The sequence below is a fragment of the Hemitrygon akajei genome, chromosome 15, assembly GCF_048418815.1.
Source record: "Hemitrygon akajei chromosome 15, sHemAka1.3, whole genome shotgun sequence".
Lineage (NCBI taxonomy): Eukaryota > Metazoa > Chordata > Chondrichthyes > Myliobatiformes > Dasyatidae > Hemitrygon > Hemitrygon akajei.
In genome coordinates this window covers 41,334,014-41,478,192 of record NC_133138.1, presented here as the reverse complement: position 1 = coordinate 41,478,192, position 144,179 = coordinate 41,334,014, and the positions used below count along the sequence as shown (strand labels likewise).

General features: G+C 41.7%; 1 protein-coding gene across 1 annotated transcript; it reads left to right on the top strand.

The window, feature by feature from the left end:
• The first annotated feature begins 30,669 nt into the window (after positions 1-30,669).
• Positions 30,670-101,323, top strand: LOC140739585 (RYamide receptor-like). The gene is made up of 7 exons (XM_073067983.1): positions 30,670-30,721; positions 70,382-70,768; positions 76,084-76,257; positions 86,852-87,085; positions 87,911-88,120; positions 89,073-89,280; positions 101,248-101,323. Exons 2-7 carry the CDS (start codon positions 70,460-70,462, stop codon positions 101,262-101,264), a joined length of 1,152 nt encoding a protein of 383 aa, XP_072924084.1. The 5' UTR covers positions 30,670-30,721; positions 70,382-70,459; the 3' UTR covers positions 101,265-101,323.
• The last annotated feature ends 42,856 nt before the right edge of the window (positions 101,324-144,179 follow it).

Sequence of the window (144,179 nt, the reverse complement as noted above, 5' to 3'; positions counted from 1 at the left end):
TGCTAGGCTTCTGTACCTCCTTCCTGACTGTAACAGTGAGAAAAGGGCATGTCCTGGGTGATGGGAATCCTTAATAATGGATACTGCCTTTCTGAGACACCGCTCCTTGAAGATGTCTTGGATACTACAGAAGCTAGTACCCAAGATGGAGCTGACTAATTTTACAACTCTCTGTAGCTACTTTCGGTCCTGTGCAGTAGCTTCCCCAACCCCCCCCCCCCCCCCAATACCAGACAGTGATGGAGCCCATCAGAATGCTTTCCACAGTACATCTGTAGAAGTTTTTGAGTGTTTTAAGTGACAAACCAAATCTCCTCACGTACTAATGAAATATAGCTGCTGTCTTGCCTTCTTTATATCTGCATTGATATGTTGAGACCAGGTTAGATCTTCAAAGAGCCTAACACCCAGGAACATGAAACTGCTCACTCTCTCTGCTTATGATTGCTCTATGAGGATTGATTTGCATTCCTTTGTCTTATCCTTCCTGAAGTCCACAGTCAGCTCTTTCACCTTACTGACGTTGAGTGCAAGGTTGGTGCTGCAACGCCACTCAACTAGCTGGTATATCTCATTCCTGTACACCCTCTCATCTCCATCTGAGATTCCACCATTAATAGATGTATCATCAGCAAATTTATCAATGGCATTTGAGATATACCTAGCTGCATAATCATGGGTATAGAGAGAGTAGAGCAGTGTGCTAAGCACATACCTCTGAGGTGCGCCAGTGTTGATCATCAGCGAGGAGGAGATATTATCACCAATCCAGATAGGAAGTCGAGGATCCAATTGCAGAGGGAGATACACTGGCCCAGGCTCTTCAGCTTAATGATCTGGGCTGTGGAAATGATGAGCTATGGTCAATGAACAGCATCCTCATATATGTGTTTCAATTGTCCAGGTGATATAACCCTGTGTGAAGATCCATTGAGATTGCATCTGCCGTTGACCAATTGTGGTAATAGGCAAATTTCAGTGGGTCCAGGTCCTTGCTGAGGCAGGAAGTGATTCTAGCCGAACAACGACTCAAAGCATTTCATCACTGTAAATGTGAGTGCTACTGGACGATGGTCGTTAAGGCAGCTCACACTACTCTTCTTGGGCACTGGTACCCTATCTACCCATGTTGCCATTTTCAGTGAATTATGTACCTGTATTACTAGATCCCTTTGTTCTATGCAGTTCTCAGTGCCCTACTGTTCACTGTGTAAGTCCTACCCTGGTTGGTCCTACTGAAGTGCAAAACCTCATACTTGTCTGAATTCAATGCCATCTGCCATTTTTCCAGCTGATCCAGATCCTGCTGCAAGCCATGATAGCTTTCCCCATTGTCTACTACACTCCCAATCTTGATGCGATCCACAAATTTGCTGATCCACTTAACCACATTATCATCCAAATAATTGATATACAGTAGATGACAAACAACAAAGGACCCAGCACAAGTCCCTGCGGCACTCCATACTCACAGGCCTCCAGTCAGAGAGGCAACCATATACTACCACTCTCTGGCTTCTGCCACAAGCCAATGTCAAATCCAATTTATTACCTCATCTTGAATGCTGAGTGATTGAACCTTCTTGACCATCGTTCCATGCGGTACCTTGTCAAATGCCTTGCTGAAGTCCATGTAGACAACGTCCACTGCCTTGCCTTCATCATCTTTCTTGGTAACTTCCTCAAAAACCTCTATAAGATTGCTTAGATATGGCCTACCATGCACAAAGCTTTGTTGACTAACATTAATCAGTTCCTGTCTATCCAAATACTTATATATCTGGTCCCTTAGAATACCTTCCAATAACTTTCCCACAACTGATGTCAGGCTCACTGGCCTGTAATATCCTGTGTTTTAGAGCCTTTCTTAAACAGTGGAACAATATTGGCTGTCCTCCAATCCACTGGTACCTCACTTGTAGGTAAGGATGATTTAAATATCTCCGCTAAGGCCTTGGCAATTTCTGCACTTGCGTCCCACAGGGTCCGAGGGAAGACCGTGTCAGGCCTTGGGGATTTATCCACCCTGATTTGCCTCAGGACAGTAAACACCTTCTCCTTGGTAACCTGTACTGATGCCACTTTGCCTCACTTCCATAGACTCTGTTTCTGTTTCCTGAGTAAATACAGATGCAAAAAAATGATCTCTTTTAGCTCCATACGTGGATTACTATTCTGATCTTCCAGTGGACCAATTCTGTCCCTTGTAATCATTTTGCTCTTAACATATTTGTAGAATCCCTTGGAATTCTCCTCCCCTTGTCTGCTAGGGCAACGTCATGCCTTCTTTTAGCCCTCCTGATTTCTTTAAGTGTTCTCATGCATTTCTTATACCCCATAAGCACCCCATTTGTTGCTTTATTTTCTTAAACAGGGCCTCAATATCTCTTGAAGACCAAGGTTCCCTACGCCTGTTACTTTTACGCTTTATTCTGACAAGCACATACAGCTTTGTTCTCTCAAAACTTCAGTTTTAAAGGCCTCCCACTTACCAAGTACAACTTTGCCGGAAAACAGCCTATCCCAAACTACACTTGCCAGATTCTTTCTGAAATCATCATAATTGGTCTTTCCCCAATTTAGAATCTCAACCCACAGACAAGATCTATCTTTTTGTATACTTACTTTGAAACTAATGACATTATGATCACTAGATGCAAAGTGTTCCCCTACACAAACTTCTGTCACCTGCCCTGTCTCATTCCCTAACAGCAGATCAAGCATTGCACACTCTCCCATTGGGACATCTACATACTGATTAAGGTAACTTTCCTGAACACATTTGACAAATTCTATCTCATCTAGTCCTTTTATAGGTTGGGAGTCCAAATCGTTATGTGGGCAATTAAATCACTGACTATAACAATCTTGTGTTTCTTGCAACAGTCTGAAATCTCTCTGCAATTTTGTTCCTCTAAATCCTGCAGACCACTGCATGGTCTATAATACAGCCCTATTAATGTTTGTCCTACCTTTCCTTTTCCTAGTTCCACCATAATGCCTCAGTAGACAAGTTCTCCTGTCTAAGCACTGCAGCGATGTTTTCCCTGCCTAGTAATGCCATCCCTCCTCCTTTAGTCCCTCCTGCTTTGGTGAGTGAGTTGAAAACAATAGCACCCTGGAATATAGAGTTGCCAGTCCTGCCCCTCCTGCAACCAAGTCTCACTAATGGCTACAATATCATAATTCCAGGTGTTGATCCATGCCCAGAGCTCATTCGCCTTTCCTACCATACTTCTTGCATTTAAGTATAGGCAGCTCAGAACACTAGACACACCATGCTCAACCTTTTGATTCCTGACTTCTTCTCAGGTCTTAACAACATTTGTCTCCACAGCCTCTCCACTAACTAGTCAGGCACTCTGGTTCCCATCCTTCTGCAACTCCAGTTTAAACCCCACCGTGCAGCTCTAGCAAATCTTCACACTAGGATATTAGTCCCCTTCCTGTTCAAATGCAACCCATCTCGTTTGTACAGGTCTTACCTTTCCTGGAAGAGAGCCCAATGACCCAAAATTCTGAAGCCCTCCCTCCTACACCAACTCTTTAGCCACGTATTAAACTGTGTAGTATTCCTATTTCTAGCCTCACTAGCACATGGCACAAGTGGCAACCCTGAGATCACAACCTTGTGGAGGTCCTGCCCTTTAACTTGGCATCTAACTCCCTGAACTCACTTTGCAGAACTTGTCACTGGTCCCTACATGGACTGGCTGTTCAACCTCCCACTTAAGAATGCTAAGGAATTGATCCAAGATGTCCTGCACCCTGGCCTCCAGGAGGCAACATACCATCCAGGAATCTTGTTCTCATTCACAGAACCTCTTTTCCGTTCCCCTGACTAATGAGTCCCCTATCACCAGAGCTCACCCCTTCTCTCCCCCTTCCCTTCTGAGTCATAGAGCTAGACTCAGTGCCAATGTATGAACTTAACAGGAAAGGGCACACCTAAGGGAAATATACAGAAAATAACCAGTTAGTCCACCAAACCAGTCCCATGGCACATTGGTCGAACTGTCACTTGGCCTGAAATTTATGGAAATCTTGTAATACTGTACATATTGCTAAATTAATATTCTGGTGGATGTGAAGCAAACAAGAGTGTGGGAGGCAAGATAACAGATGAATTTGGCACGGTTCTGCTACAGGCAAGTCTGATTCTCCAGGAGTGCTTACAATATTTTTTCTTTTATACTTCCATCTTCTTCAATGTGGCACAAACAGCTTTACAAGTATCAAATTGAGCTGCAACGCTGTTAGCAACATGAAATAATTCTTCCTTATCCAGCCATAGCACTCAATGCTCGAGATTAAAATGTTTTGACAATTTTGGGATGCAGCAGGATTTATCACAATTTGTTCATACACTGCAGCCTGCAGAGGAGAGGTTGACACCCTGATACAGTGGTGCCAAGAGAACAAACTCTCCCTCAATGTCCAAAAAACAAAAGAGCTGATCGTGGATTACAGGAGGAACAGAGACGGGATTGGCCCAATCAACATCAATGGGTCTGCAGTTGAGAGGGTGAGTAGTTTCAAGTTCCTCAGTATACACATCACCAATGATCTCACCTGATTGTACACACCAGCTTTGTGGCAAAATAAAAGCACAACAACGTCTCTTCCACCTCAGGTGACTGAAGAAGTTCAGCATGGGCTCCCAAATCCTCAAGGCCTTCTACAGGGCACGATTGAGAGCATCCTGACTGGCTGGATCACCACCTGGCACAGGAACTGCATGAACCTTGATCGCTGGGCACTGCCAAAAGTGGTACAGACAGCCCAGCACATCTGTGGATGCGAACCTCCCTCCACTGAGGAGATTTACAGCAGTAGGTGCATAAAGAAGGCCTGGAAGATCATTGGGGTTACGAGTCACTCCAACCATAAACCGTTTCAGCTGCTTCTGTCTGGCAAACAGTACTGCAGCATTAAAGCCAGGAACAACAGGCTATGGGGCAGCATCTTTCTACAAGCCATTAGACTTATAAATTCATATTGTGATGGAGTCATACGCAAAGACTTTTACTCCCTCATGTTGTGGGATGGATGTAAGATTTAAATAAGTTCAGATTAACATACAAATTTCTTGTAGGAATAGGGAGGCAAGAGAGAGTCACGGTGAGCTACTACATGGGAATGGGCTCTTTGGCCAACCAAATCAACACTGATATCAGAAACACCTTTGCACGAATCCTACATGTGGAGTTCATGGCCAGACACTAGGGCGACCACAGTCAAAGGTCACAATCTCATAGTAAGGGGTTGGCTCTTCAAGGTGGAGATGAAAAGAACTTCCCTCACTCAGGAAGATGTGAATCTTTGGATTTCGCTGCCCAAGAAGGCTGTGGAGACTCAGTTGCTTAATACAGGTAGATCAAAACTCAATCAGCTTTTAGGCAGCAAGGCAATCTGGAGTTAGTACAGGACAGTGGTGTTGGAGTAAAAGATTCGCTCTGATCTTACTGAATTGCAGCACAGGCAGGAGCAGCTGACTGGCCTTCAGCCTCTACTCTTTATGTCTTTTAGTTTGTATAACAGTTCACACAGAAATGAGGTCAAACTATCGATGAATGGAATTCATCAGATGAAAGTTATCATGTAAGTGATCAGCAAATGGAGGAAGCATTCACAAATGTGCATGTTTTAAATTGGGGTAACAAATGGCCTATGCCTCTTTGATAATATGGACCGTAACTGGACTAATTAAAACAATGGCTTCTAAATGTTCTGCTGTTAAAGTTATTGATTTATATAATATTTGAGGTAAATTCCTGATCTTTTTATGTCTACTGCTTGCTTCAAAGCTGTGAATTCAGTTACAAGATTATTACAAGATAGAGGAATTCAGTAGGTCAGGCTGAATGCATCTGTAGAGAGGAGAAAAGAGCCCATGTTTCGGGCCGAGACCCTTCATCATTTTTAATACGGGTTCTGTGCTTTCTTCTGTTTAAAGTCAGTCTCTGATCACTGCCAGATTATTGTCTTCCTGATCCGACAAAATCCAGAGAATTTGGAGAGTCAGGAACTAGAGCCAGAACTGGTGTAAGGGAGGGAAGTTCAGTGGGGCACATCATTCGGTGAAGCAAAGAGGCAAGAGGCCTTTGCTTATAGTATAATGCGTGTATTTTGGAAAGAGGGGGATGTAGGAATGAGGAAAGCTAACTGTTCAGATTGCTGTCAGTGGAGTCTTTTACACATCATTAAACATAACTTACAAAATAACCAATAAGCATCATAACATTTAGTAAAAGATGCCATTTTTGTGATGTTTGGAACGATTGCCTCAAAACTGTTCTGGTAGCATGTGTTAGTTAAAAAGAATTACTGTTATTATTTTGGTATACATATCCTTATCAGCATGTACAACACAGATCAGCATAGTCTGTAAACAGAAAGAGTAATGCTATTTGCTCACACATTTACTGGAAAATAAATGGCAATATAACTGGTGGCAATTTCTCCACAATAGAACCTGACGATTGCCTGAAGAAAATGCTTTCTGAAACGTAATATTGCAGCATCAAGGATTTCATGCGATAATTACACTTCCTTGCCAAACACAATGAGAACTGGTGAAGAGGCCATCAGTCATGCAGTTTTCCAATTTAAATGGTAATTGTACTATATTTAGGGATCCAGACTAGGATAGTATGACTGAAAAAAAGTAGAGTACAGGGAATTCATATTCTCAGGAAATATAATTTTGTATTTAGTAGTCCGGACCATGAAATGGTGCAAAAGTAGTATTTACGAATTTCATAATTTTGATTTAATACTTCATCAAATAAAATTGCTGACATACACTCAGCAGCCACTTTATGATGTACCTCCTGCACCTAATAAAGTGGCCACTTAGTGTATGTTCATGGTCTTCCGCTGCTGTAGCCCATCCACTTCAAGGTCTGACCTGTTATGCATTCAGAGATACTCTTCTGCACAACACTGTTGTAATTTGTGTTTATTTGAGTTATTGTTCACCTTGAACCAGTCCACTCATTTTCCTCTGCCCTCTCTGATTAGCAAGGTGGTTCTCGCCCACTCACTGGAACCGCCTCTCACTGGATGTTTTGTTTTGTTTTTGGCACCATTCTCTGTAAACGCTTGAGACTGGCATGCATGAAAATACCAGAGGGTTGTCAGTGTGGAGATACTCTAAACCGTCTGGCACCAGCAATCAGTCCATGGTCAAAATCACTTGGGCCGCATTTCCTGTCCATTCTGGTTTTTGGTCTAAAACCAGATTTAGATGAGAACAAACAAGATCTGTCAAAGAGTTGCGAGTTTTTAGAAATTCTAGAAAGCTTTCGAGGCTAAATCCTTGAATACAGATTTTTAGTCAGTTAGCAAATTCAGGGTTTTGAAACCAAACTTGAGGAATGTTGTATCAGCTAAGATCTTATTAAATGGAGGAGAAGGCTTGAAAGCCAAAATAGCTTACTCAATTTCTGTTTCTTTTGACATTAATGTCTGTAATTCCTTGCTTCAGAGATCCCAAAGAAATTTAACAGTTCTTTTCAAGAAAGGAGTGTGTCAGAAAGCAGGAATCTAGAGCCTACTTGGCTTCATATGTCATTGTGGAAATGCTGGACTCCATTATTAAGAATGTAGTAGCGTGGTCTCATAAAATTATAAGACAGACAGAGTCATTGTGATTTTATGAAAGGTAAAGCATGTTTGAGAAATTCATTACAGTTCCCTGAGGTAGTGTGGATAGAATGGAACCAGATGTAGAGTATTTGGATTTCTAGAAAGGATTTAATAAGGTGCTGCATAAGAAGTTACTTTATAAGTGAGAAGCACACAGATTTGAAGAGAATATTTAGCATGAATAGGGGAGTGATTATCTAATAGAAAGCAGGATGTCAAGATAAATAGGCCATTTTTGGATCCGCAGTCTTTAAGTAATGGCAGAATAAGAGCCTCAGGGTTGTATGTGGTGACATGTACTCTGAAAACAAGTTTTACTTTGAACTTTACCACAAGGATCAATGCCGGGGTCCTAAACAATGGTGAGTGAATGCACTGTGGCCTGATTTGCTAATGATACGAAGATTGGAAAGTTGTGAGGATTACACCCACTGTTCCCTCTTTCCTATTATTAATTCCTGAGCTTTATCTCCCTCCCCCCACCCGCCCCGTGAACAATGCTTACTTTTGGTGTCCTCTTTCTTTTTATAGTCCTGTGAGAGCTCTTACTATCTGTATATAATTTGCTGGTTTACTGGTGCTATATCTTCTCCTCTCTGTATTTTATGATTACCCACTGCTGTAAAGGAGTGCAGGTAGGTAAGTAACTGACAGATAGTGTATAATGTGGAAATGTGAGGATATCCACTTTAGAATGTTACGCCTGTGCCCAACTCTGAGGGGTCGAAGGGTCCCAAAGCAGCCCCCTCCTTTTTGAGAATCGCAAGATCGCTATTAATTCAGGTCAGGAGACCCAGGAAATGAGAGAGAAATGTTTGGAATGTCTTGGCCCCTCGGCGATACAAAGCTACGGGAAACGGCCATTGTCTCTTGGAGACGGAATTGTGTATTGAGTACTGTGCTTCGTGGAAGCCTTCAGGCAACGTGGGCTGGTTGGGGGATGGCATCATTCCACCCTGATTGACATCTGAGACCCCATGAGTGGTGATAAAAGAGGGTCTGTGGGAACAGTCCCTCAGACGCACCAGAAGAAACGCTAGAAATCCTGTAACAGCGTAATAGCGAAAGCCGGTGGAAAGCCACGTGAGCTAGTCTCTGGACCAGTTGAAATGGGGGTGCGATCAGAATTCCTGAGAACTGACGCGGACGTCCTTCTGGGTAATGATTTAGCCGGTGGTAAGGTTTGGGCAGCAATGACGCTGACAAAACAGCCTGTGAGTGTTGAGGCTCCGCCCCTAGATTCAAAGATCTATCCCGCATGCGCAGTCACTCGCAGCATGTCGAGAAAGGCAGCTGAGAACGAGAGTAGTTTAAATCCAGCCGGTATCGAGTTGGCCGAGATGTTTTTACCGACCCTGTACCACGAGGGTTTAGAGGGTGGTGAAACTAAGAGTAATAAAGTGAAAGAGAGTAAGGGAGAGGAGGTAGACCTGCGCTTAGCGAGGAGAAAAGTTCTAGAGGCACGAAATAAAGATGAGAAACAGATAAAGCTGTTAAAAGGTCCAGGGTTGGACATGGATGATCTGTCTGGTTTGGCAGAACTGTTTGAAGAAGTGAAAAATTCTAAAGGTGTCCCCGATAATGAAATGAGGGCAGTCCTGGATGAAAAGGGTGCCCTTACCTTGAAGAAGTCTGCTGGGTTGGCAGATGAGGTTGTTTCAGCCCGCGGGGGTGAGTTTACTCCGGAAGGGAGTTGCCCAGAGAGTAGTGGGGAGAATCAGGGAAATTTAGAATTTGGACCGGGTACGGGTATTGAAAGCACGGAAGAGGCAAATGTCCCGTTTGAGTGTGTCCAAGATGTGGATGCACGTGGTACTGAACCTAGTAATGGAGCTCAGAAAAAGTCTGAGGTATTTGATTCAGTTGAAAAGGAATGCAGTCCCTGTGGGTCAGATGGGCTTCGTTCAGTGAAGAAAGGGTTAACCTTGGTACTAGTGGGAAGTGAGAGCTCCCAGGTGTGTTAAAAGTTAGTGAGGAGATCAAAGGTGGTGGGGTGAATATTATTATTGAGGGAAAAGGGAACTGTGTAGTTCCCAAATTGAATGAAGAAAATTTAAAGGCTGGACTGATATCAGAAGCAGCAACCAGGCTACAGAGACAATAGCTCGGTACCACCAAGCCTGTGACTCAATTACAGGTTGAGTTGGAAGGTAAAGGGACCCCACACGCTATTGTTATTCCAGAGTGTGGTGTAAAAAGGCAGAATTTGAAATGCTGTTGGAGAAAAGAGTTTAAACTAAAAACTAATAGCCTGAAGGGTCCTGAAGAGAAAACTAGCAACTTGCGTAAAATTACAGAATTGGGTGGAAATTCGGGAAATGGTCTAAGTCTGGAACACATTGTTGATAAAATAACTCCTATGAAAGGAGCGGACGAAAGCCTATTTCGCCAGGGTGCACACGTGGGAATTAACCGGAAAAGAGGCGAGGGTTAATGGGGTCGCCATTTTTAAAATAGCAGAAGCCGGTTTTAAGGGATTTCGACAAAGCATGTGAATAATAAAGACAACCTCCATGGAAGCTTGCCTGTTAAGTTTGAAAGTAACATAAAGATTAGTATTTTGCATGAACTTTTGTAGTATACCCATAAGCTAAGATCACAACTCTTTAGTTTTTGCTTGCTAAAGAAAAATAAGAACTAAAAATAAGTGGTTATTAAATTGAAGTCTGATGCTACAAGACTTTAGCAAGGTACAAGATGTTAAGATATTAAAGGAAGTGACAATGAAATCGTTAACTGTTTAGATGCTGAATTGAATGTATAACTGTATTACTCTGTAGTGAAAGAAAAAAACCTTTTGTATTGTGTTAGATTCTAAAATCCTGTAAGACTCTGTATTACTTCGTTTTTACCGATGGTAAAAACACGTTGAAGAAAGGGGGTGTTACGCCTGTGCCCAACTCTGAGGGGTCGAAGAGTCCCAAAGCAGCCCCCTCCTTTTTGAGAATCGCAAGATCGCTATTAATTCAGGTCAGGAGACCCAGGAAATGAGAGAGAGAGACGTTTGGAATGTCTTGGCCCCTCGGCGATACAAAGCTACGGGAAACGGCCATTGTCTCTTGGAGACGGAATTGTGTATTGAGTACTGTGCTTCGTGGAAGCCCTCAGGCAACGTGGGCTGGTTGGGGGATGGCATCATTCCACCCTGATTGACATCTGAGACCCCGTGAGTGGTGATAAAAGAGGGCCTGTGGGAACAGCCCCTCAGACGCACCAGAAGAAACGCTAGAAATCCTGTAACAGCGTAATAGCGAAAGCCGGTGGAAAGCCACGTGCGTCCTTTTCCATTTGCCTCGGAATTGGTGGGCCTTGCCACAGAAGAACGGTTTTAGCTAACAACAAAGGAGAAATCAGCTCCAACGACTCTCGAAGGATTGACATCATAAAAGGAATGGGCAAGTTTTAATCCGTTTCTCTCTCCAACCAAAAGCTGCAGCTTGAATGAACTTGAGTGACTTTTATATTTCCATCGGACAATACATTATCCCTTAGACAACGATAGAGCTATGTCTTATTGATTATGATTATACCCGCGCTTTTAGATTTAGTATTGATGACGTATATTATCTGTATGTTTGCATCGATGTTATTTTTGTGTATTTTTATCAATAAATACTGTTAAAAATAGTACCATCAGACTTCAACAGACCTCTCTATCTTTGCTGGTAAGTGACCCAGTTACGGGGTACGTAACAAGAAGGACGAATGAACAAGCAAATTATTATTTAAATAGAATAACAATACAAAATATTGGAGCAAAGGTATCTGGAGGGTCCTAGCAGATGAAACACACGAAGTTGCAAGAGGTATGAAGTAAAAGCTAGGGAGGTTTTGATGCAGGGGAGACATTGCTACACAGGGCAGCAGAATTCCATGCAGTTCTGGCCTCCCTATTGAAGCAATGCAGAAAAAATCCAGCAAGTTGATTCCCAGATTGAAGGGGTTGATACGTAAAGAAGAGTTGAGTTTATTCATTGACCTTCTAAGAGTGAGAAGTGACATGAGTGAATCATATAGGGTTTGGAGGCAGACTGACAGGGTGGATGCTGTGAGAATGCTTCCCCTGCTAACAGTGTTTTGAACCAGGGTCAGAGCATTGTCCACTAACACAGAGAGGAGAAGCAATATCTTCGTTCAGAGGGTTGCAATTTGTTTAGGAATATCTCGCCGCGAGCTGTGTTAAGTACATTCAAGGTGGAGACTGACAGATATTGGAAGCACAAGCATGGCTCAGGTATGGAGTAAGAACTGAAAAGTGCTGAGGCCATGTCTGGATCAGCCACGATCTTTTCTGAATGGCTTCAGAGCACAATTGGCTCACTCCGGCTTGCATTTCTTATGTTCTTACATCCAAATTCAGTGACGCATGTCAGGTAGCAATCCAGAAGTTATTACCTGATTGTGATTAAACACTAATATAAAACCACATATCATTGTGCTTCCTGCATGATTTTATACAAATAGACTTCTTCAAAAATTAATGTAAAATAAGGAAACATACCAGACCGTTCTGTCTATTACCTTGTTAAATTATTTACAGTGGCCTGCTTTAGGAGCTTAAGTTTTCTGAGGCAATCATTCAGTAACATAATAACTTTGAAGAAGTTAATAGCTCCATGAGATAGCTTTCCAACTGCAAAATTACTTGCCGCATCATCAATCTTACAGTGTGGATGCAAATTCTAGCCGAAAGACAAATCGGCACAGCTACCCGAACTGAGCTGGATGGAATGATGCAGGACAGGGAAAGGTCAGATGCCTTTTTTCTGAAAGGACTATCCAATCCATTCCATTGCCCTGTTTCTTCCCTCAGCATCCTCTGCCAACACATTTCAGATTATAAAACCTCATTATCTACTCTCCGAGGCCACTTCAGAGGCATAGTCATAGCGAAGTACAGCACAGAAACAGCCCCGTCAGCCCATCTAGTCTGTGCCAAACCATTTAAACTGCCTACTCCCATCAGCCTGCATCAGAACCATAGCCCTCCATACCTGTACCTATCCAAACTTCTCTTAAACCTTGAAATCGAGCTGGCATGCACTACTTGCTCTGGCAACTCGTTCCACACTCTCACAACAGTCTGAGTGAAATTTCCCTTCAGGTTCCCCTTGAACTTTTCACCTTTCACCCTTGACCTTTATAGTCCCACCCAAACTCAGTGGAAAAAGCTTGTTCCATTTACACTATCCATATTCCTCATAATTTAGTTTACCTCTTATTAATAGAAACACAGAAAATCTACAGCACAATACAGGCCTTTCAGCCCACAAAGCTGTGCCAATATGTCCCTACCTTTGAACTACCTAGGCTTTACCCATAGCTCTGTATTCTTCTAAGCTCTATGAGCCATCCAGGAGTCTCTTAGAAAGCCCTATCGTTTCCGCCTCCACCACCACCGCCGGCAGCCCATTCCACGCACTCACCACTCTCTGCGTAAAAAACTTAACCCCGACATCTCCTCTGTATCTACTTCCAAGCACCTTAAAACTATGCCCTCTTATGCTAGCCATTTCAGCCCTGGGGAAAAGCTTCTGACTATCCACATGATCAATGCCACTTATTATCTTGTACACCTCTATCAGGTCACCTCTCATCCTCCGTTGCTCCAAGGAGAAAAGGCCAAGTTCACTCAATCTATTCTCATAAGGCAAGCTCCCCAATCCAGGCAACATCCTTGTAAATCTCCTCTGCACCCTTTCTATAGATTCCAAATCCTTCCTGTAGTGAGGCGACCAGAATTGAGCACAGTACTCCAAGTAGGATTTGACCAGGGTCCTATATAGCTACAACATTACCTCTTGGCTCTTAAACTCAATTCCATGATTGATGAAGGCCAATACAACATACGCCTTCTTAACCACAGAGTCAACCTGCGCAGCTGCTTTGAATGTCCTATGGACTCGGACCCCAAGATCCCTCTGATCCTCCACACTGCCAAGACTCTTACCATTAATGTTATGTTCTACCATCATATTTGACCTACCAAATTGAACCACCTCACACTTATCTGGGTTGAACTCCAACTGCCACTTCTCAGCCCAGTTTTGCATCCTATTCATGTCCCGTTGTAACCTCTGACAGCCCTCCACACTATCCACAACACCTTCAACCTTTGTGTCATCAGCAAATATACTAACCCATCCCTCCACTTCCTCATCCAGGTCATTAATTCATTTCTGCCTTCAATCTTCTATATTCCAAGGAATAAAGTCCTAACCCATTCAGTCTTTCCTATAACTCAGGTTCTCCAGTAAACAACATCATTTAAGGTCTCTCCAATCTCTTTTGGCTCCACACATGGCATTCTGATCTCTCAGAGGACCAATTCTGTCTTTTGCAATCCTTTTCGCTCTTAACATATTTTTAGAACCTTTTAGGATTCTCCTTCACCTTGTCTGATGGGACAACCTCCTGCCTTCTTTTAGCCCTCCTGATTTCTTTCTTAGGAGTTCTCTTGTATTTCTTATACACCATAAGCTAAGAGTTAGGTATTAGGAAAAGTTGTTAGTTAATCCAAATATTAAATCAGCCAATCACGTGCCTTCTCTCCGTAACTTTTGATGCCCTTACTAATCAAGACCAATCAATCTCTGATTGAAATATACTAATCTGAACCATTGAATCAGAATTAATATCATTGGCATCTGCCATGAAATGTTTTGTTTTGTGGCAGCAGTACATTGAAATACATAATAATGACAACTAGAAATTGCAATAAGAAAAATATATTAAAAAATAAATTAAATAAGTAGTGCAAAAAGAGAAAACGTGTTTATGGGTTCAGTGCCCATTCAGAAATTTGATGGCAGAGGGGAAAAAGCTGTTCCTGAAACACTGAGTGTGTGTAGAGCATAACTTGCAATGAATTCCACAGATTCACCACCCTCTGGCTAAAGCAGTTCCTCCTCACCTCTGTTATAAAGGGACATCCTTGTAGTCTGAGGCTGTCCCCTCTGGTCCTCAACTCTCCAACTGTAGGAAACTTCCCCTCTACGGCCTTTCAATAATCAATAGGTTTCAATGAGATACCCCCTAGTTCTTCTAAACTCCAGAGAGTACAGGCTCATAATCATCAAAAATTAACACTTTGATTCCCAGGATCATGCTTGTCACCCTCTTCAATACCAGAACATCTTTTCATAGGGGCCCAAAACTGCTAACAATACTACAAATGTGTTCTTATGTCATTATGTGTGTACATAATAAAGAACTTCAGTTCCCAGTGTGCAATGCTGATGGTTGACCCAGAACCAAAGTGGCGTTGGTCACGCACACTCATGTTGAGCTGAAGCCATTCTGTAAGTAAATATGAGTTAGTTTTACCATGCTAAGTTTGTCTTTTATGAAGAAGAAACGTAACATGGTGTCAGAAGTCGGCATAAGGCCTAAACATGGAGCGTAAATGAATACTGTGTGCTACTGAGAAAGAGATGCTGGTTCTGACAGAGAGAAGTTGCCAGCCTGAGAGCACGTTGTGTCCTGAAGCTGCCGGTTCACCAAATCCACCAAGAAGGATTCAGGTTCGAGCCTGAAATGGATAACCTAAGTCCTCGCACACCTATGCTGTTTACCAGCAATCTAACTGATAACTGGAAAAGCTTCCAACAGCGATTCAGCATATATTTAGCTGTGAGTAGAGCCAAAGGGGTGGATGAAAAATTGAAAGTGTCTATCTTTCTACACATAATAGGCAAAAATGCTTTGGACATCTATAACAGCTTTCAAATTGATGAGACAGACTTGACATTGGACACTCTGATGACAAAATTTGACAAGTATTTTGTCCAAAGTAAAAATGTCACGTTTGAAAGATGCAAGTTCTTTTCCTGTGACCAGAAACAGGGTGTCAGTGTTGGACAATACTTAGTTGAGCCTCGCACACTGTGAGTTTGGAGATTCGAAAGACTCTCTAGTTAGAGACAAAATAGTTTGCCCAACTTCAAATAATGGGCTCAGGGAAAGATTGGTTTGCAAAAAATATTTAACGCTGGAAAAGACTGTGGAACTGGGAAGGGCAGTGGAAACTATACGATCACAAGCTAAGCAGCTGCACAGGGCAGAAACAACAGTGCATGCTATGAAAACACAGGTGCAGGGCACAAGGCATCTCCTAAATCAAAGAGCAAATGCAGTGGCAGGCGCACCCCAAAGATGTGTCCTGCTTGTGGGAAGAAGAATCATTTTGCAAAGTGCTGCAAAGCTGGGGCTACCAAGGGAAAGGTGCACACAGTTGCTGAGGAAATGGAGGAAGTCTTTACAGATTCTGTACAGACTGCTGGTGCTGGTAAAACAGAATGGATTGTTCCGGTGACTGTGAATGAGACAGTAATTCCATTCAAGCTTGACACCAGAGCCCAGGTAAATCAGTTGTCTATGGAAGACTCTCAAAGTAAAGAGCTAGATTTATCCAGTGAAGTTAAAAGTAACAGGCTACACTGGAGAGAATGAACCAGCAAAAGGAGACTGTATGATGACATCCAAGCACAAGGGGGCAGCACCTAAAGGCACAGCTACTGATTGTAGTGTACAGCCAATATTAGATCTGAATGGATGTGAAAAGCTCATCCTGGTAAAATGAGTGTTTGTAGTGGTTTCACAGACCAAAGGTGACCTCATTTCACTCATGGAAGAGTATGCAGATGTTTTGAGGGGCTCAAATGGTTACCTGATGTAACTCAAGAAGCTTGTAACAGCATCCATGAGAGCTCCAGAAAGGTTATGTAAGAGAAGCACAAGAATTCTACATTCCGTAGACACCCACGCCAGCTACACTGGCATGATGGGCAGGGTGCCAGTGCTGAACCGAGTGATCGCAATGAAGAAGTCCTAGTCTTGCTTCCACATCATGCAGCTTTGATTCAAAATCTGTCTGTGTTAAAGACTGGAGATCAAACATATCTCCACATTCCTCTCTGAAGTTGAAGGGGGAAAATAAAAAGGATGATGGGGAGACCACACAGATCTAAAGGTCAGAACATCAGCAACTGTTCAACACAAACCAACGAGAGGAGTTGCTATCTACGACACACTCCAACAGAGGAGCTCTGTGAATTGAGACAGAATCAGCTGGAACTTGTGCAAAGACTCACTGATCACATGGGTGTAGTCCAGGGCTCCATTATGAGGCCCGTGGACCAAATTATGGTCACACAGCAAGAACAAGAACAGAGACAAACAGATAGCATCCTGGCAGAAAGACGTAAAAGAAATTAACAGGTTCGTCAGAGACTGAACACAGCAAATAAAAGCAAAACATCTGTGGAAACAAAAAGCTGACCAAAAAGCATCATTAAACCATCACAGAGACGGATTGAAAGTAGATGAGTGAATAAGGGACTGTATTTGCTCATTACAATTGAAGTTAATGCAAGTATCTTTGTTGGAAAATATTATTGTCTCTTGCAAGTTTATGAGGACATAGATTTGTATTTGTTTTCTATAGAGAGGAAAAGATGTGTTATTATGTGTGTACATAATAAAGAACTTCAGTTCCCAGTGTGCAATGCAGGTGGTTGACCCAGAACTGGAAGTGACGTTGGTGAGCTGATTACATGTGTTCATGTCAGGCTGAAGCTAATCTGTAAATAAATATGAGTTAGTTTTACCCACCCTAAGGTTGTCTTTTATCGAAAGCAAACATAACAGATCTGACCAATGCCTTACAAAGCCTCAGCGTTATATTTTTGCTTTTATATTCTGGTCCTCTCAAAATGGATGCTAACATTGCATTTGCCTTCCTTACCACTGATGCAATTTGTAAATTAATCTTTACAGAATCCAGCACGAGAATTCCTATGTGCCTTTTCACTTCCGATTTCTGAATTTGCTGCCGACTTAGAAAATGATCAATGATTTTATTCCTTCTACCAAAATGCATGATCATGCACTTCCTTACATTGTTTCTGTCTGCCACTTTTTAATAATATGTCCTAGTCCTTCCGTAGACTGCCTGCTTCCGCAATGCTACCCACCCCTCCACCTGTCTTCATATCGTAAAAAGATTATGTTCCTGGTCATTGATCTTTTATTGGAACTTATCATTGCTCTCTGTTTTATGTCTTTTTGTCAAATGCATATCCATACAGCTACAGCTGTTTTAATTTTGTGGAAATTACTTTGCAAATAAGTTTCTTAATGTGGTGCTTCATGCTTCTTGATCAGCTTCAGGACCATCATTAATCTTCTCCAAAGCTCTATCAAGTAACACAATAAATTATGTCAATCAGGATCTAGCTTTCACATATCTATACTAGTTTTCATTTTTAGTGCTTATTTCTCCAACTTCCCATGAATTTTGCCCCAGGTTTTAAGCAGTGGAAATTTCTCTGATGCCCATGTTAGGCTGACTGGTTTGTAGTTGCCAAGTTATTTCTCCTTCTGTTTTTTTGAACAAGTATGTAATACAAGGGCAATCACTTGAGTCGAGTATGATAGCCCCCTCAGCAGTTGTCTGTCAGAGAATCTTCAGGTGGCTGTAGAGGCTGAACCCGGATCGACATATTAAGTGGTTCACAATCCTGCCCCCTTCACCACTTGCTTAATTCAGAATGTTAGGGTGGATCCCTTTAACAGAGAATGCCTGTGCATGACTTTGTTCGATGCGGGGAAGCAGATGTCCCTGATAGATCAGGTCAGGGTCCAGTGGCATGGGATGCAAGATGACTGGGGACCCTTCACCGCTGCAGCCTTCCTCCTCCTTCACTGCCATTGTGATGTGTCATCACTTTCCACCAGCTCCACCATTGAGGTGTTGGTTAGATCGCTCTTTGTCTGGGACCTCTCCCTTGGCCTTACCACCACAGATGACTGTACTCGGAGCCAAGCGCCAGACAACTGATCTCCAGACACCATGAACAAGTATGTAACATGTGCACATCCTGTCATCTGATACCAGTCCACTGTTGCAGTGAGTTTCTTAGCCGGAGCGACCTCACTTCCACTTTTACTTCTGTCAGCATCTTTAAAACACGTCAGCAGCAATCAATTACTTTTCTACTTCATTCTTTCTTCCTTATGTGAGAATAAAAAGCAAACAGGTTATTGTAAATTACCACACAGAAATCCTTTTCAACTAATTGAATTAACAAATTCTGTGGCTGACACCATGAAAATATGCCAATAAAATTAGTTATCAGTTATGTTAATTATTTCCTTCTAATCTCCTTCTCCAAAGTAAAAAATTGTTAACATCAGTCTGAAGTACAGGAGATGAAGGCTTGTACCATCTGTCCTCTGATAAATGTTTGGCAGCTGGAACTAGAAATGAGCTTGGAGTTTATCTGCTTATTTCTTCCATGGTTACTCTTGCAAGGAAGGACTATTCGTCCTTCAATGATAATTCTGCATATTTCGTGCACATGAAGTTGTTTCAACAATGTATTTTGGTGGTTAATTACATGGCTAGTGGTATTGTGGCTCTAGCAAAAACTGGTGAAATGAAATAGGACAAATTAACCCTTTTCATTGCGGACTATCTTTGCAAGTCACACTTTTGTCAATTGCAAAAAAAAGATCTGCCTTTCAGTTCTTATGCCCTGCACTAGGAGAAGTTTTATACCCAGCTTGAGCAGAGAATCTCTGTCACCTCCTGAACGCGGCACTGCTCTGCAAGTGGACGTAAAGCTGACAGCTGCAGCCAGCTGTACCAGGCCAAGTACAGAGGAATTTAGAATCATTGTGACCTTTGGTGCCTCTAAGAAAATGGCCCAGGCACTGCTCAAAAACGGTAACAAAGGTTGGGACAGATGATCACCTCCTGAAAAACTCAGATTGGCCATTGGCAATGCCCCCCTCGATTATAAATAAAGGCATTGATCATAAGTACTCAGAATATTCTAGGGGGCAGTGGGGGGTGGGAGTTTAGATTCTTCTGGCTAGAGCTATCCACTTTTTCTTCCTTCTGCTGTCCCTCTCGTCTCCTCACTATTACGCTGAAGGCCTAACAGGTTGCCACCAGATTCAAAATTCTTCCACAGAAAGGAGTCCAATGCACTCAGTATTAGAATATAAGTACTGAAGAAACTGGAGCAGGAGTCGGCCATCTGGCCCGTCGAGCCTGCTCCACCATTCAATAAGATCGTGGCTGATTGTGGACCATAGGTCAAAAGATCAACTTTATTCCTCTTATATATTTACACGTAGTAGGAATTTGCTGTAGTGTGTTGGTCAGGGCATGACATGCAACAAAAAGCAGAATATTCAACAATTATAAAGAATTACATAACAATTAAGTTGGAGGTTAAAGGATAGATATGAAATAAAGTATGCATTAATATCATCATACACTTACAGTGTAAACAGCTTTATAAAAGTAGCTGAAAGTGTCTGCAGTGAGCGATGGGTGAGATAGGTCGAGGGGGTTGGGGTCTAACTAGAACGTTGATCAGAGTAACTGAAAGGAGGAAGAAACTTTTAAGATGGTGTGAAGGTTTTGTTTTAATAGTCCTATGGCGCTTTTCAGAGGAGAGCTTTTCGAAAAGGCACTTTACAGGGTGGGTAGTGTCCACCATGATTCTTCCAACATCTTCTTTGCCCTGAACAAACCTTCAACCTGCAGGATTGGCAATAAGTTCTGGTGTTGCCAGCAACACCCATGTCCTGAAAAATCAAGAACAAGAATTGAGAATCCTTTTGAGCAGAGCAAGTGATAGTGGGGAATGGGGGAAGTGGATTCTTCCTACTGACAGGAGCAGGCTTCTTGTATATGGTTAGCTCAGTTCCTTGTGTGGTCAGATTTGGCAACACTATTATCCTATTCAATTTGAAAAGGTGGACAAGTCATATTAAAAGTGTGTGCTTGTGATTTACAATCGAAATCGAAAGCCAATTTTCACTCAGAAATAAAGGACAACAATCTATGTCACTTGTTTCAAAGTCATTATGTTTGGTATTGCAGGAACAATAGAGAATAAATGGATTTTCTTTGCAGAAAATTCTCTTCAATAATTGTTACTATTTCTTGGGGAAAATAGGCACAATTAATATTTTGTAGTGCTTGAGATACAAGAAGCCATTCTATGTCATAAATGATTTCTAACAAAAAGCTCTCTTGCATTTGCTTTTCACATGACATGTAACCTGCTAGCAGCATGTAAGGTAAATGTAAGTTAAATGGACTTGTGCTAAAGTTTTATTGCAACTGTGATCTGCTACATATAGAGCAGCCCACGCACAGTGACTACTCGGCTGGCACATTAAGACTAATTACTTGGGCAAAGTATAAGAAATGATAAATGTTTCTATTATTAAAATCACTGTTCAAATCAATGCTTTCAGTGGAAGAGTGAAGAGAACAGAAAAGGCTGAAACATGAAAGGTTTACTTACAGTCCGGTGAGAGTTAGAGTCATTAACAAAATCTTTATTTAGAATTGCACAGAAGTCAGGATTAGCATTTTCACATTAGCATTCTGAATAAATGTACCAAAGCTTTGATGGTTAATCTCTGATCGAATATTCAGCAGTGATCTAATTTTTCACTTAGATGGAGCAAGATTGAAGGTCAGATTTAAAAAGAAATCTTAAAGGAAAGATGCATTTTACTGAATGCACCATAACTCTCAACAGAGAGAAATAACTGTTCATTCTTCAGTATTCATTGGCTGTCTTTGCAGGGTACATGAAAATATTAATGTAGTCTGGTGCCTGCCATGAATTTTTAGTATTACACTGACAATCTGGTCTGAATCAATGAACTCTGAGTTATTTACTTATTGCTGAATAAAATGACAGATTTGAAGTCCATTTAAAGAATGGAAATTTAAAACGAATTATATGCAGATTTGCAAGTTAGACTGAGATCCATGAAATTGTTTGGACTGTAGAGATTGTGGAGACAATTAGGCTCATGACGAATAAATGGTATATAATTTGGAATGATGGACTGTGAGGAGGGCAAATGTACAACGTACATACAGCCGTAATGGAAAAGCGTGAAAGAATGTGAAGAGAGGAAGAGAACTGGGTAGTCTAATGATTTGCAAAGAAGGGATGGCTAAAGCAAAGGGTGTCTGGAGAATATAGCCAATTGATTATAAGATGTAGCATAATATTTAGACCTTCCATAAAATCTTGTTCAGAACTAAATAGGCGAGATTCATGGTTGGTAATATTAGACCACCATGGGACCATAGAACATAGGAGCAGAATTAGGCCATTAGGCCCATCAAGTTTGTACTACTATTTCATTATGACTGGTCCATTTTCTCTCTCAGTCCCATTCTCCTGCCTTCTCCCCATAACCGATCACACCAAGACTAATCAAGAATCTATCAACACCCACCATAAATACACCCAATGGCCTGCCGTCCACAGCTGCCTGTAGCAATAAATTACACAGATTCACCACCTTCTAGCTATAGAAATTCCTCCTCATCTCCTTTCTGGATGGTGATCCCTCTGTTCTGAGGCTGTGCCATCTGGACCTAGACTCCCCCACATTAGGAAACATCCTCTCCACATCCACTTTTTCGAGGCCTTTGTTTTCAATAAGATCACCCCTCATTCCTGAAAATACAGGTCTAAAGCCAACAAACGCTCTTCATAATATAACCCTTCATTCCTGGAATTATTCTCATGAATCTCCTCTGAAACCTCTCAAATGTCAACACATCCCTTCTTAGGTAAGGGGCCCAAAACTGCTCACATTACTCCACATAAGGCCTCACCAATGCCTTTTAAAGCTTCTGCATTACATGCTTGCTGTTATAACCTAGCCCTCTCAAAGGGAATGTTAACATTTCATTTGTCTTCCTCATCGCTGACTCTTTATTCCATTTGCCACTTCTTTGCCCATTCTCCTAATCTACCTTAGTCCTTCTGCAGCCCCCTCTGCTTCCTCAACAGTACCTGCCCCTCCACCTGTCTTCATATTGTCCACAAACTTGGCCACAAAGCCACCAATTCCATCATCCAAGTCATTGACAAATTATTAAAAAGAAGTGGTTCCAACACAGACCTCTGCAGAACACCACTATTCACCGGCAGCCAACTAGAACAGGCTCCTTTTATTCCCATTCTTTGCCTCCTACCAACAGCTAATCCTCTCGCCATCTTTCCTGTAGTAGATGGGTTCTTATCTATCCTGTGCTTTCCAAATTGTTCTGAAAAACTCCAGCCATTGCTGTTCTACTGTCATCCCTGCTGGTGTCCCCTTCCAATCAACTTTAGCCTGCTCCTCTTTCATGCCTTTATAATTCCCTTCACTCCACTCTAATACTGATACATCTGGCTTCAGCTTCTCCCTTGCAGATGGAGTACACACCACAATTCTGAAAGAAGTATCTGAATAGTGGAGGCATTAGTAATGATCTTTTGGGAATCACTAGGTTCTGGAATGGTTCCTGAGGACTGGAAAATTGCAAATATCGCTCCACTATATAAGTAGGGAGGGAGGCAGAAGAAAGGAAATTATAGACCAGTTAGCCTGATTTCAGTGGTTGGAAAGATGTTGGAGTTGATTATTAAGGTTAAGAGTTTTGGGTATTTGGAAGCACATAATAACATATGCCAAAGTCAGCGTGGTTTCCTTAAGGGGAAATCTTATCTGACAAATCTGTTAGAATTCTTTGAGGACTTAACAGGTAAGATAGACTTAGGTGAAATAATGGATGTTGTTTATTTGGATTTTCAGAATGTCTTTGACAATGTGCTGCACATGAGCCTGCTTAACAAAACAAGAGCACATGGTATGACAGGAAGGGTTCTAGAGTGGATAGAAGATTGGCTGGCTGGCAGGAGACAAAGGGTTGAAATAAAGGGGACCTTTTCTGGTTGGCTGCTGATGACCATCATGGTGTTTGCAGAAAGACCTAGAAAGACGAGAGGAATGATAAATAAGTGACAAATGAAATATAATGTAGGAAAGAGCAAGTTTATGCACTTTGGCAGAAGGAATAAAGGCATGGACTATTTTGTTAATGGAGAGAAAATTCAAAAATCAGCAGTGCAGAGGGACTTGCAAGTCCTCGTGCAGGAATCCCTAAAGGTTAATTTGCAGGTTGAGTCGGCGGTAAGGAAGGCAAAAACACTGTTAGCAATTCACTTTGAGAGGACTAGAATATAAAAGCACGGATGTAAGGCATCAGTCAGACTGCTCTTGGAGTAGAGTGAGCCCTTATCTAAAAAGGACTTGCTGGCATTGGAGTGAGTCAAGAGGAAGTTCACAAGAATAATCACAGGAATGAAAGGATTGACGCACAAGGAGCATTTGATGTCTCTGTGACAGTACTCGTTAGAGTTTAGAAGAATGAGGGGGAAATCACTGAAAGCTATAAAATATTGAATAGAGTAGATATGGAGAGGATGTTTCCCATAAGACCATAAAATATAGGAGCAGAATTGGGACATTTGGCCCATCAAGTCTGCTCTGCCATTTCACCATGGCTGATCCATTTCCCTCTCATCCCCAGTTTCCTGCCTTCTCCCCATATCCCGTCATGTTCTGACTAGTCAAGAACCTATTACCTCCACCTTGAATGCACCCAATAACCTGGCCGCAACACGCACCTGTGACAATGAATTCCACAAATTCACCACCCACTGGCTGAAGACATTCTCCTCAACTCCGTTCTAAATGGACATCTCTCTGTTCTGAACCTGTGCCTTCTGGTCATAGACTCCCCCATCATCGAAAACATCCTCCCTGAATCCATTCTATCGAGGTCTTTCAATATTTGTTAAGTTTCAAAGAGATCCCCTCCTCAATCTTCTAAATTCCAGTGAGTAAAGGCCCAGAGCCCTGAATCACTCCTCATGTGATAAGCCTTTCATTCCTGGAATCATTCTCATGAACCTCCTCTGAATATGAATACATAGTGGGAGAGTCTAGGACCAGAGGGCACAGCCTCAGAATTGAGGGATGTCCATTTAAAATAGAGATGAGGAAAAATTTCTTTAACTAGAGGGTGGTGAATCTGTGGAATTCATTGCCGCAGATGGCTGTGCAGGACAAGTCATCAAGTATATTTAAAGCAGAGGCTGATAGGTTCTTGATTAATCAGGGCATCAAATGTTATGAGATTAGAGTTGAGAGGGATAATAAACCAGCCGTGATGGAATGGGGGAGCAGACTCGATGGCTAAATGGCCTATTTCTGCTCCTATGTCTTATGGTCATATTGTAGACTGAAGTGTGGTGAGAATGTCCTGTTTGTTCAATTCATGAGAGGAGGGATGAGGATGAAATCAGCATTAAGATCCAAAAGGAAGTTGCAATTTCAGCCAAGGGATTGGATGTACTTTGATCAGGCTCTTAACTTTATGACAGGCTGTGTATGACTGGGTCCTTGTCCTTCATTAAAAAGGCAAACTGACCTAAGCATTGAAAAAGGATCTGGAGCTTTCCCAGCATATGTGGTGAATAAACTCCTCTCAGGCTTCCAGCCGGGTACAGGTATCAATTATAACCAAGGTTTCGATGACAAACTCCACAATCTTCATCAGGGAAACCCAAGAAGAGTTTATTCATTGTCTAAGAATTGTTTATTTTTCTTTATTTCAATTTTGTATATTTCACTGTTTTAAAATAGCACAGTTTTGTTAACTATAAGCTGTTTTACAGTTATTTCCAGTTTTATTCATTTAGGCTGTGTATAAATTGCTGTAAAAGATGTCAGCAGTAGGGAGCTGCTAACAACATTAGAGTGGTGCTTGGGCAGGCAGTCTCTCTCCCTCATGGAAGGGTTACAAGGCAGAGGCCTCCCTCACAGCCCGTTCCGTGTGTTGCAACAGCCAAATATGGCTGTGAAATTATTGCATTCAGCAAGTCAGATCACCCATGATCTGACCCAAGCACATTTCACTGAAAACCTGTACTGGAAAATCTATTTTCACACCACCTTTAAAAGCAGTTTCAAATCATTACAGGCACATAATATATTCGCAAGACACAAAAAAGGAAACTCAAACCTGTCCAACTACACAATAGGATCGTGGATGACCTACACAGGCCTCAACCCCTCTTCCCCGTCATATCCCCATAATCATCAATTCCTAGACCTTCACGAGGTAATCTGCAGATGCCGGAAATTCAAGCAACACACACAAAATGCTGGTGGAACACAGCAGGTCAGGCAACATCGACAGGAAGAACTTGTTGGGCCGTGACCCTTCGTCAGGACTAACTGAAAGGGAAGATAGTAAGAGATTTGAAAGTAGGAGGGGGAGGGGAAAAAGCGAAATAATAGGAGAAGACCGGAGGGGGTGGGGTGAAGCTGAGAGCCGGAAAGGTGATTGGCAAAAGGGATACAGAGCTGGAGAAGGGAAAGGATCATGGGATGGGAGGCCTAGGGAGAAAGAAAGGGGGAGGGGAGCACCAGAGGGAGATGGAGAACAGGCAAAGTGATGGGCAGAAAGAGAGAGAAAAAAAGGAGGGGAGAAAAAAGCTAAATATATCAGGGACAGGGTAAGAAGGGGAGGAGGGGCATTAACGGAAGTTAGAGAAGTCAATGTTCATGCCATCAGGTTGGAGGCTACCCAGCTGGTATATAAGGTGTTGTTCCTCCAACCTGAGTACGGCTTCATCTTGACAGTAGAGGAGGCCATGGATAGACATATCAGAATGGGAATGGGACGTGGAATTAAAATGTGTGGCCACTGGGAAATCCTGCTTTCTCTGGCGGACAGAGCATAGGTGTTCAGCGAAACGGACTCCCAGTCTGCGTCGGGTCTCACCAATATATAAAAGGCCACACTGGGAGCACCGGATGCAGTATACCACACCAGCCGACTCACAGGTGAAGTGTCGCCTCACCTGGAGGGACTGTCTGGGGCCCTGAATGGTGGTGAGGGAGGAAGTGTAAGGGCAGGTGTAGCACTTGTTCCGCTTGCAAGGATAAGTGCCAGGAGGGAGATCGGTGGGAAGGGATGGGGGGGACGAGTGGACAAGGGAGTCGCGTAGGGAGCGATCCCTGCAGAAAGCAGAAAGGGGGGGGGGGGGGGGGAGGGAAAGATGTGCTTAGTAGTGGGATCCCGTTGGAGGTGGAGGAAGTTACGGAGAATTACACGTTGGACCCGGAGGCTGGTGGGGTGGTAGGTGAGGACAAGGGGAACCCTATCCCGAGTGGGGTGGCGGGCGGATGGGGTGAGGGCAGATGTGTGGGAAATGGCAGAGATGCGTTTGAGAGCAGAGTTGATGGTGGAAGAAGGGAAGCCCCTTCGTTTAAAAAAGGAAGACATCTCCTTCCTCCCTCACCACCATTCAGGGCCCCAGACAGTCCCTCCAGGTGAGGTGACACTTCACCTGTGAGTCGGCTAGTGTGGTATACTACGTCCAGTGCTCCCGGTGTGGCCTTTTATATATTGGTGAGACCTGACGCAGACTGGGAGACCATTTCGCTGAACACCTACACTCTGTCCGCCAAAGAAAACAGGATCTCCCAGTGGCCACACATTTTAATTCCACGTCCCATTCCCATTCTGATATGTCTATCCATGGCCTCCTCTACTGTCAAGATGAAGCCACACTCAGGTTGGAGAAACAACAACTTATATATCGGCTGGGTAGCCTCCAACCTGATGGCATGAACATTTACTTCTCTAACTTCTGTTAATGCCCCTCCTCCCCTTCTTACCCTATCCCTGATATATTTAGCTTTTTTCTCCCCTCCTTTTTTTCTCTCTCTTTTTGCCCATCACTCTGCCTGTTCTCCATCTCCCTCTGGTGCTCCCCTCCCCCTTTCTTTCTCCCTAGGCCTCCCGTCCCATGATCCTTTCCCTTCTCCAGCTCTGTATCCCTTTTGCCAATCACCTTTCCGGCTCTCAGCTTCACCCCACCTCCTCTGGTCTTCTCCTGTCATTTCGCATTTTCTCCTCCCCCTCCTACTTTCAAATCTCTTACTATCTTTCCTATCTGTTAGTCCTGACGAAGGGTCTCGGCCCGAAACATCGACAGCGCTTCTCCCTATAGATGCTGCCTGACCTGCTGCTTTCCACCAGCATTTTATGTGAATTCCTAGACCTTTCAAGTATTTATCTACATTACTTGACCTCCACCGCCCACAGAGGCAGAAAATTCCAGAGGTTTACTGTTCTTTGAGAGAAAAAGTTTCTCTGTACCTCCGTTTTAAATGACAACACCTTATTTTGTGATGATTCTCACATTAGTGAAAACATCTCAGCATCTACCCTGTCAGGCCACATATTAGATGATTGAATAAGTTCACACCTCATTCTTCTAATCTTCAGGCAGTATAGACCAAACTGTCTAGCCTCTCTTTATAGGACAACCGTCCTATTGCAGGAGTTTGCCTGACAAACTGCCTCTAGTTATAGTACATTCCTCTATTAGGTATGCACGGTACAGCAGGTATGGGCTCACCTACACACTGAATAACTGTTACAAAGACTCAATATTGTTAAGCTCTTAACTACATTGCAAAACCTCTGTATTTTTAAATTCCAACTGCTTGTTGGACTTGCTAACATTTTGTGATTCATTCACTAGTACAACTAGACCCATCTAAACTTATCCCATTCTTCTATTTAGATAATAAACCGGCTCTTACTGAAATTCCTGAACTTGCAAATCCCGCATGAAACCCCATTACCCCCCAGGGCATCTTCAAGGATAGGTGTCTCAGAAAGGCAGCATCCATCACTAAGGACCTCCAGCACCCAGGGCATGCCCTGTTCTCATTGATACCATCAGGTAGGAGGTACAGAAGCCTGAAGGCACACACTCAGCAATACTTCTTCCCCTCTGCCATCCGATTTCTAAATGGACATTGAAACCTTGGACACTACCTCACTTTTTAATATATATTATTTGTGTTTTTGCACGATTGTTAATCTATACAATATATGTATATTGTAATTGATTGATTTTTTCTTCTATATTAGGTATTGCATTGAGCTGCTGTTGCTAAATTAACAAATTTCACAACACATGCCATATAATAATAAACCTAATTCTGAGTCTGATTTACAGTGTCAGGTTTCACGCAGTTACTGAAATTATCTATATCCCATTGTAGAATTCCCATGCCCTCATTATAATGAACCCTTCCACCTACTTTTGTATCATTGGTGAACTTAGAAAACTTGCATTTTGCTTCCTCCTATAGGCCATTATGTAAAAAGTACACAACTGAGGGCCAAGAATTGATCCCTGGGGTACTGGTTGCATCCATCGAGCCTGTAAAAGAACCATTTATTCCAACTCTATATTTCCAAAATGACAGCTGGTATGCATTTCCTGCTAACTCACTTCCTCCAATATTATTATGTGGCACCTTGTCAAATGCCTTTTCAAAACCTAATTACAGGTCTCCCCTCGATTATGCCTGGGTTCCATTCCTGTGAACTGGTCATAACCCAAATAGCTCAGGTGTTGGAAATGCAACTGCAGACCAAACTTCCACAAGTCAGAAGATGGCTGCAGCCCTGCAGCAGCCAATACATCCATCTGGCTGGTCTCTCAAATCCTCAGTCAACTGTACTGGTTGTACATAAGCTGGGCACTCATTGGCTAGGGAGGACCAGTACAGGATATCCACAGGTTCCCCTCTATTGACACTCCCACTCACAGTCCCAAAGAATCCAAGCAAATTTGTTAAACAGGATTTGACTTTCATAAAACCATATTAAATTCAGCTTTCCTAAATGATTTGTTAGTTCCTTTTTGATTATTGACTTGAGTATTGAAAGAAAATCCAGATTTTGAAAATTTTCAACCAGAGGGTCCATGTGAAAAATATATTTGTAAGTGATATTTCAGAATAATGGACCATTTTCTCGTTAATAAAAGTGAATTTCAACAACGTAATTCAATATATATATATTTATTTATCAATTTGTACATTTAAAGGAGAGGACAAATTTAAATTTCATTTAAGTCATGCAGTCTATTGTTAAGAATTATGAAAGCAGGAAGGTTCAGCTCAATGAAATTTCCACTGAATTTAGTTAAAGTAAGAGCTACAGATCTGGTCAGATCATTAAGCATTCTGATAACTCCTGGTCAATAAACTGCTGTTTCTCTTTTAATCTTTTAAACACATAGCTAAGCTAGAGAAAGCTAAGAAGTAGAAGTAGGCTTCGGTCTACCAAGCTTATGTATGTTTTCTAGTCACCTTATGTACAAATGTTCTCTGATCTCTAATGACTGTAAAATAAAACTTTGAAATAGTTTTGCATTCACCACCCCTCATTATTTATTCTGGCTTGATACACAACTGGAAACTGTCTAATCTATTGAGATGAATTCAGACTAACTAATTGACAGAAACACTTCATTAAAAAGAGGACATAGTGGTAAAAATACTTTCTAGAAGAGCACCAGAAACATTCATAAAAAGAGAAAATTGCAGCATCGAAGTGTACAGATGGTTCAGGATTAAAGGCTGCAGTTTCATTGTGAACATGGTTGAATAACCAAGAATAAAGCCAAAACATTCAAATTTATTATCTAAGGTGTTGCAAAACAATTTAAAACACAGATGGTCTTCAGACAAACAGAAGGAACAATTACATCTGTACACAAGAGTTAGATACACAAAACAGCCATTAGGTGTATTTGCATATCTTTAAACTTATGCTGCTAAATTTACCCTCAGTATTACCCTCTAATTACCCTCAGTATTACCCTCTAATTAGCATGAGTGAATTATTAACAAAGCTTACCACTTAAAATGTGTTGTAATTTAAAAATGGGTTTGTGTAAGTCGTAATGGAAGAAAGTGATTTTTTGAAATTCTTCCCTTCCCACAACTAAATCAAATATCTTGGCACAAGATGATAACAAGTTAATGATTGAAATTTTGATGCCAATTAACGTTCGAGGTAAAATTATATGGAATACTTAAAAATGTGGCAAAATCAAGAACATGAATAAATTACTCAAACAGGTAACAGAAAGGCAAGAGGCTAAACAATGAGAAGAGTGCGAAAAACAATCAATAAACAGCTGCAAATCAGAAAATACAGGATGGTGGTGGAATAGCTGATTGGCTGTGAATGACTTTCTATAGTGTGATGGACAGCACACTCGTCTGTGATTTGTATAAGGGCGTAAGAAATGAAAGCTCAGAACAGAGCCACAGATCAAACCATTCAGCTCGAGCCAGCACCAAGGTAAAGTACATTTGTCCCATCTTCTTTTATGTGAATTCTTTCTCTTGATATATCCATTAGAACAAATGAAGCTGAAGATTTAGGATAAGCAATGATGGTAATGCTGTTAACAGATTATACGTGTTCTGGTGGGTTGTATCTTACTACTGAAACTGAATGGACTGCAATATCGGCAGAATTAAGTGGGTGGCTGTAGTGGTAATAATTGAATGAGATCAATACTTTGTGTGATAAAGACAGATGTGATTTTAATGCACAGGAAACATCTGCTTTTTCAAAATGAAAACAGGATAACTATTCTAGGTGTAAGCAAAACCATTATTTATGGGTTTAATAGGAGAGGGAACAGCATTGTGGATTTCAGTCTGTAGAACATGCATAAAAACTTATAATTCCATTTCAAACAGGATTTAGCTATGAACATGATTATAACCAAGTGAATTATGGACTATTATCTCCAAAAATCTCGAGTAAATTGCAGAACACAATTTACTCAATTACTGGGGTCTTTAGCTTCTGATTTTCAGTTCGAGCTCATTACTGCAGCTGAGTGACCGATTTCATTTTTGCCACCTTTCATCTCTTATCAAAAGATGAAAATGCTGATTGCATTCCATTTGACAAATTATACGGTAATTTTAAGATTTGTCAAAATCACCATCTATGGCCTCAGAAGTAAAAGTAACATTTCTGCGAGGAGGCTGGCACTCAGCTCTTTGGTCTGTGATAGAGTTAAAGTGATGGAGTTGATCTCAGACTGGTGCTTACACAAGCCCTGAAATAAGTAAGGTTTTAAAAAAAACATCGTTGCTGGTTGAAAATTACAGTAGAATTATAGATAAGTACACACAAATTGGGAACAGGAAATGCGGTATCCTCTATAGTTAGTTGCATATTTCAGAAACATTCACAGCAAATAATATACGGAAATTATCACCAGTTCCAAAAGAAATGGATGGAATACACTTTATTCAAACAAACGTAGATGAGAACAATACTCTTGAGTAATGAATGAGTGTTCAATGATTGGTGTCTTGTTTATGCATCTGATCATTATTTTCTTTGTTGTTCATAAAGACAACATGATCATGAAATCTGAACCGCTTGTTTTAAGCACCAAATTAGTGGCCATGGCACGTGAGGTAATTAGCACTTGTGCTAATCTTATGAAGGTGAGGCAATTGCTGCTGTCAGTAAGTGTGCAGTGTCAGTGCCATACTGTGGAGCTCAGCACGCTTTGCTAAAAACTTCTCTCAATTAAATTCACATCCAGCAGGAGGAAGAGCTTCCAACACTTCTTCCTCGCCACTGCCATTCCCGTTTACTAAATCCTTCTCAGACTGGTTATTTTTCTGACAGTTCTTGCTGTTACGGTCCGAATTCTAACTGGACAGGTTCTGCCGGGGGTGTTGAAGGATATATGCTGACTTTGGGCTTCTCCACAAACCACTTGTCCCAAAGATGCAACATTCATCCAAGCAACCATTTGTTCCCAAGATGAGTGCTGACATCAGTAACCACCCCCACCCCACCCACTCCCGTGTAGTTTAACATGGCTGGGAGAATGACAGGGCACATTTAGCAGGATAACATCTGGAAAAATGAGCAAAAGGGCCAGACATTGCTCTCAGCCCATGTTTTTTATGGAAATTCTCTAATCTAAAGCACAATGAACAACTTTGTGTGACAAGTACAGTATTTCCAAATTGAGAACAGCTACTGGCAAAATTGCAACCTTGAAACAAACCAAGAACTGCTTTCAAGGTGACCACTGCAATAAAATTTTATTAACTTGTCTCCCTCTGGACCAGAGATAGAAATATTTTTCAATATCTTGTAGTCGGGGCATCACGATTGTATAAAGTGGGTCACCAAAGCTACCGGTAATCAAAGGGAATCAACTAGTATATTCCTTTTTGCCAAAATCCAAAGGGAAACAGGAGGACCTTGCTGCTCTAGTGTGCAAGGTTCCACATCACAAAGAAGTCATGAAAACTACACACAGAGATCAAGATTCAACCTGGTTTGCTGGAGTTGTGTGATTTCAGATACCTGTCTATGCTCCGGCTAATACGGCTGAATACTATATACTGCCATTAAAACATAGGAGCAGAATTAGACCATTCGATCCATTAACTGTGCTCTGCCATTCGATCGTGCTTTCTCCCTGTAACGTTTGACGCCCTTACAATCAAGAACCTATCAGCCTCCTGCTTTAAATATACCCAATGTCTTTGCCTCCATGGCTGTCTGCAGCAATGAATTCCATTGATTCACCACCCTCAGGCTGAAGAAATTGCTCTTCATCTCTGCTCTAAAGGGATATTCTTGTATTCTGAGGCTGTGCTAGGCTAGACTCCCCCATTATTGGGAACATCTTCTCAAAGTCAGCTGTATCTAGACAACACACACAAAATGCTGGAGGAACTCAGCAGGCCAGGCAGAATCTATGAAAAAGAGTACAGTCGATGATTCGGGCCGAGACCCTACATCAGGAATGGAGAAAAAAAGATGAGGAGTCAAAGTAAGAAGGAATTTAACTCTGACTTTTCATTTTTTTCCACCAGTCCTGATGAAAGGTCTCAGCATGAAACATCAACTATACAGGTGCTGCCTGGCCTGCTGAGTTCCTCCAGCATTTTGTGTATTGTTTAGATTTCCAGCATCTGCAGATTTTCCCTAATTGTGATCGGTTTGCTTTATCTAGTCCTTTCAATATTTAATAATGAGATCCCCCTCATTTTTCTAACCTCCAGCAAGTACAGGCCCAGAGTCATCAAATGCTCCACAAACATTAACCCTTTCATACCTGGGATCATTCTCATAAACCTCCTTTGGACATGCTCCAGTGGCAGCACTTTCTTAGATAAGTCGCCCAAACTATTGCCATGGGACCACCAAGGGCCTGTTGGAAAATGCCAGAAGGATTTCTCAGGATCCTATTGTGGGGTCCAAAACCCAGAGATGCCTTAAGGTACTCTTCAGAGAGGTCCTTCAGCAGGAAGACAATGGATCTAAACATTGTGGAGGAGGCAGAGGAACTGATGTAGTGGGTTGTATTGGAAGGCAGCAATAAGGACAGTTTTCGACAGGGATTCTGTTAGAGTGTATCTTTTGATTGGAGGTTCTCGTAACAAATCCAATTCAAAGGTTGGGTGCCCAGGCAGAGGAGAAATAAGTGGGGAAATTTGGCCTGTCATAACACTGCCTTGATTTGGTATTCAAGTGCCAAGGTCCCATGCTGAGTAAATGACTTCATCAGTCATTGTTTCTGAAAGTCATAACTAAAGTGAACTATGAAAGTAGCAATAAAGTTAGGCAAAGGTGACCACAAGCAACACACACAAAATGCTGGAGGAGCTCAGCAGGTCAGGAAGCATCAACGGAACAGAATAAACAGTCAATGTTTCAGGCCGAGACCCTTCATCAGGACTGGAAAGGAAAGGGGAAGATGCCAGAATAAAAAAAGAGGGAGGAGGGAGAAGGAGGGCAAGCTAGGAAGTGACAGGTGAAGCCAGGTGAGTGGTACAGATACAGGGGAGCAGAAAGGGAAGAAGGAGGGGCAGTGAGGAGAAGAGGCATGAGGTCAGAGTGAGGAATAGAGGAAGAGGGAAGGGGGAATGGAAAAAAAGCAAAAATATATATTACCGGAAGGAAAACTGATGTTCAGGCCATCAGGTTGGAGGCTGCCCAGACGGAATATGAAGTGTTGATCCTCCAGCCGGAGAGTGGCCTGATCGTGCTAGAAGAAGAAGTCAAGGACCAGCATGGCAGAACTGGAACAGGGATACGAGTTAAAATAGATGAACCCAACAGATTCACAGATGAGGTGTTGCCTCACCTGGAAGGACTGTTTAGGGCCCTGAATGCAGTTGAGGGAGGAAGTGAATGGACAGGTGTAACTCTTCTGTCACTTGCAGGAATATATGGCAGGAGGGACAGTAGTGGGGAGGGACAAATTGACAAGGGAATCGTGGAGGGAGGGTCCCCGTGGAAAGTGAGAGTAGGGAGAGGGAAGTTAAGATGTGTTTGGTGGTAGGATCCCATTGAAGATGGCGGAAGTTGAGGAGAATGATGTGCTGGATGTGAAAGCTCATGGGCTGGTAGCTGAGTACAGGAGGAACTCTATCACCGTTAAGGTGGCGGGAAGATAGGGTGAGCACAGATGTCTGGGAAATGGAGGAGATGCAGGTGAGGTGGAATCAATGGTGGAGGAAGGGAAACCATGTTCTTTGAAGAAGGAGGACAACTCTGATGTCCTGGAAATGAAAGCCTCATCCTGGGAACAGATGTGGTGGAGACAAAGGAACTGTGAAAAGGGAATAGTATTTTTACTGGAGACAGGTTGAGAAGAGTTATCATCAAGATTGCCATGGGAATCAATAAAAGATGTTGGTTGACAGTTTGTTGCCAGAGATGTAGACAGAGAGATCGAGAAAGGGGAGGGAGGTGTCAGAAATGGACCAAGTGAACTTAAGGGCAGGGTGGAAGCAAGATTGATGAAATTGGCAAGCTCAGCATGGGCTCATGAAGCAGCACCATTGCTGTCATCAATGTAGTCCACGAGGCACTAAGCACTCCTTGTCTATCAATGAAACACAAACAAAATACAGTGTAGGAATTGATCATTTATCTCGGAGAAGTTTCTACACAATAATTGTTCTGAACTAATCAAAGGCACCAACATCTAACACACACAAAATGCTGGTGGAATGCAGCAGGCCAGGCGGCATCTATAGGGAGAAGCACTGTCGACGTTTCGGCCCGAGACCCTTCATCAGGACACCACACCAACATGTTCACTCACTCTGCTTGTAAGGTTTTCTCAGCCTATCAATCAGTGGAATTATTTAGTCCAATCAATGTTATTTCTATGTTATATTGACTATCCTGTTATACATACTATTTATTATAAATTACTATAAATTGCACATTGCACATTTAGATGGAGAGGTAATGTAAAGATTTTTACTCCTCATGTATATAAAGGATGTAAGTAATAAAGTCAATTCAATTCAATACCTTCATTGGGATTCTTAGAGAAGTGCTCTGATGAAGATTTCTACATCAGATATTTAATTATCATCCAAAAGATTTCCATCACTGTACTGTCAATGGCAGAAGATTTCAATTCTGTAACTTTATATTTTGTGTTAACATTGAGCTGAATGGACCCAACAGACCTACTGGCTTCAGTAACCATTCAGTGAAACGATGATGCTCGTTTGGCATGGCGTATCTTCTCCTCTCTTGTTGTGCTGTTGTGTTATCCTGAGCGGTGGCTCAATCTTGGATTCTAGAAAGATAAAGATAAAAAAGAGAGCATTGAACTGGTGATTGCAGACCCAAACAGGTACAGGACATGGGCCGAATATTTATTATTGTAAGGGATGGATGCATGTTAAAGATCCTACAGGTGCTTTCAAACCTCTTGTATGTGTAACATCCTTAGTGGTCTTAGGGTAACAATGTGAACAATCCAAAGGTGCACAGGCATTCCCTCTCTCAAAGCAGACATACATTGCGAGTCACCTTATCCTGTCTGAGCCCAGCAAGGTTGGGACCAAACTGTACTGTAGAATGGAAGAGCATAATTTAAAGGATGGAACATCTAAGAAAGTTGAAATTGAATTTCAGGAAAAGAATGTTGAATCTTTCATCATTATGATCACACATTAACAATATAAAGGCAATGTTGCCCATCCAAAACTTTCACTGGCATTTGTGAACCAAATTTGTCGACACTGAATCTGATTTATGCTGACATAAGTAAGCATGGATTAACCAGGCAACAACTGTTCACCTCCCGGCTTCTCACTTGATCCCCTCTTGCCCCCTCACCTGGTTTCACCTATCACCTCCCAGCTAGTACTCCTTCTTAGTTCGGCTTCTTTCCAGTCCTGATGAAGGGTCTCAGCCCAAAGCATTGACCATTTATTCACCTCAATAATGCTGCCTGATCTGCTGAGTTCCTCCAGCATTTTGCGTGTTTTGCTGTGAACTTGCAGCATCTGCAGAATTTTTTGTGCTAATGAAGGTTTAGTGTTCTTGCTTAGGAGTGATCCAATTTCATACGACCGACATTTTTATCAAAACTCATAAAATGTTCTCATGAAAAAACTGCAGGTGCTTTGTTTGGTCTACAATGGCACATTAAATCCCATCCACTACAACTTCTACCTCTCTGTCTTGGCCTTCTGCATTGCTTCAACATAGCCCAACATAAACTCAAGAAACAGCACATTAACGTCTGACAGGATGGGGTGCATCTCTCAGGACTCAACTCAATAATTTCATACAACCAGCCTTTTTTGGCCACTTGTAATACAAGGCCATCTACCTGTAACATTAACACGGATTTTTCTATACACAGATGCCACTTAATCTGTTAAGTATTTCCTGCATATATTTTCCATCAACTGCTTCTCTCTGCTCCAATATGTTGGATTGTTTATTTTCACTCAACTAACCTTACCTTTCATTTATACTTCTCTGGAAAAATCAGCGATAACTAACAAAGTGTCTTCTCTTTTCTCATTCACTCTTAAGAAGCACCTAAGTCATTGTGTCACCTAGACAAGTTTGGGTTTTCACCCCATCATAGATATTCCATCTTTCCTCTAGATAGAGGCCATTGTTATTTTTGCATTTCCCTCCACAGAAGCTGCCCAATCTCATGAGAATCTCCAGCATGTTGTCTTTCTATGTCAGATTGACCTTGGTTCTTCTCATTACAAACCGGTGCTCAGATTTAAAGAATTACCACAAGTGAGTTAATGGAGAGGTTCTGGAGTCAGTGTTACCTCTTTTAGTTGAATGAAGAAGGAAACAGAGGAAAACTTAAAACATAGATTATAATTTCACATGTTCAAAAGCTAACCAGATGATAGGAGTATATGAAATTCACTTTATCGATGCTTTTATCAGAAATTCTACAGCAAATATTGATTTCACATTTTCATGACAATGTTGGTAAATGTAGCAAGACAAATTATAACAAATATACTCAAAGATAACAGTTAATTGTAATTATATACCAGAATAATATTGCTGACATCAGAAAGCAATTTTGGTTTATTATTAAAATAACCTTGAATAACAAAACACCAGAGAGTGGAATCAGTAATGACGTCTGTAAGTGTGCAGTCTGCATTCATAACTTTGATTAGAATAGTGCTGCGGCTTTTAACACTGTATTGTGAAAAATATAATGCAAAACTGAAGAGAAGGGCTGTGTAAAATGTAATAGAATTTTTGGTTCTTAAATATGAATTAGTTTGATTTGTGATGGTTCATGCACACCATCCACCTGCAAATAAATTAATTTACTTTAATAAAAAAAAAGCAGTAAGTGTTGTCTGGAACATAATGAGCTAATTATGCAGGCGTTGATTGTCAAGAATACAGGCTGGACTGTTCAAGACCATAAAACCATAAGACGCAGGAGCAGAATTAGCCATTTGGCCCATCGAGTCTGCTTCGGCATTTGATCACGATTTCTTTATCCCCCTCAACCCCATGTCCTGCCTTCTCGCTGTAACCTTTGACTCTCTTACTACTTAAGAAACTATCAACCTCCGCTTTAAATATTCCCAATGAATTGGCCTCCACAGTTGGTTGTGGCAATGATTCACCACCCTCTGTCTAAGGAACTTCCTCCTCATCTCTGTTTTAAAAGATGTCCGTCTATTCTGAGGCTGTGCCCTCTGGTCCTAGACTCTCCCTCTTTTGGTAACATCCTCTCCACATCCACCCTAACTAGGCTTTTAATAGTCAGTAGATTTCAATTAGATCCTCCCTCATTCTTCAAAACTCCCAACAATTACAGGCTCAGAGACATCAAAATAGTCTCATATGTTAACCCTTTCACTACTGGGCTAATCCTCATAAACCTCCTCTGGACACGCTCCAGTGTCAGCACATCCCTTTTTACATATGGAGCCGAAAACTCCAAGCGCGGTCTGACCGTTTCCATATAGATCCTCAGCATTACATCCTCTTGAAATGAATGCTGACATTGTATTTGCCTTTCTAACTACTCAACCTACAAGTTAATCCTCAGGGAGTCCTGCACTAGGACTCCCAAGTCCCTTTGCATGTCTGATTTCTGAATTTGCTTCCATTTAGAAAATAGTCCAAACTTTACTTTTTCTACCAAAATGCACAACCATACTCTTCCCTACCCTGCATTCCATCTTTGCCTGTTCTCCCAGTCTACTGTAAGTCTCTCTGCAGACTCCCTGCTTCCTCAATGTTACCTGCTCTTCCACCCATCTTTGCATAAACTGCAAACCTGGCCAGAAAACTATAAATTCCTCCATCCAGATCACCAACATGAAATGTGAAAAGTAGCAGACCCAGCTTAGATCCCAGTAGAACACTATGTCACCAGCAGCCAACCAGAAAAGGCTTCCTTTATTCCTACCCTTCACCTCCTGCCAGTCAGCCAAATATTTGTCCATGCTAGTATTTTTCCTGTAATACCATAGGCTCTTGATTAGCAGGCTCATGGGTGACATCTTGTCAAAGGCCTTCTGCAAATCCAAGTTAACAACATCCACTGATTCTCCTCTGTCTATCTTGCCTGTTATTTCCTCAAAGAATTCCAACAAATTTGTCAGGCAATATTTCTGCTTACAAACTGATACTGACTTCAGTCTGTTTTATCACGTACCTCAAAGAACTCCAAAATATTATCCTTAATAATGTACTCAAACATCTTGCCAACTACTGAAGTCAGGCTAACAGGCCTATAATTTCCTGTCTTTTGCTTCCCACTCTTCTTAAGGAGAATTAACTCCTGTTTGAACAAGGACCTGGACTCAATGCAATTTGCCTGCCACCAAAACAGATCTACAGCAAAAGCAATCTCACTGACTCACTGCATCTGGACAAGAGGAATACCCACCACAGGCTGCTGTTTGTTGATTACTGCTCAGCCTTCCCTCAGTACCCCTCAATAAGCTTCAAAACCTGGGCCACTGTACCTCCCTCTGAGCCATAGCCCCAGCCAGCCCCATCATAGACAGTCCTCCTCACCTTCAAGGACATCTTCAAGAGGCAGCGCCTCAAGAATATGACGTCCAACATTAAGGACTTTTGCCATCAAGGACATGCCCTCTTCTCATTACTAGCATCAGAATGTGATACAGGAGCCTGAAGACCCACGCTCATTGTTTTAGGAACAACTTCCTCCCCCCACTCCCCATTATCAGCTTTCTGAAAGGTCCATGAACACATAAACACTGCACTGTTGTTTCTCTTTTGACCTCTTTATTTATTTATTCTAACACAGTAATTTTTGTCTTGCACTATACTCATGCCATACAACAACACATTTTGTGACATATGTCAACGATAATAAACCTGATTCCATTTCTAACTAAACAGATTCTACTTCTTAAGTGCATACCCAATACAGGACCATGCTTCACTCTGCAAATAAGAAATTGATTAACCATGAATAAGAATGTATGCAATTGGCAGTAAGAGGCTGTTTCAATGATTCACCTGATAACATAACAAGCAACAATAAAACCCCTATGTAAAAAAATCTGAAAGACATTGTCTGTGTTCTTCCCAATTACACGTCATGCACATTAAAATATTTGTTGAAATGTAAGTTATTCTAGTAAGACTGAATAACAGTAAAAATTAATTGTAGCTCTTAAGAGCTACCTTAACCATCAATACCAATTCCAATCAATAGAGAACATTGCCAGCAATCAAACCAGGATTTTAAGCTTTGCATACCCGGATGGTGTGAGAGTTCCAATGATCCACAGCTTCAACATTTCTCCAAGTGTGTACAACCTGATCAACAAGCGATAATTACCCAATAATCACAATGATCAATTTCTAGCATGAATGATTAAAGACTATTGCATTGAGCATGATGATTTTGACATCTATATGTAATGCAGTTTGATAATTAAAAGATGATCTAAAGCAGATTAAAAAAAAACATCTCCAGCAGAACAAGTGGCAGCTCACGTGGACAAAAATCTTCCCAAGGCCATGGTTTCATCCCAGAGATCACATGACCTTTATAAACCCTTGGTTTTGATATCTGTTAATCCATAATGTTCTGTAAGCTCAAAATTGTAACTTTTACATTAAATGACCACTAAGGACTTTAATTAGATTGCAGCCTCTTAATTCTGCTTGGTTTCTTGTCCTGCACCCTGCCCATATTGGTCACAACCCAGATTGTAACTTTCCTAATGTTCCTATTTTAACTGTGCATCCACTAATCCTGATGGCTGATACATATAAAACTAACTTCTTTTGAAAATGGGCATTTTATTAGCTACTTCCATTCTAATAATATTCAATGACCTGATCCTAATGATGTAAAAGATTCATAAATTCCTTCCCTGGGTTCTTTCAGCACGCCAGTGTAAATTTCAACTTTTTCACTAAGTGTTGCTTTTAAGGCTTATTGTGCTATTTTGCTATTGCATGCAGATTTAGATATTCTGTTTGATGAAGCCATAATACAGAACAATGAACAAGTCACGATTCTCCTAACTGTCTTGCACAATTACTATTCCGCATTCTCTTCCCTTGCTGCATTCTTCTGATCAATCTCCATTTTTATTTATTTCACACATGTACTTTCTCCCGGAAGAACTGAATTGTCACAACATTGGAAGGAGGCCAGTGAGGCCTCTGCATCAGTATTCCACTCAGTCCCACACACCAGCTTCAAATGATACCAAGAACATTTAATTCCACGTCCAATTTCATCTCCCATGTGCCCACCCATTACACCAGTCTGACAATCTTCCTCTTGAAGTCTATCGCTATCTTCCTTACTGCAGAGCAGCCTCCAATCTGAAAAATAACCATTCCCCACAAGTCTCTTTGCATTCCGTCTCAGTCCACATTAATTCCACCACTTATATTACAAAAGCTTCTCTTTTGGTGTGTAGCTCAATGTATGAACAGTCTGGAATTACATTAAGATGGACACCTTTGCTCCTCTGACAGCTCTTGTAACATGACTCGTCATGTTCCGGTATTAGTGTGCGTGAACCACTCCATGAAGATGTTACAGAGATTATCCTTTAGCTGTACTACTCTTCAACAGTCTTCCTTAATTCATCAATTGCCAGAAAAGCTGACTACCGAGTGCAGTCACATTTCTACCTTAAGGAATACTAATCGTCAGGTTTTTGGTAATGTTAAATTAAGAGTTTTATTTTAAGCTGCTTTAATTTAGCAAAAATATAGTAGGAATTTGTTTTAAGAAATCTGAAAGTCACAAACATGTGGCACCTCAGTGGTTCATGATTATAACCTAACTTCTTTTTGTTAACCATGAGAACCAGTATTTTCAGCTTGAAATATTCAGAATACATTCAGCAGCTTTTGATGATATTTAATCTTTAAAGCACATTGAAGCTCAGAACCAGAGGCCAGTGGGGCAGTCCAGCTAGTGGGAATAGGAAGGTTAAAGATGCTGGAAATCCAAAATAACACACAAAAAGTGCTGGAGGAACTTAGCAGGCCAGGCAGCTTCCATGGAAGTGGACAGACAGTTGACGTTTCAGGCCATTCCCTTCAGTTCTGGAAGGGAAGGGGGAAGATGGCAGAATAAAAGGTGGGAGGAGGGGAGGAAGGATGGCTAGGTGATAGGTGAAGCCAGGAGGGTAGGAAAGGTAAAAGACTAGAAACTGATAGGAGAAAGGGAAGGAGGAGGGGCACCAGGGGGAGGCAACAGGCGGGTGAGAAGAGATAAGAGGCCAGAGTGAGGAAATGGAAGAAGAGGGAACAGGGAGGGAATGGAAGGTGTTGCCCCTCCACTGTGAGGGTGAATTCATCGTGGCATGAGGTGGCCCTGGACCGATGTGACAGAGTGGGAATTGGAGTCAGAATTAAAATATTTAGCCACCAGGAAGTTCTGCTTTTGGCGGCTGAGCAGAGATACTCGACAAAGTGGTCCCTCAATTTACAATGGGTCTCACCTGAGGCCGCATCAGAAGCACTGGACCCAATGGACGACCCCAGCAGGTATGCAGGTGAAGTGTTGCCTCACCTGGAAGGACTGTTTGGGGCCCTGAATGGAGGTGATGGGGGGAGCTGAATGGCACTTTGGCCACTTGCAGGGATAAGTACCAGGAGGGAGATACTGGGGAGGGATGAATGGACAAGTTAATCATGGAGGGAGTGATCACTGCAGGAAGCAGGTTGTGGGGAAGGTGAAGATAGGTTTGGTGGTAGGATCCCTTTGGAGATGGCGGAAGTTGTGGAGAATGATGTGTTGGATACAGAGGGTCATGGGGTGGTAGTTAAGGGCAAGAGGAACTGTATCACTGTTAAGGTGGTGGGAAGATGGTGTGAGTACAAATGTGAGTGTTCCATCGGCCAAAAGTGGGATTTCCTGGTAGCCAAACATTTTAATTACAATTCCCATTCCTATTCCAAAATGTTTGTCCATGGCCTCCTCTTGTGCCACGAAGGGCCACCTTAAAGGTCAATGAGCACAATCTTATATTCTGCCTGGTTAGCCTCCAACCTAATGGCATGAATATTAATTTCTCCTCCCCCTCCCCTCTTCTTCTATTCCCCACTCTAGCCTTTTACCTCTTCTCGCTTGCATATCACCTGCCCCTGGTACCCCTCCTCCTTCCCTTTCTCCTATGGTCCACTCTCCTCTCCTATCATATTCCTTCCTCTCCAATCCTTTCCTACTCACCTGGCTTCATATATCACCTTCTAGCTATCCTCCTTCCCTTCCCTTTCCCCCATCTTTTTATTCTGGTGTCTTCCCCCTTCCTTTCCAATCCTGAAGAAGGGTCTCAGCCCGAAACTTTGACTGTTTGGTCATTTCCATGAACGCTGCCTGACCTGCTGAGTTCCTCCAGCACTTTTGGTGTGTTGGATTAGGAAGGTTATAGCTTTTGTTCTCTTGGACGAGTAGATTGGGGACAAGTATGGATTATATTTTTCCATAAGCACTATGAAATCTGTGAATAAACAATCTGTTGTCTGTTGGCTTCCCTTTTATAAGTCACAGGCCCAATAATATGCATACCCAGCTGGGATGCAATTGATTCAAGCTAAGAACCTAACTGGCTGTGCTGCCCTGCTGTTGAGCTCCACCAGGTGCTGACCTGTATCCTTTTTCACAACAGACACTCCTGCATGGATAATTTCCATCTCCATAATGTCAGCTAGAAATCTGATGCCAATAACTCCAAATTGGAGTGCAATACTGCAGCTAACATTAAACAGCTGAAGACATGCTTAGCACTGGAAAGAACATCCAACATTACTATTTAAAAGCAACACACACTAAATGCTGGAGGAGCTCAGCAGGCTAGGCTGCATCTATGGAATAAAGTACAGTTGACGTTTCAGGCCGAGACCCTTCGGCAGGATTGGATGATCCTTTTTTTGCTTTTTTAGAAGGATCATTAGCCAAGTGTAGATCCATTATTGATTGAATTCTGCTGATTGTTGCTTCAATTCAATTGGTGCCTAAAGTCTATGTGGTTCCATTGTTTAAAAAGGGTTCTAAGAGTAAACCTAGCAATTATAGGCCTGTCAGTTTGACGTCAGTGGTGGGTAACTTAATGGAAAGTATACTTAGAGATGGTATATATAATTATCTGGATAGACAGGGTCTGATTAGAAACAGTCAACATGGATTTGTGCATGGAAGGTCATGTTTGACAAATCTTATTGAATTTTTTGAAGAGGTTACGAGGAAAGTTGACAAGGGTAAAGCGGTGGATGTTGTCTATATGGACTTCAGTAAGGTCTTTGACAAGGTTCCGCACGGAAGGTTAGTTAGGAAGGTTTAATCAGACAGACAGACAGACAGACATACTTTATTGATCCTGAGGGAAATTGGGTTTTGTTACAGCTGCACCAACCAAGAATAGTGTAGAAATATAGCAATATAAAACCATAAATAATTAAATAATAATAAGTTAATCATGCCAAGTGGAAATAAGTCCAGGACCAGCCTATTGGCTCAGGGTGTCTGACACTCCGAGGGAGGAGTTGTAAAGTTTGATGGCCACAGGCAGGAATGACTTCCTATGATGCTCAGTGTTACATCTCGGTGGAATGAGTATCTGGCTGAATGTTAGGTATTAATATTGACGTAGTAAAATCATTAGGTATTACTATTGAAGTAGTAAAATGGATTCAACAGTGGCTGGATGGGAGATGTCAGAGAGTAGTGGTGGATAACTGTTTGTCAGGTTGGAGGCCAGTGACCAGTGGTGTGCCTCAGGGATCAGTATTGGGTCTAATGTTGTTTGTCATATACATTAATGATCTGGATGATGGGGTTGTAAATTGGATTAGTAAGTATGCAGATGATACTAAAGTAGGTGGTGTTGTGGATAATGAAGTAGGTTTTCAAAGCTTGCAGAGAGATTTAGGCCAATTAGAAGAGTGGGCTGAACGATGGCAGATGGAGTTTAATGCTGGTAAGTGTGAGGTGCTACATTTTGGTAGGAATAATCCATATAGGACATACATTGTAAATGGTAGGGCATTAAAGAATGCAGTAGAACAGAGTGATCTAGGAATAATGGTGCATAGTTCCCTGAAGGTGGAATCTCATGTGGATAGCGTGGTGAAGAAAGCTTTTGGTATGCTGGCCTTTATAAATCAGAGCATTGAGTATAAATGTTGGGATGTAATGTTAAAATTGTACAAGGCATTGGTAAGGCCGAATTTGGAGTATTGTGTACAGTTCTGGTCACTGAATTATAGGAAAGATATCAACAAAATAGAGAGAGTACAGAGGAGATTTACTAGAATGTTACCTGGGTTTCAGCACCTAAGTTACAGGGAAAGGTTGAACAAGTTAGGTCTTTATTCTCTGGAATGTAGAAGGTTCACGGGGGGACTTGATAGAGGTATTTAAAATAATGAGGGGGATAGATCGAGTTCACATGGATAGGCTTTTTCCATTGAGAGTAGGGGAGATTCAAACAAGAGGACATGATTTGAGAGTTAGGGGGTAAAAGTTTAAGGGTAACATGAGGGGGAATTTCTTTACTCAGAGAGTGGTAGCGGTGTGGAATGAGCTTCCAGTAGAACCAGTAGAGGCAGGTTTGGTATTGTCATTTAAAGTAAAATTGGATAGGTATATGGACAGGAAAGGAATGGAGGGTTATGGGCTGAGTGCGGGCCAGTGGGAGTAGGTGAGTGTAAGCATCAGCATGGACGAGAAGGGCTGAGATGGCCTGTTTCCATGCTGTAATTGTTATATGGTTATATATGGTCTACAGGGGAAGGCTGGGCCATCCAATATTGGCAACATTAGTAGAGTGTTGGGAGTACTTCATTTGTAACGTCTTCAGTTTTGTGTGGATGGGAAATAAATGGCACCAAATCTTGGGTTGTTTAATGTGGATTATGGTCCCGGAGTACCCCTTTCTGTCACTCCTGCATGGTTTTTCCCTTTGCCTGTGGATGATTTAAGCTTTCAAGAAACAATTAGGATGAAAATTGATTCTATATCGATGGCACAGGAGATTCAGCAATAAGTGCGAGGAAGATATTATTGTTTCTTACATATCTATACAGATGCTTTTTAAAAAAGATTCAATGGCACGTCATTCAGGTGTTTTTGTCTATGCTTTAAAGTTTCAGGTGACTATTAAGAAAAGATCATCTGACAAAGTATCTGTTTTCTCAACTGAGATGGTTGCTATCATTTTAGCCTTGGAACTGGCCAAAGAAGTAAGCTCTGATTTTGTGCCACTGACCTCTGATTCGTTCTTGGTTTTGACATCTGTTAAAACAGCTACTTAAAATTATGAACAGGTGAAATTCTGAGCTGCTGGAAATCCAAAGCAACACACACAAAATGCTGGAGAAACTCAGCAGGTCAGGCAGTATCCATGGAAATGAATAAAAAGTCGATGTTTCGGGCCAAGACCCTCGTCCCATCCTATCTTCTGTGTCCTACAATTAAGTTGATTAAACCTCTTCCTACCCTGTCTCCTGTAAAAATGATATTCCTTTGCCTTTGTCTCCAATGCATCTGTTCCTAGGACGTGGCTTCCTTTCCAGGACATCAGAGTTGTCCTCCTTCTTCAAAGAACAAGGTTTCTCTTCCTCCACCATTGATGCTGCCCTCACCTGGATCTCTTCTATTTCCCGTACATCTCTGCTCACCCCATCTTCCTGCCACCTGAACAGTGATAGAGTTCCTCTTGTCCTCACCTATCAACCTATGATCTCCAAAGGGACCCTACTGCCAAGCATACTTGTGTATGTGGCTTTATCTCCCCCCTCTCTGCAGGGATTGCTCCCGTTGTGATTCTCTTATCCATTCATCCCCCCCCCCCCCCCCCCCGCTAATCTCCCTCCCGGTACTTATTCCTGCAAGTGGCCAAAGTGCTACAACTGCCCAGTCACCTCTTCCCTCACCTGCATTCAGGGACCCAGACAGTCCTTCCAGGTGTGGCAACACTTCACCTGTGAATCTGCTGGGGCCGTCCTTGTGTCTGGTGCTCCTGAAGCTGCCTCAGGTGAGACCCGTTATAAATTGGGGGACCTCTTCGTCAGGTACTTCCGCTCCATCCGCCAAAAGCAGAACTTCCCAGTGGCCAAATGTTTTATTTATGATTCCGATTCCCAATCTGACATGTCGGCCCACGGTCTCTTCTTGTGCCATGGTGAGGGTGGAGGAGCAACACCTTATGTTCCATCTGGATAACCTCCAACCTGATGGCAGGAATATCAATTTCTCTTTCCAGAAAAAAAATTCCCTCTCCCTCCCCTCTTCTTCTCTTCCCACTCTGGCCCCTTATCTCCTCTCCCCTGCCTGTCACCTCCCCCTGGTGCCCGTCCTCCTTCCCTTTCTCCAATGGTCCACTCTCCTCTCCTATCAGATTCCTCCCTCTCCAGCCCTCTACCTTTCCTACTCACCTGGATTCACCTATCACCTTCTAGCTGTCCTCCTGTCCCTCCCCCCATCTTTTAATTCTGGTGTCTTCCCCCTTCCTTTCCAATCCTGAAGAAGGGTCTCAGCCTGAAACTTTGACTGTTTGGTCATTTCCATGAATGCTGTCTGACCTGCTGAGTTCCTCCAGTATTTTGTGTGTGTTGGAATAGGAAGGTAACAGCTTTTGTTCTCTCAGTCGAGTAGATTAGGTATAAATATGAATTATACTTTCCATTGGCATCATGAAATCTGCGAATAAGTAAACTGTTTGTTGTCTTCCCTTTTATAAGATACAGGCCTGATAATATGTATATCCAGCTGAGATGCAATTGATTCTCACTGGTACCATCAGGTAGGAGGTACAGAAGCCCGAAGGCACACACTCAGCGATTCAGGAACAGCTTCTTCCCCTCAGCCATCCGATTCCAAAGTGGATATTGAATCTTTGGACACGACCTCACTTTTTTTTAATGTACAGTATTTCCATTCTTGCACTTTTTAAAATCTATTCAATAAACATAATTGATTTACTTATTATTATTATTTTTATTTTATTATTTTTTTCTCTCTCTGCTAGATTATGTATTGTATTGAACTGTTGCTGCTAAGTTAACAAATTTCACATCACATGTCGGTGATAATAAACCTGATTCTGATTCAAGCTAAAAGCCTAATTCAAAGATTCAAAGGTTGAATTTAATGTCAGAGAACTGTATACAATATACATCCTGAAATGCTTTTTCTTCGCAAACATCCGCAAAAACAGAGAAGTGCCCCAAAGAATGAACGGCAGTTAAACGTGAGAACCCCAAAGTCCCCCCAGCTCCCCCCTCCCACACATAAGTGGCAGCAAGCAATGATCCCCTCTCCCCCATCAGCAAAAAAAAGTGCATTGATACCGAGCCCAAGCGTGAGCTAAGCAATAGCAAAGACACAGACCAAAGTTACTCCAAAGGCTTCACATTTCATCCAACATTCAACAAACCACACGTTCTCTCTCTCTTCCTGGCAAGGGAGAAGGAGGTGTCCCCCATTTTCACAGCGAGTGGGAGACATAACAACAACCTGCTGGTTTATGATGTTAAAAGTCCGTTTCGTCGCTTTTTTCGAGCTCTGTGTCCGAAGATCGGAAAGACCTCTGGTCTTCGGGCCCACAGCAAAAGATTTTCTGGCCTCCCCGATGACACAGGAGTCTCCTGCCGTGACACCGACCCTCGATCTGCCCGTCTCCAGAGCCCTGAGATCTTAGGCTTCCAAACATGATCAAGACTCTCAGGCCAAACCCTTGGCATGTCGAATAATGGCCAGTCGTGGAACCCCGAGAATGGGTCCCATTCCCACAAAGAACCGAAGTCGGCGTGTAACTCCAGGTCAGGGTCTTCAAAAGAACCCTGAAAGGGAAAAATAAAGATATTAAAGGTAGAAACAGAGCTGTTTCCAAAGATGCAAGCAAAGGAGTCGCTGTTAGGCGCTATTACTCCTCCTAAGCTCCGCCTTCAAATTGCGTGGCATTTTGTGAAAGGTACATCAAATTGTAGGTCAGACATTCTTCTAGAGAATGGACATCTGCTGAGGTTGCAGGGTCTAGGTTTATTTGTCCATTTCTTCTGATCCCTGTCTATTTTGGGGTTGAAGGAAATGAAGTGGCAGAAAGTAATAACTTAAAATTAAGAGTGTAAATGTAGTGATGTCTTTGAATAAAGAGGAGGTGAAAGCCATAATTGAAACATCTATTTGATCTCTGGGCAACAAGGGAAAGAAAGGACAGCATTGATATAAAGTTCAAAGGAGGGTAGGAACTCACTGGGATATGAGTACAACAGGAGGGAAGAAGATGTACATACAGGTTAATGTATTGGACATACCATGTTAATCCTTGTTCAGAACTAATATGCATGAATTAGGCCTTTGTAGTGACTTGGCAAGCATTAGCGTAGTGTAAACTGTTAGAATGCAGATCCCATGAGGTGCAAAGGAAACATCTAATTGCTAAATTGAGATCTTTGGTACAGACCAGTTTACCACAGACGGTCTGTTAGATATCACCTGCCATCATAATGTAACACTCACCCAACAGGCTGGTATATGTCTAGGGGAAAAGGAGATCCAGCCACACACCACCCCCCACCTCCCGTACATGCAGGTGCTGTGAGAATCAAGTTTATGCCTCGCGCCCGCACACAGTATCAAATTCACACCAGATACCGTTATGAAATACACTTTAAAGAGTTTACTAAAACTAAAAGAGTACTAGGCAATACAATATATATGAAAGGAAAGAAATAAAACAAAAGGCGCCAACTTATCAAAGTTCAGTCAGTTTAGTGCACATCGTTGGAGCTCAACCATCGAACCATTCAACCCCTCATCGCTTGCCTCCGACCTCCATGTCTTCACACCTGGGACCACCCCCGGTGGTCAACCAAGCAGTGCAGCGCACGTCCACCTTCCTCGGCGTCTTCCTCTCGATTCTCCCCAAAAGACCGCGAAACCCCCCCCCCCCCCCCCAAGTTCCCAGTCTCACAAGACAAAATAACATTCCCCATTGGTTAACAAATGAATACAATCCCCATATCAGCAAGTCTAAAGCTAAACAACTGCGAGAGAAACACTTATCAGACAAAGAAGCATTCCTACTCTTAACAAACCAAAGAAGCCATTTTGAGTAACATACACAGGACATTGTACAATAATATATGTAAGTGCATATTTGACTTTCGGAGAAGTATTAGGCTTTTAGATATTAGCTGAGATTTTTGGGGGGAGGGGCGTACTTCCTGACTCTTTGCTCTGCACTCCAGCTCAGTAGGGGGCAGTAATGTACCTTAGGTTGGTCTGCCAACCGCCATTAAACATGGAAGGCTCTTCACCTTGAATTGTCCTAGTAGTCTGAAATGGAAAATCGGAAAAGGTAGTATGTGAAGGCAATCAGGATAACCTGTGTTTAGTAGGAACACAGTTTCCACGATGTTGAAAATATAGTGAAAAGTACAGAGGTAATCTGTGCATCACTATACTAGCCATTGCTTGTTACTATTAGGTAGACTCTGTAATTTTCATGTCTTGAAATTTGACAGAATTCTTTGTGATTTCTTATACATTTGTGACCTAAGACATTTTAACAACTTTGTATGAGCCTGATGCAATGTAATGGTGTCATAAGCTTAATGGAGCCAGCTTTAAGTGTAGTGTCTCTGCTGGTAACCTCAAAGATGGGAAAAATTATCTTGATCTTCAAACCGAAAGAAAGTGATGGCTTCAAGGCAGCTAGGTGGGCAGTATTATTCCATGGCAGTGATTCAGCATCTAAAGGCTTGTTCCTTTGTGTGTGGTACTTTGCCTGGTGTACTCTGTGGATCCAGCTAGAATGATAAAAGGCTAATTAGCTGCTCTCCTCAGTGAGGAGAACAATTTATTTCTTTTCTTCTTTCATGCTATGTGTCCACCATTCTGCAAATTGGGTTTCATTCTTTGAAACGTTGTAACTTAACGTGCAGGCATTGATTACCAATGACATTCAACTAACTTCGTATGTTGTGCAGCAAAATGTGAGTTTCTGGATTTATTTTCACTTTTATAGAAGGCAGCCAAAAAAAACTATGTTGAAGTTGCATTGAAGTATTTTTTTTAACAAGGTGAAGCCTGTTGTGCCTCCACAAACTATTTTATTCCAACTTGAAACCAACTGCTTTTCCACTCCCTCCAGGAACCCCTTGTCCATTCATCCCTCTCCACTAATCTCCCTACCCAGCACTTAACCATGCAACGACAGAAATGTTATGCATTCCTATACACCTCTTCCCTCACCTCCATTCAGGGCCCCAAACGATCCTTCCAAGTGAGGCCACACTTCACCTGCGAATCTTGCTACGGGCCATCTACTGCATCCAGTGCTCCCAATGCAGCCTCCTCGATATTGGTGAGACCCATCACAGATTGGGGGACCGTTTCATCGAGTACCTCCGCTCCATCCGCCAAAAGTGAAACAATTCCCATTCCTGTTCTGCCATGTCGGTCCATGGCCACCTCTTGTGCCATGGTGAGGCCACCCTCTGGGTGAAGGAGCAAAATACCTTATATTCTCTCTGGGTAGCCTCCAGCCTGATGGTATAAATATCAATTTCTCCTTCTGGTAAAAAAAAAAATTCCCTCCCCCTCCCCTCTTCTTCTATTCTCCACTTTGGCCTTTTACATCTTCTCACCTTCAATCAGCTCCCTTCCTCCAGCCCTTCCTCCAATGGTCCACTCTTGCATTGTTCCTTCTCCAGCCCTGTACCTCTCCCACCCACCTGGCATCCTCCATCAGCTTCTAGCTATCCTTCTCCCCTCCCTCCCCCCACCTTTTTATTCTGGTGTCTTCCTCCTTCCTTTCCAGTCCTGATGAAGAGTCTTCACCCAAAACGTTGACTGATTGTTCATTTCCACGGATACCACCTGACCAGCTGAGTTCCTCCAGCATTTCGTGTGTGTTGCTTTGGATTTCCACATCTGCAGAATTTTTTCTGTTTCTGCTTTTCCACTTAACTTTTTCTCCTTTAAGACTGAGCTCAAAGCCCAACTTCATGATCAAGCTTGTGATATAAGCTACATTAACCTATGTTACTAGGCATATAAACTAGTCTGACTCAGGCATCTTTGTTGTTCCAGCACTATAACATTCAAAATTTATTTTACCCAGAGTATGGTGTTGGTAGAGGTAGGTATATTAGGGGCATATGGATGATAAAAAAATAGAGGCCAATGTAAGAGGAAGGGTTAGACTGATCTTAGAGTAGGTAAAAAGGTCAGTACAACATTGTGGGCCGAAGGGCCTGTACTGAGATGGTGTGTCCTATGAGGTGTCAATGATCATTTCTGCATGAAGTCCTGCTAAGTGCAAAGCTGGACTGGCTGCTTCAGGTCTCAATCCCGGTCAGCTCTTCTGACTGGTCACCTGCATTGGATGTGGACCTAGGAACATCCAGCGTACAATGGAATTTTCAGCCCTACGAGATAAATGTGATCTCCAGGCGCCAGAATATGAAAATCATTGAGCAGTTATATGGAACGTAACACAGTTGTCATCAGCTAAGGAGCTGTTCTGCGGACATCAGGACAGTCTCAGAACCGATTGCAGATTGTCGAAACAGCTCCTGGAATCAAGGTTGTGCCTCCACAGTCAGGGAGCACTTCCTACAGCACTGCACTTTGTTCATGAAACACCAACGGCACTGACAGCACTTCATTACCGGAAGCTTGGGGCTGAGTATTACAGGTGATTCGGGGGGAGTGTTAGGCACCACAGGGTCGGGTCAGCACCCAGGTGTGATGACCCGACAAATGAAGGCACCTTAGATTCTTTATTCTGTGTGGGACTGGCTTCAGGTGTCGCATGATGAATTGGGCCAGATTTGCTTTCGTATGATACAAACAGGGCAGGCAGAAAAGACATAGCCAGAGCAAAGGCAGAGCATGACAAAAGCAACACAAAGACTCTGGTCCAGGAATTGCCCCACAATACTTCGTTTTTGCTTTAAAACGGCGCTGCAAGCTGCCCCAAAGCTGTTTTGTGAACATGTTATGAGAACTACAGTAAGTTCCATTTTGTGAAGTTCAATGTCACAGAACAACATTGTCAGATTTCTTTGTGTAACACTGCTTTGAGGCTGTCATTGTATTTTGGGAAATGACTTTTCCTTCTGACGTTTTGTAAACTCTTGCAGTTATCATGTAACCTAGTGGGGGTAAACTTGGCATCCAGTCCTTAAAGGGACGCGCCACAAGAAAGCATGTGGGGAATGCTGCTACTGAATGTACTGACCCTGCGGTGGTGGTAGGGATAAACCCCACAGATGTGTGCTGATGTGATCTGCTCCTTGTTAAACTCATTTTCAACAGGGCTGTCTTTTTCTGGAGTTGCAAGAATGAATTTCTAACCCTATACACACCTGAGCTGAAAGGATAATGACAGAAATGTTGGGGCCAGTTGGAGAAAATTAATGAAACATTATGGTGGCTGAAGATATGGCCCAAGGAATCACCTCACTTTCAGAAAAGAGGAAGATTTAGTGTCAGAACAAGGCAAAGGGAGGAGAGATATTGAAGGATAAAAGTAGATTGAACCAAATAGCGTCATGTGAAATTAACAAGTTATTGATCGACATCAGATAGGATCCTACACTAGGATAGAGTTCGCAGCAGGCCTCACAGTTTTTCAATCTTTTTTGGATAGTGGACTGATGCCAGAGGATTAAGGGATTGCAAATGTTACAACAGTGTTTATTTTTTAAAAAAAGAGGGCAGTAAATGTGATGTTTAGCCCTATTAATGAAACATCAGGGTTGTATAAACTACAAGAGCTCTTTGAGTCGGCATCTCACAGCCAGCACAGCCTGGTTAGAGAACAATTCTGTTTGATGAGCTTGTTTGCATTTGTTCAACGTTCAATGTTCAAAGTAAATTTATTTTCAAAGTACATACAGTATATGTGACCATATGCTACCATGAGATTAATTTTTTTGGGCATTCACAGTAAATACAAAGAAATACAATAGAATCAATGAAAACCACGCACACAACCACGGAAAACAACCAATGTGAAAAAGATAATGGACTCTGCAAACATAAAAAAAAGGAACAAAAATAATGGTAAATAAATAAGCAATTAATATCGAGAATATGAGTTGTAGAGTCCTTGGGGTAAGAGAAGTTGAGTGAAGTTATCTCCACTAGTTCAAGAGCCTGATGGCCAAAGGGTAATAAGTGTCTCTGAACCTGGTAGTGTGAGTCTTGAGGCTCCTGTACTTTCCTGATGGCAGCAGCAAGAGAGGATGGTGGATGGTGAAGATTTTGGTTGATGGATGCTGCTTTCCTGTGATAAGAGGCACTTCCATACAGAGCCCAACAATACCTCAACAATCAGAAACTTGAAGCAATATGTTTTAAAGACATGGTCATGGTTTGGATGCAAAATTAAGCAAGGGATAGCTGGAACAGTATTGTAGATGGCTATTTCACTCCCTAAAATGTTCCACTCTCTAGCATCTTCCTCATAAACCTTCTGCCCTTTAAGTAAGGGTATTAAAGTTCTTTCTGTGAATAATTTTACCAATCAGTTGGGATTTTTACCAAAATCTGGTGGTTTCATAAGAACATAAAAAAACGGCAGCATGAAGAGGCAATTCAGTGCCACAGTGCTGCATATATGGAGTCTCTAAGGAATCTCTCCAATGTCTTGAGGTGTTTGGTGTTGGTAGGTCAAATCTCAGATGAGAACAAACCTCTAAATCCACTGACAGGATAAGTGGACTGACATTAGCAGACTCTTCCAGGTCAACTTTCCAACAGAGGAGAGAATTACACTTGGGTTTCAAAACTCCCTGAGGAAATGGCACCTCCCCACTGGGAATCTCTAGCCACTCAAAATAAAGAAGCAACATTTAGGATGATACTGAGAACCTCAAGGCCATCCAGGAAGAGCACACAGAAGCCCAGTATAAACGGTAGAAGAAGTTCAGCAGCTTCTAAACCACCCACCTGCCCAACAGGCACTCCCTCCCCATTTTATAATAATCATGTTCCACAAGATCACGTCAGTCATCTGCAAAGCGAGAGTGGAAGCAAGTTATCTTCAGTCTCAAGGGATCACCTAAAAAAACAGCCATTCAGCATAGGTCCATGCTGACCAAGATGGCCATCCAAGCAAATCCCATTTGCCCATGTTTGGCTCACATCCTTCTGAGCATTTTTCATCCAAGTCTCATTGATTCTTAAATTTTAATATTGCACTTGCCTTAAATACTTCCTCTGGCAGTCCATTCCATATACATACCGCCCTCTGTTTAAAAAAACTCAAAGTTATCCCTCAAGTTAAATCTCTTCCCTCTCACTTTAAACCTGTGCCCTCTAACTCTTGATTCCCTAACCCTCGGAAAAAGACTGATTGCATTCACCCTATCTATGTAATTCATGATTTTATGCATCTCTATGAAATACCAGAGTTCCAAAGAAAATGTCCAGGCCTGGCCCTCCTGTCTTGATGAATAAGTCCCCTGAGTCCTGGCAACATCCTTGTCAATCTTTACTGCATCCCTTTCAATTTAATAACATTTTTCCTACAGCAGGGTGACAAGAATTGAACAGTTGCAACAACTGCACCATAACCTCCCAACTTCTATACTCACTGCCCTAACAGACGAATACCAGCATGTCAGAAGTTTTCTTCATCACCCTGTCTGAGGCTCCTTTTCAGGGAGCGACACACCTGAACTCCAAGTCACCTCTGTTATACAGCATTTCTCAGGACTCTTCCATTTACTATAAAAGTCCCGATTTTCCAAAATGCAACACTTGACACATCTGAATTAAACTCCATTTGTCATTCCTAAGCCCATTTACCCAACTGTTCAAGGTCCCACTGTAATCTTTATTCACTGTCTACAACATCACTGACACACACTATCTATAATGGGCGGCACTGTAGATAGTGCCATGCTTTACAATGCCAGCTGTAAGATTGGGGTTCAATTCCTGTCGCTGCCTGGAAGGAGTTTGTATGTTCTCCCTGTGACCACATGGGTTTCATCCAGGTGCTCCAGTTTTCTCCCACATTCCAAAGAGACATGTGATCAGGATTGTGAGTTGTGGGCATATTGATGACACTTGCAGGGTTCCCAGCACAAACCTTGCTGATTTGATTTGATACAAACTGCACATTTGACTGTATACTCAAGTAAAGCTAATTTTTCTTTCAAATCTGTCTCTATGTCATCTGCGAACTTACTAATCATGCCTTGAACATTCTTATCCAAATTATTGATATAGATGACAAACAACAATGGGTCCAGCACTAACCCCTGAAGTAAACCACAAGTCACAGGCCTTCAATCCAAGAAACAACCATCTCCCATCACCCTCTGCTTCTTACCATCAAGCCAACTATCCAATTAACCAAATCTACCTGGATTTCACGCAAACTAACCTTCCAAAGCAGCCTACTGTGTGGAACTTTATGTAAGGCCTTACCTAGACCACATGTACTGTCCTGCCCTCATTGACCTTTCACGTCACTTCATCAAAATACTCAATCAAATTCATAAGATGTGATTTTCCATGTTGATTACAATAGACAACAATCTTACTGTACTCAGTCCATATTCTCAATTTCCTTCAGAGCCCAGATCCTAAAATTATGGCAACCATTTGTTTCAGATTTAGTTTTTTTAATTTTAAATTCCCCAGTTCGAAGTTCCATCCTCAGATCAATACGCCTGACCTCTGGGACACGTCCAATAATCTGACACCATGATGCAACATATGATAGAATCATTGTGGCAAATAATCATATCTTTCAAGTCTTCCCTTTTTCCTGGTCTACTTTCTGCTCTGGAAAATTATCATCCTTCTGAAGTGTTAATTATGACAGTAAAGTGACTTTTGAAAGTGCATTAGGAGAGCGATTCTGCAGCACTATCCATCCATTAGTTAAATTGTGCTATTAGAGCATTTAGTGAACATTGCAAAATGGTGGCTTCCATGTGCTTTGCATCAGCTACGGAGAAAAAGCAGGAACAGGAAAAATCAGGCCCAATGCAGGTACCATCCAACTGAAAATATGCCAAGCCACAGAATCTAAAAGCCACTGCAGTCCCATCCTAATGCAGGCCCCGAACAGCAGCCAGGATGTGGGTATAGATCTCAATAGGAAATTGAAAAGGCATGTAAAAAGGGCAATGTTATTATAGTCATGGTGCATTTCAATATGCAGGTAGATTGGGAAAATCAGGTTGGTTCTGGATCCCAAGTGAAGGAAGTTTGGAGAATGCCTAAGATTGGTTTGCAGAGCACCCTAAGGTTCAGCCCACTCGGAGAAAGGCAATTCAAGATCGAGTGTTGTGCAATGAGCCAGATTTCATTAGTGAGCTTAAGGTAAAGGAACCCTAAGGAGGCATTGATCATAATATGATAGAATTGGAGGACTGGAGGAGAGCTAAAGTTGTCCCGCTGCTTTAAAAAAAGGCTCTAAGAATAAACCAGGAACTTATTGGCCAGTGAGCCAGACGAGAGTACATAGAACCATAGAATATTACAGCACAGAAACAGGCCTTTTGGCCCTTCTTGGCTGTGCCAAACCATTTTTCTGCCTAGTCCCACTGACCTGCACCTGGACCATATCCCTCCATACCCCTCTCATCCATGTACCTGTCCAAGTTTTTCTTAAATGTTAAAAGTGAGCCCACATGTACCACGTCATCTGGCAGCTCATTCCACACTCCCACCACTCTGTGTGAAGAAGCCCCCCTAATGCTCCCTTTAAACTTTTCCCCTTTCATCCTTAACCCATGTCCTCTGGTTTTTTTCTCCCCTAGCCTTAGTGGAAAAAGCCTGCTTGCATTCACTCTATCTGTACCTATCATAATTTTATATACCTCTATCAAATCTCCCCTCATTCTTCTACACTCCAGGTAATAAAGTCCTAACCTATTCAACATTTCTCTGTAACTCAGTTTCTCAAGACCCGGCAACATCCTTGTAAACCTTCTCAGCACTCTTTCAACCTTATTAATATCCTTCCTGTAATTTGGTGACAAAAACTGCACACAATACTCCAAATTTGGCCTCACCAATGCCTTATCCAATCTCACCATAACATTCCAACTCTTATACTCAATACTTTGATTTATAAAGGCCAATGTACCAAAAGCTCTCTTTACTACCCTATCTACCCCTGACGCCACTTTTAGGGAATTTTGTATCTGTATTCCCAGATCCCTCTGTTCTACTGCACTCCTCAGTGTCCTACCATTTACCTTGTATGTTCTACTTTGGTTTGTAATGGGAAAGTTATTGAAAGATATTCTAAAAGACCAGATATATGGGTATTTGGATAGACAGGGATTGATTAAGGATAGTCACGATGGCTTTCTGTGTGGTAGGTCATGTCTAACCAATCTTACAGAGTTTTTTTGAGGATGTTACCAGGAAAGTTGATGGTCAAGGCAGTGAATGTTGTCCACATGGACTTCAGCAAGGCAAATTACAAGGTCTTCCATGATAGGTTGGTCAAGAAGGTTCAGTCACTTGGCATTCAAGGTGAGGTCGTAAACTGGATTAGACATTGGCTTTGCAGGAGAAGCCCGAGAGTGGTAGTACGTGGTTGCCTCTCTAGTAGCCTATGACTAGTAGAGTGGCATAGGGATCGGTGCTGGATCCATTGTTGTTTGTCATCTGTATCAATGATCTGGGTGATAATGTGGCTTACTGGATCAGAATATTTGCTGATGACCCTAAGGTAGGGGGTGCAATGGACAGCAAGGAAGACTATCAAAGCTTACTGCGGGATGTGGACCAGCTGGAAAAATGGGCTGAAAGATGGAATTTAATGCAGACAAGGGTGAGGTGTAGCAGTTTGGGAGGACCAATCGGGGTAGGTTTTACATGCTGAGTGGGAGGGCACTGAGGAGTCTGGGAATACAGGTCCCTAATTCATTGAAAGTGGCATCACAGGTAGATAGGGTCACTAACAAACCCTCAGGCACATTGGCCTTCACAGATCAAAAATAGTACAGGAGTTGGGATGTTACATTAAAGTTGCATAAGACATAGGAGCAGAACTAGGCCAATTGACCCATTGAGTCTGCTCTGCCATTCAATCATGATTGATCCTTTTCGTTTCCCTGCTCAGCCTCGTTCCCCAGCCTTCTCCCCGTAACCTTTGATGCCACGTCCAATCAAAAACCTATCAATCTCTGCCTTAAATACACCCAATGACCTGGCCTCTGCAGCTGCTTGTGGTAATAAATTCCCCAAATTCACTTCCCACTGGCTAAAGAAATTTCTCCGCATCTCTGTTTTAAATGGATGGCCTCTACCCTAAGATTGTGCCCCCTTGTCCTAGATTCCTCCACCATGGGAAACATCCTTTCCACATCTACACTGTCTAGACTTTCAAGCATTCAAAAGGTTTCAATGAGATTCCCCCCCATTTCTTCTAAATTCCAGTGAATACAGACGTAGGGCTATCAAACGTTCCTCTTGCGATAACCCTTTCGTTCCTGGAATCATTCTTGTGAACCTCCACTGAACCCTCTCCAATGCCAGCACATCTTTTTTTTAGATGAGGAGCCTAAAACTGTTCACAGTACTCAAGGTGAGGGCTCACCAGTGCCTTATAAAGCCTCAGCATCACACCCCTGCTCTCATATTCAGGACCTCTTGAAATGAATGCTAACATTGCATTTGCCTTCCTCACCGCCAACTCAACCTGCAAGTTAACCTTTGGGGTGTTCTGCACAAGGACTCTCAAGTCCTTGTGTAACTCAAATTTTTGAATGATCCCCTGTTTAGAAAATAGTCTGCACATTTATTTCTACTACCAAAGGGCATGACCATGCACTTCCCAATTTTGTATTTCATTTGTCACTTTCTTGCCCATTCTCCTACTCTGTCTAAGTCCTTCTGCATCCTACCTGTTTCTTCAACACTACCCGCCCCTCCACCAATCTTTGTATCATCTGCAAACTTGATAACAAAGCCATCTATTCCATCATCTAAATCAGTGATATACAGCAGGAAAAGAAGCGGTGCCAACACCGACCCCTGTGAAACATCACCAGTCATTGACAGCCAACCAGAAAAGGATCCTTTTATTCCCTCTCTCTGCCTCCTACCTATTACCCAATACTCTAACCATGCCAATAGCTTTCCTGTAATACCATGGGTCTTAACTTGGTAAGCAGGCTCATGTGTAGCACCTTTTCAAAGGCCTTCTGAAAGTCCAAATATACAACATCCATTGCATCCCTTTATCTATCCTACTTGTAATCTCCTCAAAGAATTCCAACTGGTTCATCAGGCAAGATTTTCCCTAAAAGAAATCAAATTGACTTTGTCCTATCTTCTCCTGTGTCACTAAGTACTCCATAACCTCATCCTTAACAATTGATTTCAACATCTTCCCAACCTCTGAAGTCAGGCTAACTGGCCTATAATTTCCTTTCTGCTGCCTTCTTTGTTTCTTAAAGAGTGGAGTGACATTTGCAATTTTCCAGTCCTCTGACGCTATGCTAGAGTCCAGTAATTTTTGAAAGATAATTACTAATGCCTCCACAAACTCTACTACTATCGCTTTCAGAACACTAGGGTGCAGTTCATCTGGTCCGGGTGACTAATGTACCCTTAGGTCTTTTAGCTTTTTGAACACCTTCTCCTTTATAATAGTAACCGCATCCACTTCTCTTCCCTCACATCCTTCAATATCTGGCACACTGCTAGTGACATCCACAGTGAAGGCAGGAGCTTTTGCAAAGCATCAAGTTGGATAAGTCACTGGGATGAGACAAGATGTACCCCAGGCTACTGTGGGAGGCGAGGGAGGAGATTGCTGAGCCTTTGGCAATTATCTTTGCATCATCAATGAGGAGAGGAGAAGTTCTGGAGGATTGGAGGGTTGTGGATGTTGTTCCCTTATTCAAGAAAGGGAGTAGGGATAGCCCAGGAAATTATAGGCCAGTGAGTCTTACTTTAGTGGTTGGTAAGTTGATGTAGAAGATCCTGAGAGGCAGGATTTATGAACACTTGGAGAGGCATAATACGATTAGGAATAGTCAGCATGACTTTATCAAAGGCAGGTTGTGCCTAACAAGTCTGATTGAATTTTTTGAGGATGTGACTAAACACATTGATGGTAGAGCAGTAGATGTAGTGTATATGGATTTCAGCAAGTCATTTGATAAGGTACCCCAAGCAAGGCTAATTGAGAAAGTAAGGAGGCATGGGATCCAAGGGGACATTGCTTTGTGGATCCAGAACTGGCTTGCCCACAGAAGGCAAAGAGTGGTTGTAGACAGGTCATATTCTGTACGGAGGCCAGTGACCAGTGGTGTGCCTCGGGGATCTGTTCTGGGACCCTTACTCTTCGTGACTTGACCTGGATGAGGAAGTGGAGGGATTGGTTAGTAAATTTGCTGATGACACAAAGGTTGGGAGTGTTGTGGATAGTGTGGAGGGCTGTCAGAGGTTACAACGGGACATCGATAGGATGCAAAACTGGGCTGAGAAGTGGCAGATGCAGTTCAACCCAAATAAGTGTGAGGTGGTTCATTTTGGTAGGTTAAATATGATGGCAAAATATAGCATTAATGGTAAGACTCTTGGCAGTGTGGAGGATCAAAGGGATCTTGGGGTCTGAGTCCATAGGACACTCAAAGCTGCTACACAGGTTGACTCTGTGGTTAAGAAGGCATATGGTGCATTAGCCTTCATCAATCGTGGGATTGAGTTTAAGAGCCAAGAGGTAATGTTATAGCTATATAGGACTCTGGTCAGACCTCACTTGGAGTACTGTGCTCAATTCTGGTCGCCTCACTACAGGATGGATGTGGAAACCATAGAAAGGGTGCAGAGGAGATTTACAAGGATGTTGCCTGGATTGGGGAGCATGCCTTACGAGAATAGGTTGAGTGAACTCGGCCTTTTCTCCTTGGAGCGACGGAGGATGAGAGGTGACCAGATAGAGGTGTACAAGATAATGAGATACACTGATCATGTGGATAGTCAGAGGCTTTTCCCCAGGTTTGAAATGGCTAGGACGATATGGCATAGTTTTAAGGTGCTTGGAAGTAGGTACAGAAGAGATGTCAGGGGTAAGTTTTTTATGCAGAGAGTGGTGAGTGCGTGGGATGGGCTGCCGGTGGAGGTGGTGGAGGCGGAAACGATAGGGTCTTTTAAGAGACTCCTGGATGGCTACATGGAGCGTAGAAAAATAGAGGGCCATAGGCAAAGCCTAGGTAGTTCTAAAGTAGGGATATGTTCGGCACAGCTTTGTGGGCCGATGGGCCTGTATTGTGCTGTAGGTTTTCTATGTTTCTATGTTTCTAAAATACTCATTTAGTTCATCTGCCATCTCCTTGTCTCCTGTTATTTCTCCTACCTTATTTTCTCAGTTATATCCACTCTCATTTCTCGCTTATTTTAACATACTTGAAAAAGCTTTTACCATCCACTTTGATATTGTTTGCTAGCTTGCTTTCATATTTCATCTTTTCCCTCCTAGTGCTTCTTTTAGTTACTCTCTGTAAGTTTTTAAAAACTTCCCAATCCTCTGACTTCCCACTAATTTTTGCTTGTATGCCCTCTCTTTTGCTTTTACATTAGCTTTGACTTCACTTGTCAGCCACGGTTGTACTATTTTTCCATTTGAGTATTTACCATAGGACGTTGGTGAGGCCTAATTTGCAGTACTGTGTGCAATTTTAATCACTTACTCACAGGAAAAATGTAAATAAGGTGGAAGATTACAGAGAAATTTTACAGAGTTGTTGCCAAGACTAGAGGACCTGAGTTATAAGGATAGATTGAATAGGTTAGAACTTTATTCCCTAGAACATAGAAGATTGAGAGGATATTTGATAGAGGTATGCAAATTTATGAGTGGTGTAGACAGGGTAAATGTAAACAGGTTTTTTCCACTGAGGATGGGTGAGACGACAACAAGAGGTCGTGGGTTAAGGGGGAAATGTGAAATGTTTAAGGGGAACATGAGGTGAAAATTCTTCACTCAGAGGGTGGTGAGACTGCGGAATGGACTGCCAGCTCAAGTGATGAATGCAATTTTGATTTCAAGGTTTAAGAGAGTTTAGGTAGGTACATGGATGGGAGGGATATGGACCCGGTGCAGGTCAGTGGGATGAAGGTTAAATGGTTTAGCATGGACTGGATGGGCCAAAGTGCCTGTCTGTCTGCTGCAGTTTTAGATGACTCCATGACTCTAATCCACCCTACGGTTTGAAAGGGAGAAGATAAACTCAGATGTATCAGTATTACAGTGGAGTAAAGGGAATTACAGAGGCATGAGAGAGGAGCTGGCCAAAGTTGATTGGAAGGGGATACTAGCAGGGATGACGGCAGAACAGAAATGGCTGGAGCTTCTGGGGGAAATTTGGAAGGCGCAGGATAGGTTCATCCCAAAGCAGAAAAAGTATTCCAAAGGGAGGATAAGGCAACTGTGGTTGACAAGGGAAGTCAAAGCCAGCATAAAAGAAAAGAAAAGGCATATAAGACAGCAAAAATAAGTGGGAAGTTAGGAGAATTGAAACCTTTTAAAAACCAGTAGAAGGCACTAAAAAAAAATCATAAGGAAAGAAAACATAAAATATGAAGGTTAGCTAGCCAGTAATATAAAAGACGAAACCAAAAGTTTTTAAAAGATATATAAAGAGTAAAAGAGAGGTGAGAGTGGATATTGGACCACAGGAAAATGATGCTGGAGAGGTAGGAATGCAGGACAAAGAAATGGAGGAGGAACTTAGAAATATTTTGCATCAGTCTTCACTGTGGAAGACAGTAGCAGTATGCCAGAAGTTCAAGTGTCGGGGGCAGAAATGTGGGTGGTTGCTATTACTAAGGAGAAGGTGCTTGGGAAACTGAAAGGTCTGGAGTAGGTAGGTCACCTTGGCAGAGGGTTCTGAAAAAGATGGCTGAAGAGATTGTGGAGGCATGAGTAATGATCTTTCAAGAATCACTAGATTCTGGAATGGTTTTGGAAGACTGGAAAATTGCAAATGTCACTCCACTCTTCAAGAAGGGAGAGAGGCAGAAGAATGGAAACTGTAGGCCAGTTGTTCTGACCTCAGTGGTTGGGAAGATGTTGGAGTCTATTATTAAGGATGAAATTTCAGGTTACTTGGAGGCACATGATAAGTAGACCAAAGTCAGCACGGTTTCCTTAAGGGGAAATCTTACCTTACAAATCTGTTGGAATTCTTTGAGGCAAAAACAGGCAGGATAGACAAAGGAGAATCAGTGGATGTTACTTACTTAGATTTTCAGAGCCTTTGACAAGGTGCCAAAAATGAGGCAAGATAATAGACCATGGAATTACAGGAAAGATACCAGCATGGATAGAAGATTGGATGACTGGCAGAAAGCAAAATGTGGGAATAAAGGGGACCTATTCGGGTTGGGTGCTGATGGCTAGTGGTATTCCACAGGGGTCACTATTGTGACTGCTTCTTTTAAAATTATATGGCAATGATTTGGATGATGGAATTGATAGCTTTGCGACCAAGTTTGCAGGCAATACAAAGATAGGTAGAGGGGCAGGTGGTGCTGAGGAAGCAGTGAGTCTGCAGAAAAACTTGGATAAATTGGGGGAATGGGCAAAGAAGTGGCAGATGGAATATAGTGTAGAGAAGTGTATGGTCATGTACTTCGGTAAAAGGAATAAAAGCATAGACTATTATTTTAAATGGGGAGAAAATACAAAAATCGAAGGTGCAAAGTGACTTGGGAGTCCTCATGCAGGATTACCTGAAGGTTAACATACATGGACAGACGGACAGACATGGTGAATCAGTGGTAAGGAAGGGACATGCAACATTAGCATTAATTTTGAGATGACTGAAATATAAGAGCAAGGTTGTGATGCTGAGGCTTAATAAAGCATTGGTCAGATTGCACAGAATATTGTGAGCAGTTTGGGGCAATTTATCCATTGGAGAGGGTGCAGAGGACGTTCATGAGAATAATTCATGAGTAGGGCATGACGAGCATTTGATGGCTCGGGGCTTCTACTTGATGGAGTTTAGAAGAATGATGGTGGTGGGGGGGGGGGGAATTTCATTAAAACCTATTGAATATTGAAAGGCCAAGATAGAGTAGATGTAGGGAGGATGTTTCCTTTAGTGAGTGAGTCTCGGAGCAGAGGGCACAGCTTCAGGATGGAAGCACGTCCATTTAGAAGAGAGATGAGGAGGAACCTCTTTAGCCAGAGGGTAGTGAAACCGTGGAGTTCAGTGCCACAAAGACTGTAGAGGCCAAGTCATTGAGTATATTTAAAGTGGAGCTTGATAGGTTCTTGGTTAGTCAGGGCATCAAAGGTTACAGGGAGAAGGCAGGGATAATAAATCAACCATGATGGAATGGTGAAGCAGACACAATGGTCCGAGTGGCCTAATTGTGCTCCTATCTCTTATGGTCAAATGCATTTTTCTCCTGACGCTGTGATAGAAAAATTCCCACTGACGGAACCTGACTCACAGCCTATTTTGATTCTTACAGAGGCTCTGACTTAGCTGCGATAGTGTGAAGGTGTCAAAAACATGCAGCTTATATACATCTGAATGCTCATTAGCAGCAATAGCTGATGACATCAGTCATACCAGACAGGGATTCATGAGACAAATCAATAACTTCAATCAAATCCAAACAGATGAGAGAATTTTCTGCTTAACAGCTTCTAACTTCTAAGGACTCTAAGACCTTACTTCTTGCTCTTGTGCAGCTGAGCGAGTAGGTAAATTGCACACGAACAGTGGCTGATCTCAACTTTATGACTGTTGTGACAAGTGTTTAAAGCTTTGATCAATGTATTCAGGGATTCCTCATTAACCTCTGAACATGCCAATTCCACTATTATTAGCAGCAATCGGTTACAAACATTTTAATTTACTTCCATAAACTATGCTATTTAAGACAAACATTGATCCAGGAACCTTTGTAATCCCGCAGTTGTCACACGAAGTATTGAAAACATTATTATGTTTTATCATTAATCATTTTTGCTGCATTATAAATTGTCAAGACCAGTTGTGAGCCACCAGCCCTACTGAAGAGCATCCCCTGATGGGTTTAACAATCAGTCAAAGCCACGAATTGCTCAACGTCTCATCAGGGAAGCCCCACTGTTTCACCCTGGTTAATTGTAGTGAAGCGAGAATTATTTTCATTAGATTCTCTTCTTCATTCTACAATGCAGCAAGGGATTGAAGTGAGATTAGCCTAATGTTCCTGTACTTGAAGCCTGATGATACTAATTTCAGGTCACTGATAAAAAGGGAGAGGGTTAAATTAATATTTTTTAATTTAACTGTAATGCAAATGATTTTATTTGCAGTGTAACTACAGAAGTTGCCAAAATCAGTAAGTATATTTTGGGCAATATTTGGACTCCAGGAGTTTTTGATTTTCTTTTTCAATGCCTACAAATGGGTGGTGAGTCAAGTGTAAATTGGTCTCACTAAAGCAAGACATGCGCTTTTTTTGTTTCCAGACCTTGCTCATTTTAATTCAGTGAGCTGAGAGTGTAAAAGTCTCTTTTCTGAAGTGTGGGAATCTGCTGAAGCACCTGATGTTGAAGAGTCTGCAGGTGCTTCTTAACGTGCTGGAGTGGGGGCACCTGGAATGAACTGAAACACAAATTTTACATGGCCAGCAATATTTTCACAAAGCACCAAGGATATGAAAACCTGGATTGCAAGCCTTTAAAATTTCCAGGCCAATAGCATTTAAAAAAATGTTACAACCACAAACAACACTCATTGACTTCAGCAAGAATGTCCATATGGAAGGCTTAGAATGGCTGTTTCCCATCAATGATCAACGTTTGATGAGTAGGGTCAGATAAGGTGATCAGGCAGGTAGAAGTGAGGACCATGCAGAAGGTGACTTTGATTCATATGTATTCACAAAGCTGAAAAGTGATAAATACCTGTACCTAGTATTGTTTACAGAACTGGTCTGATCTACCCATCCAAAGAAAGATATACTCCCAGTAGAAGGAGTAAATTGAAGGAACACTAGGTGTATTCCTGGGGTGTATTAGAAAAGTAAATAGTCTATTGTTCTTTTATAATGGGATACAAAAATAATGATATCTGACTAAATAAAATGGGGCCTTTGGTCTGGACTGTTGTGCACAGTTTTTGTCTCCTTACCAAAAAATAGTGTATTTGTTGTGCAGGGATTGTAGAGGATATTCACCAGACTGGTTCCTGGGATGGCAGATTAGTTGTATAAGGAGAAAATGACAGAACGTTTTACCATAAGACCATAAGATAAAGGAGCAGATAAAGGCCATTTGGCCCATCAAGTCTGCTCTGCCATTTCATCATGGCTGATCCAATCTTCCTCTCAACCACAGCTACAAGATGAATTCATAACTTCTATCGTCAAGAGAACAATGATGAAGGCAGGGTCCTTTACCACCCCACTCACTTGTGTTACCACTTTTGGGGAGCTACGGACTTGTACCCCAAGATGCCTCTGTGTATCAGTGTTCCTCAGTGCCCAACCAGTCACTGTACACATCCCACTTGCACTCCAAAGTGCAACCCCTTAGCTCTCTCTGCTCTTTCTCCACTCAGATTTCCAACTGCCCTAACACAAACAGAAGAAAATCTGCAGATGCTGGAAATCAAAAGCAACACACACAATTTATATCCTGCTGTGTCCTTTGACAACCATCTTTTCCAGCTACAAACCCATTGATTTGCATATCATCTGCACACTTAATAACCAGTCTCTGCATTTCCATCCAAACCATTAATAAGTATTATAAACAAAGATCTCAGCACTAATCCTTGTGGAGCACCATTTATCACACACCTCCAGTCAGAACACCACTGAACTGACCAAACGGCCTCTCTAAAATGTATCATGAGGCTGCTTGCCCTCTGACCCAGTCTTGTAAAATAATAATTAACAAGAGTTTTTTTTACAGTGGAAGCTGATTAGAAGTGTTAAAAGAAGACTTGCCCTGCAAACTGACAGGGAAACGCACTTGCTGGTACAAGCAGAGGCTCAGAAATTGCGATGTTTGGTTGAAGGTAGATACAAAGATCAAAAGCAGCAACACATGGCTCAGAGAGCTCAGCTTGATTTCACAGAAAAAGAACGATTCGGAAGCAGTGAGAGGGATAAGGTTTGCATTGTATAGAGAGAAACGCTTCATTTTTTTATGGGCTTTGTTCAGAGGAACACAAAATGAACAAAATTCAAGTGGGCTCAATAGCTCCATAAAAAGGGAACTGATAGGTACCTGCTTAAGCATTGTCTTTAAGGACAAGAGCATAGGGATTTACAGAGATAATTAAATCCTCAAAGGATCTTTGAATCATGCAACCAAAGGCCTTAGTCTGGACACCAATTGCTCACAGTGGTCTGAATGAGTCAGGCTGAAATTTCCCACTTAGTTACTGGGACAGTTGATCTGGATTACCTTCCTGAGTAGTCCATTAGAAGGAAAGTGTCTGTGGTATGATAGACTGAAAGTCATTACCTTCTACAATAAATATCCCACTTCTTACAGCCAATAGCAAAATTCATAATAAAAATCAGAGACAGAATCAGATGAACTCCAGTTGTCCTTTCATGCCTTCTCCACTATTCCATCAGATTATGGCTAATCACTGAAGTGACCTAGTATTATTTCCCCCACATCTCTACCTACCATGAAAAATGTATGTTTTAATGGGATCACCTCTCATTCTTCTAAACACCAGGGAGTATGAACCTAAACTGCCTAATCTCTCCATTCAAGACAGATCTCCCCCCCCCCCCATTATCTGATGTTTACTTGACTGATTCCTATATTCCACTCTCATAAAACAAGGTGATTAGTAAACAGGTTTGTCGTTGTCCCACAAACTGAGGTGCAGAGAACACTTTTCTTGCGAACAGTTCATACAGATCAATTCCTTTTCTGAGGATCATGGTGGAGAGACTTGTAAACTCCTGAGATCTCAAGAGTGATGCTGTGTGGAGTTTAGCCATTTGGGGCTTAGCTCCTGGTAGGGTCACCCATTGTGGTAAGATCAAGGTGGAGGCTCCAGACAAAGAGCGATCCAACCATCACCATCGTAAGATGATGACACATCACAATGGCAGTGAAGGTGGAGAAAGGAAGACTCCAGAAGTGAAGGGTTCCCAGTCATCTTGCACTCTATGCTGCTAGAGCCTAACCCAATCTGTCTGGGACCATGTGCATTCTATGCTGCTAGAGCCTAACCCAATCTGTCTGGGACCATGTGCACTCTATGCTGCTAGAGCCTAACCCAATCTGTCTGGGACCGTGTGCATTCTATGCTGCTAGAGCCTAATCCAATCTGTCTGGGACCATGTGCATTCTATGCTGCTAGAGCCTAACCCAATCTGTCTGGGACCATGTGCATTCTATGCTGCTAGAGCCTAACCCAATCTGTCTGGGACCGTGTGCATTCTATGCTGCTAGAACCTAACCCAATCTGTCTGGGACTGTGTGCATTCTATGCTGCTAGAGCCTAACCCAATCTGTCTGGGACTGTGTGCATTCTATGCTGCTAGAGCCTAACCCAATCTGTCTGGGACTGTGTGCATTCTATGCTGCTAGAGCCTAACCCAATCTGTCTGGGACCATGTGCACTCTATGCTGCTAGAGCCTAACCCAATCTGTCTGGGACCATGTGCACTCTATGCTGCTAGAGCCTAACCCAATCTGTCTGGGACCATGTGCATTCTATGCTGCTAGAGCCTAACCCAATCTGTCTGGGACCATGTGCATTCTATGCTGCTAGAGCCTAACCCAATCTGTCAGGAACCAAGTGGTGACTGCCAGTGCATCATCTCTCTACATGAAACAAAGTCACGCACAGACCTTCTCCATTGATCTGGTACGGTATCAGCCTCTACAGCCACCTGAAGACTCACCAATAGATATCCCCTTAGGAAAACACCATACTCGACTCGCATGATCACACTACGACAGATCAATTCATTACCACAGTACACTGAGGTAGTACAAGTCCAAACAGTAATGAAGTGTTAAATCTACAGAGGAAGTGCAGTGCCGGTAGACAATGGGGTGTTGAGGTCATAGTGAGGTAGAATGAGGTCACGAGTCCATTGTTATAGTATAGTTCTAAATACCATTCATTTGTAAGTCACTTTATCCTGACTTTTTATTGATTACTTTGCTGATAATCAGCTGCCACTAATTCTAATTTCAGAAGCCTTCAAGAAGGGAAATAAGAAGAGACTGCTATCGGTGCGATCCCATAAAGAAACCCAAATTCACCAACATCAACATGGAGTCATACAACATCTCGCAAACCATGACAAATGAGACACATTTAATTATCCCAGATGCAGCCCACTACATCATCGTCATTCTGTATGCGTCGGCCACCTTTCTGTCATTGAGTGGCAACCTGCTGGTCATCTGGGTCCTGACCATGGGCTGCAGAACCAGAACAGATATCACTGTGTTCCTCATCAACCTGGCTGTAGCCGACCTCACCATGGCCATTTTTTGCATTCCCCTCACATTTACCGAGGTTCTCTTGCAACGCTGGCTCTTTGGGAAATTGCTCTGCCCTCTGGTGCGTTTTGCACAAGTAAGTGTTTTGCTTAAAATATCAAATTCTGTTCTATTACTGGTTTAAAGCAGTATAGTCTTTAAAAAAAAAACAGTAAACAGTTTTGCTTGGGAAGTATGACGTCTGTATGACAGGTGAGTCAACACTATCATGATAACATCAAATGTTCTGTAAGTGGAAAATTAATGCAATGATTTCTTCTTTCTTAAAATGCACAAAGCAGGTTTTTCTCAAGAGTAATCATTACCGTTAACACCCCTGCTAATCTAATGAATCATGCTGCCAGAGTCAAACAAGTTATCCCTGCCATAACTGATTTCATGCTCTGCTTTGAAAAGTTTACAGTAATTCTTTCATATAAATTTTCAAATTAATACTTGATAGCACCAAAAACTTTGCAGAAAATCAAGGCCAGCAATATTTCAACAATCCATATGATTGAAATTATTTTTGATCCTCCCCCACACAAAAAATGAGCCACAAGCACTGAACTGATTAAGTATTATTCTAATTATAAGTATCAGTCATGCCAGCTGTGGTGAACTACATATACCTGTCTGGACTGCTCCTGTGGCTCCTCCCACATACCCCTGCTGACTGCTACTGTGGCTCCTCCCATGGACCCCTGTATAAAGGCGATTGAGGCCTGAGCCCGGCCTCATTCTCCAGGATGTAGCGTTGTTCATTCTTCCAGTCAATAAAAGCCGATATCTCACTTCCTACGTCTCAGAGTGAGTTATTGATGGTGCATCGCCAGCTTCAAGAAGCCCAATCAGCTGCAGAGCACGATAAAAGTACCAATAAGACTTCTGCACAATGACTCAAAGCAACTCCCCTTTGCACCGTATAGATGACAAGATGGTCTGTGCTGAGTTAACAGATCTTCCATAGGTTACCTGGACTCAATATTCATGGACTCTTGCAGATGTTGAGAAAAATTTTCATTGTTTCACTTGTGATTTCATAACTTCATCTTAAGTCACAGTGTAAATTGCATACTATACTTGCACAAGGAGAGTAGCAGACACAGGAAGCTGCTGTTATCCATGAGGCATCGAGAAATTTATACTTGCCCGTTTTGGAGTCAGTACTTGCTGCACCTGATTTCAGAATGTATGGTTACAGTTGGAAGAGCCTATGATATCAACAGGCCTGGCTCGTCTGAAAGAGCCAGTGAGAATCAGGCTGCTACTGGCATCATTGTGTGGATTTTAGGCAAATAAAGATGAAGGGTAAATAGCAGGTGGAGGGGAATGGAAATGAGAAATAAGAGGGAGACAGAGGAGGAGCTCAGTCCTGATGAAGGGTCTCGGCCCGAAACGTTGACTGTTCGTTTCCGCGGATGTTGCCCGACCTGCTGAGTTCCTCCAGCGTGTTGCTTTGACCCCAGCATCTGCAGAGTATTTTGGGTTAGAGGAGGAGCTGAGCTAGCGGGGATTAGAAAGTATGGTGCTGGGGAGACAAGTCAGCCTTCATACAGTAAGTGTGGATTAAAATACACACTTTGTCTTTGTTTCAAAAATTTATCTTGCAGATCGCTCGGACTAGTTTTGTAAAGTGTAGTCAGCAGTTGCTTCAGATCTAACCAGATTTGCAGTGGGGTCCTTGAGAAGGGAAAGGCCACTGACATGTTATAAAGTCTGAAATAGGTATGGCTTTCCAACACAATGAGCTACATGCACCCAATGAACAATACAGTACTGTGCAAAAGTCTTAGGCACATATATACAGCTAGGGTGCCTAAGACTTCTGCACAGTGCTGCATTTGTCAATGTGGAGTGGAGAGCGAGTTTGTTAATCTGGTGGGAGCATGGTATACTAGGAACATGGAAAGGATGTGGGACAGGTGGCAGAGGAGGAGTGCCAGGGACAAGGGCTGGCACTTACCCACACCCAGCCTTGAGGCACCAGGCAGCGTCATTTGATTCCAAACAATTGGTTCATTGAACATTACAGAAAGTCTCTCTGGTCCTTCCCCACTCCCTCCCCTCTCCCCAACCATGAATCCCCTCTTCCTGCCCCCTTCCCACTCTCAGTCCACAATAGAGACCCAGATCAGAATCAGATTTATCATCACTCACATATGACATGAAATTTGTTTTTTTTCCAACAGCAGTACAGAGCAATACATAAAATTACTACAGCTCTGTGCAAAAGTCTTGTGGACCCAAGCTGTATCTCTGTTCCTAGACTTTTACACAGTGCTGTATGCCTATGCCCCTGAGTACAATATTGGCTGCTTATCAGACTGGCAAGTGCCTGAGCAGCTCAGCTGAACTTAAGACCTTATGTTTCTGGATGAGATAGAATAACGTTCTCCAGGTAGCAAAGGAACATGGTTAGAATGCTTTTTCAGACATCAGTAGCATCTGCTTAATGAAACTTAAAGACCTCTAGATCTGTGACTGAATGCTAATCTACTGTCTGTTTCATTGACTTCCCACAGAGAACACAGATTAGTAGTTGCAATTCTATTGAAATTAATCCTTTTTCCAGATTCTGCAAAGCTCAGTAACTCTGTCAAACCAATCCCTGCAATAACTGAATTTAAATTCTACCAAACTGTGGGCTCCAAAATTTCTCACTAACCCATTCCATAGGTTATCTTCAAATAATAATTTGAAAATCAGCAAAGCTATGGCCATTTTTACATTTATATATGCTTTAATCTGGGGAATTTTGATTTTCTATTCGGCCTGATTCTATTTTGCTTGGTTTTTTTGTTGCCGTTTGTGAGAATTTTTTTGCACATGGGGGGGAAGAGGGGTTTGATATTTGATGTTTCTCTTTGAATGGGTTGGTTCCATGGTGTTTCTTTGTTTTGTGACTGTGGGGAAGACATATCTCAGGCTTGTATACTGCACACATACTTCGATAACAAATGTACTTTGAATCTTTAATGTATAGTAAGTTAACATTTCACCTGTTTCCCACAACATAAATTACATTTTTTCTTGTCCCATTTATATTCCCTTCACTCCTCAGCTCCTTGATCTTTCTCTCTTTTTGGCATAAGGAATTCCCCCTCCATTAACAAGAGTTCTGAGTGCTGACTACAGCATTGCTCTTGGTTATTTTTCAATCGCCACACATGACTATTCATGCATATATTCAATACCGTTTCTCACTATCTTAGAAGTCTGCAGTACTGAATATGGAAGAATGATATTTACTTTAAAAGGAAATAAATAACAATTAGAGTTATCAGCTCAAAGCCTCTAAGAACATAAAGCTCAATATAATTTTTGCTTTGTGCATTGATTTGTCTCAGTTGGAAAACACATACAACACAAGGAACCATAACCCCGTAACTGAAAGAGAGAGAATATTTCATTTGCAAGACTTCACAGTTAATCTCACTCTGAGAAGCACAATCTCTCTGAGCCTGGTGTCAGCCCACTCTAATATACAGTAAATATAGAATTATTTGGCATTAAAATGCCCCTCTTCATTTCTCTCTGAATAAAAAGAGACACGGGTCACTGAAATCATGTCCTAATTTGCAGGGAAACCTTCACCAACATTGGCTGCAGTATTTCTAGGCAGCAGATGGGCAATAATTAGTGGTGATAACTACATCCTGAAAAAAAATAAGCCGAAGAGTCCTCGCAAAAGTCTTCTGAAAGGCCTTAACAACATCAATCTGTATGCAATCCCTGCCTTGATTCACAGCCACAAACAGCTGTGGAGGCCACTCATTGGCTGTTCTTAAAGTGGAAGTGGATAGTTTTTGATTAGTAAGGGCATCAAAGGTTATGGGGCGAAGGCAAAAGAATGGGGTTAAGAGGGAAAATAAATCAGCCACGATGGAATGGCAGAGCAGACTCAATGAGCCAAATAGCCTAATTCTGCCCTGATGCCTCATGGTCTTAATGTCACTGCTGCACTGTTGATTATATTGGGTATGTAATGAGGGCCCACTGAGAAGGAAGCAAACTCACTTATGTGTTCCATAACAAGAAGAGTTTAGGTCCTATCTATAGGTTACATACTTACTTGCCCCAAACAATCCCCAGTTCTCCAATTCCTTGCCTATCAATCTGATTGTGTGCCTGACCACTCTCCAATGGCTGATTGACTGATCAGCGAAGCCATGGGAGCAGGAGGTGGGTGGTCAATGAGCAGCTGGTGCACACCACAAGTCCTGGTTATGCAACCATTGACGCCAGGCAGACAACATTTGAAAAATATTGATAATGGCCGGGGTCACCCATCTTGTAAAGACACTGCCCAGAAGAAGGCAATGACAAACCACTCCTGTGGAAAACTTTGCAAAGAACAATCATTATTAAAAGACCATGATCAACTAAGTCATACGATAGGGCACATAATGAAACACAATAAAGGTAAGGGCCACCAGGTCCAGCTTACTTTCTTCAATGAGCTTCCATCCTTTGACAATGGACAAATCATTTTGTTACGCAAACTGCTGCCCCTTCTGATCTCAGTCACCAACTCTGCTCCATTCCCTAGACTTCTTAACTTGTATTTGGTCTCTAAATTTCTTTGGGCTCTGAACCACATTTGGCCTTTAACTTTTGGCTTTTAACTTTTGGAGTGTCATCTCCCTGAGCATTCACAGTTTTTACACTAGCTGCTGTTGCTATAAAATAGGAGAGAAATTTCCAATCAGATCCCATCATTGGGACTTGAGGGAAACTCATACATTTGTCTTCCTGCCTCTGAATTAATATCCAATCCTGTGTGCCAATCCTTGTTCCAATAGGGATCCAAGGCATATTATGTACATTTTGCAGGGAGAGGCTCAACATAATGTCTCACTTAATGTAAGCATGAACTGGCTATGAGGATGGTGCCTCTTTTTACAACATACACAGTTTTTTGTCATTAACGGCCAAGAAGGGTTATAATGCCAGCAAAATGATGCAATACAATAAAATACCACTCTCTCTACACTCAGACCACACTGTATGTCAGGGATAATGAACCTGATTCTGATTCATTGATTTCCACATGTTCTCATGCTATTTTATTGACCAAAGCTCCACTATTAGTCGATGTGATTTTAGCTGTCAATAACAACAATTATATTCTTAAACCTCTTTTCTCTCTTTCCTCCCTTAACATACTCTTAAAGAACTAAAATATTGACCAACTTTTTGACTGTTGCCTTCAATGGCTTGCTGTCAAATTCCATTTCAGGAACAATTCCGTGAGGTTATTTGGAATACTTTAAACTGTCAGAGTTAATATACTGGTGCAAATTGTTATTGCAAAATCTATTTTAAAATATTGATCCTTTACATTGTTAATAAATCCTTAGCTTGCAGCTTTAATGTGATTGGTTTTAGCCTGTCCATTCTTTTGCCCAGATTCTCTCCGTGTCTGTCAGTATCTACACCCTCATGACCATTGGTGTAGACCGTTACTACGCTGTTTGCCATCCGTTGAAGTCTCGCATGGGTCGCTCCCGAAGTAAGATATTAATTGCTGTGATCTGGATGGTGTCTTTCAGCATTGCATCTGTGCAGTTATTTGTATCGAGGGTAAGTGCAGAAGTACTGAATCCTAGTTTCGAAAAATGTTTGTATGTCAAAAGCCATCCTTAAGATTCTCTAATAGAGGAGACCTGAAGTGGGCCAGGGGTCGGGGGTTATAGTGCTGCTGTTTTTTCTGAAGGGGAGGGGGTCGGGTATTGTATTGTTGCTGTTTTTTTCTGTGGAGGAGGGAGTTGGGGATTGTTATTGTCACGGTTCTTTTACTGCAGGGAGAGGATTGGGGATTGTTATTGTCGCTGTTTTTTCTGCATGGAGGGGGTTGAGGATTGTTATTGACATTGTTTTCTTCTGCAGGGAGGGGGGTTCAGGGATTGTTATTGTCATGGTTCTTTTTCTGCGGGGGACCAGGTGTTATTATTATCACTGTATTTTTTCTTCAGGGAGGGGTCGTGGATTCTGGGGTCTGCGAGTTTTGTTTCTTTTACTTTTTCACGGTATTTCGTGGCTATCTGGAGAAGACAAATATCAGAGTTATAGTGTACATGCATATTTTGACAATAAAATGAACCTTGAACCCTGAAAATCCCAGGTAGGAGAATCCTGCTGGAAATCCCAAGGAATTTCAGCACAAGCATTTGCACTTGTCATAAGCTATATTCGCAGTAGTGCTATTTGTGTGCGAGATTTTAAAGTAATGGTGTACTAACTACTTACTATGGCATTACTGAAATGTTGCCGTAGTAATTTACGAATAGTAAATTAAACAGCTTGTCAACAAACTTTGCCAGTAATTAGCTAAGTCAATTTGCAATCTGAAAGTTCTTTCCTATCTTATCCAAACATGTTTGTGCTGAACATTTGAATGTTGGAGCTCCAGTCTGTGATTAGTTTGCTGATTTCAGGCAAGGTGTAGTGGGCAGTAATTGGCCTTCAGAGACTAATGCATTCTGAGGGAAAATGTCAAGGGGAGACAGTGTTTTGAACTGTTCTTTAAAAACCTAAGCTAAAAGAACTAGCTTCCAGGCGCAGAATGATTGGGCTGGGGTGATGATGTTGACCTCTGTACTTGGCCAGCAAGATGGCACTTTAGCCCCCATTTTAATGGGTAAAGAAGAATCAGTATTACTGAACCACTATACACATCCGGCAGTCTACATGACCCCCCACACACGTTGGCAAGAGCATCACTGAGATTCAGAATTTAACATCCAGGGACTAAACCTGACCATGTTTTAAATAATCAGACCAACTGTAAATCCAAGAGGACAATTAAAGTAAATTGATTTTCAACTCATATGGGCTCTTGAGATGGCCTGCAGCCTAATTTTACCATCCTGACAGCTGCCTAATGGCAATGTCTCTGTCATCTTCGCTCACTCAGCCGAGAGCACAATGTGATTAAAATCATGCAGCCGTAGTGTGGAAACAGGCCATTTAGCCCATCACCTCCAGGCAGACCACAGAGATGAAAGAAAAGCTTCACCCCTCCACCGCTGAACCAATCACCTCCTTCACACCACTTTTTGCTGGTGCTGCCTCATTCTCTTAATTCCACTTCTCTCAGTTATTCTGTTATTGTCACTTTGAGTTTCTTGCACTCGCTCAGACTACACTACAGTCTTTGCACTATTCTGCTATCTTGTGCATCATTGCATTTATTGCTGTATTTATTATTAACATGTTTAGTGTTTACTATGTCAGCTCATGAGAACAAGGGATTTAATTACGCTCTGGTGTACATGACAATAAATTAATAATCTAGTGGTGTGCCTCAGGGATCTGTTCTGGGACCCCTACTCTCTGTGAGTTTTATAAATGACCTGGATGAGGAAGTGGAGGGATGGGTTAATAAATTTGCTGATGACACGAATGTTGGAGGTGTTGTGGATAGCGTGGAGGGCTGTCAGAGGTTACAACGGGACATTGATAGGATGCAAAACTGGGCTGAGAAGTGGCAGATGGAGTTCAACCCAGATAAGTGTGAGGTGGTTCATTTTGGTAGGTCAAATATGATGGCAGAATATAGTATTAATGGTAAGACTCTTGGCAGTGTGGAGGATCAGAGGGATCTTGGGGTCCGAGTCCATAGGACGCTCAAAGCTGCTGCACAGGTTGACTCTGTGGTTAAGAAGGCATATGGTGCATTGGCCTTCATCAATCATGGTATTGAGTTTAAGAGCCGACAGGTAATGTTGCAGCTATATAGGACCCTGGTCAGACCCCACTAGGAGTACTGTGCTCACTTCTGGTCGCCTCACTACAGGAAGGACGTGGAAACCATAGAAAGGGTGCAGAGGAGATTTACAAGGATATTGCCCAGATTGGGGAGCATGCCTCATGAGAATAGTTTGAGTGAACTCGGCCTTTTCTCCTTGGAATGATGGAGGATGAGAGGTGACCTGATAGAGGTGTATAAGATGATGAGAGGCATTGATCGTGTGGATAGTCAGAGGCTTTCCCCCAGGGCTGAAATGGCTAGCATTAGAGAGCATAGTTTTAAGGTGCTTGGAAGCAGGTACAGAGGAGATGTCAGAGGTAAGTTTTCTTTTTATTCAGAGAGTGGTGAGTGCATGGAATGGGCTGCTGGTGGCTGTGGTGGAGGCAGAAATGATAGGGTTTTTTTAAGAGACTCCTGGATGGCTACATGGAGCTTAGAAAAATAGAGGGCTATGGGTAAAGCCCAGGTAGTTCTAAAGTAGGGCCATGTTCAGCACAGCTTTGTGGGCCAAAGGGCCTGTATTGTGCTGTAGGTTTTCTATGTTTCTAATCTAATCTAATAAATGAAGGTAATAGCCCTTGCAGAAACACAGCAGAGTGGAAGAATTATATTTAAAGACTGGAATAATATCGTTTGGGGGAAAAAAAGAAGAGAAACAAAATAAAAAAGATTTAATTTTAAAAAGGGGTTGGAAGCAGGGAGATCTGAGTGTTTACAGACATAAATCAGGACAAAAGGCTGTTAAAAGGATTGAAATATCAAATTTATTAATTAAGTCATAGGTATAAAATTCAGTCGATTTTGGACCACACTATTGGACCAAAACAGAAATATCATGTTCAGCAATCAGCATCAGATGTTAAAGAGTATTTCAGGGCTTTGTCGAGTCAGAACAAATAAGAAAATTTATTTATGTCGAGGACAAGAATTTGTTTTTTGTAGAGTAGTGAAGCTTAAGAGAGGATTTAATACAGGCGTTCAAATCTTCACTGTTTTACTGGAGTAAATAAAGAAAAATGCTTTCAGTAGAGAGGAGAATTGGAACCGAAGATTCAGATTTAAACAATTGGCAGAAGAACTGGAAACTTTTTTTGGTAACCATGTGATCGGGAAATTATTCTCTGAAGGACGTCAGATTCAGTGACTAAGTTCAGAATGAAATGCTTGAAGAAAAAACCAAGCAGCATGAAGGGCTGATCTGTGAATATTGGATCTGCTAGAACAAACAATTTGAACAGTCTGTAAATTACGATTCAAACTTTAAACTTAGCCCTTTTAAGGCAATACAGTTCACACTGATGTAACCCACAGACCAGGAAACTTGGCGTGTCAGAGTGGCTCCAAAGACATTTAATATTTGAAAGCAGAAGAACAAACTAACATTGGAGGAGAGGATGGCTTTATATCTTCAAGCCTTTCACTAATCCTCTAAATGTCAAATTCCAGGAACAAACTTCAGATGTGATTGACTGATATCTCTCAAAGGAAATACATCTGACTATAAGTCAGGAAATGTTTCAAAGAGAAAAAAGAGCATACTATTGAAACAGCTGCAGTCATCTGCCCCGTTTGTAGTCTGAGGTCACTGACACTGAAGTTAATAAATGCCATAGAGTTAAATAGAGTGGAAGGAGATCTCTCAGCCCACTGAGTCCTTGCTGAGTAGCAATTGCACATTTACACCAAATCTTTTTCGAGCACAAGACGTAGGAACTGAATTAGGCTATTCGGCCTATCGAGCCTGCTCTACCATTCCATAATGGCTGATTTATTATCCCACTCAACCCCATTCTCCTGACTTCCCCTCATAACCTCTTGTTCTTTATTTTATTCTCCCCACATTCCCATAAATTCACCCAGAATCTATTGCCAATCTACACTGGCCAGTTAACCTACAGCCCAGACCAGGGTATCCAGAGAAAGCCCACACAGTTACAAAGAGAAGGAGCAAAACTGCACACAGACAGGACCGGGGGAGGGGGGCAGGATTGACCCTGGGTTGTTGGAGCTACGAGTCAATAAAGCTTTGAGGTAGTGATGGCTGAGAGACTCATAAGTGGAGATGTGGAGAAAGCGAACCAGCTGAACAACTTCTTCAACAGGTTCGATAGCTCAATCTCATCCTCACCGCAGAAATCCACACCAGGCTTACTTCCCTCACAGGAAAATAGCCACTCACAGGAGACCTTGCCCACGCCCAGGATTACGGCTGCACAGGTGGAAGGTCAACTGAGGAAGATCTGTACCAGCAAGGCGGCTGGACCGGATGGAGTTTCCCCACGATTACTGAGGGCCTGTGCAACTGAGCTGGGAGAACCACTACAGCGCATCTTCAACATGAGCCTGGAGCAGAGAAGAGTACCCAGACAGTGGAAAACATCCTGTATTGTCCCAGTACCGAAGAAACCACAACCAAAAGAGTTGAATGACTTCAGACCTGTTGCCTTGACGTCGCACGTGATGAAGACCATGGAGCGGCTGATAATACAGAATCTGAGGCCACAAACCAGGCACGCCCAGGATCCTCTTCAGTTTGCGTATAAGGAGAAGGTGGGAGTGGAGGATGCTATCATGTATTTGCTGCACAAATCACCTAGATGGGGCCAGTTGTGCTGTGAGGATTACATTCCTTGACTTCTCTAGTGCCTTTAACACCATCCAGCCCAAGATCTTAAGGCACAAACTAACGGAGATGGGAGTAGACTCTCACATGGTGGATTGGATAGTGGACTACTTGACAGATAGGCCTCAGTATGTGCGGTTGGGAGACTGTAGGTCTGACACGGTGGTCAGCAGCACAGGGGCGCCGCAGGGAACCGTACTCTCTCTGGTCCTGTTCACCCTGTACACATCAGACTTCCAATATAACTCGGTCCTGCCATGTGCAGAAGTTCGCTGATGACACGGCCATAGTGGGGTGTGTCAGGAATGGACAGGAGGAGGAGTATAGGAAACTGATACAGGACTTTGTGATATGGTGCAACTCAAACTACCTGCATCTCAATATCACCAAGACCAAGATGGTGGTGGACTTTAGGAGATCTAGGCCTCATATGGAGCCAGTGATCATTAATGGAGAATGTGTGGAGCAGGTTAAGACCTACAAGTATCTGGGAGTACAGTTAGACGAGAAGCTAGACTGGACTGCCAACACAGATGCCTTGTGCAGGAAGGCACAGAGTCGACTGTACTTCCTAAGAAGGTTGGCGTCATTCAATGTCTGTAGTGAGATGCTGAAGATGTTCTATAGGTCAGTTGTGGAGAGCGCCCTCTTCTTTGTGGTGGCGTGTTGGGGAGGAAGCATTAAGAAGAGGGACGCCTCACGTTTAATAAGCTGGTAAGGAAGGCGGGCTCTGTCGTGGGCAAAGTACTGGAGAGTTTAACATCGGTAGCTGAGCGAAGGGCGCTGAGTAGGCTATGGTCAATTATGGATAACTCTGAACATCCTCTACATAGCACCATCCAGAGACAGAGAAGCAGTTTCAGCGACAGGTTACTATCGATGCAATGCTCCTCAGACAGGATGAAGAGGTCAATACTCCCCAATGCCATTAGGCTTTACAATTCTACCGCCAGGACTTAAGAACTTTTTTAAAAAGCTATTATTAATGCTTTTTGAGATAGTGATTTAGATGCATATCATATTCTTTACTGAGTTAAGTATTGTATGTCATTAGTTTTGCTACAACAAGTGTATGGGACATTGGAAAAAAAGTTGAATTTCCCCATCGGGATGAATAAAGTATCTATCTATCTATCTATCTATCATTTCCATTTTGATACATATAACTATATAACTTCCTGATACATTTAAGCTGAAACAACAGTTTTAAGTCTAAACCAATAACTGAGGTATGAAACGAGGTCGTTCTGGAAACGACACAAAATATTTGACAGTAGGTGCACAATAGATAACATTTAAAGAATTAACAGAGAGGTTACAGTTAATAAATATTTCTTTGAATCACAAAAGCCCAACATGAAAAATGGCTCAGCCTTGGTTTCTCACTGCCTGTTATGCCGTTGGCATTTAGGCAGTAATGAAGGTCCTCCATCTCTGGCGGTGTTCCGGGCATCCTTCATTAACTACAACCACCAAGTTCCTTCAGCAACTTCCTCTCAGTTTTTACCACTGTCAGTCATGCAAGTCCCTTGTGGAGACTCAGAAATACCGTCACACTCAGACGTAGAAGGATTCTTCATTGCTGCTTCTGCAAAAATTGTTTTACGAGTCAGGGTTGTTAGCCCTGAGCAAAACCTGCGAACCTGGAAGACCAGTGGACCACTCTTAGTCTGGCCTCTATCCTTTGACCTGTTTGAGATGGGTGACCCCCACCAAGAACCAAAGCATAAAGCCTTGACTCCAGCCAATATAGCTCTCTGGGTTGTTAATGCACCAAACCATGACAAGGTTGTGGTCCTCTTGGAGGCAGCCTTGGTTAACAAGGGCTTAAAAGATTGTATGAGGTCAAAAGAAAAGAAGATGTCAAAAAGACCAGTCAGCTGAAGATGAGAATGTTTCAGACTGCACCAAAGGAGTATCAAGAAACTGATGTGGAAAGGAAATATAAAATACAAGTATAAATAGTGAAACAACAACTGTAAAAAGTTTTGATAGGTAAGGGTAAAATAAAAGATACACAAAGGTTAATGTGAATGCTTTGCAGACCGAGAGAAAAGTTGCACTGACAGATAAGGAAATGGCAGGAAAAACAAACAAACATCCTAGATCTGTCTCTGCAAACGACCACATTGAATACTTCCTAGACAGAGTAGAGAACAAGTCTTTTGCAAATTAGGAGCTCACAAAAATTAGCATTAGAGAAAAATCAGTAGTAGATGAATTAATGGGACTACAGTGTGATAAATCCCTCGGGTCTGACGGAGTGTTGGGAACCAGGGGTCAGAGTCTCACTGGATGGGACTAGCCAGTCAGGAATGAGGTATGAAGAGATTTCATCTTTCAGAGGGAGGTGAATCCTTGGAATTTTCTACTCAAGGCGGCTGTAAAGTATCAGTGATTGTGTATATTCACATAAAAAACTGTGGTGTGGTGGATACTGAGGAAGATTATCTAAGGTTACATAAGAATTTAGATCAAATAGAAAGTTGAACAAGGCACTGGAAGGTGAAATTTAATCCTAAGAAGTGAAAGGTGAACCATCTAAGGAAGTCAAGTAGGAGTAGAACATATACAGTCATTTCTGGGGCACTAAGAAACATTGATGAACAGACAGACGTTGTAGTTCAAGTACCGTATATTATTCCTTGAGGATGGCGAAGAAGCTATATGACATGCTTGCCTTTATAGATCAGGCACAGAATATAAAATGGGAAGTTACAGGTACGTTGTAGCTTTAGAAATCTGATTAGAAAGCACTTGCAGTTTTTTGTGCAGATTTGGCCCCCAAGTATAGCAAGAATGTAATTGCTTGGGAAGAGAGCAGAGAAGGTTCACCAGTACCTAACCTGGACTAGAAGTCAGTTATGGGGAGATATTGGATAGGCTGGTCTTGTTTTCCTACAGGAAAGAAGTGGGGGGGCAGAGCTGTATAAAATTATGGGAGGCATAGATAGAGTAGATGATCAGAATCTTTTTCCTATGCTAGGGATGGTAGGGATATCAAAAACCAGAGAACAAGAAGGAATTTGAAAGGAGATCTGAGGGGAAAGTTTAATTTATAAAAGAAACACAGAGAGTGGTTGATATCTGGATCACACTCTGCTAGAAGAGGTACAAATGTTTTTATTTTAAAAGGCATTTAATCAGGTACTTGAATTGGCAAGGCAGAGTAGAATACAGACCTAACATGGGCAAAGGGGATTAGAGTGTATTGCCAAAATAGCTGGCATGGACATGGTGTGCCAAAGACCCCGTTTCAATGCTGCATAACTCTGTAACTCAGACTATGTGACAATAATTTATAGATTTTTTGGATTTAAAGACATATTGGGATTAATACAAGTGAATGATCAGTCATAATCTTATTTTGTGTTATAGAAGGTGTAAAAGGCCAAATGGTCTATTCCTCTTTCTATTTTCTAATAAGGAACAATGAATTATATAAAGTATAAACCTTTATGTAGTCACTTGCTCATGCTCCCAAACTAGTACACGCTCTCACTATGTCTTCCTCAATTTTCTTTCTCCATTTTGTGCAATAACTGAAGTGAGATTAGCATGAGCTGGAGGGCGATGGACTGAATTTCCCATTCATCCAGTAGATTAATTCTTCAAGTGTAGAACTCACTAGCAAGGTGGAATACTTTGGTGAGGAAGGTTGAAGAAATGACAAGAAGCATTGCTGCTCTTGGTCAAGGTTGTGGCCAGTAATCCAGGTGGATTGAATCCAAGCAACCATTTAGGAAGAACTCCTGAGCCACTGGGAAGAAAGGAAGAAGAGAACCATTCCAAAGACTTACCCTAAATAACAGGGAGACCCCTCTGTAATTACCATGAGTCAGAAATCTCTCATAAAGACGGTTGCAATCACAGAATACATCTGAGGTTCTCTGGCACGATGCCCTCTCCCAGATGATGATCAACACAAGATGTTTCTCTTTGCCAAGTTTCACATTCACCACAGGGATGCCATCTGCTCTGGTTTCACAGCTGATGTGTAGCTTTTTCAATCTCTAGGCTGGGGGAGCAGTAAAACTGGACTGGATACCGTGTTATGAGATGAGACAAGAACACTCGTTTCAGCCGCATGTCTTGGCTGAAATGCTCTTTGAAGTGATCCTTGAAACAGACACCGACTTCTTCTCCACTGTTGACAAGCCATTCTTTCTCTTGACAAACACTTCCACTCTTGTTTCTGAATGAATTGTTCCAGAAAGGCTGCCATTTCAGAATGAGACCCTACATCGGGACTGAGAATGTAGAGGGAGGAGGTGGTAACCGCTGAAAATGAATTCTTAATATCATGAAAACATATAATAAGTCTTTCCCTTTAGAATTATAGAGCAGAGAAACAGGCCTTTGGTCCATTAGTCCATGGCAAAATGTTATTCTGCCTGCCCCCCATTGACCCACGCCTGCCCCCCATTGACCCACGCCTGCCCCCCATTGACCCACGCCTGCCCCCCATTGACCCACGCCTGCCCTCCATTGACCCACACCTGCCCTCCATACCACTCCCATCCAAGTACCTATCCATATTTCTCTTAAATTCTGAAATCAAACTCACATCCACCATTTCTACTGGCAGCTCATTCCACACTCTCACCACCTTCTGAGTGAAAGTACCCCTTTAATGAGAAAGATAAACAAAAATTACTATAGCTCATTATCACCATATCGAAGGCTTACAAGTGTTCCAGTCTCTGTCTAGATTACTAATAGTTCATTGACCCCAAAACAGGAAATGTCAGAAGTACTCAGTGGAATAAGCAACATTTCCAACATTTTCTCTTTCTGTTTTGGTGTTCCAGTATGTACAGTTCCCTTGCACCAGTTACTTTGTAATTGCATGTGGTGTCTCTCTTACAGCCTGATTCTGGGCTCATGACTCATTGTGACACTGGATAGCTGAGGATGTTTTGGAACTTTGTACTCAAGATGAGTGTTCAAGCAGCCACAACTTATCATCAATGTTAGACCAGATTTCCTGAACCTGTTCTGCTCTGCAGGGGCTTTCCATTGGAATATGGAGGGCAGGTCAAATTGAGGCTGCTTATTAACCTCTGAACTTAAAAGGCAATTCTTTATTTTATTTATTGAGACTAGGCCTTTCTGGCCCTTTGAGCTATGCTCTTCCTGCTATTTTCCATGTCTGTCTTTGACATTCTCAGCACACCCTTGAGGACTCCAGTCTTTGGGAGGGTGTGATGTCAAACGCACTGTTCCTTCCCCAAAGCTCCTGGCTGTAGGCAAACTGAACAGCTATACAAAAAAAGTAACTGGGAGTGATCAGCATTTTCCCCTCCCATTGGCATTCAAGGCCTACACCTATTGTAAATTGTTCCAACACTGCTCCTCACAAAAATCCTGCGGAGGTGATGTAAAGGCTGCAGAAAACCACAATCTCTAATCTGTCCTATTGAAGGACTATCAGCCCTTCTAGAATGTTGAAAACAGGAAATTAATTCTCTTTGATCATGACCTTGTCAGGATCAATACTTCCATTGATCCTCATTCCACTGGTTTTCAAGAAGTTTGTGACAAGAGGTGTATTTGAAGACAAATGCACAACTACCTTGTTCCAAATTTTCCACAAACTCTGGAAAATATGATCATTTATGTACAAATTCTGCATTTCTATTGCCAGGTTGCCTAGATTTTCACTGCACAGATTCAAGAGTCATTGGTGCAAATAATTAAATGTCATGGAACAATTTAAGATTTTGCAGAATTTAAAATGGTTTTACTTAAGAAATGTTATCTAAAGCATGATTTAAAATGTGTCCTATTTTGTACGTCAGGCTAAGTACGTGAGTGTGGAAAATGAATCTGAAATGATCTGTTTGGAGACTGGGTGGCCCAGCAACACTTACCGGAAGATCTACACGCTCTTCCTGCTCCTTTTCACTTACATGTTACCCTTATTCATCCTCACCATAACGTACTGGAATGTGGGGCTGAGGCTGTGGGGTCGGAGACCACCTGGAAATATGGACAGAAACAGAGAAGCTCAGCAAGACAAGTCAAAGCGAAAGGTAAAGTTGCACAAGTCACACACTGGGTAAAGGAGTAAACATACATGCAGAATACACTGTATGCCTAGATACGCTGGTTTAGAAAATCAGTAAAATGAGTATTGGTTTCACTGCTGTTAACCTTGGGGTGCAATTATCTATCAGCTGCCATTGCTCCTGAAAAGGCACACTTTCTATTTCAATTATATCCAAAAGAGAAGGCATATTTCCATGGTTTCCACATTTTGTAGCATTCTACTGTGGAGCATGGACTTTGTTTAAGCATTTAATTATGTTACGAGAAAGGAACCTGATAAATAAGCTTAGCTCAGATTGGGTAGCATTGGGGACCTGTAATTCATCATTGAGTCAGTATAGGGCTGTCAACAAGTTAATTTCATTCATTTTGCCCCAGTACATTTCAATAAAGAGAGTGTAAATGGCCTTTCGTATTCTGCTCCGGTACTTAACTAATTCCCATCAGCAAAACTGTTGTCCATTGCTGCCTGGATGACAAAACACAAATATGAAATCCGTATCAATTGCTTGAAGAAATTTGATCCTATCTCGACACTGATAGCTTTCTTGGGAGTACATCTGCCTTACTACCAAAATTTTTGATGGATGAAAAATGTAATAGGGAATGTTTTAATAAGAAACCCTATTTGTATTTGTAAAAAGCGTTTTAACCATACATCAACTGAAAAAGTGGCTGAAAGAGGTTTTCAAAGCAATTCCTGATAAAGAAGAATGGTGTTGAAATAAAAGATTATAATCAATATGAATTAAAGCGATTGTTTTGTTACTTGACATGACTAAACTGGGATGAATTATAAATTCTTTCAGGTAATCAAGATGCTGTTTATCATAGTGGCTGTTTTTGCTCTTTGCTGGCTACCATTCCACATTTTCAGTGTTACGTACGAGTTCAATCCTGCTGTGCTGCCAAATGATCCCATGGATATTACTGCCCTTTACTTCTTCTCCCACTACCTGGCCATGTCACATAGTTTCTGGAACCCACTCATTTATGGATTCTACAACGATAATTTCAGGGTATGTTGGTATTTGACATAATTTATTATTGATTAGAGTCATGCAGTACACAGGGGAGAAGGGGCTGCTAACCTTTAGTGTGGATGCTTTTCAATTCATGCAAGGAAACAGTGGAAACAGCAAAATTGAGATATCGATTATGGTTAATCCAGTACATGCAGATCTCAAAGGAATGTTTAATTTATCAATGGATAATATTTTTAAAAATTATTCAATCTAGCACCCTTTGAACATAAAGTGAGATGAGACCCACTGCAGGAGAAATTGTATTTAAAATGAAATAAAGGCATCAACAAAGGGCAGAAGAGGAAGGTGGAAGAGTTTGACATTTTTAAATGCAAGGTACTTAATGGAGTGCCTAAAGCTGTTTAGGGAATTTTAAATGTGCAGATTCAAGGGCATTAGAAAAGTATTTTATTTAGGAGAAACAGAATTAAATAGGGTTGGAAATGGCTATGGAGTAATTGGGTCGCAGTCAATTCAAAGATGTTCTTAGTCTGTCCTTAATCAATCTAATGGAATAAAGCGATTAGTTGAAGTACAGGATGGAAGGTGGCTGTGAATATGGATAAGAGGTTTTGGGGTAAAGGATGGCAAGTGGGTTATTGATATCACTGTGGATAAGGCATTCAAACTCTAAATATCTATAACCCAACCAGAAACTCACAGCTCAGTCAGCGCCTGCAGAGATTAAAACATAGCTAATGTTTTGGGTCACTTCACTGCAATTGTAAAGTTTTACAAATATAATAGGTTTTAAGTATAAAGGCAAGGGAATAACAAGAGAAGGGGAAAAGTGATAGGGAAACTGCCAGTGAATGGTCAACTCAGCTTCCACCTCACAAAAGTTTCGGGTCAGATCTGCAGTAGAACACACACTACAAGTAGGATCGGCTAATCCTGGCAGTGTACATGGGAGTTAATATAACAGCAGAATTCTTTTTGTCCCTAGGCTGACCTGCAAAGATTGTGCATTCGTTTCAATCCATCCAGATGCTGCCCTCACATCTATGGGGATAATCTTTCAACCTACAGTGACTCGGATATCTTTAGGAAAGAGAATACTATAAGTGTGCGTCTGAGCTCAATGGAAAGCTGTAGATCTCTGGTCTCCAGGAAGCAACCCATTGTCCCCACTTCCCAAACGGTCCAAGTTCATGGTAAGTATTGCAAAAAAGAACAACACTATATTCTTAAAGTACTAGAGTAAATTTATTGTGGAAATAACAGGCAGGATAGACAAAAGAGAGTCACTGGATGGTGCGTAGTTGGACTTTCAGAGGGCCCTTGACAAGATGCCACACATGAAGCTGCTTAACAAGATAAGAGCCCATGATATTGCAGGAAAGATACTAGCACACATAGAAGATTGGCTGATTGGCAGGAGGCAAAGAGTGGGAATGAAGGGGGTCTTTTCTGCTTGGCTGCTGGTGACTAATGGTGTGCCACAGTGGTCGGTGTTGGGACTGCTTCTTTTTGTGTTCTGTGTTAGTGATTTAGAAGATGATGGAATTGATCAAACTTGTGGCCAAGTTTGCAGATGATACAAAGATAGGAGGAGGAACAGGTAGTGTTGAAGAAGCAGGGTGTCTGCAAAAGGACAGACAGATTAGGAGAATGGGCAAAGAATTGGCAGAAGGAATATAGTGTAGAGAATGTTAGGTCATGCACTTTGGTAGATGGAATAAAGGTATAGGCTATGTTCTAAGTGGGGAGAAAATTCAGAAATCAGAGGTACAAAGGGACTTGGGAGTACTCGAGCAGGATTCCCTAAAAGTTAACTTTCAGGTTGAGTCACTGGTAAGGAAGGCAAAGGCAATATTACATTCATTTTGAGAGGACTAGAATATAAAATCAAGCATGTAATGCTGAGGCTTTATAAGGCATTGGTCAGACCACACTTGGAGTACTGTGAGCAGTTTGAGGCCCCTTATTAAGAGAGGATGCATTGATATTGGAGAGGGTTCAGAGAAGGTTCACAAAACTTACTCCGGAAAGAAGGGTTAATGTATGAGAAGCTTTTGATAGCTCTGGGCCTGTACTCACTGGAGTTTAGAAGAATGAGGGGGGATCTCATTGAAACCCTATTGAATATTGAAAGGCCTAGATGAAATGGATGTGGAGAGGATGTTTGCTACAGTGAGGGAGTCTACGTCCAGAGGGCACAGCCTCAGAATAGAAGGACATCCATTTAGAACAGAGCTGAGGAGGAAATTCATTAGCCAGAGTGGGGTGAACCTGTGGAATTCATTGCCACTGTGGAAGCCAATTATTGGATATATTTAAAGTGGAGGCTGATAAGTTCTTGATTAGTAAGGACATCAAAGGTTACAGGGAGCAAGCAGGTGAATGGAATTGAGGGGGATAGTAAATCAGCCACAGTCGAATGGTGGAGCAGACTCTAAGGGCCAAATGGCCTAATTCTGTTCCTATGTCTTATGGTCTTTTGGTCTGAATTTGCAGTTTGGTCATGTACTTGGTCAAAGAATACAATGCACATAGTTTGGAAGAGGAATGATTTAAAATGCATCAAGAATTGCTTCCTATCAAATTTTCCCGGAACAACAACAAAAGAAACGTTGCTTTAATTCTTAAAAAATCTATCTAATTACAGATTGGCAGTGGGAGAACTGGAAAATAGTCACCACATGATTGAGTTTAATGAGGGACAGAAAAGGGAGAATAGATAAAAATGAAAATATCAAAGTGAAAAGCAATTGATCAGAAAACGCTGGGTTGAAAATATTGAGAAATGATCTGTGGAAAATATTCTAATATCAGTTCCACAGCAAACAAATCATTTCCAAAGGATAAAGGTACATTCTGTGGATTAACAGAGAGAGATAAGCTAAACGATGATTTTAGAGCTGTAGAATACAAAGGCTAAGTGCATCACTGATTAGGTCTTGAGGAGTCTTTTCTCCACTTGTGCTGGAATGGAGTATAAGCCCCTACATTGATTAGTTAGGACTATATCTGTGCTGCAATTTCTATGCACATTTCTATAAAAGGGCTATATTCAGCTCTTTCAAGTCTCGCTCTGCCCATTGTTTAATGATACTCAGTGCATAAATCATGTGCTGCATTCAATATCAAGTTTAATAGAGCAAATCCTTATCAGCTCCAAGAAAATAAACAAGTTCCAGTCTTGCACTGGGAAGTTGTAGTCCAAAGGAAGAGTACTTTACAAGTATAAAAGTAAGGACAATTGAAAAATAAAATCTCACCATTCTACTACCCCACAACCATCAGGCTCTTTAACAAAAGGGGATAACTACACTCACTTGTCCATCCATCATAACCAAGGATCTCACTTCAAGAACTCTATCTTGTTATTTCATGCTCTCATTATTTATTGCTATTTATTTATAATTGAACTTGCACAGTTTGTTGTCTTCTGCACTCTGCTTGATCTTTCCTTGATCCTGTTATAGCTACTATTGCTGAGAATGTCCACAAGAAAATGAATATTGGGGTTGTTGTATATGTTGACATATATATACTCTGATGATAAAATTTACTTTGAACTTTGTACTTTAGAATTAAAGGCATCAAAACAGCAGACTGGTGAATAATGGAACTGCAAGAAATGCAAGTCCTGCCCTTTGCACTATTCCGGGACCCCAATAGTCCATTCAGGTGAAATGACCACTCTCCTTCTTCCAGTTGAGGGTACAGCTCATGATGTGACTTCCTCAGTGTAGAGGCAGATTCCTCAAAGGCAGATTATATCTCACTTTCTGTGGCTGTATCAAAGCCGGCTAGTTTACTGCTGACCATCCTTCATCTGTTATACCGGCTCTCATTTTCTCTGCAATAACACTGCCGAATGTGCTGGGTATTTACTACATTTCTGCCTCTCTTTCTAACTGCTCTCATTTTATAGTGTTTATATTCCTTCATTCACATTCCAAACATCTAACCTCTGGTAGCAAGTGGCTAGTACAGTGCTTTACAGCACCGGTTGTAAGATCGGGGTTGGGTTCTGTCTGTAAGGAGCTTGTACGTTCTCCCTTCACTGTATGGGTTTCCTCTGGGTGCTCTAAAACACACCCACATTCCAAAGACACGTGGTTAGGATTAGGGAGTTGTCGGCATGCTGAAGCATAGCAACGCTCACCAGCACAATCCCCGCTGATTTGATTTGACACAAAAACACATTTCACTGCATGCTTCGAGGTATGTTCCAATTAAAGCTGCCCCATTCTAAAGCTTATCCCCACATCAGCCATCCCCTCAGTCTATCAGAAGTGTTCTCTTTCTCTTATCCTCCATTCCTCATTCTCTCTGCAAATTAAAACGGTTTTCTTTCTTTCCCAATCCTACAAAGTGCCCTCAGCCTGAAACATTAACTCCGCTTCCATCTCCTTTCACGCTGCCTAGCTTGCTGAATGTATCCAGTTTTTATGTCAGACTATTGAACTGTTACCACAGTGTAGCAGCAACATTTGATCCAAAATCAGAACAAAACAATTGCCACCAGCCTGCGACCCCAGACGGAGTTGTTATACTTGCGTGACACACCCACAACTCCAATGATTGCTCCAAAGAGTCAAATTCCCTATCCGATCCTTTATCAGCGATTAGTAAACATACAATTAAGCATTATTGAGCGTTATCACAGCAGTCAGCAAAGATACGACCTCCACAGGTCCCAAGCTAAAAACTGCAATGAAATAAGCTAGAATACATAACTTATTCCCTTGCTTTTATTGCACCCCCCCACTCATGTGACTAATTACCAGAATACACGTAATAAATTCACAACACAGAATACATGCTAACAAGATACAGAAGATATGAAATCTCTACATTTATACAATTGTCCTATAACCATATAACTATATATGGTCCTCTTTTGGAAAGCAGTCTATCCTGGAACGTGATCTTCTCCTGACAAATCAAGTTGTCCCTCTTGACTATGTTCAGGAAAATCTGTCTTGATTCACTGCTGCCAAAGCTCACCAAAGTGCAAAACTGAAGCCCTGTTAACTGTCAGCTCGAGCTGAGTGTAGTCCCTTCCATCACCTTGGTTTCCTTTCAATGGTCCATTAACAGTCCAACCTGGCACTGTTCTGATTGCTTAAGGTTCATCATTAAAACTATGAATTACTTGCAACGGCTCAAAAGCCTTAGGCACATTCATCCCCATCAACACACAATTTCTGACTCAATTTACGACAAATAAACGTGCTTCAGGTGAGACCATTCCTGAAGATCTCTGTGACAAGCAATGTTCCCTATGTGGATGGGCATATGTTCCTGCATATAGATGTTAGACACTTCATAATAGTTTCACCATCTAAGTCAGACACTTTCAATCCTGAAATGACGTAGCTACTCACAACCTTCTCTTGACCTATGGTGCATAAGAAAATGCGTGTTCCTTTTCCTGTCAGTTTGAGCTTGTTCATGAGCCTCACTGTACAGAACATTGCGGTACTTCCTTGATCTAGGAATGCATATGTAACCTTCGTTGTGTTACTCTTCTTAGACTTCACCTGAACTGGAATTATAGGAAGTTTACAATCATGGTCACCAGCCCCAGTAAGACCATTAGGCACTGCAGTATTCTATTCATTCATGGCTCGTTTCGAATCTGCACCCTTTTCATCAGCTCTGGCCTCAGTTTCACTTTCCACAGTAGCCACACTAGTGAGAAAGTTGCTTCCTTTAGCTTGCTAACAAATTTGTGATCCAGTTTTGTTCACACCTTTGCTTACTGTTGGAGACGTAGCATTGTATTTCTTTCCAAACACCAGGTCTGTAGCAACCTTTACTTGCCTTTCAATAAAATCAACAACGTCAGTGAAAGTAATCTTACTGTTGTGCCTTTTTTGCAGTTCATACACTGCCGATCTCCATTCTCTTTTTAGTTCATCAGGCAATTTATTTATGACAATCTTCATATTAGCAGGCATGTTCAACTCATACATGGCCTGCAGGCCTTCCATGGCATTGCAACAACTTCTAAGAATAAAGACTGTAGTCTTCAAGAGTTTTTACGTTTTCTAGTTTGATATGTGGCCAAGAAAGAGCCTTATACATGTAAGCTGTAGCAGTTTTGTGCTCATCACCAGAATGTTCCTGTAGTAAAGCTTGGGCCTTTAGATATACTTGCTCCGAGCTGGTTTAGACAAGCTCTCTAGGATAACCCCCAGTGAACTGTTCGGGAAAATAGAAACAGTCACTATAATTATTGATCTTGCCTTCAATACTATTCTTGAAAGCTCTCATAAATGAATGATACTGCAATGGATGATTTCCATCGAAGATTTGAATCTCTCTTTTAGGAAGAGATGCAACACATTGTTGCACCACTAATCTCCTTATTTCCTTCTGGCCTCCAGCCTGACATTTATACCTTTCCCATCGGAAACACGACTCGGAATCAGGTTTACGTCACCATACTGTAAATCAATGTTCTCAGAAGCACCTTGTGCTATTGGATATAGCATAGGTTCAGAGTGCCTCCTTAGTGTAGGCTGAGAGTGAACTACCACTTGGGGTTCAAATTTGTGGCTCATAGATATTTGATTCTCAAATGTACCCACCTTGACATTGAGTATGCTGGATGTTCTCTGCTCCATGCCAAAATAAGAACAATCATCAGAGAATTGCTCTGCAGGAGCAGGCTTAGCACCCAAAGAACTTGCAGCCCATAAACCTTGAACTCTGGCCAACTTGGCTGCAATTTAAGCTCCTCCATCTTCGTCCAAAGTTGTTCCTGGCTTCGGCGATGCTGTTCTGCCTTTCCCACCAAGGCATGCTCATCCCCCAGTGTCTGTTGTCTTGTGTGTAACTCCGCTAAATCAATCTTCCATGTGGGACATTGATCTGTGTGACAGAACAGGTTGGCAATGCTAATTCTCCCGCTAAACTTGCCCTTTGCCCGGTTAGTCACTCCTCCTCATCCTATCCCTGGTCTAGTTTCCCCACTGGTTCACACACTCCGCCCTCCCATTCAGCAGTTCTTGGGAGTTGACCATTTACACACCCCAACAGTAAAACAATTGCTAGCTTGGCTAATTAAAACAATCCCTTCAGTTAACGTGCTCTATTGGTTTATAATTCATAAAAGTAAGGATTCTAGATACAGTCATCCCAAACGGGTTCATTTATTTTTACTGGTTACATCAGGTTGTAGACAACAGAACAGTCCCCAAAGACCCAAGGAACAGTTTGGGGCTCCCCAAAATAATGCCTGGGTTAGTGGGAGCAGGTGTCCTACACCTTACTCAGGCAACACCACTGGTGGAGAAGCATTACTCTTTTATATTCATCTGAGCACGCAGACACTGATCTATGGGTTTAACAAAGACATTTGTTGTGGAATCAGACTGTAGGATGTTAGAATCCCTGTTTAAAATGTTCCAGTTCTGCATCTGAAATAATTATTATCGTATGGTCACATGATCTTCCCCACCCCCACAACTAACAGTAAGATTTTCTGGTCTTTTGTGGCCAGGTGGAGGCAAATTTAACCCCTCAGTCTTGCTTTGCTAGAGAGGCATGGAGGTTGGAGTTGGCGGTTGGTGAATAGATATATTAGAAAGTTAAAGACAGTGTGTCATGGAGAAAGGCTGTTTTTGTACATACAAGTTTGATTTCATTTAACTATTTGTAAATACTTTTCTACTTCACAACTTTTGTGCAGCTTTTGCATTTTCTTTCTGCTGGCACTAAATAAAGGCCCTTGTACTAACGTGTGGATATGGCTTACCATCTGTTTTTTCAACTGGTGACCCTCATCGGCAAGCATACCCACACCACATAGTAAGGTGTGACAATCTGCTGACAACATAACATGCTCCACAAATGTTATCCATGCTCTCTTCAGCTTGTATGTAGGCCTCTATCTCATCACCTTTATCAGTTCTCACAGTTTGTTCTTTAACTTCATATTTTCATTTCCTCCAGGGAACTGACCTTCATTACTACATGTTTGTTTAATTGCTCTCTCAGTTTCAAGTCACTGCTTCTAGCTGAAATCATGTTGTCTTCCAAGTTGTGCAAATGAGACAAAAACCGTGGCAGTTCCAATTCAGCTTTTCAATGAGAAACAATTCAATCATTTCAGTTCTTCAGCATTTCAAACAGAAACAAGGGTCAAACACTCATAGAAACATAGAAAATAGGTGCAGGAGTAGGCCATTTGGCCCTTCAAGCCTGCACCACCATTCAGTATGATCATGGCTGATCATCCAACTCAGAACCCTGTACCTGCTTTCTCTCCATTCCCCCGATCCCTTTAGCCACAAAGGCCATATCTAACTTCCTCTTAAATATAGCCAATGAACTGGCCTCAACTGTTTCCTGTGGCAGAGAATTCCACAGATTCACCACTCTGTGTGAAGAAGTTTTTCCTCATCTCAGTCCTAAAAGGCTTCCCCTTTATCCTTAAACTGTGACCCCTCCTTCTGGACTTCCCCAATATCTGAAACAATCTTCCTGCATCTAGCCTGTCCAATCCCTTTAGAATTTTACACGTTTCAATAAGATCCCCCCTCAATCTTCTAAATTCCAGTGAGTATAAGCCTAGTTGATCCAGTCTTTCTTCATATGAAAGTCCTGCCGTCCCAGGAATCAATCTGGTGAACCTTCTCTGTACTCCCTCTATGGCAAGAATGTCTTTCCTCAGATTAGGGGACCAAAACTGCACACAATACTCTAGGTGCGGTCTCACCAAGGCCTTGTACAACTGCAGTAGAACCTCCCTGCTCTTGTACTCAAATCCTTTTGCTGTGAATGCCAACATACCATTTGCCTTTTTCACCGCCTGCTGTACCTGCATGCCCACTTTCAATGACTGGTGTACAATGACACCCAGGTCTCGTTGCATCTCCCCTTTTCCTAATCGACCACCGTTCAGATAATAATGTTCTCCTGTTCTTGCAACCAAAGTGGATAACCTCACATTTATCCACATTAAATTGCATCTGCCATGAATTTGCCCACTCACCTAACCTATCCAAGTCACCCTGCATCCTCCTCACAGCTAACACCGCCGCCCAGCTTCGTGTCATCCGCAAACTTGGAGATGCTGCATTTAATTCCCTCGTCTAAATCATTAATATATATTGTAAACAACTCAGACAGCCACCACCACACAGCTCTTCAGTCCAATCCAATTGGACACAGCAATGTTTGACCACTTCAAAACTGTGATTCAAACCAAACACACAAAATGAACAGAAAAAGGTTGTTCTTGCACAAGCTGCCAGTCATTTGGTATAACTGTCAAAATCTTTGCTGACATAATGTAGTGGCAAAATTTGATCCAAAATCAAACAATTGCCACCAGCCTACAACCCCAGACGGACTTGTTATACTCGCGTGAAATGGCACAACTCCAACGATTGCTCTAAAGAGTCAAATTCCTTATTTTGATCCTTTATTAGTCATTAGGAAATATACTATTAAGCATTATTGTATGTTATCAAAGCAATCAGCAAAGGTATAACCTTCAGCAGTCCCAAGCTACAAACTGTCACAAAATAAGCATGAATATGCAACTTATTCCCTTTGCTTTTATCACACCCCCACTCATGTGACTAATTACCATAATACACATAGTAGACTCACAACACAAAACAAATACACGGCTCCTACAACCATAGTGCTATAGTTGAAGCTCGGCATTGCATGGATTATGCAAAATGCAAGGTAACTTCTTCCAGTGGCTACTGCTTTCCTCACATAGTTTTATCATTGAAAAATACTCTATCTGCTTGGTCTTGACACGCTGAGAACAGATAGCACTTGTGCCCAGAGAATTTCTAACATTTAGTGATGAGAACTATAGAACAAAGAACAAATGTTCTGCACCCACTGTGTCTGCTTTGCTTTGTGCAAAGATCTAGTCTCTCAACACCAGAAAAATAATATTTCTATGATTCATGTCATATCTTCTATGATTTCAGGATTTGTGCCTCTTTGTTTGGATAGAATTGAAGTTATTCCATTATCCTCTGCCTTAAAATGATGCAGTCACTGAAAACACACACTCTCTCTCACCTCTTGAATCTAGTTCTTTTTTCCAATTTGTGTCAAGTAAGTTGGTTGGATGTCAACTCATTCATTCTGTTGCAGGTTGTAAACAAACCACTGAGGTGAGAATTCTGACAGCTAAATAATCTTTTATTTAGCTTTCATATAATCAGTCACCAAGTATAGGAGAGAAATTTATAAACAAATACCAACTGTGAAGAAATAATTTCAACCCTTTGCACAGCTATATATGACATGTCAGATTTGGCATAATTCAAGAAAATAACACTATATTCTGGATTCTGTTATTTCTCTTGTAGTACCTTGATGTACTGCTGCGATGAAACTATCTGGGTGAATGGCATGCAAAACGATCTCTCTCTGTATCTTACTAAACGTGACAATAGTGAACCAACTTGTCAAATCATAATTTGAATTCTGTCAGATTAATCAAGAGAAAAGAACCACATGACGTTTCTTATAACCAAATGCATTCAAATAAGATGTTTTGGAATGAAATAGCATTTGTGATGTCAAGCTATCTCCTTGTAGCTGTGAATACGCTAAACAGTGTTTAATTGATGGTATTCTTCATGTGACAGTTTGCTCATGTTTACAGAAACTGTATTAATTATTCAGTAATATTTGCCAAATAAATGTCAATTATTGGTACTAAAACTTAGAAACAGAATGGAAGTTACATTTTACTGGCCAGTAAGGCACATGATTCTGATTTTAATTATTATAAGAATATTTTTGCCTATAGGGAATGAAAACAGGAATTTTCACTCCATTAATTCTTTTGACTTATTCTTTCAAGTTTTGATCATTACAGATGTGTGTTGATTGTAACTGCACAGTACCTCTGTAGTTTATTGATTTGAGAGAGCAAGATCCAAAGCTCAGAAATATCAGCATACGACCAGGAGGTATTAATATAGTTTAACCAACATAATTGACCAGTCTATTAATAGAGTATTGATAATCCACTTGAGGTTTATCTTGCACACTGACCAAGATTGGACAGCTAACTAGAGCCAAGCGTTTTTGTCATTGACATTTTTCAGTCCTTGAGTTTTTTCCACCACAGCAATGATCTAATGCTACATAATCATCAGTGCATCTTTTGTTACTCTACGTGTAAACCAAGGCCAACATACACTCAGTGGCCACTTTATTGGGTACACTGACTCATTAATGCAAATATCTAATCAGCCAATCATGGGACAGCAACTCAAATACATAAAAACATACTGACACAATCAAGAGGTTCAGTTGTTGTTCAGACCAAATATAAGAATAGGGAAGAACTGTTGTCCAAGTAATTTTGACCATTGGAGTGACTGTTGGTACCAGACATGTTGGTTTCAGTATCTCCGTGCTGCTGATCTCCTGGGATTTTCACACACAAGTGTCTAGAGTTTACAGAGAATGGTGCAAAAATCAAAAAAAAAATTTTTTTTAATCAAAAAAAAAAATCCAGTGAGCAGCAATTCTGTGGGCAAAAGCACCTTGTAAATGGGAGAGGTCAGAGAACATCCAAACTGGTTCAAGCTGACAGGATGGAAACAGTAACTCAAATAACCACACGTAACAACAGTGGTGTGCAGAAGAGCATCTCTGAAACACACATCAAACCTAGAAGCGGATGGGCAACAGCAGAAACCATGAACATACACTCAGTGGCTATTATATTAGGTACACACATTAATGCAAATATCTAATCAGCCAATCATATGGCAGCATTTCAATGCATAAAGACATACAGGCAAGGTCAAGAGCTTCAGTTGTTGTTCAGACCAAACATCAGTATAGGAACGAAATGTGATTTCTTTGACTGTGGAATGATTGTTGGCGCCAGACACGTTGGTTTTACTATCTCCATGCTGCTAATCTCCTGGGATTTTCACATACAACCGTCTCTGGAGTTTACAGAGAACGGTGAAAACAAAAACATCCAGTGAGCAGCAATTCTGTGGGTGAAAATGCCTCGTTAATGAGAGAGGTAAGAGGAAAACAGCCAGACTGGTTCAACCTGACAGGAAGGCAACAGTAACTCAAATAACAACACATTACAACAGTAGTCTGCAGAACAGCATCTCTAAAATGCACAACACATCGAACCCTAAAGCGGATATAGCCAAGAACATGAATGTATACTGAGTGGCCACTTTATTAGCACAGTTCAATGGCACTTTTGAAAGGGCTGCTCCTCTGGTATTCTGGCCAAAATGTATTCAACAATCCCTAACTGTTAACTGTTTGTAGGATTCCATTCACAAACTCTCTTCCACTTTTATGCATGAAAAAAAGTCATTTCTTCAACAATAAATTATTGGCTATGAGATGCTTGGGGATCCAAAGATTTAAAGGATGATTTTTAAGTATTCAGTCTCTGGAATTCTTTCTCTATATTCAATTTTCACCATCATTAAATACCTTGATAGGATCACCCTTTAATCAGGATTTTTCTCATCACTGTTATCATGATTCAGTTTCCTTTTCTCGTCAACAACCTCAGTATGATCCAAAATAAATACAAGCTGCAAAGAACAAAACAGAATCAGGACAGTTGAATCTAGAGGTTCCAAAAGGAGCCACATGAAGTTGACTGACTGTCCAGAACTGACAGAGCTTGTTTGCTTTGTCTCAGCAATACATCTGTATCACATTCAGGAAATAGTCATGTCATTCTCTATAATGATATCGCTATTTTGTACTACCAATCAACCTTGTAGCCTGAGTGAGGTTATTCTGGTCTCGAACTTGGTGATCTTCCAATAATGCTTGATAAGGGGGATGAAATGGCCCTAATGTGGTTTTTTTCCCCACATGTTGTATTCTCACTTTTAAAACTTTTAACATTACTGCTTGAAAGATTTTATGCTGAAACATTTTTTCTAACTGCTCTAAGGAGACTCAGGGCTCAAGGTGACAGAAATTAGAATCAAGATGAGGAGAAATTTCTTTAAAGAGTTGTAAAGCTTTGCAATTCTAAATGGACCTAAGAGCCATAGTTAAGAGGGAGATCAAAATGGAAAAAGGATAACAGAGGGTTTAGAATATCAGCAGTGATCACCTTGAATGTCCAATCCTACTTATGTTTTTGTAATTGCTACATTTCTGTTTTCTTACAGCTACTTCTGTGATATAATGTGCAATCAATTTGACTGGGTTCCCAAAGGATGTCTTACATGTAGAAGAGTGTAAGCTGGTACCAGATGAAGCTAATCCTAGCAGAACCAATTTCCAATTTTGTGTATGATAAAAAAAATTATATATATATAGGATCCACAAAGTAAAGACAACTGGGATGCCCAGCTCTCTTAATAAATTCAGATGGAAAGAGACCAGCTCAATGTTAAAATAGTTACCTGCTGGGGAGGGGAGGGGAGGTGTTTGGCATAATGGATACAAAGCTAGAGAAGGGGAAGGATCATGGGACAGGAGGCCTAGGGAGAAAGGGGGAGGGGGAGAGTTACAAAGGTACAATCAATGTAAAGTTACAAATACACAGGTACAATAGAAGTCCTGCTTCCTCTCACACAATTAAATAACATGGTATACATTAACAAGTTGCAATGATACAATTAATACAGAGGTACAAATATACAGGCACAGCGAAAGTCTGTCTGGCTTCCTTTCATGCAATTAAATAAAGTGGTATATAACAAGTTACAATGGCATACATGAGGAAATCTGCAGATGTTGGAAATTCAAGCAACACACACAAAATGTGGGTGGAACACAGCAGGCCAGGCAGCATCTATAGAGAGAAGCACTGTCGATGAGACCCTTCGTCAGGACTAACTGAAAGGTGAGAGAGAGTAAGAGATTTGAAAGTAGGAGGGGAGGGGAAAATGCAAAATTAAAGAGCAGAGGGGGTTGGGTGAAGCTGAGAGCTAGAAAGGTGATTGGCAAAAAGGATACAGAGCTAGAGAAGAGAAAGGATCATGGGACGGGAGCCCTAGGGAGAAAGAAAGGGGGAGGGGAGCACCAGAGGGAGATTGAGAACAGGCAGAGTGATGGGCAGAGAGAAAGGGAGGGTGGGGAAAAAACTAAATATATCAGGGACGGGTTAAGGTGGTAAAAATACACAGGTATAATGAAAGTCTGTCTGGCTTCCTCAAGTAATTAAGTGGTATATAAAAACAAATTACAATGGTACAATTAATACAAAGGTACAATGAATGTCTGTTTAGATTCCTCTCAAGTAATTAAAGTGGTATATAAAAACAAGACAGTAATAGAAAAACAGTATTAAATAGGTAAGTAGCAGAAAATAAGTTGCAGCAGCACCGGAATATCTCTAATGCATGGCTCTGGGGTAGAAGCTGTTCTTCAGTCTATTTGTTCTGGCTTTTAGTGTCCTGGACCTTTTGCTGAATGGCAGCAGGTAAAACCAGGAGTGGCTGGGTTGTGTGGAGTCTCTGGTTATGCTGATTGCTTTCCTCCCGAGTCTGCTGGAATAGTTGGTGTCCAGTCCTGGGAGCTCCATCCTGACAATTCACTGGGCCGTCCTCACCACACAATGCAGGTCTCGTTGCTCAGCAGCTGTGCAGCTGGCATACCACACTGTGGCGCTGTTGGTCAGGATGGTTTCAATTGTGCTTCTGTAGAAGTTAAGCAACAGCTTTTGAGAGAGTTTGGCTCTTTTCAGTTTTGAGGGAAAAAAAGTCTTTGTTGTGCCTTTTTTTAAAAAAAAAGCAGCGAGATATTGGTGGTCCACGTCATCTGTTCTGAGAACATAACTCAAAGGAACTTTAGGTTTTCCACACTTTACACTACCTCTCCATGTATATGGGGGGTGTACTCAGTCCTTTGACCTCCTGAAGTCAATGATCATCTCTTCTTTCTTTTCAAATATTATTATTAAAAAATAACACAAGTACATCTAAGTAACAACACTTAATGCCTCATGAGAGGAAATTATCTTAAGGATCGAAAACTTTGTAAATAAACAAACCCTACTAAGCAAGAAAAATGAGGAAATAAAAGAAACCCATTGGAGGTACAACCCCGGAGCCATGCGTCATACAGAAAACTTCTAAAAAAACAAACAAACAGCCAACAAGAAAAAATATCAAAAAAATACATTTAGATCGTGGAGGAAATCAATTAACTGAAATGCTAATAACGAGCAAATGAGCCCCATCTCTTCTCAAAATCAAATTAAGGTTCAAAGGTTTGACTTCTAATTTTCTCCAAGCTGAGACACAGCATCACTTGAGAGAACCATTGTGACAAAGTAGGAGCTGATATATCCTTCCATTTCAACAAGATGGCCCTCCTAGCTATCAATGTAACAAACACAATAACATGTTGGTCAGACACAGAAATACCATGGATATTTTGAGGAATTATTCCAAAAAGCAGTCAATTTATTAGGTTGTAAAATGATTGAGTGCTTTAGAAATTGCTGAGAAGATTGACTTCTAAAACTGTTTTAATATAGAACACGACCAGAACATTTGTGTCAGTGTAGCTATCTCAGTTTTATATCTATCACAATACTTGTCAACATTGGGAAATATTTTATAAAGTCTCTCCTTTGTCAAATGGTAACGATGTACAATTTTAAATTGAATCAGTGAATGACTAGCACAGATTGAAGAGTTAACCAGCTTCAGAATCCGTGTCCAATCTTCCCATATAAAAGTCAAATTGAGTTCCTTCTCGCAATCCTGTTTCATCTTAAGGATGCTTATCCCATTGTAATAATAAATTAAATTCTTCCAACAGAACCTTTCTACGAGGGGTTCATATTCATAATAGTATCTAACAAGTCAGCCTCCAATATGCAAGGAAAATTACTTAAATACTTTTGTAAAAATGTCTAACTTGAAGATATTGTAAAAAGTGTGAATATGAGAGAGAATACTTCGACTAATTGTTCAAAAGATATCTGCCTTCTTTAAATAAATCCAAAAAAATTAATACCTTTATTTTTCCAAAGTAAAAAAAATTTGAATCACTCCAAGAAGGTTTAAGTAATTACCATAAATTATACTACAAAGTTTAAATTTAAGATTAAACAATTGTGGAACTGGATCCAAATTTGTAAAGAGTGCTTAACCACGGGATATAGGCTTAAATTAGCAACTTTAGCTATAGATAGAGCAACTCCTAATAACAAAGTTAAATAAAACTGTTTCACAGCTCTCAGTTCCAGGGTCTACCCAAATTGGCCGATCAATATAACCAAAAGGACATACTGCAAATTAACAGCCCAATAATACATTCTCAGATTAGGCAAAGCTAGACCTCAGTCCTTTTTCAACTTTTGCAAATGACATTTACCAATTCTTGGTCTTTTATTATCCCAAATAAAAAACAGAATAATAGAATCAATCTGATCAAAAACTTCTTAGTCAAAAAAACAGGAATATTCTGAAATAAAAAAGATTTTGGTAAAATCATTTTAACTACATGAATATGACCAATGGGTGAAAACGTAAGTGGGCTCCATCTACTAAAGGAATACTGCATAGAATCCACTAAAGGAGGAAAGTTGGTTTTATAAAGATTTTTTTTAGTAATTATAACAACTAAATATCTAAAAGAATCCATAACTTTAAAAGGAATATTATCATAGACAGATTCATTTAAAGTAATTCACTTTTACTAAAATTTATTTTATCTTGAAAAGCCTCCAAATTTTTCAAATTATTTTAACAAAGCAGGAATAGATTCTTCAGACTTAGATATACATACACACCAATAAATCATCAGCATAAAGAGATCTTGTGCATGATCTCATTCACAAAAATCCCATGAATATTTTTGGCTTCACGAAGAGCAATCGCAAGGGGTTCTAATATTAAGTTAAATAACAAAGGACTTAATGGATAACCTTGTCTTGTCCCCGTGATAGCTGAAAGGAGACCTACAGTTATTAATGACAACAGTAGAAATAGGAGCTTTATATATTATTTTAATCCAATTATTAAAATTGATACCAAACCAATTTTTTCTAAAACATTAAATATTTCCATTCAACTTAATCAAATGCTTTTTCAGCATCCAAAGATATAACGCATTGTTTTAGAAGGTGAATATATAATGTTAAATAATCTCTGAACATTTAACAATAACAACCCTTTAAAGATCAAACATGCTTTATAAATGATTTTACCCAAAATACTCTCCAAGCGATTGGCCATTATCTTTGAGAGAATCTTAGCATCAACATTCAATAATGAAATAGGTCTGTATGAGTTACAATCAGTAAGATCTTTATCCTTTGAGAATTAAAATAGAAGCTTCATAAAAAGTCGAGGGTAAATCACTTTTCACAAAAGATTCTTTAAACATCTCCAACATGTATAGAGAAAGCAATTTTCCAAATTTTTTATAAAATTCTACAGGATAACCATCAAGTCCCAGGGCCTTACCAGATTGCATTGACAAAATAGCTTTATGAATTTCAGATTCAGTAATTTGGGCATCGAGTTTTTTGATCCTCAGCAGAAATTTTAGGAAAAGCAATCTTTTGTAAAAAAGCATTCATTTCATAAGAGTCTACTGGACATTGAGATTTATAAAGTTCAGTATAAAAATCTTACTGATTTCTTCATAATCCCAAGCCAGGGTACCATCTTTTCTATGAATTTTCAAAATTTGCCTCTTGGCTCCAGCTGAATTTAATTGAAATGCAAGTAGTTTATTATTTTTGATCTTCAAACATAAAATTGGCTCTTTAACTTAAGTAGATAACCTTCAATTGGATGAGTTAATAGGTTATATTGTGATTGAAGAAATTCCACCTTTTTTTAAAAAAAGTCAATATTAGGGGAAGTCACAGATATTATCTAAATCTTCAATTTGTTTTGAAATTTTATCTAATTCTGCTTTAGTCTGTTTTTAAAGTTTAGTTGAACAAATAATCTGACCACGTAAAAATGCTTTGAATATATCCCATATAACTACAAACCCCATTTCCAGAAAATTTGGGATATTTTCCAAAATGCAATAAAAACAAAAATCTGTGATATGTTAATTCACATGAACCTTTATATAACTGACAAAAGTACAAAGATTTTCAATAATTTTACTGACCAACTTAATTGTATTTTGTAAAGATACACAAATTTAGAATTTGATGGCTGCAACACACTCAAAAGTTGGGACAGAGTTAAAATAAGATTGAAAAGTGCACAGAATATTCAAGTAACATCAGTTTGGAAGACTCCACATTAAGCAGGCTAATTGGTAGCAGGTGAGGTATCATGACTGGGTATAAAAGTAGCTCCATCAAAGGCTCAGTCTTTGCAAGCAAGGATGGGTCATGGCTCACCCCTTTGTGCCAAAATCCGTGAGAGAATGGTTAGTCAGTTCAAAAGGAACATTTCCCAACGCAAGATTGCAGAGAATTTAGGTCTTTCAACATCTACAGTACATAATATTGTGAAAAGATTCAGAGACATCTCAGTGTGTAAAAGGCATGGTCGGAAACCACTTAATGCGCGTGATCTTCGAGCCCTCAGGTGGCACTGCCTAAGAAACCGTCATGCTACTGTGACAATTATAGCCACCTGGGCTCGGGAGTACTTCAGAAAACCACTGTCACTTAACACAGTCCGTTGCTGCATCCAGAAATGCAACTTGAAACTGTATTACGCAAGGAGGAAGCCATACATCAACTCTATGCAGAAACACCGGTGAGTTCTCTGGGCCCGAGCTCATCTCAGATGGACCGAAAGACTGTGGAACCGTGTGCTGTGGTCAGATGAGTCCACATTTCAGCTAGTTTTTAGAAAAAAAAATGGGCGTTGAGTTCTGTACCAAAGATGAAAATGACCATCCTGTTTGTTATCAGCGAAAGGTGCAAAAGCCAGCATCTGTGATGGTATGGGGGTGCATCAGTGCCCACGGCATGGGTGAGGTGCATGTATGTGAAGGTACCATTGACTCTGAGGTGTATATTAGGATTTTAGAGAGACACATGTTGCCATCAAGGCGACGTCTCTTCCTGGGACATCCATGCTTATTTCAGCAGGACAATGCCAGACCACATTCTGCATGGGCTACAACAACGTGGCTTTGTAGACACACAGTGCATGTGCTTGACTGGCCTACTGCCAGTCCAGATCTATCTCCTATTGAAAATGTATGGCGCATCATGAAGAGGAGAATCAGACAACGGAGACCACGGACTGTTGAGCAGCTGAAGTCTTATATCAAGCAAGAATAGACAAAATTTCCAACTGCAAATCTACTATTAGTATCCTCAGTTCCAAAACGATTAAAAAGTGTTATTAAAAGGAAAGGTGATGTAACACAATGGTAAACATGCCTCTGTCCCAACTTTTGTTGAGTGTGTTGCAGCCATCAAATTCTAAATTTGTGTATATTTACAAAATACAATTAAGTTGGTCAGTAAAACTATTGAAAATCTTTTCTTTGTACTTTTGTCAGTTAAATAAAGGTTCATGTGAATTAACATATCACAGATTTTTGTTTTTATTGCATTTTGGAAAATATCCCAACTTTTCTGGAAATGGGGTTTGTAATTTGGACATACCTCACATCATTAAAAAGAAAAATTATTTTAAACAACACACACAAAATGCTGGTGGAACACAGCAGGCCAGGCAGCATCTATAAGGCGAAGGGCTGTCGACGTTTCGGGCCGAGACCCTTTGTCAGGACTAATCGAAAGGAAAGATAGCAAGAGATTTGTAAGTAGTGGGGGGGGGGGGGGAAGGAGGGGGAAATGCGAAATGATAGAAGACTGGAGGGGGTGGGATGAAGCCAAGAGCTGGAAAGGTGATTGGCGAAAGTGATACAGAGCTGGAGAAGGAAAAGGATCATGGGACGGGAGGCCTCAGGAGAAAAAGGAGGGGGAGCACCAGAGGGAGATGGAGAACAGGCAAACTAAATATGATAGGGATGGGCAAGAAGGGGAGGAGGTGCATTAACGGAAGTTAGAGAAGTCAATATTCATGCCGTCAGGTTAGAGGCTTTTATCTGGCTTGCGATAAAACTGATAAAGTCAGAGTTTTGCAATGAAGTCTGAGACATGCGCCATGGTGGACAGCCAAAAATGACATCGTCAAATTCGAAGGACAAACTCAAAGGCGCATGATCACAGATATAGCAATAGCGTCATATTCACAGTTTTTAACATTAGGCAAAAGACGGGGATCAAGTATAATATAATCAATCTCGAATATTTTTTTAAACATGTAAAAAAAGAATATTCTGTTATCTGGGTGCAAATGCCTCCATAATTTGATCAACCCAAAATCAGTCAAAAGGGAGTTAATAACTGGCGCAGAACAATTTGGAAGTTGTTGATTAGTTGAGCTCTTATCAATCATAGGCTTCAAACAGTTAAAATCCCCACCTATTATCAACATATACTCATTTAAATCTGGCTGTAAATCAAAAATTATTTTTTAATTTTTTTTTAAAGGATCTAAATTAGGACCAAACAAATTAACCAAAACAACCTTTCTATTACAAATCACTCCTTTAACAATTAAAAATCTACCATTAGAATCTGATTCAATATCCTCTTGAGTAAATATATTTGATTTAATAAAGATAGTCACACCCTTAGTTTTGCTCTGAGAAGTATCATGGAGTAATATTCCATTCCATCAGCAACAAAATCTATTTTGATCTCCTGCCTTGATATGCGTCTCCTGAGCAAAAATTATATCAGGTTGGAATCGATTAATAATCAAGTCTTTTTTCATTTAATAGGATGATTCCAACCACGTACATTCCAATTTATTACATTAATCCGTTTAACTGCCATACTATAATTTTATTCCAATTAACTTTATACATGCGCAGAATACATACCAATACGGGATTATCAAAGATGGCGGTGATTAAGTATACCGCCATATAGAAAACACGCATGCTTCAGAACCACCCAATGGGAAAGAACTCCTAACTCCACCCTCCCAAAAGCCCGGAAAAAAGGTAAGCGAACGAAAATAGATGCGAAGCAATGGGCCGCTCTGTCGGTGTCGTCTCTCCCTCCCTCCAGTACACAAAAAAATGACCTTGCAAGAAAGACAGTAACGTCTCAACAAAGGAGAGCGTTTACATTCCATCATGTATTAAACAAAAAAGAACCAAAATAATATAATCTCTTAGAGAGAAAACTAGCGCCATCTTAAGTTTAGCTTTAAATACCTGAGAAAACTTTAAATTCAGTTATAGGGCGCTATAATAAAACAGATAATAGTATACTTAACCGAACCAAATTTACAAAAATATTAGTAATATCATAGTTACTAAACCCTCATATAAAGAAACCCTATTGGTAGGAAAAAAACTGCCGGTTAGTAATTTAACAACAAACATCAAACCAAATATTAGATAAAAGGAACAAATCCTTTTATCCTCTTTTCTCAGTCAAATATGTAATTAACCATTTAAACAGTCAAACTTGAACTGTAAATCTTCTTTCCAAAAAAAATCCAATAGGATGTAATGAGCAGGTTTTCTTTTCTCCTTTTATTAATCTGTCAATGAAATATCCAAATAGCCTCCATATATCAACACACACAAAATGCTGGTGGAACACAGCAGGCAAACAACTAAATATGTCAGGTACAGAGCTGTAGCCTCCAACCTGATGGCATGAACATTGACTTCTCTAAGTTCCGTTAATGCCCCTCCTCCCCTTCTTACCCCATCCCTGACATATTTAGTTGTTTGCCTGTTCTCCATCTCCCTCTGGTGCTTCCCCCCCCCCCCCCTCACCTTTCTTTCTCCTGAGGCCTCCCGTCCCATGATCCTTTCCCTTCTCCAGCTCTGTATCACTTTCGCCAATCATCTTTCCAGCTCTTAGCTTCATCCCACCTCCTCCGGTCTTCTCCTATCATTTTGCATTTCCCCCTCCCCCCACTACTTTCAAATCTCTTACTATCTTTCCTTTCAGTTAGTCCTGACGAAGGGTCTCAGCCCGAAACGTCGACAGTGCTTCTCCCTATAGATGCTGCCGAGCCTACTGTGTTCTACCAGCATTTTGTGTTGTTTGAATTTCCAGCTTCTGCAGATTTCCTCGTGTTAGCCTTCATACATCTTTTTGAAAATGAGTATTATACAGATAATCAAACAGCTTTTCAGATAGTTCATTCAGTAGTAACGTCAGTAGCGGTGACTGGTATGGCCTAGACAAAATCCAGCGCGACTTTTGGGTCAAAGAAAGGACGTGGGGGAAGAATTAGGAGGAAAAACGTGCATTCTTGTCGGGTAACTCAGAGAGAAATAGTTTCTTATCACATGCTTGTTTCATTACCAAAGCAAATCTTGCTCTTTGTTCCATTACTTCTTTCGGATAATCTTCATAAAAACGGAGCTCAGACTGATTGAATCCGAAAACTGTTTTCTTGCCTGTCGCATTATTTGATCTTTAAAGTGATGAAAACAAACCAAAATAAATATTGGTCTGGTTGAATCTTTAAATTTCAAAGTGGACAGCCTGTGCGCTCTTTCAATAGCAGGCGGGGGAGGGGTGTACTCAGTCCTTTGATCTCCTGAAGTCAATGATCATCTCTTTTACTTTCGAAGTGTTAAGGACCAGGTTGTTGGCCTTCCACCACTCCATCAGATGATCCACCTCAAGCCTGTAGGCAGCTTCATCCTTGTCAGAGATCAGGCCAACCACTGTGGTATTGTCCGCAAATTTAACTATGGAGTTGGATGTGTAGATAGAGGTAGTGGAGGTGTGCTTACCAACTCTGACTTGCTGTGGTCAGTCTGTGACAAAGTGTGTATAGGAAAGGATCTTCGGAACCTTGAGTGTGTGGGAAAGTGTATGGAACCAGAGGAAATAGCAGAGCTACTTTGTGATGAACTACATATACCTGTCTGGACACGCCCCTCTGGTGACTGCTCCTCCCTCAGTCTCCAGGATGTTGTGTGGTGGTCTCTTGCAGCTAAAAAAGCCTATTGTTCACCTCCCGTCTCCGAGAGTTATTGATAGTGCATCATACTTATAACAATTACAGCACAGAAACAGGCCATCTCGGCCCTCTAGTCTGTGCTGAATACTTACTCTCACCTAGTCCTATTGACCCTCCATTCCTTTCTTGTCCATATGCATATCCAATGTTACTTGAAATGACTATACCAAAACTTTCTCTACCACTTCTACTGGAAGCTCGTTCCACACAGCCACATCTCCAAATAAAGAAAATCCCCCTCATGTTACCCCTAAACTTTTGCCCCCTAACTCTCAACTCATCCTCTTGTTTGAATCTCCCCTACTCTCAATGATAAAAGCCTATCCACGTCAACTCCATCTAACCCCCTCATTATTTTAAGTACCTCTATCAAGTCCCCCCTCAACTTTCTATGCCCCAAAGAATAAAGACCCAACTTGTTCAACCTTTCTTTGTAACTTAGGTGCTGAAGCCCAGGTAACATTCTAGTAAATCTCCTCTGTACTCTATTTTATTGATATCTTTCCTGTAATTCAGTGACCAGAACTGTACACAATATTCCAAATTTGGCCTCACCAATGCCTTGTACAATTTTAACATTACATCCCAACTCCTATACTCAATGCTCTGATCTATAAAGGCCAGTATACCAAAAGCTTTCTTCACCACCCTATCCACATGAGATTCCACCTTCAGGGAACTATGCACCATTATTCCTAGATCACTGATCCACTGCATTCTTCAATGCCCTACCATTTACCATGGATGTCCCATTTGGATTATTCCAACCAAAATGTAGCACTTCACACTTATCAGCATTAAACTCCATCTGCCATTGTTCAGCCCACTCTTCTTTTCTCCTAAACCTCTGCAAGTTTTGAAAACCTACTTCATTATCCACAACGTCACCAATCTGAGTATCATCTGCACACTTACTAATCCAATTTACAACCCATCATCCAGATCATTAAAGTGTATGACAAACATTGGACCCAGTACATATCCTTGAGGGACACCACTAGTCACTGGCCTCCAACCTGACAAACAGTTATCCACTACTACTCTCCAGCATCTCCCATCTAGCCACTGTTGAATACATTTTACTACTTCAATATTAATACCTAACAATTGAACCTTCCTAACTAACCTTCCGTGCGGAACCTTGTCAAAGGCCTTACTGAAGTCCATATAGACAACATCCACTGCTTTACCCTCGACAACTTTCCCCATAACCTCTTCAAAAAAATTCAATAAGATTTGTCAAAACATGATCTTCCACGCACAAATCCATGTTGACTGTTCCTAATCAGACTATCTATCCAGATAATTATATATACCATCTCCAAGAATACTTTCCATTAATTTACTCACCACTGACGTCAAACTGACAGACCTATAATTGCTAGGTTTACTCTTAGAACCCTTTTTTAAATGGAACATGAGCAATACGTCAATCCTCTGGCACCATCCCAGTTTCTAATGACATTTGAAATATTTCTGTCTGAGCCCTTGCTATTTCTACACTAACTTCCCTCATGGTCCTAGTGAATATCCTGTCAGGACCCAGAGATTTATCCACTTTTGTATTCCTTAAAAGCATCAGTATTTCCTCCTCTAATTGTCATAGTTTCCATAACTTCCCTACTCATTCCCCTTACCTTACACAATTGAATAACCTTCTCCTTGGTGAATACCGAGGAAAAGAAATTGTTCAAAATCTCCCCCATCTCTTTTGGCTCCACACATAGCTGTCCACTCTGATTCTCTAAGGGACCAATTTTATCCCTCACTACCCTTTTGCTATTAATATAACTGTAGAAACGCATTGGATTTATTTTCACCTTACTTGTCAAGGCAACCTCACATCTTTTAGCTTTTCTAATTTCTTTCAGATTTTTTTTTTTACATTCTTTATATTCCTCGAGCACCTCATTTACTCCATGCTGCCTATATTTATTGTAGATAGCTCTCTTTTTCTGAACCAAGTTTACAATATCTCTTGAAAACCATGGCTCTCAAACTTTTAACCTTTCCTTTCAACCTAACAGGAACAAGGATTCTGTACCCTCAATTTCACCTTTAAATGACCGCCAGTTCTCTATTACATCCTTCCCATAAAATAAATTGTCCCAATCCACTCCTCCTAAATCCTTCCACATCTCCTCAAAGTTAGCCTTTCTCCAATCAAATATCTCAACCCTGGGTCTAGTCCCATCCTTCTCCACAATTATATTGAAACTAATGGCATTGTGATCACTGGACCCGAAGTGCTCCCCAACATATACCTCCATCACCTGACCCATCTCATTCCCTAACAGGAGATCCAACACTGCCCCTTCCCAAGTTGGTACCTCTGTATTGCTGCCAAAAAAAATGAGACAAAAACTATCCTGCACACATTTTACAAATTCCAAACCATCCAGCCCTTTTACAATATGGGCTTCCCAGTCTGTGTGTGGAAAATTAAAATCTCCCACAATCACAACCCTGTGCTTACTACAAATATCTACCATCTTTCAAATTTGCTCCTCCAATTCTCGCTCCCCATTAGTTGGTCTATAATACACCTCTACAAGTGTTACTACACCTTTCCCATTCCTCAATTCTCCCTAGTCTCCCTAGTTCAAATAGTCTCCCTAGATGAGCCCTCTAATCTATCCTGCCACAGCACCGCTCTAATATTTTCTGACAAGCGACGCAATACCTCCCCATCTTGTTCCTACGATTCTATCACACCTGAAGCAACAAAATTCTGAAATATTTAGTTGGCAATCACACCCCTCCTGCAACCATGTTTCACTAATAGCTACAACATCATATATCCAGGTATCAATCCATGCTCTAGGTTCATCCACCTTTCTCACAATGCTCCTAGCATTAAAATAAATGCATTTAAGAAATTCTCCACCTCTTCCTCTGTTTATCACTAACGGTGCAAACAACTTTACTATCTTTTTCTTCCTTCTCCCATACATCTGTTCCTACACTGGTTCCCGTCCCTCCTTGCATCTAGTTTAAATCCAATGGAGCCTCTCTAGCAAACCTACCTGCAAGAATATTTGTCCCCCTCCAGTTCAGATGTAAACCATTCCACCAGAACAGGTCCGGAACTTAATGAATACTTTACTTCAGTATTCAAAGAAACAGAAAATAGGTGCAGGAGTAGGCCATTCGTCCCTTTGAGCCTGCACCGCCATTCAGTATGATCATGGCTGATCATCCAACTCAGAACCCTGTACCTGCTTTCTCTCCATACCCCCTGATCCCTTTAGCCACAAGGGCCATATCCAACTCCCTCTTAAATATAGCCAATGAACTGGCCTCAACTGTTTCCTGTGGCAGAGAATTCCACAGATTCACCACTCTGTGTGAAGAAGTTTTTCCTCATCTCGGTCCTAAAAGGCTTCGCCTTTATCCTTAAACTGTGACCCCTCATTCTGGACACCCCCAACATCAGAAACAATCTTCCTGCATCTAGCCTGTCCAATCCCTTTAGAATTCTATACGTTTCAATAAGATCCCCCCTCACTCTTCTAAATTCCAGTGAGTATAAGCCTAGTCGATCCAGTCTTTCTTCATATGAAAGTCCTGCCATCCCAGGAATCAATCTGGTGAACCTTCTCTGTACTCCCTCTATGGCAAGAATGTCTTTCCTCAGATTAGGGGACCAAAACTGCACACAATATTCTAGGTGCATTCTCACCAAGGCCTTGTACAACTGCAGTAGAACCTCCCTGCTCTTGTACTCAAATCCTTTTGCTGTGAATGCCAACATACCATTTGCATTTTTCACCGCCTGCTGTACCTGCATGCCCACCTTCAATGACTGGTCTACAATGACACCCAGGTCTCGTTGCATCTCCCCTTTTCCTAATCGACCACCGTTCAGATAATAATCTGTTCTCCCGTTCTTGCAACCAAAGTGGATAACTTCACATTTATCCACATTAAATTGCATCTGCCATGAATTTGCCCACTCACCTAACCTATCCAAGTCACCCTGCATCCTCTTAGCATCCTCCTCACAGCTAACGCCGCCGCCCAGCTTCGTGTCATCCGCAAACTTGGAGATGCTGCATTTAATTCCCTCGTCTAAATCATTGCACTGAGCCTTGCGGTACCCCACTAGTCACTGCCTGCCATTCTGAAAAGGTCCCGTTTACTCCCACTCTTTGCTTCCTGTCTGCCAACCAATTCTCTATCCACATCAATACCATACCCCCAAGTGCTTTAAGTCTGCACACTAATCTCCTGTGTGGGACCTTGCCAAAAGCCTTTCGAAAATCCAAATATACCACATCCACTGGCTCTCCCCTATCCACTCTACTAGTTACATCTTCAAAAAATTCTATAAGATTCGTCAGACATGATCTTCCTTTCACAAATCCATGCAGACTGTCTGATGATTTCACCTCTTTCCAAATGTGCTGTTATCACATCTTTGATAACCGACTCTAGCATTTTCCCCACTACCGATGTCAGACTAACCAGTCTATAATTCCCTGGTTTCTCTCGCTCCTTTCTTAAAAAGGGGGGTTACATTAGCCACCCTCCAATCCTCAGGAACTAATCCAGAATCTAAGGAGTTTTGAAAAATTATCACTAATGCATCCACTATTTCTTGGGCTACTTCCTTAAGCACTCTGGGATGCAGACCATCTGGCCCTGGGGATTTATCTGCCTTTAATCCCTTCAATTTACCCAACACCACTTCCCTACTAACATGTATTTCCCTCAGTTCCTCCATCTCACTAGACCCTCGGTCCCTTACTATTTCCATAAGATTATTTATGTCCTCCTTAGTGAAGACAGAACCAAAGTAGTTATTCAATTGGTCTGCCATGTCTTTGTTCCCTATGATCAATTCTCCTGTTTCTGACTGTAAAGGATCTACATTTGTCTTGACCAATCTTTCTTTTCACGTATGTATAAAAGCTTTTACAGTCAGTTTTTATGTTCCCTGCCAGCTTTCTCTCAATCTTTTTTCCCTTTCCTAATTAAGCCCTTTGTCCTCCTCTGCTGGTCTCTAAATTTCTCCCAGTCCTCAGGTGTTCCGCTTTTTTTTGCTAATTTACATGTTTCTTCTTTGGACTTGATACTATCCCTAATTTCCCTTGTCAGCCATGGGTGCACTACCTTCCCTGGTTTATTCTTTTGCCAAACTGGGATGAACAATTCTTGTAGTTCATCCATGCGATCTTTAAATGCTTGCCATTGCATATCCACCGTCAACCCTTTCAGTATCATTTGCCAGTCTATCTTAGCTAATTCACATTGCATACCTTCAAAGTTACCCTTCTTTAAGTTCAGAACCTTTGTTTCTGAATTAACTATGTCACTCTCCATCTTAATGAAGAATTCCACCATATTATGGTCACTCTTACCCAAGGGGCCTCGCACAACAAGATTGCTAACTAACCCTTCCTCATTGCTCAATACCCAATCTAGAATGGCCTGCTCTCTAGTTGGTTCCTCGACATGTTGGTTCAGAAAACCATCCCGCATACATTCCAAGAAATCCTCTTCCTCAGCACCCTTACCAATTTGGTTCACCCAATCTATATGTAGATTGAAGTCACCTATTACAACTACTGTTCCTTTATTGCACGCATTTCTAATTTCCTGTTTAATGCCATCCCCAACCTCACTTCTACTGTTAGGTGGCCTGTACACAACTCCCACCAGCGTTTTCTGCCCCTTAGTGTTATGCAGCTCTACCCATATCGATTCCACATTCTCCAGGCTAATGTCCTTCCTTTCTATTGTGTTAATCTCCTCTCTAACCAGCAATGCTACCCCACCTCCTTTTCTTTCCTGTCTATCCCTCCTGAATATTGAATATCCCTGGATGTTGAGCTCCCATCCTTGGTCACCCTGGAGTCATGTCTCTGTGATCCCAACTATATCATATTCATTAATAACTATCTGCACATTCAATTCATCCACCTTGTTACGAATGCTCCTCGCATTGACATACAAAGCCTTCAGGCTTGTTTTTAACACTTAGCCCATATACAATTATGTTGAAAAGTGGCTCTTTTTGCCTTTTGCCCTGGATTTGCCTGCCTGCCAGCCACTTACTTTTCACCTTACTACTTTTTACTTCTACCCTCATTTTACACCTCTGTCTCTCTGCACTTGTTCCCATTCCCCTGCCGCATTAGTTTAAAGCCTCCTGAACAGCAGTAGCAAACGCTCCCCCTAGGACATTGGTTCCAGTCCAGCCCAGGTGCAGACCATCCTTTATACCAGTCCCACCTCCCCCAGAACTGGTTCCAATGCCCCAGAAATTTGAATCCCTCCCCATGCACCATTTTTCAAGCCACATATTCATCTGAAATATCCTCCCATTTCTACTCTGACTAGCACGTGCCACTGGTAGTAATCCAGAGATTATTACCTTCGTGGTCCTACTTTTTAGTTTATCTCCTAACTCCCTAAATTCACCTTGTAGGACCTCATCCCGTTTTTTACCTATATCGTTGGTACCTATGTGCACCACGACCACTGGCTGTTCACCCTCCCATTCCAGAATGTCCTGCAGCAGCTCAGAGACATCCTTGACCCTTGCACCAGGGAGGCAACATACCATCCTGGAGTCTCATTTGCGGCCACAGAAACGCCTATCTATTCCCCTTACAATCGAATCCCCTATCACTATAGCTCTCCCACTCCTTTTCCTTCCCTCCTGTGCCGCAGAGCCACCCATGGTGTAATGAACTCGGCTGCTGCTGCCTTCCCCTGATGAGACATCTCCCCCAACAGTATCCAAAACAGTATATCTGTTTAGGAGGGAGATGACCTCAAGGGACTCCTGCACTACCTGCCTACTGATACGCTGTCTAGTGGCCACCCCTTCCCTTTCTGCCTGTGTAGCCTTTACCTGCGGTGTGGCCAACTCACTGAACGTGCTAATCACGACTTTCTCAGCATCGCGGATGCTCCAGTATGAATTCAATCACAGCTCCAGACACTCAATGCAGTCTGCCAGAAGCTGCAGTTGGACACATAGTCGTCAGGGACACTGGAAGTATCCCTGATTTCCCACATGCTGCAGGATGAACAAACCACGGGGCCGATCTCAGCTGCCATCACCTACCCAATACTTGCCTCAACTTTTGAAACTTTCTCCTTTGAAAGGAACTTACCCAGCCTTACCTCACTTGGAGTGAAGCTCATCCTCTGCCTCTTCTCATCGAAGCCTCTCGAGTCAAAGCCTCAAATCTCCACTCCTTCACTGGCCCACTCACTCACTATGCAAAAGGATCTTCGTGATTGTAGTGATGACTTGCAGCAGACTGAAAAGCTTGAGCATGTAGATATTAAGAAAGATGTGGAGGAGCTTTTGGGAAGCATCAAGTTGGAATTATTCACCGGGAAGGGATAAGGTGTACCCCAGGCTACTGTGAGAAGTGAATGAGGAGATTGCTGAGCCTCTGGCGATGATCTTTGCATCATCAATGGGGATGGGACAGGTTCCGGAAGTTTGGGGGGGGGGGGGTTGCAGATGTTGTTCCCTTATTCAAGGGAGTAGAGAGAGCCCAGGAAATAAAAGACCAGTGAGTCTTACCTCAGTGGTTGGTAAGTTGATTTTGGAAGATCCTAAGAGGCAGGATTTATGAACATTTGGAGAAGTATAATGTGATTAGGAGTAGTCAGCATGTCTTTGTCAAGGGCAGGTCATGCCTTACAAGCCTGATTGAATTGGAGGATGTGACTAAACACATTGAAGGAAGAGCAGTGGATGTAGTGTATATAGATTTCAGCAAGGCATTTGAAAAGGTACCCCATGCAAGGCTTCTTGAGAAAGTAAGGAGGCACGTGATCCAAGGGGACATTGCTTTGCTGATCCAGAATTGACTCACCTACAGAAAGCAAAGAGTGGTTGTAGACAGATCATATTCTACATGGAGGTCAGTCACCAGTGGAGTGCCTCAGGGATCTCTTCTGGGACCCTTACTCTGTGATATTTATAAATGACCTGGATGAGGAAGTGGAGGGATGGGTTAGTAAGTTTGCTGATGATACTAAGGTTGGAGGTGTTGTGGATAGTGTGGAGGGCTGTCAGAGGTTACAGCTGGACATTGGTAGGATGTAAAACTGGGCTGAGAAGTGGCAGATGGAGTTCAACCCAGATAAGTGTGAGGTGGTTCATTTTGGTAGGTCAAATATGTTGGCAGAATATAGTATTAATGGTAAGACTCTTGGCAGTGTGGAGGATCAGAGGGATCCGAGTCTATAGGGTGCTCAAAGCAGCTGCTCAGGCTGACTGTGGTTAAGACGATGTACAGTGTATTGGCCTTCATCAATTGTAGAATTGAATTTAGGAACCAAGGGGTAATGTTGCAGCTTTATAGGACCCTGGTCAGACCCCACTTGGAGTACTGTGCTCAGTTCTGGTCGCCTCACTACAGGAAAGATGTGGAAGCCAAAGAAAGGGCGCAGAGGAGATTTACAAGGATGTTGCCTGGATTGGGGAGCATGCCTTATGCAAACAGGTTGAGTGAACTCGGCCTTTTCTCCTTGGAGTGAAGGAGAATGAGAGGTGACCTGACAGAGGTGAACAAGATTATGAGAGGGATTGATCATGTGGATAGTCAGAGGCTTTTTCCCCAGGGCTGAAATGGTTGCCATAGGAGGACACAGGTTTAAGGTGCTGGGGAGCAGATACAGAGATGTCAGGGGCAAGTTGTTTTTTTTTAAAATCTACTCAGAGTGGTGAGTGTGTGGAATGGGCTGCTGGCAATGGTGGAGGCAGATACGATAGAGCCTTTGAAGAGACTTTTGGATAGGTACATGGAGCTTAGTAAAATAGAGGGCCTAGTAATTTCCTAAGGTAGGCACATGTTCGGCACAACTTTGTGGGCCGAAGGCCCTGTATTGTGCTGTAGGTTTTCTATGTTTCTATGTGTTCCCATAAAAGGCCGTTATACAGCCAGTCAGCACATTTTCCACCACAGTCAGAAGTTTGTCTAGGTCTACAATGACATGCCAAATCTTTCCAGTCAACATGCTGTCATATTTCTTTTGTAATAATATTTTTTATGATGGGTCCAGAACAGTGCTCCAAGATAGTGACATTCAGGAATTCTAACTTCTGACCCTCTGATGATTACTGTCAGACCTCTGGTTTCCCGCTCCTGAAGTCTACAATCAGTTACTGGGTGTTATTGACATTGAGAGGTTATTACACCACTCAGCCAAGTTTGCAATCTCTCTCTTGTATGCTGATTCTTCACCCCTTTGATACAGTCCACAGTGATGACATCAGCAAATTTGTACATGTTGAACATGTACTTAGCCAAACATTCATAGGTGTAAAAGTAGAGCAGAGGGCCAGGTACACATCCCTGTGTAGAAGCACCACAGGGAAGCCCTTATGCTGATGGAAATTGTGGAGATGTTTTTGCCAATTTGAACTGAATGGTGTTTACAAATGAGGAAAAACAGGATCCAATTGCACAGAGGGGTATTGAGAAGCAAGTGGGTATCACACTGCTGGAGTGAGGTTTGAAATACCCATGAATATGCCAACCAGCTTGTTGGCACAGGTCTTCAGTACTCGGCCAGGTACTCTGCCTGGACCAAATGCTTTCCTAGGTTCACTCCCTTGAAGGCACCCACACATCTTCAGATACTTAGACCAAAGGGTCATCAGGAGACATGGGGTTACGCAATGGCTCCTCCCTGTTCTGGTAGTTAAAGCAAGCATTGAAGGCATTGAGCTCATCTGCACATGACCTCTGCTGTCCTGTGTCGCAAGATTTAACTTTGTATGAGGTTATGGCATTCAATCCCTGCCACAACTGTTGAGCATCCCTTGTTGATTCCAGTCTGGTCCAGAATCTCCATTTCACATGAGATTGCTTTCTGGAGTGCATACCTGCACTTGTTCTGTCATTCTTGATCTCCTGACTTGAAAGCCTCTCAATTGGCTCTCAGCAGGTTCCAGATTTCATTTTTCATCCAGGGTTTCTGATTGGGGAAAACCCTGAATGATTTTGTTGCCTTTTGCACACTGGTTGTCCACCCTGTTAGCTACAGTCTTTCATTGATATTATGGTTATTGGATTTATTGAGTGTCTGCAAGGAAAAGATTTTATATGACGACATACACATGTACTTTAATTTTGCTTGGAGGTTCTTTAGAATATCACAAATGAATAATACTTGCCTTTGATATTTAATGATTGATGTCATATGTGGAAGCACAACTCGCATGTGGTTGAATTTTTGGTTGACCGATTCATCTAATTATCTTTTAGGAGGGAACTTTTTCCCCCAGATAGCTGGAGAAATAGTCACCAATGTCACATCTCCTGGAGAAATTGACAGGACCTCACAATTAGAGATCTGTTGAATAACACCACATTTTTTGCTATGATACCTTGCTCAAAACCACTTGAGAAAAATTATATGGCACAGCCCAGTGAATGAAATACCTTAACTGCTTAGCTGACATGGTTCATTTTTCAGTGGATATGCTCTGCAGAGTTGGATGCCTGTGGGTTTGGATCCCAGCCCAGAAACCTAGGAATACTAATGTAGTGGTGAGGGAAAGCTGTATATTGGAAGTACCGGTTTATGGAAGAGACCTTGAACAAGAACCCGCTTTTACTTCAGGGAAAGGTTGAAGAATGCTTGGCACCACTTTGAGAATGAGGAGGAGAATTATCCCCACAGTTTGGCCCACTGATTTCCTACTCAGTTAATCCACTGATCTTGGATGCCAACAGTTTCTGCTTTTATTGTAGAGAAGATCAGTTTCTTTCCAGCAACACAGGCAATCTCAAGTTCTCTTATTCTGCTTCAACTGTGAAAAACTTTCTATAGATGCAGCAGAGACTATCCTAACTATATGCACCATGGTCTGGTATGAGATAAAAAGACGACAGAAAATGATGGATACAGCCCAGTATCACAGGCAAAGCCCTAACGCCATTGAATACATTTACAGGCACAAGCAGCAGCATTCAAAGCCCCCCACCATCCAGGCCATGTGGTTTCCTCACTACCACCATCAGGCAGGAGATACAGAAGCCTAGGGTTCCACAGCACCAGGTTCAGGAACAGTTATTACCCTACAACCAGACTTCTGAACTGGGAGCAGTACCTTCAATCTCCTCTATTCCAACTGATTCTATGACTCATCTTTTAAGGACACTTTGCAACACATGTTCTAAACTTTAGAAGGCCTGCCACTTACCAAGTATAAGTTTTCCAGAAAACAACCTGTCCAAATCCACTCTTGCCAGATCCTTTCTGATACCATCAAAATTGGCCTTTCTCCAATTTCGCTTCTTAACCCAAGGACACGACCCATCCTTCTCCATAATAATCTTGAAACAAATGGCATTATGATCCTCTACACCAAGGGTTCCCAACCTTTAATGCCATGGAGCCTTACCATTAAACAAGGGATCAATGGGCCCCAGGATGGGAACCCCTGCTCTGCCCCATTCCTTAATAGAAGATAGAGTATCACAATCCTTCTAGTTGGGATCAATGTAATGAACATATTTGACAAACTCTATTCCATCTAGTTGTTTTACAGCATGGGAGTCCTACTCAATATGTGGAAAGTTAAAATCACCTACAATCAAAACCTTGGCTGAAATTTCTCTACAAAGTTGTTCCTCTAAATCCACTGACTGAGGAGATCTAATACAATCCTATTAATGTGGTTGTTCTTTTCTTATTCCTTAACTCCACCTACATAGTCTCAATTTCCCTGACTAGTAACGCTATCACTCCAGCTTTAATCTATCCTGCTTTATCACATCTAGAACAATGAAATCTAGGAATATTGAGCTATTCCTGCCCCTCCTGCAACCAAGTCTCACGAATGACTACACTATCAATTCCACATGTTGCTCCAGAACATTAGTCATACACCTTAATACCACTTGCATTGAAATATACACACCCCAGATCATTAGTCCCACTGTGTTCAGCATTTTGATTCCCGACTTTACATGTAGACTTTGCAATATCTTCCTCCACAAACACTCCACCAAATGCTCCAGTTCCCATTCCTCCACAACTCCAGCTTGACCACCCCCACTCCACACCCCTCATGCAGCACTAGAAACATTCTAACAAGGATATTAATCCCCCTCCCCCTCCAGTTCAGATGCAAATAGTCCTGTCAATACAGGTCCCGCTTTTCCTGGAAGAGTCCAATTATCCAAAAGTCTGAAGCTATCCCTCTTGCACCATCTTCTTAGCCCCGTGTTAAACTGCATTATCTTCCTAGTTCTGGCCTCACTAGCACATGGCACAGGTAGTAATCCTGAGATCAGAATCCTGGAGGCCCCATTCTTTAACTTAGCACCTAACTCCCTGAACTCACTTATGGAACCTGCGTGGAATCAATGGAAACTATGTGGACCACGATTTCTGGCTGCTCCCCCATCCCACTTAAGAATGTGGTAGACTATCTGAGAAATCTCAGACCAACACCTGGGAGGCAATGTACCATCTGGGAATCTCCTTCCCATCCATAGAACATCCTCCATTCCCTTAGCCACTGAATCCCTTATCAATGCAGTTCACCTCTCATCCCCCTTTCCATTCTGAGATAAAGAGCCAGATTCAGTGCCAGAGATCTGACTGCTGTGGCTTTCCTCTGCTACCCCCTCCCCAATAGTATACAAAGCAGTAGACTTGTTATTGAGGAACAGCCACAGGGGTACACTACACTTGCTGCCTATCCCCGTTCCCAATCCTCAGTCACACAGTTAACTGAGTCCTGCACCTTGGGTACAACTGCCTCCCTCTATCACCTTTTGATCAACCCCTCAGCCTCCCAAATTATCTTGAGTTCACCCAGCTCCATTTCCTTAACATGGTCTGTAAGAAGCTGCAGCTGGATGCTCTTCCTGCAGGTGTCATAATAGTGATAGTAATTAAATATAAATAGGCTAAGATGCCAGTGGAAATGAAGCCAGAGGATATTCTGGGTTAGTGCTGTGGTTAACCTGAGAGAACAATAGATTTGTTATTATCTTAAACATGAAAGGTTCTCAGATGCTGGAAATCCAGCATTTTGTTAGTCTGGAGGAATTCAGCAGGTCAGGCAACATCTATCGAAGGAATAAACTGGAGACATTTCAGGTCGATTAGAAATCCACATGTGATTCTGCAAATGCTGATGAAATCAACAGCTGAGACAGGAGTTGATGTTAATAAAGAGTTGATGTTTTGGGCCAAGACCCTTCATCCAGATCCCAATGAAGGGTCTCAGCCTGAAATGTTAACTTTAGTCCTTTCCATAAATGTTGCCCGATTTGCTGTTATATTTATTAACACTTTGTACAAGACTGCTCTTCCAATGGCACAAGCTCAGTAAAGCTAGTATTGGCACAACTATATGGAATAATGAAACAGAAAATTGCAGTGACTAAACACCAACATTTTGACACATCTTCAAACCCGTTTAGATGCAGATCACCATGAAGTACAACTCTATGGGTCACCTCTCTGAAGAGCAGCACTTCTGCCTCTTATTTCAACTGCACTTGTGTAAAGAAAATGACTATTGACCTGCAGAAATAAAATCAAGCTTCTTTTTCCAAGTGTAGGGTATTGTAATTGCTTTCAAAGTGGTTATAAATCTTCACTTCATGCATGCTGTTGTTTGAAGGATTCAACTAGCAGCAATGGATAGAGTTGAAAATTCTTGCACAACGTGCAGCATCTGGTGTGACATGTTTAATGCAATCCATGTACATTTCCATTGGGGTGAAACTCCATACCACTTTAGTAATTTTGAAAGTTACTTTGTTCATTATATTCTTTGTCCTTGTAGATTAGATGTTATTAACATGAAGCCCTCGATTCTTTGACATGGGTTTCAATTCAAAGTAAATTTCATATCACAGTACATATAGCACCACGTACAATTAAGATTGGTTTTCTTGTAGGCATACACAGCAAATCCAAGGAATGGGGGAAACAATGAAATACTATACCCAGCATGACAAACAATGCATGTGCAAAATATACCAAACTGCAAACATGAAAGAGGAAAATACTAATAAATCAGTAAATAGATAAATAGGTAAGAGATGAAGATTCATTGAAATGGAGTCCATTGTTTGTGGGAACAGTTCTGTGATGGGTCAAGTGAAGCCGAGTGAAGCCATCTCCTCTCATCAAGAGCCTGATGGTTAAAGGTTAATAACTGTTCCTGAACCTGGTAGTGTGGGTCCTGAGGCTCCTGTATGCTGATTCACCACCAGCTTTGATTTGGCCCATGACAGTGGTGGTGTCGGCAAAGTTAACTGTGGTGTTGGAGCTTTGGAAGGGAAAGCAAATAGAGCAGGGGGCTGAGCACACAGCCTTGTGTTGTACCTGCACTGATGGAGACTGTAGAGAAGTCATTGCCAATCCCAACTGACTAGAGTATGCAAGTGAGAAAATTAAGAATCCAATTGCACAAGGAGGTATTAAAGAGTTTGTACATTCTCCCCGTGACTGCATGGGTTTTCTCCAGGTGTTCTGGTTTCCTCCCACAGTCCAAAGTTGTACTGTTGTAGATTCATTAGTCATTGTAAGTTGTCCCATGATTAGGCTAGGGTTAGATCAGGGAATTGCTGGGCAGTATGGCTCAAATGGCCTATTCCATACTATCTCAAATAAAATTTTAAAAACAACACTTCACTGTGAATGCAAGTACTGCTAGACTGATGCCACATGCTTTCTTGATATTTCCTTGCTCCTTCCATCAGTAAACCCCTCAGTGACTCTGGGTTTCGTGCATCCTGCAATTAACAATAAATCCTTACAAAACTGACCTTCTACTGAGTGTGGCAGATTAACCATCAGACACCCGGTATCATTCTACTGCATTCCCACTAGTGCCTCTGCTGTCCTTCATGCATTTAAGGTCAGTCTTTGTCCTTTATATTTTAAAATCTAGATGTTGCTTGTTAGCTTCAGGCCTTGTGCAGTGAAGAAATCAAACAGGACTCTGCTGGGAGATCATTTATTTCAGCTTATTTCCCTTCAAGCTCAAAAGGTAATAACTACAATTCAAATACTGGAGAACTTCTAGTTGCTTGACCATTGTCACTAGTTACAAAGTATTTTAAATGCTCACAATTTACATTGACAACTTAAAATTTGGCAACCATTTTCAACTATATTGGGGATGGTAAAGAAATGGTGGTCTTCATACCCTGAGGGACTTTAAAACCCTTCCAAATAATTTTGGCACTTTCCTTCATTTGGTTGCATTGCTTCCATTTGAATCCATGTTATTAATTGCAGCTAAGAATTATCACAAGATTTTCCCAGCTCTGTCTAGAGATATGCCTCCTTCATTGAGAAATGACAGTACTTTCATACAATATAATTAAATTTAGTAAAATTGATGTTGTTTGTAAGAACTAATAAATGGCTGTATGAATGGGGTGAAGTGACATTACAAGATTCACTAATTCATAATTTGATCCATCTCAACAGACTTGCTCATAACTGCAACAAGCTGCCTTGAATACAAGCATAGTAGATACATCCATTAAGAGGCATCCAGTAGAAATACAACACTTAGTGATATTCATTGTCTGGAGTCCTGAGTGACTACAGTGTTTTCTTTCTCATCCGTACTATACTATTGACTTAGTTTGCTTTTTCCTCTTTGTGCATTCCATTTCTCTCCTCATACCATGCAATTGTTGATTGGTACCTGCCAATTTCCCAAAATACCACGTTACTTCCAAAAAAAATTTATTAGCTGTTGCTTTGTTTCAAAGTTCAGAAGCACAAAGTAAAAAGTACATATGTCACCATATACTACACTGAATTCATTTCTTGCAGGCATTTATAGTATATACAAGAAACACAATATTGACAGTGAAAAACTGCACCCAACAGGATGGATAAATAACCAGTGTGCAGAAGAGAACAACCTCTGCAAACACAATAATAATAAGCTATAAATATTGAGAACTTGCCTAACCAATGAAGTGGCTAGTTCAGACAGCAAGGCAGCCCAGAATTTTCCTGCAACACGGAAAGCCATAACTGAAAAGGAGGATTATCCCGCTGAGCTAATCTTCAACATGGATGAAATAGGCCTCTTTTGGAAAAGAATGCCCCCTCATACTTTTATCTTCCAAGAGAGACATGCATCTGGGTTCAAGGCTGCAAAGGACCGGTTAACTCTTATGCTAGGAGGCAGTGCTGAAGGGGACATCCACACTAGACCGGACAGTTTTGAAAACGCCGGTTTCGCACAAAAACGCTAGGCGTCCACACTATGTGTTTTTAAACAATAGCTGTCCGCAGATTTCGGCGGATCATCTCCTACAGCGCATGCGCAGGACACACCCACCGTAAACAAGCGACCTGTTTGGTGTCGAATCTCACCGTGAAAGTGCACGTTTGTAGTTACAGACTAGAAAAGTTAAAACGACGGACAGCTATTGGCTCTCGCGCAGGAAAACTTAAAAGTAAAAAACAAATACTGGAGCGTACGGAGGCAACTGACAGGGAGTTCACAGACAGATTGACCCGGCTGACGCCGAACATTGAAAAACTGACTGTTGCACTAATAAAGCAAAGGTATTTTAAATGTGTAAAACACGTCTGCATCAGTATTATCTTGTATTTCCATACAATGTTACGTTAGGCTGTTACACACCTATTGTCAGAGAAGTACTTGCATAAATTGGTAAAGCACCGTCATGAGCAAGGAGAGAAAACGGCAAAGTGAGCATACTTATTTATTCAGTAAGTTATGGGTCGAAGTAATTGGCGAGTACATTTTTAACTCTTCTGCTTCAGTCTCGTTGCCGGCTGTTCTGAAATTGTTCGGTTGCGTTAGTTAAAGCCTATTATTGTGTATCACTCTGAAACACCCGCGAGCAATGAAAGGCATTTTAAAGCCAAGGCTACCCAGTGATTTGGAAATCAAACAAGGAAGCTGGTTGCAAAGCTGTTTGTAATAAAGCGAAGACACGACTTACTGCTACCGAGAATTGCTTCACGAGAGGAAACTTAAAAATGCGGCCAAATCTCACTGCCTACTTTAAGAATTAGAGGAGCCACGGTCTGGTCCCGCCTGCAAGATGTAATCAGCACCCGCTTCCCTCCGCCGCCACTACGATGGTGTTAGGTTAGGGCTAGGGCTATTTGTGCTCGTTACTCCACACATTACATCAAATAATGCCATGTATCACGGGTTTCATTTTTAAAAAGTCGGGGACACGTGCCTATGCAATGTTATAATGAGCCCCCATAGCGCTGATTTGCATAGCACACCACTTCCGAGGAACGCATCCTCACTGTTAATTAGGTTCACTTTAAGAGGTGGGCCTGACGTGATGTAATTACATTAAGGGTTTTTAGCACACTGTTCAGGTTTTAGAGTTCCATGAAAATGTATCGGTTTTTTTAAAAAAAACTAAAAAACACTTCGATCGTTTTATTTGCAAAAACCTACCAGGATCAATCACAATACTCCAGCGAACTAAATACACCTTCCCAAGATCAAGATTCTCAAACACGAAAAGAAAGAAAGGTTCCCAGAGCTGTCCGAGCCACCAGCTTGCAACCTCAGTCAACTCCTACAACCACCAGAGGAGACCCCAGAACCCGGGATTACTTTACAGCCGCAAGTCTCAGCTGCCAAGCTTGTCAGCAACGATGTTATCCCACAAAAACCTCCACACTGACCAAATCTTCCGGCCCGAAATGGAACAATTTAAAATTTACGATGTGTATAGTCATTGTATTATAGAGTAGACAGTCGAGATGCTTTCTGTATTGAGTTGGATTTTATAGCTAAGCAGAGAGTGTTGTGTATTTAATATTTAAGTAACATTTGAATAATCTTGCAAACCATATATTTCAGCATTCGTGTTTATTTCAATAATTCATTACGGGTCGTCTGTAAAAATACACGAATTGCGTGACTTGTTTAGACCCGCACTCCTGTCTTCCTTTGACATATGTTTTGTAACTTCAAAGCATTAAACTAACACACACAAGTGCCTCAGACTGCCGAAACAAGAGGTGAGCGCTCCAGCCCGTTGATCATCTATAACCAGGTAACTTGAATATCTTTTCTATTGTTAAAAGTGCACTTGTGTATTCACCTTGGTAATGCCAAAGTAGCAACCTGTGCCTTTACGAGAAAGCGGTGATGTCATTTTGTCTGGGTGGAGTAGAATGTTCTAGAAAGGACGGTGTTTGAATGCTTTCCCGGGTTTGGCGACGAAAGATTTTCGCGAATAAATTGATCAGCGCTGGATTGCGCGATTGCCAAATTCCTTAATTGGTCTACTAGCGTGAGCGAGGACAGCTCATTTCAAGGTCCAGCCTATGTGTTTGGAAGTTAAGCACGTGTGCGCCAAAAAACTGCCACTACCGTATTGGTTTTGTACATCATACTGCATACAAAAAAAATACCTCTAAACTGGCCTGGAATTACCCCACTCCTGGTACACAGCACAGGTCTTCAGAACTCAGTGGGTTCATTCTTGAAGGATGCTGGCGCAGACTGAAACCACAGGATCAGCAGGGGCTATGGAAGTTTGTGAAGTTTCCCCCGTTTTAACAGTCAAGGCAAGCATAAAAGACATTGAGCTCATCTGGGAGTGAAGCATTGTTGTAACTACATCACTTGGTTTCACTTTGTAGGAGGCGAAACCATTCAAGCCCTGCCACAGCTTATTTAACGATTCACGTTTAGTCCCAAATTGCCTCTTCAAATAAGATGAATTTCAGGAGATCTTACCTGGATCTCTTGCATTTTACTGAGTCACTAGACACAAAATGTCACTGGTCTAGCCCTCAGCAGTCTGTGGATCTGATCATTCATCCAGGATACAAGTAGGAAGGATGGCAGAGCAGCAGTGGGTGGAGTTTATGCAAGAAGTGACAAAGGTACAAGACATATTCCAAAGAAAAAGAAATTTTCGAATGGAAAAAGGATGCAACCATGGCTGATGAGAAGTCAAAGGCAAAGTAAAAGCAAAGAGCATACAAGGAAGCAAAACTTAGTGGGAAGACAGGATTGGGAAGTTTTTTTTAAAAAAACTTACAAAAGGAAACTTAGGTCAGTAAGAGGGAAAAGATGAACTATGAAAGGGAGCTCGCAAATAATATCAAAGGATACTAAAAGCTTTTTCAAGTATATAAAGAGTAAAAGATGGGTGATAAGTAGATATAGGACTGAGAAAATAATGCTGGGAGATAAGGAGATGACAGAGGAACTGAATATTTTGCATCAGTCTTCACTGAGGAAGACTTCAGCAATATACCAGACATTCAAGGGCATCAGGAAAGAGAAATGTGCGCAGTCACAATTACGACAGAGAAAGTACTCAGGAAGCTGAATAGTCCAAGGGTAGATAAACCTCCTGGACCAGATGGAATGCACCCTCGTGTTCTGAAGGAAGTAGCAGTGGAGACTGCAGAGGCATTAGCAATGATCTTTCAAAAGAAAATAGATTCTGGCCTGGTTCCAGAGGACTGGAAGATTGCAAATGTCACTCTGCTATTTAAGGGGGCAAGGAAGCAAAAAGGAAATTATAGACCTGTTAGCTTGACATCGGTGGTTGGGAAGTTGTTGGAGTGGATTGTCAAGGATGAGGTTATGGAGTACCTGGAGGCATATGACAAGATAGGCAGAACTCAGCATGGTTTCCTCAAGGGAAAAACCTAGTGCAATTGAGGAATTGAGGAAATTACAAGTAGGCTAGACAATTACAAGTAGACAGAGTCGACTGTACTTCCTTAGAAGGTTGGCGTCATTCAATGTCTGTAGTGAGATGCTGAAGATGTTCTATAGGTCAGTTGTGGAGAGCGCCCTCTTCTTTGTGGTGGCGTGTTGGGGAGGAAGCATTAAGAAGAGGGACGCCTCACGTCTTAATAAGCTGGTAAGGAAGGCGGGCTCTGTCGTGGGCAAAGTACTGGAGAGTTTAACATCGGTAGCTGAGCGAAGGGCGCTGAGTAGGCTACGGTCAATTATGGATAACTCTGAACATCCTCTACATAGCACCATCCAGAGACAGAGAAGCAGTTTCAGCGACAGGTTACTATCGATGCAATGCTCCTCAGACAGGATGAAGAGGTCAATACTCCCCAATGCCATTAGGCTTTACAATTCTACCGCCAGGACTTAAGAACTTTTTTAAAAAGCTATTATTAATGCTTTTTGAGATAGTGATTTAGATGCATATCATATTCTTTACTGAGTTAAGTATTGTATGTAATTAGTTTTGCTACAACAAGTGTATGGGACATTGGAAAAAAAAGTTGAATTTCCCCATGGGGATGAATAAAGTATCTATCTATCTATCTAGACAAGGGAGATGCAGTGGATGTTGTGTATTTGGATTTTCAGAAGACCTTTGACAGGGTGCTGCACATGAGGCTGCTAAACAAGAGCCCATGAAATTACAGGAAAGTTACATATGTGGATAGAGCATTGGTTGATTGGCAGGAAACAGTGGGAATAAAGGGATCCCATTCTGGTTGGCTGCCAGTTACCAGTGGTGTTCTGCAGGGGTCTGTGTTGGGGCCACTTCTTTTTATGTTGTATATTGACGATTTGGATTATGGAATAGATGGCTTTGTGGCCAAGTTTGTTGATGATACAAAGATAGGTGGAGGGGCCGGTAGTGCTGAGAAAACAATCTGCAGAGAGACTTGGATAGATTGGGGGAAATGGGCAAAGTAGGAGGAAATGAATTACACTTTCTGACATTATACGGTCATGACCTTCGGCGGAAGAAATAAACAGGCAGACTATTATTTAAATGGGGAGAGAATTCAAAGTTCTGAGATGCAATGGGACTTGGGAGTCCTCGTGCAGGATACCCTTAAGGTTAACCTCCAGGTTGAGTTGGTGGTGAAGAAGGCGAATGCAATGTTGGCATTCATTTCTAGAGGAATAGAGTATAGGAGCAGGGATATGTTGAGGCTCTATAAGGCACTGGCAAGATGTCACTTGCAGTTTTGGGTGCCCTATTTAAGAAAGGATGTGCTGACATTGGAGAGGGTTCAGAGAAGATTCACTAGAATGATTCAGGGAATGAGGGGGTTAACATATGAGGAACGTTTGACCAGTCTTAGAGTTTAGAAGAATGAGGGGGGACCTCAAACATTTCGCATGTTGAAAGGCATGGACAGAGTGGATATGGCAAACTTGTTTCCCCATGGTGGGGGAGTCTAGTACGAGAGGACATGACTTGAGGATTGCAGGGTGCCCATTCAGAACGGAGATGCGAAAAAATTTTAGCCAGAGGGTGGTGAATCTGTGGAATTTGTTGCAACGGGCGGTAGTGGAGGCTGGGTCATTGGGTGTATTTAAGGCAGAGATTGATAGGTATCTAAGTAGTCAGGGCATTAAGACCTTTGGGACCTCTTCTGGGGCAGGTGAGACCTGTACAAGAGAGACGGGTTACACCTGAGCTACAAGGGGACCAATACACTTGCAGGGAGGTTTGCTAGTGTTATTGGGGAGGGTTTAAACTAGATTTGCAGGGGATGGGAACCAGAGTAGATAATGGAATGGGGTAAAAATAAATTATGTTAGTAGTTCATGCAAAGTCATAAATGGTAAGGTTGTGTGGTGGTAACAATCTTCTGTGGTGTGTATATTTCAATGCAAGGAGTATTGTGGGAAAGGCAGATGAATGAGGGCCTGGATTGACACATGGAATTATGACATCATAGCCATTACTGAAACTTGGCTACAGGAAGGGCAGGACTGGCAGCTCAATGTTCCAGGGTTCTGATGTTTCAGACGTGATAGAGGCAGAGGGATGAAGGGTGAGGGGGTGTGGCTTTGCTAGTCAGGGAAAATATTACAGCAGTGCTTCGGCAGGACAGATTAGAGGGTTTGTCTACAGAGGCCATATGGGTGGAGCTGAGAAACAGGATAGGTATGACCACAATAATAGGGTTGTATTATAGACCACCCAATAGTCAGCGAGAATTGGAGGAGCAAATCTGCAGAGAGATGACAGACAACTGCAGGAGACAGAAAGTTGTGATTGTGGGGGATTTTACTTATCCACACATTGATTGGGACTCCCATACTGTTAAAGGTCCAGATGGGTTAGAGGTTGTTAAATGTGTTCAGGAAAGTTTTCTAAATCAATATATAGATGTACTAACTAGGGAGGATGCAATATTACATCTCCCATTAGGAAATGAGTTAGGGCAGGTGACGGAAGTGTGTGTAGGGGAACACTTGATCATAACGTCATTAGATTCAACTTGATCATGGATAAAGATAGATCTGGTCCCTTGGGTTGAAGTACTAAACTGGAAAAAGGCCAAATTTGAAGAAATGAGAAAGGATCTAAAAAACGTAGATTGGGACAGGTTGTTCTCTGGCAAGGATGTGATTGGTAAGTGGGAGGCCTTCAAAGGAGAATTTTGAGAGTGCAGAGTTTGAATGTTCCTGTCTGGGCTAAAGGCAAAGCGAATAAGAATAAGGAACCTTGGTTCTTGTGGGATATTGGAACTCTGATAAAGAAATGTTTAACATGTATAGGCAACGGAGGAAATAAGATGCTTGAGTATAAAAAGAGTAAGAAAATACTAAAGAAATCAGGAGGGCTAAAAGACGACATGAGGTTGCTTTGGCAGTCAAGGTGAAGAATAATCCCAAGAGCTTCTACAGGTATGTTAAGAGCAAAAGGATAGTAAGGGATAAAGTTGGTCCTCTTGAAGATCAGAGTGGTCGGCTAAGTATGGAACCAAAAGAAATGGGAGAGATTAAATGGTTTTTTTCATCTGTATTTACTAAGGAAACTGGAATGGAGTCTATGGAAACAAGGCAAACAAGTAGGGAGGTCATGGAACTTATACAGATTAAAGAGGAGGTGCTTGCTGTCTTGAGGCAAATCAGAGTAGATAAATCCCCAGGACCTGACAGGGTATTCCCTCGGACCTTGAGGGAGACTAGTCTTGAAATTGCAGTGGCCCTGGCAGAAATATTTCACATGCTGACATCCATGGGTCAGGTGCCAGAGGATTGGAGGATAGTTCATGTAGTTCCGTTGTTTAAAAAGACTCAAAAAGTAATCCAGGAAATTATAGGCCAGTAAGTTTGACATTGGAAGTAGGTAAATTATTGGAAGGAGTTGTTATGAGTGCTGAACAGACCTGATGGAAATGGGGTGCAGAGTTAACCATTCCCCCCCCCCTCCTTTGAGAACCATGAACTATTGCTATGGAGGGAGGGAGGGAGAGAGAGAGAGAGAGAGCGAGAGAGAGAGCGAGAGAGAGAGCGAGAGAGAGAGCGAGAGAGCGAGCGAGCGAGAGAGCGAGCGAGAGAGAGAGAGAGAGAGAGAGAGAGAGAGCGAGAGAGAGAGCGAGAGAGAGAGCGAGAGAGAGAGCGAGAGAGAGAGCGAGAGAGAGAGCGAGAGAGAGAGCGAGAGAGAGAGCGAGAGAGAGAGCGAGAGAGAGAGCGAGAGAGAGAGCGAGAGAGAGAGCGAGAGAGAGAGCGAGAGAGAGAGCGAGAGAGAGAGCGAGAGAGAGAGCGAGAGAGAGAGCGAGAGAGAGAGCGAGAGAGAGAGCGAGAGAGAGAGCGAGAGAGAGAGCGAGAGAGAGAGCGAGAGAGAGAGCGAGAGAGAGAGCGAGAGAGAGAGCGAGAGAGAGAGCGAGAGAGAGAGCGAGAGCGAGAGAGAGCGAGAAACAGTTGATTTATGTATTATGGCTTCTTCACTGATTGTTTACCTTTCGCTACAAGGACGTTACTGTGCTCGTTAACATTCCTGAGGAGACAGCAGGAGTGGCCTGATTTGATGGACATTGTCATTTTGAGTTGATAGATGGCTGATACCCCGTCAGTGGGGATAAAAGACAGGTGTGGGGAGACACCCTCAGACACACCAGTGGACACTGACCAAGTATTGTGCACCCACAGGAAGGTGGGGGCTTCAAGGACCAAATCAGGAGATCAGTCAACAAAGCTCAGAGTGTGATGCCAGGACCGGTGGGGGCTTGTGTGTGTCCACTCATGCCAGAGTGATGAGTCCACCACAGAAGAACGGTCTAGCCGAGAACAGAGGGGGTCATAACCGAATGACCACAACGGTACAATGAAATCAGAATACAACAGAAGGTTTGCTGGCTGCAGCTGCTCAATCTCTTGCTCGCTCCATCAAATTACAATTCAACAACTGCAACTACCTCAGCACACGTGAACTGAACTCCATATTCTCATGACAATTCATTTACCCCTAGACATTGATGGAGCTTGTTTATTCTTGTTGATTATTATTCCTACACTTGTTTATTATTGCTAACCTGTTTTATATGTACATTTGCATTTTTGATACTGCATTGTGTAGTTTACTAATAAACACCTTTAGTTTTTGGTGCCACCAGACTCCAACGGATTCTTCCATTTCTGAAAGTCTGTAAACCCAGTTACAGGGTACGTAACAGAATACTAAGAGATAGGATCTACAAGTATTTGGATAGACAGGGACTTAATAGAAACAGTCAGCATGGCTTAGTGTGTGGTAGATCATGTTTAACCAATCTATTAGAGTTTTGAGGAAGTTACCAGGAAAGTGGATGAAGAGAAGGCAGTGGATGTTGTATACATGGACTTCAGTAAGGCCTTTGACAAGGTTCCGCATGGGAGGTTAGTTAGGAAGATTCAGTCACTAGGTATACATGGAGAGGTAGTAAATTGGATTAGACATTTGCTCAATGGAAGAAGCCAGAGAGTGGTAGTGGAGGATTGCAACTCTGAGTGGAGGCCTGTGACTAGTGGTGTGCCACAGGGATCAGTGCTGGGTCCATTGTTATTTGTCATCTATATCAATGATCTGGATGATAATGTGGCAAATTGGATCAGCAAATTTGCTGATGATACAAAGATTGGAGGTGTAGTGGACAGTGAGGAAGGTTTTCAAAGCTTGCAGAGGGATTTGGACCAGTTGGAGGAATGGGCTGAAAAATGGCAGATGGAGTTTAATGTGGACAAGTGTGAGGTATTGTACTTTGGAAGGTCAAACCAAGGTAGAACATACAAGGTAAATGGTAGGATAGTGCAGTAGAAGAGGGATCTGGGAGTACAGATACATAATTCCCTAAAAGTGGCATCACAAGTAGATAAGGTTGTAAAGAGTTTTTGGAACATTGGCCTTTATAAATCAAAGTATTGAGTATAAGAGCTGGAATGTAGTGGTGAGGTTGTACAAGACATTGGTGAGACTGAATTTGGAGTATTGTGCAGTTTTGGTCACCTAATTACAGGAAGGATATTAATAAGGTTGGAAGAGTGCAGAGAATGTTTACAAGGATGTTGTTGGGACTTGAGAAACTGAGTTACAGAGAAAGGTTGAATAGGTTAGGACTTTAATCCCTGGAGCGTAGGAGAATGAGGGGCGATTTGATAGAGGTGTATAAAATGATGGGTATAGATAGAGAGAATGCAAGCAGGCTTCCCCCCTCCCCCCCCCCCCAGAGGCCAGGGGAGGAAAAACAGAGGTCATGGGTTAAGGGTGAAGAGGGAAAAGTTTAAAGGGAACATTGGGGGGGCTTCTTCACGCAGAGAGTGGTGGGAGTGTGGAATGAGCTGCCAGATGAAGTGGTGAATGCGGGCTCACTTTTGACATTTAAGAAAACCTGGACAGGTATGTGGATGAGAGGGGCTTGGAGGGATATGGCCCAGGTGCAGGTCAGTGAGACTAAGCAGAAAAATTGTTCTGAACAGCCAAGGGCCAAAAGGCCTGTTTCTGTGCTGTAATGTTCTATGGTTCTATCAAAGTTTATGGCGAGAAGGCAGGGGAAATGGGACTAAAGGGGAGATTGGATCAGCTCATGATGAAATGGCAGAGCAGAATCAATGGGACAAATGGCTGACTTCTGCTCCTTTGTCTTATGGCTTCAGTTTGGGGAAGACCCTGAATGATTGTGGGGACACATTCATTTGAAACTATTTCTATGAAATCTGTGACAACCCTGGTATATTTGGTCAGATCCTCTGACGAGTCCTTGAACACGGCCCAGTCCATTGACTTGCAGCAATCCCATAGCCAGCTCCTCTGCCTACTGTGACCCCTCTTTTGTTGTGCCCATCTCTGGAGCCTTCCTCTTTAGCCCCTGCCTGTACGCAAGAGGACAGCTGAGTGATCGGATATCCCGAAATATGGTCCAAGCATGGAATGGTGGAGATTCTTTATCAGAATATAGCAGTGGTCAAGTGTATTGGTACCTCTGGTGCTGCAGGTGATGCTTTGGCATAGATTTCTTCAAGCAAGCCCAACTGAAGTCCCCAGCAATGATTTGCGAAGGAGCAAACTGAAAGATCACATGGATGTGGTGTTCGAAATAACAGGCCATTTTTCTTTTTAAAAACTAGTGCTCGTCAGGAGACCAGTCAAAGCTGATCCACGCAAGCACAAACTTGATACAGCTATTACATTTTTAGTCGATGAGATTACCTGTAAAACTACATTTTGATAACAATTGTGGCTACGAGGACTCAATTAAGTAACAGACTAGGTCATGATTACTGAGTAAAATAGTTGTCCACAGGTCTAACAGCAAATCCAATTCTCAATTATGGCAATTACAAAAATTATAACAACTCAATTATAACATGATTAATGAAGTTTGAACCTTGGACATCATTACTACTACATTACATGTTGCTACATCTAGGCTTTGTCTGCAGTTCCCTGTTATCACATTAGCATAACCACATCTCCACTTACTAGTTATTAGCCCTCAGTTCTTTCCCCTACAACAATTTGAAGGCAACAGAGTAGGCAGCTAATCATAAACGAAAGATTCTGCAGATATTAGAAATCCAGAGCAACACAAAATGCTGGAGGAGCTCAGCAGGTCAAGCAGCATCTATACAAATAAATAAATAAATAGTCGACATTTTGGGCCAATACCGCACAGGTATTTTTGTTCGCTGATGTCAAAACTCAGTGCCTACTTAACATTGGCCTTTGGCAGTTTGTAAACTGATCAGGTTCACAATGGAGATCTCTTGGCAAGTAGAACAGTTGGCACTTAAATGTTGCAGGTTGGGGGAACAAGAGTGTGACAGGACTGCTACATCTGAACACCACAAAGACCATCTTGAAATACAGTCTCCTACCTTTCACCTTCTCCAAATTAGCAGTCCAGTCCATATCATGTATCAAGTCCTCTGGTTTTACCAATGTAGCCAGCAAAGTAGTTTTATGAACTATCTTCTGCATTCTGTTGCGCATTATTCAGCCATGTCTTCCAATGTAAAGAAGTAAACTACAACAAATTCAGAGTAGATCATATTATTAATACATTTATTATTTTACTTGCAAGGGGAGGTATACCTCCAGCCAAGTTCCATCTGGAAATATAGCTCTAATCATCTATTTAAAACCAAGTACTTTTATAACTTCTCTTTTCCTCAAAGAGCATTAGGTTACTCCATTCCATAACATTATATTTCTGTTATCTTCATCCTTATCTCATCCACACATTTGACCTTTTGAAGTTCCATCCTATTTCCTGTCAGCCAGTATCCCCTTTGGCCATAAAACAATTGCCTACCATCAAAGAAAATAGTTTGTTCCCATAACATACAATGGCATGCAAAAGTTTGGGTACGCTTAGTCAAAATTTCTGTTACTGTGACTAGCTAAGCGAGTAAAAGATGACCCGATTTCCAAAAGGCATAAAGTTAAAGATGACACATTTCTTTAATATTTAAGCAAGAGTATTCTTTTATTTCCATCTTTTACAGTTTCAAAATAACAAAAAAGGATAAAGGGCCCAAAGCAAAAGTTTGGGCACCCTGCACTTAGTAACACCCACTTTGGCAAGGATCACAGCTTGTAAATGCTTTCTGTAGCCAGCTAAGAGTCTTTCAATTCTTGGTTGGGGATTTACGCCCATTCTTCCTTGTAAAAGGCTTCTGGTTCTGAGAGATTCTTGGACCATCTTGCATGCACTGCTCTTTTTAAGTCTATCCACAGATTTTTGATAATGTTTATGTCGGGGGACTGTGAGGGCCATGGCAAAACCTTCAGCTTGTGCCTTGAGGTAGTCCATTGTGGATTTTGAGTTGTGTTTAGGATCATTATTCTGTTGTAGAAGCCATCCTCTTTTCATCTTCAGCTTTTTTAAAAATATAAACAGTATGTTTGCTTCCAGAATTTTCTGGTATTTAATTGAATTCATTCTTCCCTCTACCAGTGAAATGTTCCCCATGCCACTGGCTGCAACACAGGCCTAAAGCATGATCTATCCACCCCTATGCTTAACAGTGGAGAGATAATTTTTTTGCATGATATTCTGCAACCTTTTTTCTCCAAACATACTTCCAAAAAGTTCTATTTTAACTTCATCAGTCCACCGGACTTGTTTCCAAAATGCATCAGGCTTGTTTAGATGTTCCTTTGCAAACTTCTGATGCTGAATTTTGTGTTGAGGATGCAGGAAAGGTTTTCTTCTGATGACTCTTCCATGAAGGTCATATTTGTGCAGGTGTCGCTGCATAGTAAAATTGTGCACCACCACTCCAGAGTCTGCTAAATCTTCCTGAAGGTCTTTTGCATTCAAACAGGGGTTTTGATTTGCCTTTCTAGCAATCCTATGAGCAGTTTCCTCAGAAAGTTTCTTGGTTTCTTGTTTTGACAGACCATTCCTGTTAACTGCCGGTTCTTAATTGCATTACGAACTGAGGAAACAGCTACCTGAAAACACTTTGCCATCTTCTTATAGCCTTCTTCTGTTTTGCAGGCATCATTTATTTTAATTTCCACAGTGCTAGGGAACTACTTAGAAGAGCCCATGGCTGCTGATTGTTGGGACAAGGTTTGAAGAGTCAGGGTATTTATAAATCTTTGAAATTTGCATCACCTGGCATTTCCTAACAATGACTGTGAACAAGCCATAGCCCTAATAAACTAAGGTCTGAGATCTTGGTAAGTCATCTGAGAGCTCAAATCCCTTGCCTTAACTTTTGCATGGTGCTCCTTCCCCCCCCCCCCCCCCACTCTAACATGGTACAATACAAAAATAATAGTAATTTTGCTTAAGTTGTTGAAAAGAATGTGTCATCTTGAACTTCATGACTTTTGGAGATCAGTTCATCTTCTACTCACTTAACTATTCACAGTAACAGAATTTTTGACTGGGGTGAACACACTTCAAGTTTTCTCATCCAAACTAGCAAACCACCTTAGAATTCCATATACCCCATTTTGTTACATTACATTTACAAAATAATTTAGTGTTATGGATAGATTTCCACATCATTGCCATTAGTTGCTGGTACCATCTTGTCACAGAACTCACCAACATTCCCAAGTACTAACATTTGACTTCAGGTTTGGTAAATTAGCCACTCACATGGCTGATACCTCATTACCAAAGCCATCTATTCTACATCTGGTCACAGGAGGAGGTTGACTAGTAGACAGAAGGGAGCCAAGAATGAACATAAAGCTTACCTTTACAAAATGCAACATCCTTACTGAGTTCTATAAATGCTTGGATTATGGAAGCACACAGTATTGAAAGGCATTGTAATCAAATGTGGACCTCCACAAACAACAGTGGAAGAAGTGTACCACCTCTGCCTACCCACCTTATACCCATCCATAAAAGAGCCTGCAGATGCTATTTTGCTTTCATTAGACACTAATTGTCCTTGATACCATTCAGCCACAACAATAGTTGAAGGCACAGTCTGCTCAAGTGATAAAGTAAGTAAACCAAACTCAAGAGAAAACAAAACCACACATTCACATCCTTGCTGCTGTTCCAGCATCCTGACAACAGCCAATACAACTTTGACTCTTAGCACCACATCAGAAACCAGTTCAAATGAATTAACTTACAACCCCAAAATCCCATTTTTTTACACATGGTCAAACCATGCCCCACCCTGTCACATGATTAATCACAATGGCAAACAAGCTTTAATTAAGCCATTTAGCACATGAACCATTACCACACCTGTGGACCTTGACAATATTAATTTGCACATATCAAAAGGTGAATGTCATTCCAGCTAAGCGGCCACTGAAAATTAAGGATCTAAATGCACCACTGCAAGGAAGGGTGAAATCTGCAATCAAAAAGTCTATTTGATCATTGTAGCAACGAAGCTGGATTAAGGAAAAGAAAGGTTGATATTTATATAAAATTCAGAGGATGGTGGGAACTCAACTGGGAGATGGGTATAAAAGGATAGAAGTTGTTATACTTACATCTTTACATATTGGATGTACTAGGTTGAATTATTCAGAATTAATATGCATGATACAGGCATTTGAGGGGAGTGCACTTGTCAAGAAATGGTGTAGCATACCATCTGTTTGAATGCAGTTCCTATGAGGGGCAAAGGAAACATCTAATTGCTAAATTGAGATATTTGGGACAGACACAGTTTAACGTGAAGGACTATTACTTACATCCTTCATATACATGAGGAGTAAAAATCTTTACATTACGTCTCTGTCTAAATGTGCAATGTGCAATTTAGAGCAATTTATAATAAATGGTATGTACAACAATATAACAGCTGTGTCAGCATGAATTAATTAGTCTGATGGCCTGGTGGAAGAAGTTGTCCTGGAGCCTGTTGGTTCTGGCTTTTATGCTGTGGTACCATTTCCCAGATGGTAGTTTGTTGGGATAAGTAATGTATATGAGTGTGTATTTGACTTTCTGAAAAGCATTGGACATATTGATATTATTTGGGGGTGTGGTTAGTGGGCTGCTCCACACTCCAGCTCTGTGGGTGGTGGTGATGTTGGTCTGCCAAATGCCATGAATCATGACAAGTGGAAGAAGGAGTAGAATGACATTATTCTCAACCACGTTCTTGCCAACTTGTACACTATTCTGCAATAGTTTTTTTCGAAGACTGTACTTTTCATTTTGGGGAAGATGAGAAAAGTGAGCATGTACTTTTGTAGGGATAACAGAAAATCAAGGTATTTTAAAAAGGTGAAATGAATAAAGGAGTCATCTCTGCTCTTTTCTCAGTCTAGGATCGGATTCAGATTTATTTATCATGTGTACATAGACACATACAGTGAAATTTGTCGCTTGCATTAACAACCAACACCCCTAAGGATGAGCTGGTGGCAGCCCGCAAGTCTTGCCACATATTGCAGTGCTAATGTACTACGCCCACGATGCTCGACAGAGCAACATAGAAAACAGCGCGCACCAAAGCAACAGCAGAACAAACCCTGTTTCCCCCGAGGAGACAAGGAACCGAATTCCAGGCCTGGAATGCTGGACTCACCCATAGCCGGATCTGTCTGCATCCAGATCCAGCAATGCTTTGACTCTTAATGACCTTCTGCAAGTGCCTATCAGGCTATTCATTTCAGAGGGAGCTTAGCGATGGGTGCCTTCTTGAGGATGGCAGGAACAACATTTGTAAATTGAGTTCAAGGTTTGTAAGGAATTTTACAGTCGTTTTAGAGAAGGAAGTTATCTCAGCGTATATATCCATCAAGCTTCTGTCAAGGGCATGAGGTGATGATATGGTCTGTCAGTTGACTGGGAACAGGAGAACCTAAGAAATAAGAGCAGGCATAGGCCATATCTCCCCTTAAAGCCTGCTCCTGTATTCAATAAAATTATGGATAATTCGATCTTGCCTTCATATCCTCTTTCAGCCCTATAGACCAAAGACCAAAGAGACCAAGTGTTCTATCTTGTCATAGAGTCATAGAACACTGCAGCACAGAAACAAGCCCTTCAGCCCTTCTGGTCTGTGCTGAACCATTAATCTGCTTGGTCCCGTCAACTTGCACTGGGACCACAGGCCTTCATACCCTAACCATCCATGTTCCTGTCCAAACTTCTCTTAAATGTTGAAATCAACCCCAGAGGCACTGGCAGCTCATTCCTCACTCTCACCACCCTCTGAGTGGAGAAGTGGTGAGTGCAATAGAGCTTTGACCAGTGGTCATTCCAGACATTGGAGGTTTGGAGAGGAGGGGGCATCAATGAGATCCACTGCCCAAGGATAAAAGGCGGCAGCTTATTGGAGTTTTGACCAGCGGACAACCGGCATTTGCGATTGATTAGCAATAGCAAATTAGAGGAAGGCAGGGGCACATGCAGTCGGCATCATAGCAGCAGTCATCATCAGACTGGACAGAGTCAGAGTGGTAACGAGGCATGAGCTCTTCAAGGCTTTTGCGATGAGAAGTCTCACTCAGAGAAAGCAAAGAAAAACTCATGTTCTCTTAATATCTGCTCAGCAGACAGGGACTGGGACAGCAGGATAGTTCAATGCTCTTCCTGTGGTATGTGGAAAGGCAGGGAGACCTCCAGTGTCCCTGACAACCACATCTGCGAGAAGTGCATCCAGCTGCAACTTCAAAGAAACCACGTTAAGGAGTTTGAGCTGGGACTGAATGAAATCTGGATCATTTGGGAGGCTAAAGATAGGATATATAGAGAAGTAATTACACCTAAGGTGCAGGACACAGGAAACTGGGTGACAGTCAGGAAGAGGAGAGAGGTGAAGGAGCCAGCGCAGAGTACCCCTGTGGCTGTCCCCCTCAACAACAGGCATATAACTTTGGATACTCTCAGGGGGGTAACCTAAGAGAGGAGAGTCACAGTGGTTGAGTCTCTGGCACTGAGTCTGCCTCTGTGACTCAGAAGGGAAGGCGGAGGGAGAAGAGGCATGCTGCAGTGATAGGGGATTTGTTAGTTAGGAAGCGGACAGGAGGTTCAGTGGGTGGCAATGAAAATCCCAGTTAGTATGTTGGCTCTTGGGTGTCAGGGTCCGTGATATCTCGGATTGAGTCCTCAGCATTCTTAAGTGGGAGTGTGAACAGCCAGAAGTCCTGTTCTATCCAGGTACCAATGACACAGGCAGGATAAGTAAGAAGGTTCTGCAAAGGGAGTTCAGGGAGTTAGGTGCAAAGTCAAAGGGCAGGACCTTCACTGGTGTGATCTCAAGATTGCTATCCCTGCCATGTGCTAATGAGGCTAGAACTAGGAAGATTACACAGTTTAATATGTGTCTAAGAAGTTGGTGTAGGAGGGAGGGCATAATATTTTTGGATCACTGGGCTCTCTTCCAGGGAAGCTGGGACCTGTACTGAAGGGATAGTTTGCATCTGAACTGGAGTGGGGGTCTAATATCCTAACAGGAAGGTTTGTTAATGCTGCATTTGGGGTTTAAACTGGAGTTGCTG

Coding starts and splice junctions, on each gene's coding strand:
- LOC140739585 (XM_073067983.1), top strand. CDS start 70,460: ATGGAGTCATACAACATCTCGCAAACCATGACAAATGAGACACATTTA. Junction 70,769..76,083: donor CTCTGGTGCGTTTTGCACAA/GTAAGTGTTTTG, acceptor TCTTTTGCCCAG/ATTCTCTCCGTGTCTGTCAG. Junction 76,258..86,851: donor TGCAGTTATTTGTATCGAGG/GTAAGTGCAGAA, acceptor TTTGTACGTCAG/GCTAAGTACGTGAGTGTGGA.